The sequence below is a fragment of the Myzus persicae genome, unplaced genomic scaffold (assembly GCF_001856785.1).
Source record: "Myzus persicae strain clone G006 unplaced genomic scaffold, MPER_G0061.0, whole genome shotgun sequence".
Classification (NCBI taxonomy): Eukaryota; Metazoa; Arthropoda; class Insecta; order Hemiptera; family Aphididae; genus Myzus; species Myzus persicae.
In genome coordinates, this window is record NW_019101898.1 from 9,261 (window position 1) to 153,439 (window position 144,179).

The 144,179-nt window shown below is 30.8% G+C and overlaps 8 protein-coding genes and 2 non-coding genes across 16 annotated transcripts; 5 read left to right on the forward strand and 5 right to left on the reverse strand.

Annotated features, from left to right (window-relative positions):
- Positions 1-1,509: 1,509 nt before the first annotated feature.
- On the forward strand, positions 1,510-33,997 carry LOC111030712 (phosphoinositide 3-kinase adapter protein 1). 3 transcript variants are annotated; one of them, XM_022310360.1, is made up of 18 exons: positions 1,510-1,797; positions 6,760-6,813; positions 7,366-7,404; positions 9,007-9,266; positions 12,056-12,266; positions 26,956-27,085; positions 28,510-28,742; positions 28,919-29,097; positions 29,199-29,343; positions 29,463-29,614; positions 29,687-29,807; positions 30,669-31,283; positions 31,606-31,713; positions 31,779-31,930; positions 31,997-32,117; positions 32,266-32,361; positions 32,443-32,534; positions 33,111-33,997. In XM_022310360.1, exons 3-18 carry the CDS (start codon positions 7,389-7,391, stop codon positions 33,570-33,572), a joined length of 3,093 nt encoding a protein of 1,030 aa, XP_022166052.1. In that variant the 5' UTR covers positions 1,510-1,797; positions 6,760-6,813; positions 7,366-7,388; the 3' UTR covers positions 33,573-33,997. The 3 variants fall into 3 exon arrangements, with proteins under 3 accessions (XP_022166052.1, XP_022166051.1, XP_022166053.1); XM_022310359.1 differs by lacking the exon at positions 6,760-6,813; XM_022310361.1 differs by lacking the exons at positions 1,510-1,797; positions 6,760-6,813; positions 7,366-7,404; positions 9,007-9,266; positions 12,056-12,266 and adding an exon at positions 24,533-24,815.
- A 2,589-nt stretch (positions 33,998-36,586) lies between these two features.
- On the reverse strand, positions 36,587-40,834 carry LOC111030718. The gene is made up of 3 exons (XM_022310371.1): positions 40,415-40,834; positions 37,648-37,807; positions 36,587-37,559 (listed from the first exon to the last, which is right to left on the reverse strand). Exons 1-3 carry the CDS (start codon positions 40,683-40,685, stop codon positions 36,938-36,940), a joined length of 1,053 nt encoding a protein of 350 aa, XP_022166063.1. The 5' UTR covers positions 40,686-40,834; the 3' UTR covers positions 36,587-36,937.
- Positions 40,835-41,178: 344 nt separating this feature from the next.
- LOC111030721 (band 7 protein AGAP004871) lies at positions 41,179-64,537 on the reverse strand. Its single transcript, XM_022310377.1, has 7 exons — positions 63,183-64,537; positions 47,729-47,838; positions 47,542-47,614; positions 47,386-47,468; positions 44,361-44,620; positions 44,109-44,289; positions 41,179-42,879 (listed from the first exon to the last, which is right to left on the reverse strand). Exons 1-7 carry the CDS (start codon positions 63,271-63,273, stop codon positions 42,691-42,693), a joined length of 987 nt encoding a protein of 328 aa, XP_022166069.1. The 5' UTR covers positions 63,274-64,537; the 3' UTR covers positions 41,179-42,690.
- On the forward strand, positions 48,993-49,066 carry Trnai-aau. The gene has a single exon. It is a non-coding gene; the product is annotated as a tRNA-Ile (tRNA).
- Positions 49,192-49,265, reverse strand: Trnai-aau. Its single transcript has one exon. It is a non-coding gene; the product is annotated as a tRNA-Ile (tRNA).
- A 5,502-nt stretch (positions 64,538-70,039) lies between the features above and the next one.
- LOC111030723 (beta-1,3-galactosyltransferase 5-like) lies at positions 70,040-85,110 on the reverse strand. 2 transcript variants are annotated; one of them, XM_022310383.1, is made up of 3 exons: positions 84,582-85,110; positions 72,668-72,733; positions 70,040-71,476 (listed from the first exon to the last, which is right to left on the reverse strand). In XM_022310383.1, exon 3 carries the CDS (start codon positions 71,448-71,450, stop codon positions 70,416-70,418), a length of 1,035 nt encoding a protein of 344 aa, XP_022166075.1. In that variant the 5' UTR covers positions 71,451-71,476; positions 72,668-72,733; positions 84,582-85,110; the 3' UTR covers positions 70,040-70,415. The 2 variants fall into 2 exon arrangements, with proteins under 2 accessions (XP_022166075.1, XP_022166074.1); XM_022310382.1 differs by lacking the exon at positions 84,582-85,110 and adding an exon at positions 77,955-78,615.
- Positions 85,111-99,245: 14,135 nt separating this feature from the next.
- Positions 99,246-101,840, forward strand: LOC111030725 (MIP18 family protein CG7949). Its single transcript, XM_022310384.1, has 5 exons — positions 99,246-99,329; positions 99,392-99,508; positions 99,587-99,666; positions 100,794-101,060; positions 101,554-101,840. Exons 2-4 carry the CDS (start codon positions 99,394-99,396, stop codon positions 101,058-101,060), a joined length of 462 nt encoding a protein of 153 aa, XP_022166076.1. The 5' UTR covers positions 99,246-99,329; positions 99,392-99,393; the 3' UTR covers positions 101,554-101,840.
- Positions 101,841-104,739: 2,899 nt separating this feature from the next.
- Positions 104,740-110,402, forward strand: LOC111030722 (N-alpha-acetyltransferase 35, NatC auxiliary subunit). 3 transcript variants are annotated; one of them, XM_022310380.1, is made up of 14 exons: positions 104,740-104,892; positions 105,028-105,185; positions 105,661-105,775; positions 107,190-107,317; positions 107,650-107,873; positions 107,977-108,127; positions 108,190-108,379; positions 108,442-108,620; positions 108,707-108,901; positions 108,974-109,114; positions 109,193-109,371; positions 109,437-109,638; positions 109,823-110,092; positions 110,162-110,302. In XM_022310380.1, exons 3-14 carry the CDS (start codon positions 105,676-105,678, stop codon positions 110,300-110,302), a joined length of 2,100 nt encoding a protein of 699 aa, XP_022166072.1. In that variant the 5' UTR covers positions 104,740-104,892; positions 105,028-105,185; positions 105,661-105,675. The 3 variants fall into 3 exon arrangements, with proteins under 3 accessions (XP_022166072.1, XP_022166071.1, XP_022166073.1); XM_022310379.1 differs by having other exon boundaries at positions 104,741-104,892; positions 105,675-105,775; XM_022310381.1 differs by lacking the exons at positions 104,740-104,892; positions 105,028-105,185 and having other exon boundaries at positions 105,676-105,775; positions 110,162-110,402.
- Positions 110,403-124,008: 13,606 nt separating this feature from the next.
- On the forward strand, positions 124,009-130,510 carry LOC111030707 (facilitated trehalose transporter Tret1-like). Of its 2 annotated transcripts, XM_022310356.1 has the most exons (5): positions 124,009-124,344; positions 125,152-125,234; positions 125,625-125,760; positions 126,277-126,462; positions 128,801-130,510. In XM_022310356.1, exons 3-5 carry the CDS (start codon positions 125,643-125,645, stop codon positions 129,883-129,885), a joined length of 1,389 nt encoding a protein of 462 aa, XP_022166048.1. In that variant the 5' UTR covers positions 124,009-124,344; positions 125,152-125,234; positions 125,625-125,642; the 3' UTR covers positions 129,886-130,510. The 2 variants fall into 2 exon arrangements, with proteins under 2 accessions (XP_022166048.1, XP_022166047.1); XM_022310355.1 differs by lacking the exon at positions 125,152-125,234 and having other exon boundaries at positions 124,015-124,344.
- Positions 130,511-131,428: 918 nt separating this feature from the next.
- LOC111030708 (protein naked cuticle homolog 2-like) lies at positions 131,429-142,138 on the reverse strand. The gene is made up of 5 exons (XM_022310357.1): positions 141,739-142,138; positions 136,169-136,371; positions 135,983-136,081; positions 134,815-135,227; positions 131,429-133,044 (listed from the first exon to the last, which is right to left on the reverse strand). The coding sequence occupies exons 1-5, from the start codon at positions 141,791-141,793 to the stop codon at positions 132,567-132,569; spliced, it is 1,248 nt and encodes a 415-aa protein (XP_022166049.1). The 5' UTR covers positions 141,794-142,138; the 3' UTR covers positions 131,429-132,566.
- Positions 142,139-144,179: the final 2,041 nt, after the last annotated feature.

Below are 144,179 nucleotides of genomic sequence, written 5' to 3' on the forward strand. Positions count from 1 at the left end.
GTGGGACATTATCGTATCTAATAATTTTATATGCTCATCAAAACTGAAAAGTCGTAGGTAGTTTACTTTTGAATATAATATTACATACCTATATACATATATACATATGTAAATATATATACCTATATATGTATAGCATAGAACAATATATATACCTATATATGTATAGCATAGAACAATATTGTTCTATGATTAGGCAGTTCAATAATGATTGATAAAATACACATTCCTTCTACATTATACGTATAATCCTAAATATATTATAGGTATTATACGTCTCAAATAGGTAATATTTACACGAATGATTTAGGACCATATACAACTGTTAATGACCTATGTAACTGGTTCATAATATTATAAAATAACAAATTTACTTTAGTATATAATAAAATACCGGATATTAAATGATGTACCTACTGTAAACGGTTATTATTTTTAATATTTAAAAATGTTTTAATTGGAATGATATCGTCGATTAGTCGCATTGAAAATAGTCCTAGTGATGTACCTCTGTAGGTACTATTCAAAATCGACATATAGGTATAATATTTCAACTATAGAATTATTATATATTTTGTTAAACTATCATACTGTATTTACGTGTTGATCGTGCGTTGTGATTAATTATATACAAATACGATCCACTACATAACTATTAGGGCAATATCTGCCCTACAAAACCTTAAAATATGCAAGCCATTTATACCCTAAAAAAATCACTAATATGCTATTGAAATATGCATTTAAAAAAAATAAAAATCATAGTATTGAATAAGACTTTTTATTTTAATATGTAGATTTGTTTTCTTCTTACATCGGGTTTAAATCTAAAATAAAAATTTTTAATTTATTAAAAAAAACTGAATTCATTTTTATATTTTTAATGTAATACTAATTACCTTGAGCATTACATTGAACTACTAGATATTTTCTTAAGTCGGAAGACACAAACACCAATTTGAAAATATTTATTTCCTATAAAATATAAAACCATTTTACTAATATCTCAGGTGCAGGAAATCTATTTGAAATTAAGTTTTTTTTTATAAAATTATGTAAATAATTTGAAAGCATTTATTTTATAAAAACGAAAACCTCGTCAAGGTCAACTATAAATTTTAAATATAAATTCGTATTGCTACGAAACAAATTTGTATTTTACTCGGGCACGTTTTCAATGATCGTCATCGAAACACATGCAAACTCCTCGGAAAAGTCCCTAGCCCCGACGATATTACCCTATACATCACACTTGTAACGATAATATAGCAGCAGGTAAACTACAGTAATTGGATGTTTTTTTGGATTTTCGATTTGATACGCGGCAGGTTCCTGTAGGCTGTAGTGATGCAATAATGTTCACAACACGACTCGGCTAAATCACGCGCGGCTCGGAAACGCGCCGCTGCGACGGACGGCGTTTTCGGCGCACAAAAAAAAAATAATAAAAATGCCTCGGCCGCGCGCATCTTGCGCAGTGCGTTGCGTACAATATTATGGGCGGCGTGTGTTTAACATCCTCAACCGAATACAACATGTGAATACAGTAGTCGACGCCAACTGTCGGGGGCGTAGGACGTGATTTGTTTTCGGCTTGTTTTTTTTGTTGTTATTATTCGTCGTCGTCGCCGTAGCACACGCATCGCACTATTATTATTATAAATTATTTTTTTCTTATCACAATCGTCGTCGCCGAAAGTCAACGGCGTTTCGGAAGCGGCGGCGGCCGCCGAGGGGAACGATGCGCTTTTGAGATTTGAAAACACAGAATCACATCATCGTTATTATATACACCAGGTACGTCAGAATACAATTTATTTTTATTATATGGGTGGTCGCGCGGTTTATCGAACTCGCCTAGTACTGCCACTGTTGCTATATGTGCACTGCAGAATGATAAAACGTAATAACACACATTGTGCGCCAGAAAACTATATGCTCGTATCGAGTAGGCGTATAATATATAGTGGTTTGGTCGGTGTATCGGATCGTTTTTCGAATTCGCCGATAGAAATTAATTTTTATTCTCGACACAAAACCTAACAGAACGGTTTACGCCGCGCGTTATCGTAGATGCGTGTTGTTTTCCCTTTTTTCACACTCCTGACGACATTATTTATAGACATCCCTTACACCTATGCATGATATAGGCGCTATCTCGACTACGATGATAATATTATTTCGCAGAGCTACGCCAGTGCGGTTTAAAACGCCGCCCAGTCTTAAGCCCAGCGATTCAAATATAATATATATTACCACGTACCCACAGTCCACATAATTACGATTTCTAATAAACGATTTTCATATTATCGTGTATACACGCGCGCCATTGTATTACATTATTAATTATTATAGGTATATTATGGTATTCATAGTGTTATCCACACACGGCCGCACCTTTGACCCGGTATACTATATGTACAGTGGTGTTTGCAGCCGCGGTAGTCGAAGCCTCCGATTAACGAACCAAATAATAAAACGCGATTGCGTTGCCAAACCCGATCATAATATTATAATATATTGTACGACTGGTGTAACACTACTACGTACAAATATGAGTATAACATGAATATAACACTACTACTACTACTACTACTACTACTACTACTACTATATATGTATATCATACGCGATACGTGTAAATGTGCAATACATATATTATGATATGTGAATTGTGTGTGTGTGTGTAGAACTGCGTGGGCCGACGTTTCCAGAAACGAATTCGATTAGAACCGTCCGCGGACGATTTGTTCGACGATTTTTTAATTGCCAGTAATTAAATCAGCGTCCGACCATAATCGCGTGTTACATTTTTTTATTTTTTTTTTATTCATCATTGGATTAACGAACCGCATCCTGGACACGTCTGTCCGCGTGTCCGAAATCCGTGCCGTCCCGGGTCCGAGATCTGTGTGTCTGTCTGTAATATTATTATTATTATCATCATCGTCATATACAGCTGCTCAGTGTCACTGACTGCACTTAGACATATATATTATGAACGATATGTTGTAAATGGTATTGTACTGACGAGCACGTTTCGTGACCCAGCCCGCCTCCATGGGGTTTGATTGTCTTTCAATTTAAGTCGTCGTCGTCGTCGTCTGAGCTGAACAGGGACCCCTCGTCTTATTTCGAAACGCGCGATTGACAATATATACTCGATATAGCCAACCCGTTTGTATAGCGAGTGAGTGTGCGTGTGTGTGTGCGTGCTGCCTGCGATAGTCGCCAGATGTTGGACGATGCTTATAATATGAGTGTGTGTGTGTGTGTGTGTGTGTGTGTGTGTGTGTGTGTGTGTGTGTGTGTGTGTGTGTATAAGCTGCAGGCACCTTAGTGTATATAGAATAAGATGATCCTATAACAATATTATATATTATTCAGGACGAAATTCTTACAGGGCGATCATGAGATTTGCGAGATCGATCGATCCAATAGCCATAATAATATTATATTTACTTGAAAACGGCTGGGTTTGATGCTTTGTGTAGAGGTGTTTACATAATTATGATATAATATCATGTCAATGTGTAGTCGGATTAAGATATCGGATATATTTTATCATATATCTTATAAAAATAGTTTCGGATTTAGCTTTCAACGGGATGGTTATTTTTACCTACTAGCAAAAATGACTAGACATTTTTCTCACAGAAAATCAAATATAAAAACTTATATTTGCTATCTAAAATAACTCTCATTGTTGATGTTTAAATATTTTTCAGTATTAAACAATCGTTCGTTTATCTCGCTATACCTACCTATCGAATTGTGGGAATTTAATCATTAGGACATTTATATACATAGATCCTTAAACGTTTTGATGAACAACTTGTTTGTTAATCAGAGTAAATATGATTAGTTTAGTGTAATCTTTTGACCTGTGTAATGTTGATAAAAAGAAGACCATCCTAATAGGACTGTAACGAGAAATAGGACTAGAATTATTATCCAGTTACAAGTTAACAACATAATACTTATATTTTATAAAGATGATTTTAATTTATAGCCAACCTTTTAATTTTTGATTTCTTTTAAAACTGTATTAACATCGATTACAAATATTCTTTTGACTGAAATAGAAAGTCGTTTATGATCGTATAATCATACTTATTCGGAGGGCTGAAACCCAGGCTCTATTTTCTCATTTAATAAACAAATTTAAATCAACCCACTTGAATGATTTCAAGCATATAACGGTAGTTTAGGTTTGATTATTAATTAATACATTTTTTTTTAATTTATAAATATATTACAAGTGCCCATTTCCATAATAAGTACCTACATTGTGAGTTTTGAGTGGCTAGCTTTGAAATGTAGAGTGCTTCGCCAGTAGGTTCATATCCGCCAATGTTCACAATGATATTATCTATAAATAAACAATATGGAGGTATGTGAACATAATACAACATGACATGGTGATTGGAAACCAATAGGTATAATAGCTTTTATGTGCACACATAATCAACAATCAAGTAAATACGGATGTTTGATTTAACATTATCATATCTGTTAATTCCAATCCGTTATTTTTTAACGAGATAATAATCGTTTGATTTGCGTGGTAGATTGAAATAAAAAAATAATCCGAATATTCAATGCGAATTAGAAGCAATATTTAAACATAATGTATGGGAATTAAAATATTATTTGTAGAGTAAAAAATTTATAGCTTTGTAATATCGACATCAATCATACTTTTATATTATTTTATTTATTTATTTATTTAAATTATTTACTTTATAATATAGTCGCATTAATCATTATTCATTACCCATTCACCACTACACACATTCATAAATTATAAGTTATAAGTAAAAACCTTAAGCTTTACTATTGCAAAAAATAATATTTATATATTTCAATCGTGGGTACCTATTGTACTGCAGGGTTAAGGTATGTAACATATATTATTTTGAAATATAGAGAGGCTTAATAGTAGTACTTGAGATAATATACTTATAGACAATCGAAAATGTCTATGGATGCATTATATCAATCTCTAATAAAGTCAATAATAATGTTCTATAATTATACTGCATCCAAAAAACATAATTATAAGTTTAACACTTAACATTTGAGTACCAACATAAAAAAAACATATTTTTTTCAATTCAAAATTAAAATGATTTTTATTGAACACATTTCTGACTGATAGATACTAGTATTATAATTATGACTACGCTGCCACAAAAGCCATGTGCAGTCATTAACAGGTCAATAATACGTTATTCAAAATAACACTTTCAAACTCGATAAAAAAAAATATCAATCATTGGAGATCTAATGATGTTCATAGATCGAATCTAGAACGAATACAATAACAGTTTATGATAAGGTGCACATGTGTTCTATAACGTAATCCATTGAGTCTAAATTCCTTAAATTTAAACGCATGACCATTAACATTATCCATTAATTTTCTGGCAACGAGAGGTGATGTAAAATAACGTACACTTAAACATTCTAAACATCGTTCTTTATGTTCTGTGCTTCTTTGTTATTATAGTTACATGAACTGGTAGATATACATCAAATGTTAATAATAATAATTGTTTAATTAAAAGATTCAAAAGAGCCAACACATTAAAAAAAATATATATAAAATATCTAGAAAATGTTAAGAATTTGATAAAAAATTCAAATCTAAATCTTTAAGTTGAATGTAATTTCTTTCCGTATTACAAATAAAAACAAAATGGATTTTGCCTAAACTCATTTTAACGAGTAGGCTCATAAATTAATTAGCAATGTTAAAATAACTATTTAATAACTACATTTAACACGATATCACATGTAAAATAAATTTTTTTCCCAAACAACCTTTAATTTATTGTAATTCAAAAAATATTAATCGTTGAAACTTGAAACATTTTACTATCACTTTAAATTACAATAATTTAAAGGATCTGAAACTTTTCAAAATATTTGGATTAATTTTAAGCTATCTATACCGTGATCCTATTCACACTTTTCTGCGGTACATTGGTAGATATTGACTTGAGTGTTAATATAACTGCAGTTATAATTATATTATGTACATGAATATTATTTCATTATAATTACGAAATTACTAGGTGTGCAATGCATACAATTTGTTTTTGTTCTAAGCTTTTAACAGACAAAGTAATATAATTCCTAGTAACAAGCCCGGATTAATGGTAGGGGGTTCCAGGGGAAGCCGTGTCCCCCGGACCTCGATAGTTGGAATTTATTTAATGGTCTCAGATTTTTCCATTACTTATTTCGATAAAATCTATATCGAAAAAATCGACGATTATTCAAAATGTAATATAGGCATAAACTTATAAATGTTAACTACATAGTACATACCTATAATTTATATTAAAAATTATAGACTAGTGCAATAGTACTTGATACTATACAGACATACAAGCAATTGAATCAGATAAAAAAAATGTATTTAACTATACGCCAAGTTCATACTGTTTAACCGAAAGAGCTTTTTCAAAATTCAATAGAGTTATGAATAAAATACAGATCAACATTAAACTAAGAAAATTTGACTGCGTCTATGGTACTGGCATCTGAAAACGATATTCTTCAAACAATTATTAAAGAATTTTGTTAAACAAAAGTGAGGGAAAAATCTTTTAAATTATAATTCATAAGTAATATATGATACGGTTATTAATTATTTGTTGAAAAGTACTATAAATATATTTATTATAATAATTAATAGCTGGTATATAAATATATATATAATACAAACATCATTAATTTTTTTTCGTACAGGGACCCATTTAAAACTTTGGCCCATAGGCCTCAAAATGTCTTAATCCGGGCTTGGTAAGTAATTAGCAATAACTGTATTACTATTAGGTATTACAATTAACAAACAATAACAATACAAATATATATTATATTTAAAAAGGTATATCCTTAAGAATACACCGCTGCATCTACTGAGCGACTTCACCTGTTTTTTATTTTGTTTTAAATGCTGCAGAAAACAAAACGTGTATAAATAATATGTGTTTACATTTTCTACATCCCCTAATCCAAGTTTGTGACACCCCAGACGAAAATCTTTGTTCTAGACAGACATTTCATTCGAATATTTGCCGTTGATTGGTTCAAACGACAAACGTCGAGTCGTACAATACGTAATCTGAATTTCTGAACCATCGTTGTTTTAGAAATTCGGATCATTGTTCACCGGTGTTCACAACAATGTTAATATTATAATGACCAAAAATATATAATATTCCTTACGTCCTTACACCTCACACAATATAATACTCGTAGTACGCCGATGATACTAAATCATTTTATATAATGTACGACGTTGTCATATTCTTTTATTTATTTATTAATATTATTGTTATTATTTTTTTATAGATTTCCAGAAAATCAGTGGCACAATGGACACGGCAATGGGTAAGTAGCGTTGGTGGCGGTTATAATATTATATGTTCAATGATATAACTTATACGCTACACATGCACTCGTGTGCATAGTAAACAAGAAGACCACCACACCATATATACATATATGATACGCACACACGCACACGTGCGCTTGCACACACACAATGCCCATTAAATCGCCCTTCCTGCATATAAAACATCCCCGTGACTAGAAATACTTAATCGATTATAATATATAATTTTTATCATCGTTATTATTATTATAATATATTTAGAAAACGTTTTCTTTTCAAGACTCACGGTTACTGTTTTTTTTTTTTTTTTTGAAACAGCCGACCATTATAGTGCGTGCCACCGCACGGAGATCTCGTTATACATATAAGTAGTGAGTACATCCGCCGATGTCCTCTGCCATTAAGATCGTCCATGCCCGTTAAACGAGGGACATGTAATATATTGCTGTACCATAATTATTGTGTGCCGCATTATCAAATTATTTTCTGATAAAATATTACATACGATTTACTGTGTTTTAGGCACACGTCTCAATCTATCGTCCTACGACCGCCGAGATGTAGATTATAATTATAATAATATAGCTGATGTACCGATACGACCCTAACCATGTGATAACAATATCTTCCTAGCTCTGGCGAACCCGGTTTTGTCACCACAGTGATATTTTATGAACCTCACAGCCTAATATCTATACTCATCACACGCGTCTAGTTGTATAGTTCCATCGAGATTATAATATCAACCCGTCACGATGGCGTACGATGAAACGTACTAATAATATTATATTCGTAGGTTCCTCTATTGGCTATATATTGTGTATGCACTCCAAACACCATTAATGCGTCCGGACGCGTTTTTGATAATATAATTATATTATATGTTCGAAAAACGCGTGTACAGCCAACGTTCGCTAAATATGGACGGCATTGTGTGCAGTTACAGTGGGATTATTATGTTTCCCGATATTCGTATTTCACCTCAAAATTCCGTCAAGATGTCTGGTGCATACGGGGTCCGGTTTCCTGTCGGTGACGGCGGGCGGCGAGTCAAAAGGCGCACGACCGCGTGTTTGTACAATGGGGCCCCTGCTGCAGAAGGTCGGTCTTTTTACGACCCGAACCGAACTGGTGGGCCGGCGGGGGTGGGCGGTCGGGTGGGGGAGGTGGAAGAGTATTGCACACACGATCGGTGCCATGTGTAAATCGTTTACGAACAGCGTGCACGCGGACGGTTACCACCAGCCTACCGAAAAGTTATAACCCCGAAGAAAAGATTCAATCTGGACAACGTCATTATGCTATTGTTTACGGAGAAAAAAATATGTATATACACGACGCAGTGCGTGTACGTAGGATGTCTACCATATAATAATATATATATTCACACAAAAATACAATATTAGTATTTTAAACATGTACGGTAAAAAAAAAAAAACATTAAAAAAAAGTAATCCCTAAAATAGGCGTGTAAAAAATAAATAATCAACGAGTATTGTGCATGTAGCGTATATAATATATTACGTATATATATAAAGGATAACTATGTATATAAAAAGGATAACTACATATATGTATATAACTGTTTATCATTGTAGACAACCCTTCTTATTTCGCGTTGAACCAAGGACTGCGGAGGGTGGTCCCGCTGGCTGATAGGCAGAGGATGGCCAGGAACAAAACAGAGACGGGATCAATGGGCAGGACCAGAAAGACAGATAGGAGCGGTAACAAGTGCCTAACGAGGTCCTTTAGCGCTAACATTGAAGAAGCCAGATTACTGGTGATGGGACAGCCCAGGCCGGCAGACGTTGCACCCTCAGTTAAGCACAGGAGACACGCCAGCACAGGTCACAAGGTAAGGTTATTTTTATTCTTACTGACAGTAATTCGAGGCCAGAGACTTAATCATATTATAACATATACCTACACTAGAATTATACGATATAATATCTATATGTGTACACAAATTACTAAAAATAATTTTAAGTATTTCTAAATCATAATTTGAAAAATTAAAGCCAACTAAAAGTCTTTATAAAAAATAAAAAATCATTTAGAGTCTAGACAATAAAATTAGGCCACTAAAAAAATTGGTAAAAACAAAAAACAATGCATTTTTGTCTGACAATCATAATAGTTTTATTATCTTTACATAAATCGACGTTATAAGTGCATAAAATATTATGATTTATACGAAGAGAAGGCGGTAGATTTAGTTAGGTAACATTTTACAGGTAAAAAAATTAACCGTACGTCCATACCTACTATTTAGTATTTACTAACTTTTTTTAAAATTTATTTCTTTTTTTCACTACTCAAAATGATATGTGAAAATGATATGTGACTCCTGCTTAATTGATTAGGATATCTTATAATATATGTTTTCGATATTGTCATTAGCACCCATCAAACGATGAACCGCATATTATACTAAGACTGAGTTGTGGTTAAATAGTAAAACTCTTTTTTTTTTAAAAAATATATTTTGAACGATATCAATTTGAATAATATAAGACATTGTAATCTTTTCATACACCATTAATACAGCAGTACAAGAAAATAGTTTTCGGACACCTAAACTTGTTGTATTTTTATTGTACTAATGTGTGTGCGTGTTGAATTGAGTATTATAATAGTGTAGTATCGTACCTATATATAGGTATACTGTAATTTTTTTCATCAAACTTTCGAATGAATTCTTCTATTATTCAATTAATCAAATAATTCCTACTTGATATATAACTTGCAGGAATAATGATAACATCTATGTATTTTTAAATCGTTGACTATTGTTTTTTAAGTATAATATTTTACTAACCACTCGATGATTATTCTATCATAAATATTGTTTAATGAGTTTAATTTATGAAATATAATCGTAGATCATCATAATTTATAAAATAATATTATAAATTCGTATATATAACGCGTATTAGATACATTTTGTAAAGACATATGTAACAACTAACAAGTAAGGATACTATGTAAAGATTCTTGAACAAATAGGGTGCGTGGTGTGTTTAGGAGTAGTCATACAAATGACAGGTCGAGATTTAAGAGTGATGATACAACACAGTCATTTTAAACACGATTTCAAATCGTCACTATAGTAAAACGATTGTCTTTGTACAAATATAAAACATTGTACTTAGAAAAGATTAGTTTTATTTAAAAAGTGGGTATAATATGTAATAATGTGTAATATTGTAATAATAAATATAATATGATATTTATAGTAAGAACTCAAGCATTAAATCACCACTACTAGATTAACTATTGATAAATATATTATATGCGATGTGTGTTCGTTCCAATAATAGAAAAATAGAAAAATAGTTCAATAAACCAGGAATGATTTGATATTTCCCAACTAAAATATATTAATAATAAATCATTAGTCAATTGTGAACACTGTCAATGAACAGCTGGTAATTCAAACTGATTCTTGTGTTGTTCCCAACTGTAATCAAATATTATTAAACTTGTCAACAATGTCAATGCCGGTTGTTGGGCTATATTTCAGTCTATAAGTCTATAACTGCATAATTTATAGGAAAGAAATAGGTTCTAAACATACACCACGATGATAAATGTAATACATATACCTATTTGTTTGGAAAGTCATAAAAGTCCGACAAATAGTTTTTCTTACACGAGTTGACAACTGTATAAACACAAACCATATAATCCAAAAATAACACAATACTATACACAATGGGGTAACGTTTTTTTTTAAAGCGATCCCTCATATATTCTTATCTTAAAGATTATAAAAAAAAAAATTCTTGGTAAAAAAAACGTCTTTGGCAAAGGGCTTTTTTCTTATCATTATTAGTTTAAACAGTAGCAGGTCTGGGAGACGGATTATTTGGCACTTGTTTATGTGTTTCAAGGCTAAGGTTAAGATTAAAACAAATTGACACAAAAAAACCTCATACAGTGTACATTTTTAAACAATGGATAATGTAATGGTATTTAAGTTCAAGCTTTGCGCAATTTATTTACCGGAATTTCGTAATAATTATCATAATATATTATGTACATTTGTAATCGGATCTCAAAAGTCAAAGTTACTATTGAATACAGGAAAGTTAATCCAGCAATTTCATTTTGGTATTAATTAAGCCATTATGTTTTTTATATAAATATAATCACTGTACACTTTCAAGCGATTTTAATATCGTATATCCATAAAAGTAGAGATATCTATACCTAATTTTTGATGTATATTATAGTAGAGATCAATATTATATGGTGTATCACATTTATTTTTAAAATATCCACTCGATGATCAAAATATAATCGTCAATAATGTTAACCATTACCTTCCTTATTATATTATAATGTTTGTGCATATCATAATATCTTAAACTTATCCATATGGCTATATGAGGTAACTATATATATATATATATTCATATATCACATCGGTGTACTAAACTAGTAATAACTGCTGCAGTATAATATTATACATACCTACCTAATTTTATTTATGTATAACATTATACTCTCTGATACTCGCTGCTGTGGATGATTTTCGTTTATTACGGTCACGCAATTACTCATCATTATATGCAGCAGCCGACGTGTAAATATTATTGCCGAAAACAGACGGAAATCTAATCACGATTTATTTCTGCACAGGATTCGCTACAACACGACTTGGTTCACTGCGATCTACAACCCGACGGTGACGTTTTCTTCAGCAGCAGCGGTGACGTGCGGTATAGCAACCTGAAAGCCACTGTCCGAGGGGGCCGAAGACACTCGATAAGCTCGTTCGGAAATTATTCCAGCAGACGTCCGCTGAGTGACTGCATGGCGAAATCCCCTCGAGTTGCCGGCGACTTCAGAGGTAATCCATTGTTTCAGTACACCTGTTACCTACCAAAAACTATACGATAGGATTGTGCTTTTTATGTTTGGTTTCGTGCCAAAAAACCATGTTCAGCTCATCATCGCGCTACGTATATTATTACACGATAAATCGTTTTATTTCCGTGCAAATTGTACATGCAACCGGACGATGTGTCTTATATTGTGAAATGTACAGAGTGTCCCGTAAACTTTGCGCTTTTCACAAAATGAACAAATCAGTAAAATCCATCCGCATATTTACATTCGTCAATATCTGGGATTTAACAATGAAAAACAATATCCGTCATAGGTATTACGACCCCATCCAAAAACCAAAAGCCAAAAGAGCTCCACCAAATTCTTAAATGCGTACTTTGTGACACACTCTGTATATAATAAATAATAATAATGATTTTATTGGAATATTGGACTGTGGGAAATTAATACGACCAAGTATTTTACCGATAAAATTGTATTTGCGCATTGTTTTTAAAACTATTATAATATACTGCAGCACGACGGTTGAGAAGTTATATTAGTAATAATTATTAATCAAGAAGAATTATGAAATCGCGAATTCCTGATACATATAAATAATGTGCAATTGGATTGGTTTATTTTTCTATCGGTTCAGTTATAATTTATGATTTATCTTGATGGACGTTCTTATTTGCCAAGCTTATATTTAATATTTATGCTTAAATAATAATACCAATGGTATTTTGAAATAATGCAGGTTATTATATGCACCTTATAAACTATTTAACATAATATCATATGTAAACTAAAATACAGAGTGTCGCTGTTTGAAAGTTGACTTTTCTCGTCAGTTTGTATTCATAAATTGTTAATAAAGTAATTAATAAAATAAAATGCAGAATCATATTATGCATTCAGCCGATAACCCTGAGAGAACGGTTACAAGGTATAAGTTCTAAGTTTATTAATAAACTAATATAGGATTTTAAATATTTAAATCGTGTAAAACATCGTGGAATAACTGAACAGAGCTCAACAATCGCTCAAATACTTAAAAATGAAATTATAATGCATTAATTCAAATCGTATTACAATGTAATATAATACTGATTCCATGCGGTAATTTATATTTTTTACCACTCTTTAAAACATTAAAACTGTATTAACTGTAAAGTGCAATATCACAAAAAAACGAGGTCAAGCTAAATGAGTAGCAAACGTGGATTACAGAATTGTATTTTTAGAGTAAAAATCTACAAGTGCATACACTTTCTATCACAAGAAAGCATTAAAATGCTTTCTTGTGAATTTTCACTAGATACATTTATAATTGTATAATAATATTTCATCTTATCAGTGTCCGTATATTATGAATTATTGAATTGAGATTCAATTTTGGAAAAAAAATATGTTTAATAACTTATACAATGTAGGTATACATACATAGTTTTACTTTTTAGGTATACATAATAGTAAATATTATTAGTGTACTAGTAAATGTAAAATACAAATTGATAAGCAATATGTATTTAATAACTGTAAACAAAAAACGTTAATTAAGTACCTAGTACAGAATAAAATAATAGTACCTAAAATGTTAAAAATATGATTTTCAACTCACTTTAATACAAATCGGAGATTGAATAATTACTAGTAAAATTAATGACAAAATATACCATAAACTTTTCAGTATTGATTAAATATTATTTCTCATATACTTATCAAAGTAAAATATCATAAAAATAATCCTTAAATTATGTAATTTGATATTTTTTTTACAATATAACTTATAAGATGTTATGATAGCTATTCATAATGTCAAATTCAATAATACGATTTTATTATAATATTGCTTAGCGCTTATTGATACAGTATAATACAATATAAGTTCACCGTTGTACTGAGCACGACTATTAAAAAACATCATAGACTTGTTTGGAGAGCTTTGAAGTTTTTCTCGGGTTATTTTTAGGAAATTGATATTTTTTGATTGTTATATTCGTTTACGTTTTATTGTATGTGTATAATATACATAGGATTTATGCCGGGGAAACTTTCGTAACGTCTCGGAGTGTAGTTCCTGTATACAAACATTTCCATAAGAAAAAATCTACTGTTGGCTAAACAAAACAGCCGTCTACCGGTCTGAGCATGCGCACGAGAGGAGGGTGACTGTTGAGTAGGGAAGTGTTGCTTAAAATAGTTTCGGTCCGCCACTTTCGTGGCACGTGTTCCCTCGGTGGTACACTATGAGGATGTTTATTTCCGTACCTGCAGATGGAACTAAAATGTTTGCTAAACGATTATATAAATAACGAGAAAAAAAGGGTTGACGATGTATGCAATTGTAGTTTATGTGCGTACTGTGTAACGTGTACCGTATACATATTATTTCGAGAGACGATTAATTTTTTTATTACAAGCCGTTTCCTTCTGGTACGCAACACATACGACACACGTGTGCATATCATGGCTCTCCGGACTACGGCTGGCGTCTAGCGAGAGTTTCGTTTTTTTTTCGACGGCACGGCGTCGACGTCTACAACCTATAGTACAACAATCAATAAATAATAATGAATAATTTTATTTCTTGATATTGTTACAATAATCATCGTCAATCGTCTGTAAAGACGATATAAGTGGAGTATCGATGTTTAAATTATGAAGTGTATACAGGGCGATTCACCGAGCGTAGTGCTCACAAGTCACCTGCAGGACTCTGCAGTTGTATTATACAAGGGGTTGTATCCTGTATTTAAAATTCTGTAGTAATATGTATTCATTAAATGACTGATTTTTACAATATTCAATGTACCGATCGATTTAACAAAATATTCGAGAACCGTATTTTTGAATGCTGAGATTGAAAACAATTTAAGGGGCGTCTTCTGGTATTCTTTTTAAAAATGGAAACCACCCTGTCTTATTGCACCTTGTTAAGTGCATGATATTTTGTTTTTATAAAAATTTATTTATATATCCGAGTGGAGATTTAAACGAGTTTCCGAGTAGTTAAAATGTATATTACATATACATATATTTATTCATAAGGAATAATGATTTAATGATTAACAGTCCTTAATAATGGTTTTACATACTTACATATAATATTAATTACCTAGTCTAGTACTTATTCGGTTATAAAATGTCAGTTGATCAATATTAATTATTATAGTTTTAAAATCATCATAGCCATAATATCTTCTTAACCTACTATCGCAGACTAGAACTACTATCCTTACTCCTTAGTACCTTAAGTTTAATACTTGTTTACCTCATTAACTACATGTTCAAATTTAGATTTTCTTTATTTTTAAAATAATATTTAAATTCTGGGCTGGAACAGCACAATCAGCAAATATGAGAAGTAATAATACATTTTAACCGTGAATAATACGAGAAGGGGGCCCAACCAGCGATGGAACCCAACGTCATACATTTTAGGTTAATACATTTCTACAATATTTTCTTTTGAGTCGATGAGTGGTCGTATGTGTCGTGTATTGGTTGAGATTTTCGATACTAACGAGTTAGTATGGAATTAATGTAGATTGGAGTGATCTGTAATTTTGGTAGCTAATTGTATTGGACAACTAGTCTGATTTTAAGGTCGGAGATTAGTGTGGTGTTATATACAATTGAGGTTATTAAACGTAGAGTAATCGACTGGAATGCTTGCATAGTGTGAATTTGGGACGACTTAAGACAGTCGCAAATTTGGATCGGACATTTGCTCATATGGGTTTAACGTACATAAACAGATTTGTCTGGATTTATTTTAATTCACCGCTTAGTTGCCCAGTTGTCAATTGAATCTAAGTGGATTTATAGTAGGTTGGATGTTTTGTCAGGGTCATTGATAACTATAGTTTTTCGGTGACGTCCGAGTAAGTGACCATGATATTGTGTTTGTTGTAACAGGTATGTCAGCAGTATAAACTATAAATATTAAATATATCAAGAGAGAGGTTACTACCTTATATTACCTTATATGACTACCTTGGGGTAAACCAGCTTGAATGCAGAAGTTGGATGAGTATGAGTTTCCACATCGGATATTTAGACTTAGAAAATTTGTTTTCTTAAAAACGTGTTGTTTTAATATTTCCGTTTTCAGAAAATTATTTTGAAAAATGTTTACTTCACCAACTAAATTCGTTTTTCTACCAGAAACCACACTTAAATTTGATGTTTTTGAACTATTTTTACTATTCAAAATCAAAACGAGATGACTTATGACACACACAAAAAAATCTCATTCATATGAACGTATTATAAGTAGGCAAGTAGAATGGCACAAGTTATTTTTTCTCTGCAAGGAAAATTGAGGGGTCATAGATATGTTTATGGGTTTATTGCAGTGTACAATTATTTAGTAACATGCTACATTTTGTTAGGAATTAAATTAAATTCTTTTTTTATTATTGACTCTTGAAAATCGGTTTTGAAAAAAAGTTGAACCTGGTCCAAAAACGTATCGATGTTAAAATAAAAAAATATACACATCATTAAAAAACCAATCAATTGCTCCGGTCAGAATCGGTCAGTACCTATATAGATACTTAAAAATTCCAAAAACCAGATTAGGTATGTATAAATTCATAATTAACGAAAGAAAAATGGTGCCGAACACTCTTTAGTGAATCACCCTGTACACTTATAGTTTATATTGTCATAATCACGTTAGGAAACAAAATATAATAAAATGTTTTATACTGGCGCCAAATGAAATAAAATCGTGATTAGAAGTATCGATGATTCTATGAAATTCGCAGGTACCTACAAGTTACAACAACAGTGAACAATTTACATTTTATTTATTTTATGTTACAATAAATTATAAAGTTATGAAACGGACCTATCCAAATAGTATTACTCAATATCAATATTGTCGCTGATGTGTTGCAGTTTTGTACCTATACATGGTAGTTTAATTACAATTTTATAGAGTTCACTTATGTTAGTTAATTTGTCTACACTAAAATGTTAATTTTTCATAATTCTCTATTCATAATTAGTTTTAAATTGTATTAAATTTTTTATTTTTTCATTTCCAACTAGCCGCGTTCATCAGTATACATTACATATATGGGTACTAGTTGTATGCATATTAAGACAATTTACTGATATTTGTCATAATAATATATTAATATCAAATAATTTCAATATATATATAATGGCAATTATATAATTTAATAATTAATAAAATAAGAAATAAAAATCTTAAAAAAGTTTTTAACATCTTCATCTCACTATACCTTGATTAAAAATACCAATGGGCACCACCTTGTACAGTACCTATGTCTTCTAAATTGAGCGAAACAAGTACCTATATTATAATATGTTAGCATACATAAGTTAGGTACCTATAAATAGTTTTTTCTATAGGCATGTTTTATTCTAAACATAGAATTTAGATATGATTCATGCCTACTCTACATAGAGTATTTCTTACAGATAAAGGCAGTATAATTTTTTCGGCTGATGTACTTAGGTATCAATGTATCATAATAGCATATTCTTCAATGAATAACTATTAAATTATACAAAATCATCATATTTTAAACAGCTCAACATATAATAAAACCACGATAAAAATAAATTATTACAGTTTATATTAATAACTTAACAAGTTGATTAAAACAATTTGACAGATTATCAAATAATAAATTGTTTTGATGATCGTGGATATCGCCGGTTTGTGGTCTTTGGCTATTATATTCCCATGAGTCATAAAAATACTGCAATTAATATTAAATTTAAATATTATATAATAATATGGTAATAATAGGTACTATAAATATTTACATTTATTCTACTCATCAAAACTCAGGATTAAATTAAAGTATTTATAATGGTTAACTATTTCAGATCTAAGATAATATTTTAATATTTTAATACGAAATGTCATCATAGTCGGATTAAAGAAAAAATAAAATATATTTGTACATTTTTGGCAGAAATTCTGATTTTTTAGGTTAAAATATTCAAAAAAACATACTTTACCTATGTACAATTGTTTATTTTACTCAGGACATCAAAATTATGTTGTTTTTCTTACGTAAAACACTTAGACACAAATCACTAATCAGTGTTCACACGGCCATTTATATAAATTAAATCATAATTTCAAATGAGCTCCAGGAAAAATGCCTGGACTCAATTTTTTAATCTTATATGTTTACAATAAAATTATAAAGATAATTAAATAAAAATTCGTGTAAATTATCTAAAACCAAATTGATATTTTTTATGCGAATAATGAGACCATCATAATGACCTAATATACCCATAGTAATAATACACATTTGAGTAGTACAGGTTTTGAACTTGTAATGATAAATGATTAGGTTTCAATAGATATAGATTAAAACAACAAAATTATGATACTGTGTAGTTATTTATTTGCAAATTTTTAAAAATTCCAAGAAAACTGTCATTATTGACATTTGGTCTTTACACATTACACTCTATTATATTATATTTTGCATTTAATTTCCGGTAGATTTTCTTCCTCATGACTAATAATTGCCAATTGGCCAATATTCACAATTCCAAACAAAATTGCTTATGTAAATAAAATATAAAAACGAAAATACATTATTGATAAATTAATTATAAATAAAAATAATTGAATTCCACTCATTGCTTAAGATGCTAATTATAGTTATTTATAAATGAATTTCCATTACAAGTAATAATATTCTATAATGTGACATAAGATAAATAATAGGTAATAAAATTCGAACCATGATCACTTTTCAGAGATTACAATATTTTAGTTTTGATAACTTCGGTCAAAAGTACAGAGTACTCTTTAATTTGAATTTTATAATACTCATTTTTATCAAATGTTTTATAAGTATAGGATAAAAAGATAATTATGTTCTGCAAATACTATAGGTATGGAAATATCGTTTTTTCTTTTTTAACAAATTCACCATAATTTAATTTATTTTTAACTTTATCTAAACCTAAAATAAAAATGTTTGTTTTTTATCACTCAAAAAGTCAAAAATATAATGTGTAAGTGTATATGAACATAAATACTACCTACGCATGAAATCCAATATAATAATATTAAGAAATTGCTTCTAAAAGTCTGCAAATACTAAAATAAAAGCAATATGAAATATTTACAATACTATACTTTGCAGGTTCATCGATATTATTGACATAATAATGCTCGACTATAAGACATTTGCTACAGAATATCTTGCTATTATACTTACGTAATGTATTTTTTATTTATTTACTAGGGGAGATTTAAACGTCTACATAACAAGTCATCAACAAAATACTAATATTATTTTAAAGGAGTCGGTACTTTAATAAAAGAACATTAAAAACTGATTATTAAAAATTCTAAAATAATCATAGTATACCATCTGTATTAAATTTTTCCAAATGTTTGTTTTAGACATATTCCTATATTTTCCTATACTTCTATAAGGCTACATAAATATTGATACTCCAATTTAAATCGAAAGAACTATTAAAAAATAATGTATTTATGGATAATAAGCATTTAATATTGAAGTGACTGTGAATGTCTTTGTGTGGACACTTTTAAGCTTAAATTCGATATGACATATTTTATTGTACTGCAGCTGTAGCAAACGTAATGGATGTTCAACAGTAATAATAATAATAATAATGAATTAAAAATAGTTACTAATATAACTTTAGTAGGCAGTGGCCTTGGTGAACATTTTATAAACCATATATTCCAGTACTTACCTACCCACTCTTTATCCCCTTAATATAATATTAGTTATTATGTGTGTGTGAATATTTTATTTTTTGTTCTATGTCATTCGTCACCATGATGTATCCAACCACCCTAGCCCCCCTCGGCCCCCTCCAAAAATAATGCCCACAATATCATACAAATAAAACCCTGCAATGTTCACTGCACCACTGAAAGTAGGTAGGTATATCGCCCGTGATTTCCTAAACACTCGTATATTTTATTTTTATGAATTTTTGAAAATTACCTTCAGTGGCACAGGTGACTTTAAATAATCTTTTATTTGCATTGCTGAAATGAAAACGAGAAGTTGAAATTTGTATGATGGTATTTATCGATTAAATGTGATATTCTTATCGTGAAATGTCTATTTTTGGACACGATGTAACGGAAATAATATAGGCACATACCAGCTACTGTAATCACTAATCAACGTCAGTTTTCTCTATTTAAGTGGTCCGAGGAGTATATTTTAGTTAAATCATTCTCCGCACTTCCGTAATATGATTACGATTACAGTGTTTAAACGGTTGAAATTGTGATATCAATAGAAATTATTAAAAAAACAATTTTAACCGTGTTGACTACTGTTGAGTGATGAGTTTTTTTTTTTAATTGAAATTATTTTTGTCTTATTCTAGACTCATTATAGTCAAGTAACTATATCTTTAGAGTTTTGATCGAATAGTTTTAAAATATGCATAATATTAATGTATTAATGTAAAAACAACACGCCAAAACTCGTATAAAATTACTCTCGCAATTATATTTTATGCCTTAATAATATTGTAACTCTGCTTATCCGCGAGCATATGTGATTTCTGAGAGTTTCAACTGTTCATTACACTCCTCAGTCTTCGTATACGAAGACAGTGCCATTGCAGCGGACAGACGAAGTATTTTGTTTATTGTCGAGGCCTCTTAATTGTGGGCATATTGTTATTGATTTTTTATCATCTCATCGATGCCCGCTAAATAGGCTGCAGAGTTCACTCATAAAATATGTGTACAACGATAACAATCAAATATGTCATTGCAGACCGCTGTGAATCTTAAAAAAAAACACGATTGAACGCGTTGCACCTATTTCCGTATTCGCTGGGTACATAATGTGATATTCATAATATTCTCGTTTCTCGCCGATTAATATCGGATATTATCTGCCGCGGTAAAAATATATTCTGAAAACCGAATAGGGTCGTCTATTATACGCAATACACCGTACATCACGTTCGGCTGGCGTAAAACGGTCAATTATCAGTGACCCAAGTTGAATATCGATTTCTATCTGTAAATCATCATCATTAGTATAGTAGTGTATGATATTGTTTCTATGTACACATATTATACTGCACATGTATATGTACGTACAGCGTACGCGTGTGCAGCAGTCCTTCAAAGGCTTAAAAACTGTTTGATAATATTATGACGATAATTATGGGCGCACAGCGGTACGTGTTAAATAAATGCATAAATTTCAAACCGACCACGACTGGAAACCATCACAATCGTCGATGTTTTGGTTGACGTGAATATCAATTTCCACACCGTCGGGTCTTACGTTTTACGTCATCCGAGACAACACAGTGTGTGCGTATTATATATATAATATATATATATATATCATGGAGGTGCCTACCTACTTATATTAATGTAATAATATTATATACGTCCTATGCCTTAAATGTAGAAACTTTTCGTATTGTAATTCTGCCGTCGTCGCGCGGACCACTATGCGCATTGACAATTCGCTACTGGGTTTTAAAAAAAAATCGTACACAATATTATTATATATGATACACAATGTCTATATTTTATGTTTCTACAACCTACATGTATACATGTATATAGGAGCTTATACTCGACGATTGGTTCTGTTGCCGGATTTCGCTGGACAAGAATAATGATTATTTTTGTTTTGTGTTTTTTTTTTACTATTATTTCTATATACAAAAGATAAATAGGTAATAGGTATTTATTACATAAACACAATGATACATATTATTATGCTATAGTACCAGCTATGTAGTATATACTCTTCGCAAAACCAATAAGATTTATTAGCGTACAAATAATTATTCGTATGCAGACGAACCTGCTACGATATATCATAATACTTTGATCAAATTTTTTTATAATACTATGCGTAGCCGGTTATAGGTGAAGATTAGCTTGTATACACACACGCAGTGCATATACATGAATCACGCATAATATATAATAATTAGTTAATTCGACTCAATGTCATTACGACATTACTAAAGTTGATTAAACCGGCTACCGCCGTTAGTTATCGACTTCGCTTCCTGTTGTAAATTTGATACTATAATTTCTTCGAAGTAACTGTTCTGTATCGATAACCATCGATAGAAGCGTGTTCAATACAATGGTGTATGTTTTTTTAAATGATTTTTTTTTTTTAATAAAACCCGTTTCTTAGAGGCTACATAATGCACTGTATAGTCAATAATCATTAGTACAGAGAATATTTGTGCCTATTTTCTTAATAAAATTTAGGTGTTTGTGCACTATGCGCACGAGGCGTAGACTACGATGGTTTCTTGCAGAAATGTTCATCGTTTATGTATTTTGGTCACGTTTTTATTGGTTCTATTAATAAATAAGTGGTTTTTGAATACCTTTTTTTTTTGTTTCCATTTAGTTTACACAAAAAATAATTAAATTAAGTAATACTAAGATTTGTTTTTTAATAAACACTTACTCATATGACGAAATTCTCCCACGAGATTGAATGAATTCTTGCAAGATCCCCGAATGATTAAATATCGCTTAAGGTGAGCTAAGGCTTTTCATATACAAAATATAACTTAAAACCGTCAACATCAAATAATCACAGTAAATAGTCATTAACTAGAATTTGTCACAACGCCACCGTAGGTAAGCTTTCAATTCTATACGGAGAAAATTATAGCGAAATAGCTACGTAATCTAGCCTATATATAATTTTAACTTTTCGGAATACAAACAAATTCAAATATACTTCTATAATAATTAACACACATCAGTGTCAGACAAGGTTAATTTTAAATTTTTTTTATAAATGTTATTTTATTTTTACAGTTTTGTCTGGCCACATTTAATTTTAAAAACCATCATGATGGAACTATAAAATATGTTGAATCCATAAAATAATATGACCAATGACCGCATACAAACGTCCTGGATTTACGTCTGTTAAATATTCGAGAACTTTTTACATTCCTTTAGGTTATTTTTAAAATGTACACTAAACACTTCTATTATAGCTTAAAATAAAATAAAAAATATTTTACAAATTAACATTTTTAAGATGCACACTATTAAAAACTGTAGTATACAAACATAATCGAATTTCGATAATATTTGATTCGCTTTCCTCTTATCATCTCATTGCTTTTATTGCAATATCTGTAAAATTCAATAAAACATAAATCATAAAGCTGTAGCAGGGACGCTGGCGGAATATTGGTTTGCTGCCTGGGCGGGTGCAAATATTATTATTAACCCTGCCCACTTATAAATATACATCAACCCTCTCCCTCATGCAGTGGTGTAGCCAGAGGAGCGTTCTAGGTTTTTAAGACCCCACATCCACAGTATTAAGCAAACAGTGTATTATGTAGCCATGTAGGTACCTACTATATGATTTAGATTTCTGCAAAATATGTAGTCATATGGTTCTATTTCATATTTTATATCATTTTTATGAAGATTTATGACTTTAATGTCGAGTGTGTAAAGCCCCCCTCTTACATGTTATATTTAAATCTAAAATAAAAACACTCCTCAAAAAAAATCCTCACTACTCGTCTGCCTATGTCGGAACGTCTAAGAAAATAGTAGTTTGCTTCTCAGCATTATAATACCTCGCTCTAGGTATCTATATACGAAAATTACGACGACATAGTACTCAATAGATGTGCTTCGATTTAATATTTTTAATATAGAACTCTATCTGCTACTCTATATATACCCTGCAATCATATTTATTATAATTGTATGTCTCATGACACTTATTATGTATAATATGGTGTCGTCAGAGTGTCGGGTCTATATAATATATATGTGTATAATATATGATCCCCAATAGCTAACCGTACGCAGCTAAGGTACATATATTATTATGCTTTACAATACAATTTCGAAATGTGACTTAACTATTAGTATACTATAGATATGATAGGTACGTTCTGTGTATAGATAATATGTTACATTATTATTATTTATACGGACGTCAGACTCGCTACCGCCACGCTTCCAGCAAATAATATGCAATTAAAAATTATGTATAATATGATTAACAATAATTATTATGTGTACATGATTAATAATATTATATATATATATACGATACGATACGATACGATACGAAACGTTGTGAGTTGTGGTGGTGGTGGTGGGTATACATGATATTAATATTAATCCGCCGTTTGGGCTGCTGTCGCTGTGTAGGTTCAAATCGAACGGCAGGCACCTACCTACGACACGCAACGCCGCCGCACGGATAATATTATATTATTATTATCATCGCGGGCCAGCCAATGTGTTTGTCGACGTCGACGGTGATATTCGTCAGTGTCTGCGTCCGTCCGCACGTCCGGCGCTGGTCCGTCTGGTCCGAATTCGTTTTCGTCAAGTTGTTTTCCATGTGCGAGTCGTTGTTGGATTTGTGATTTCTAACGCACGACAAGTCGCGTGTACGCGTCGTGTCGATCGACGTTTGCGGACGATAGCAAATCGCGTACGACAGCGATACGACTGCCGATCGTCCACGTCCGAGTGTGCTGGAGTAGGGAACATAATATAATAATATTATAAGTGAGTTTTAAAATATTATTACAAAATGTATCTATATGTCTTCCGATATCGCAAACTCGCGAGAGTTGTCAGGTTTTTTTTTTTGGTCATGGTTTATAATATTTTAGGCATCGCTCTAGTAAACGTGAATAATAGTATTTCGTATTTTGTGCCACATGTTGTCCGTACGTTTTTTTAAAATTGTTCCATCGTCGATTTATATACGACGTATCGTGTAGGCAGTTTTTATTTTCTTAATATTCATTACACCTCCCCCCCCCCTCATCAACTTTAATAGGAGACAAATTATATTTGAAAACACGTAAACGAGAACTTTTGAAGATCATAGAGCTATCCAAATAAAAGACTATTATAGGTCTTGGATGAAATAGTTTTATTTCGTCAAGCACCAATACCAAAAATATCATTTTTAAAAAAATTTTAAATTTTAAAAGACTCATTTAAATGTAAGTTAATACCTGACACATTATGCGATATAAATAAAGGACATATCTCTCTACCTCAGAATAGGATTGATAGACAATATTTATTGAAATAATCAAATCACTACTTTTTCATTTGGAAAAACTCGTAAGAATTGATTTTTAAACGTCAATCTTGGTTTTAAATTTCGCATAGGAAATATGAGAAAATATTATTTTATTATTTAATCTATTAAATATTTTTCTACCTAATGCTTTAAACTGAATATTTTATTTAAAACTTACATAATTGACTAGAACAAAACTTTATTAAAAAAGAGTTTTAGTTAGGTAACTATTATATGAGTAAGTTGTTTATAAACTTTGTAATTTTAACCTAATTCAGTTTTTAAATACACGAAATATGTAAGTAGCTACATTTGAAATTAATTCAAACAGTTTATTGTTAAAGAGAAAATGAAAACTTGAACGTTTGTCTATGTTGTCTGGGACCTGAGTTGACATATCGTTTTACTGTAGGTATAGGTATTTAGAGTCTAAATGAAATCTGCAGCAGAACAATTAAACGTGTATAGATTATCAAACCAAAAGTCGTCTGTTAATCGTAAAAACGAACGAACGTGTTATCATTAGTATTGAATTATTAATGAAAAATCAACAGTTTATACGTTATATCATATTGTACCTATTTAAATTAATTTTTATAACTCAAGTCGTAAAATTATTATAGTTGCTGCGCGACTGGTGGACGCTGCAGAATTTTAAAATCACATTTTATTTTATCGTTTTTCTCGCGCACGTTGGTGGTTAGTAATAATATTAATTAGTAACTACTCCGCGTGACACTACGCGACGTTGACACTTAAACCGTCGTCGTTCGTTTTGGCGCCACGTCCTAAATATATATACCTATATTATAATATTTTCCCAGTGTCGCGCGTGCCCCTGTCGTCCCACCCCTGTCGGCAATACATATTATTATACACAGGTATCCAGACATACGTATACCTACTCACCACTCACGTGCCGGATATGCAAATCAAGGAGCAGCACCGTACATATATCACATCGATAAATGACGATAATATATTTATATTTTATACATCATATTATTACATACGATATAATGGCAGCAGGTATTATAGTGTAAACGCACTTTTATATTATTATGATGAATTGGCCGGAGAGACTATACCGCACGTCTTGCATAATACATAAATATAATATTATATATACAGTGTTCACAGTAGGTAGGGTAGGCGCAGCAGTCCGTTTCGACGGCATAACCGGAAGGAAACCACTGTCCGGTAGAAATTAAAATAATAATAATGATAATATATTGTGTGTATAAAGCACTGCACGTTGAGGACGCCTGCTATTATGGTAGTCTCACACAATGCAGATAACGGCTAGTTCGGGGGGGAAAACGCCAAACGGTAAATAATAAATATATGTAGGCACAGGTACCCGATACGCACCACAGTGTACACACAATAATAATACTCCTTATATCGTCGTCGGGCGCCTTGCTGTATAGTATCGAACTTTGTACTATAGGTACCTATATTATTATATTTTATTTGTTCGTGTTGTATATTGGGTGAGTGTGAGAGAGAAAGAGAGAGAGAGAGAGAGAGAGAGAAAGAGAGAGATGTGTCGGAATAACTATGTAAATATTTGAATTTTAAAAAAAAACCGTCTGTATTGTTTGATCACAGGCATGAAATCCGACTGTTTGGACATCGTTATCGTCTCGAGCGGCGACAGCGAAGCCGCTATGATGTGGATTAATTTCCTCATCCAGTGTTTTCAACATTTCAATCAAAAGGAAAACAAATCACAATACAGGTAAATAATATATGCAGTGTATATGTAGTGTACCTATCTACTATACGCATAATATTATAATATAATGCCCGCCGAGAAAAAGTCGTATGAAATTAGTGATCACTGATCAGTGTATGGACCTATTAATACTGCATACACGAAAATCGTTTCAAATTATTTTTCCATGCTTCTTTAATGTGCGAGCTGATGACCCGATATTGTTTAAGTATTGTTAAATCGTTAACGATTAACAATAATTATGTTTAGGAAAAACACGGTACACTTTTTTGTACTCCTACATACATAATACAATATACTTACTTCATATTATAATTACTTCACACTATCTAAAAACAAATTTATGACATATTATGATGGCATGATGTATGATAATATTAATATTATAGAAACATTTAATATATAACTTCATTAAAATGTATTTACTGTTTTTAAGGTTAGTTATATCTCGTATATAATTCGTTTGTGTCACTTTAATGGCTTAGGACCACAGAGTTAGGTACCTACTTACCGATATCGACACAAATTCTATTTATTATTTTTTACCTTGTACTTGTGTAATTAATTTTGTTTTTCATCGTAATCTTTTATCGAATAATTATTCATTGTAAGTAGCTATAGTGATTTTTGTGTAGTTTTTATTTTTTTTTTTTATTCTGTAAATCAGTTAAAAGTTGTTATAAGTCGATGAATCAATTTTGTTATTAAATAGTTCACTTACTTTCGCTATGGGATATTTGGCTATGACTTTCTGGATAGTAATGCGTTTTGGAGAAAATATATATTATACGCTCATAAATATAGTGTTATTGTTATCCCGATTTCTGATCACTCGGGTTTTGATGATATAACTTTAACACTTTGTACACATTTTTAATCAGTCTATAGTATATACACGCCTATATAGAACTTCAACTTTTTGTATTTTATGTCTGGGTAAATCTTTGAACATATTATGTATAGAGTATTTTGCTCCGAAACATTTCTAAAAGTGAATGTTCTAACTTTGCATGGGTGGCTGAAAAAATATACTACAGACGTTTATTGTGAGTGTATTTCTAGAACCATTATAATGACTAATACATTTTCATATTTTAAGTAGATATTTTAAAAGTTTTAGTTCTCGGAATTAAGCTTATGCTTTTATAAACTCTATAATATATATCACTGTTGCATATTTTTGGAATATGTCCAATGGTCAAAGTATAATAGCGTTCGTCCAACAGGTAGTTTTTCTCAGATTAAATTTAATTATTACTCATCATATTATTTAACGAAAGTGTAGTTACGCATAGCATTTAACTGTGTACAATTTCGACTAACAAAAAATAATTATATATACCATCATATTATTATCACAATAATGATTTAAACACTCATGCATTCGATATTATTAATTGTAATTAATTATAATTTACTTATTCCAGAATTCAAAGAGTAAGATTAGAAGATGTGCTGTCTGATGTAATGTCAGCACCGCGCCAGGAACGGTGTAGTCAAGCTCGGCTACAGATTGTACTGGTTTGTCCGATATTTTTAGATCGGGTGCTCGCACATTCTGGTCGTTCCGATTGTCTAAGCGCATTGCTGCAAACCAATCGCATGTTGGCTTTATTGGTTGGTGTTGCAGAAGCCGACGTAACTGATCAACACAAGACTGGTGAGTGTTGCTCCACGTTTTTCCACATTACTCGTTAACAATAATTATTATAACATATACCTAAACTCTATAGAAGGCAGTGGTTTGTCGGCAAATATTTATTATATTTTCTATCAATTTGTCATATGTCATGAACATGAGAATGTAACGAAAACTGTTTTTAATCGTAATTATAGTACTGGTAGACTACGATAAGTGGAGGAAAATGGCCGTGAAGGATCAAGATCGAGAATCTGTTGGCGACTTTTACGGAGTGTCTATGGATATTCTCAGCAAATCGATGCATGTCCAACAGGCGATTAGTGTGCCTGAAGAGGATACTAAATTCTCTATTACTCCCAAAAAAATAAAAATCGTGAGTATAAACCTACCTGTTACCATACATTATATAGGACTATAGACATTTTTCTATTGTATAAAAAGCATATTTCGTGACTAATCAATGAATTTTAATAGGGCCAAAACAAACTCATCGTTTTATTATCAGAACCGTTGGTATCGGAGGACAATGTCGTAATCACCGTGGATAAAAACGGGCACAAAATAGAAGTAACAAACGTGACAAGAAGAAATCCGTATACACTGCAATTTAAAATGCCACGTTAGTACACTATTATTATTATATTATATAATTAGCATGTATTATAAATATGTTGTATTAATTATGTCGATAAGATTTATTAAGAATCAATAATCTCATAACATTATTGTCCATTACAGTAAGTTGTTTGCAAGTATCTGTCTTGGTAAACGTTATCGTCGAGAAAAATGGCCAGCCGCTAGGCCAACGTTCGGTGAAGTGCGAGAGCCGCATGAGAGAACTTGATCAATTGATCCGTTCATTAGACAATCCATTGAATTTTTTGTGTCAAGTAAGGATAATTATTTATTTTAAATAATGTAATACGTTACGAACGAAATAAATTATATATTTTTTTCTCTAGACGTTTGGCTTGAATCCCGTCGATAGAGAGCAATTAGATTTGTTTTTAGTCACGGCTTATGTGAAGAACGTTCCGCCCAATTTTCATCTCCTTCAACCAGCGGGATCTCGATTCCAATACTGTAAGTTGATAATCGCTTAACATACATAGTAGGCATAGTATTTATGCCAACATTTATCAAAAACATTTTCCCAGGTTTTCCATATTTATCTATACCTACAACGAAAAAACAATAAACTCTATACAAATTATTATTAATTGTTCTATATAAATATAGGTTTGTTTAAAAAAAATCTAAAGCTATAGGATAGAACAAAGTTTGTTAGATTGCTGACAAACCAAACTACTTTAGTTTTTGATCAACCGAGATTTAATAAATATATTATGCTATCAATTTATAAATTATATTAATTCTAAGCTTCAAGCTTAATAAACCGCATAAAAAACATTATGGACACAAAATATAGAATATTATTTGAAAACAATTACCTACCAATGCGGATATGCGTAAGTACTACGGTTTCATACTGTTTGTAAATTTCACCATGTCTATATAACTATTAATTATTAGAAATATTTTCATTGTACTTAGGTACATACATTTGTCTAACGGTCGAACATTTTTGGGGTACGTTGCGTAATATTTTGTTTGAATTAAAACCACAGCCGGATAAATTCATTAATCCCCTCCTCCTCACTACTAAAAAATAATACTCGGATATTTTTCTATCACAAACCATTAAACAATGTTAAAATTTAATATTATAAAAAGTATCTCTAGTTTTACACATCGCCGACCGATAAAAACTCTGAGGACCCTTAAATTGCTGTTATAAAGGCTCTCGCTGGCTGCAAACTTTCATCTCATAATATAGTATAGACAGGATCCGAACTTATAAATCAAGGACTGCACCTTGTCATAAACGATAATATCCTAGCATATGTATACCTATTTTTTTAAATTTCGATTACGTGGTCGCAGGTCACGAGGAATACCCAACCATGTTGCAATTTGCCGCCAAACATGGGCTGGAGAAACTGTCTTGGCACTTGCTGGAAAGCCCGGGCGGCGAACAGGCGTGCCAACTGCGGAACTCGTCGCAATTGACGCCTGCGGACGTGGCCGAGGCGTCCAACCACCAGAAGCTCGCCCAGGCACTGCGGGCGTACGTGCAAATGACCGAGCTGACTAGTATGTACAGCATACTCAAAGGCATATCGGACGGACACCACCAGCAGCCGGCCGGCGACGACCCTGACGCCAACTACATGCTACCGCGGCCGCTCAACGATAGCTACCTGGTACCGCCCGCGCCCAGGCCGGTGCAGGCCGAACAGCCCGCGGCCGGCGTCCACCCGCAGCAGAGCCACTGTTACACGAACGTTGGCTCACCGCTCACGTCCAACGCGACCATGTTCAATTACCAGATACCGCCGCCACCGCAGTCCATTTTCGCCACCAACTACCAGGTGCCCACCAACGGCCGACCGTACAGTCCGGCGAGCGGCGCGTGGTCTCCCACCCATCCAGTGGTACCTTCCTCGCCGGTCGACCCGACTCCGTCTCCGTTGGGCTACTTGGAAATGAGTTCCTCCAGTGAGTATTCAGTCCCCCCTCCCCCATATCGGTTATGAATTCGTATTCACCATTAGCACCCGGAAGTGACGCATGTTCCCGCGGAAACCTATCGTAATACTGATGATCTTGTAACGATATTTTTTTTTTGTATCATCGAAGTTTGATGAAAAACGTACATTTTCGATGTGACTATATAGATCATGTAGTTGTCAAATCGAATTTGAAAAATGTGTTCAAAAACCTCTGGCAGTAACATTCAAACTCGCATTGACTCTTTCAATCGACCCCCTAGTGAGCATCATATAATTGTAATTAACTTCTCTTTCGTGTCTCATTAAAGGTCTGGGATCCGCCAATTATTTGCGAGCAAATCTGTCATTCAACGATAGTATCCCCAACAAATCAGCTGGAAACAGACCTAACGATTTCTTGGTTTCTAGTTCTCGTGGTATGTATTTTTTTTTTAATTTTCCGTTTAAGTTTTAAAATGCTTGATTTTTTTTTTGTGTATAGGCAGTAATCAAATGTTGTCTACGCCTCAAGACGAGCTGTTGGAAATCATACACGATTTCAAAAATAACGTTCTAACCATTAACGAAGTAGAAAATCTAGTCGAAACGTGGAAAAACCGAAATGATGTGCAACAGTCCTTCAAAGAGAAACAGGTAAGCAGGTGGTGCAGAGCCAGTCGTATATGATGATCGTCTAAACATATTTTTAATAATACATAGGAACAACTGAATCAAATGAGAGTCGAATATGATCGAATCCAACAACGCATGAAAGATCAATTAAAACGACCTACTCCGTTCGATCGCATAAAAAAATTCTTTGGCAAAAACAAGTCAAAACGTAAGAAGATTTTGTTTTTTTAACTCATTGATAAATTAATTTAATATACTCATTGAAATGTGTATTATTGTTTAAATTCTTAGTAATTATTGATAACTATATCGTTCAAAGTCGTAAAATTAAAAACGTTGAAAATGTATACTTACAGATTCTGAAATTTCGCAAGAAAACTTGACGAAAAGAAGTGGTTCAGAACATCATTCTAAAAGACCATCCAGTAGTCTTAGTCTACAGAGCTCAAGCAGTAAGTTATTTAATAGCGTTAATTTCAATAATTTTTAGGTAAAAAAATATCTAAATCTAATTGTTATGCTTGTCATTACAGGTTCTACTTCTTGTGGTCGGTCGAGTACTGTGAGTACTAGCAGCGTGAATGACAACCATACAATCCAACAAGAAAATTTGGACGACGGAAAGGTAATTTTTCAAAAAAAATCAAATGTTATATTATCAACAGATAAATCGCGTTTAGCTATGATTGTATTATTCTGAATTTTTTTTTGTGATGTTTATTTATATTTTTTTACAAGTTAACATATCCTACTCTTAAAAATTTGCTACAAATTACTAGTTTCAACACTGCCAAAAAATTCTATACTTTAATTAAAGCAGAACATTTAAGAGTGCATACCTACAATAGTACAAAACTATATTTTTATCCATTAAGGTGTATGTATGTGTATTATTTATTAATATTTAAGGTTGATATTGACATCTTCTTCGCTGAAAACGTAATTATATTAGATGATTTAGATGTTTTAATCTTATATTATCTTTATTTAGTTTGAGTATGGAAAATGTATCTTTCTGTCTCTATATTATACTCTATACCTATCAGGCACTAGGTACTCTAATATTATCACCATCAATACGTTTTATACCACTTACACGCCCATCGCTTTCGGTGTATTTATGCGTTTTCGTAATCAACTCTGAAACGCTTAATATCGAGTAAATCTAAATCCTTTTTTTCTCTCTATTTTGATTCTATAGCCTCTGAAGTCGTCTTTCTCGTACTTCGATCAGCCACACTCGTTTTCGACGTTCCTGCAACAGAGCAGCAAATCGACTGCCGACTTCGCGGGTCACGATTACGGCAATGTCGTGTACTCGCCCGTGGGCTCCGCGACCGCCGAGACCATCATGGAAGAGGAAATCGAAATGCCGTCCTGCAACGCTTCCCGGGCCCTCGGCGCGTCGGCCATCCGGTGCATGACCGGGATAGCGTGCACGATCGCCACTTCACCCACGGCGGCCGACAAGTCCGAACACGACGAGGCAGCCGGATTCGAGCAGTCTTTCGGCGGCGCCGGTGGCGGTAACAGCTCCGTCAGCGGTGCGGATTTCGAAGACGTCGAGGACAAGGTGCAGAGGTTGTTCGACAACATGCCGGACTACACGAACGTCACGGTTTCCGACCGGAACTCCCGGAAATACACGCCGTTGCAGACGTGAACTGCCGCTCGCCACCGAATTTATTTCGAATCTTTCCACATAAAATCTAATATTTATACTATTATACCATTTACACGTATGATATAATACAATATGTATATAATATAATATTACATTTTAGTTGTGTAAGACGACACGACTTTCCAGAATCAATGTCGACGTCATGATAATATTTTCTAGCCACTCGAAGTCTGTGTAAAATGATATAAGATAATAAAATAGGCTAATCTATACAATAATATAATTAAGTCGTTTAAATAAATTTTTACGATATGTTTTACACGTAACGGACTGGATAGTGATAATTTATATTATTAAATATTTTTATACTGGTGACTAAGGTCAATAAAATATAAATTCTAAAAATTAAAAGTGTTAAGCGTGTACACCAAGCGTGAACCTCACAAAAATATGTGCGCATTCAACAAAAAAAAGTGTACTTTTGAAGTTTGAACTTTTAATTCGTTTTATTTATGAACCTATAATATTATTGTTGTTTATGTTATGATTTTTGTTTATATTTTTACTTCTTGAAATAAACTTTTTTTAAATAAATTTAAATATATATAATATAGTGTTTTAAATTTTGAGTGGAGTCATTAACTATATATTGATTTCACAATGATTTATATATATGTAGAGGTACATGATTTATAATAGAAAAATTGCGTATATTATCAACTTTAATATCCTTTATAGTAGAAAAGTAAATCTAGTTGGCACTTTTGGGTGATTAAATTAAAAACTACAAATACTTTTCACAATAATAGAAAAAATGGGGCTTTTTATACCCCATAACTAGTTTTGCCGAAATAGATTTTCTTCTTTCGAAAACAAATAACCCTAGTTACCTACAATTTTCACCAAATATTTATAAGAGCATTGACTGCTTATGAAATATTTATAGATGTTTTAAATTTAAATTTTCAGGTTTTTTTTCTACTAAATAATATCCACAAACAATTTTCGCTTTCTCACCAACCTTGAAAATTGAATATAAGGTTCCTTATGAGTTTTTCTATCTTTAACAACAACAATTTAGCGGAAAGTCACAATAAATTGAGCTTTTGAAGTTCAAATTGATTTAAAATATGACTATTTTTTACATGCTTTTCTCAGACTCACAATGTTTCATTCATTCATTCATTTCTGTTGTCATCAAATCTTGCGAGTTCAATTTAAATCACTTCTACATGACCCAGGAGGCTCAAATTTTGTATGGAAGTCTAGGGTCGGTGACAATACATGACCCTGTTGTCAATTCTTGACTTGGACAACCAGGTCGCCGATGACGGGTGTACCTGGAAGTCATCTCCAAAGCGCAAAAAAAAGAGGCTAACAAAAAAAAAAACACAAACCCCGAGTTTGTGTTTCATGTTCCCTGCCGGGGACATGAAAAAGTAAAAACTGATAATACTATACGTTCGGGTGTTTTAATTTATCATTTTTGTTCAATAGTTCTTAGCTACGTCAGCAATAATCTTGATAACCCAAGAACAATTTCCAGATTCCTAATGTTGCCCTACAGAAAATATTAGGCCACAATGTTATTGCCTACAAAAATATTAATCGTTGACTCCTGATATACTGTGAATTGTAATGTACAAAGACTCTCAAATGCACACCTCACTAGAATTCGCTAGACATCTCGAGCATGCTGTGATAAAATAATATAAAAATTGTCTGAAAGATATTATTAAAATACAACAATGTAATGCACCCGCGACTGCTGTTATCATGCTGTTGCAGTCTCCCCTCAACCGAATAAATCAGGTTCCATCCCTTGGTAGATAACATTATTTTGTTTCACGGCGTTATATATAGGCAAAATAGGTACGTTTCATATAGTGATTACTGATTACTCTATGAGTATTGTAATTACTTATTGTCTTATTTCATTCGCACTACTTCTGGGGAGTACAATTTTTTGAAAATGTTTAGGTGCCTATAAAAAATTGAACTAGTAATTTCCTAGTTCTTAAAATGTTTATACTAAAGATAATTATAGCTGTCTTTTGTTTTTTTTTTTACATACATTTTTAATATACGTAATATTGGATCTAGTATTTATTATACTTGAACCATTAATACAATTTATTAATGTCAATAGATTAAAATAAATCTTAAAAATGTTCAAATCATCATAGTCCCCATATCATCCAAATCCATTATCATGGATCGATTGTCCTTTGTAATCAAAGATATTTAACTGAAAAACCAAGTCTGAGCAAGTTAATGATAATTTTTAACTGAGTTGAGTTAAGTTGAGAGAAAACATTTTGAAAAGTTTAAAATTTATAGTTCTCCTATTTTTTAAAAACTCAATTAAGTTAAAAGTTATTTGAAAACTCATAATTAACTTATCAACTTAAGTTAAAGTATGTATTTTTTATTTTTAATATATATGTAGCTAGTTATATTGCTTAAAATAATAAAAGGTAAACGTTTATGCAACACATACCATCAATAAAAATTGTATTATATTTATTATTTAATTTTTTATAAATTAAAGAAATTGGATTTGATTAAAATTAACTCGTTATTTATTAAGCTTGTATCAAAAGAAGTCAGTTAACTGTCAAGTTAAAAATTAAGTTAATGAAAATTAAATTGTAAAACGTTAAAATTAACTTAACTTTTTAACTTGTTTATGCCCAGGCTTGTGAAAAACTACTCATTCTAAATTTGATTTTGATACTTTAGATTATCAGCTTAACGATTTACCGTAGAAAAGGAGTATTTGCCATTTGAAAAACAAACATTTGTATCCCCGCAAAACACTCCTTAGTCTTTAAGTTGTACACTATTACGAATAATCTCAAGAATTTTAAAATATGGTCTTTAACAATATCTAAAAATTCAACAATAACTCAGATTTACAAAAACTGCATTATTGAAGAAGGAAAGGGGTGAGTATTATACTTGATAAATGACTCTATAAATAATTATGTGCGTACTCATTTATTTTACATAAATAAAAGTAATAAAAAAATCATTGTACTACACACAGTTAAATCACTAGGTTAAAATTAAAATTAAAATTGCAATGTAAATTCTCCGATTGGTTTTACTGTTTTTGATACCAACAGTCTAATTTTTAAAAGTTCTACCGAGCACTGAGTAAATCGAGATTTGAATTCATAATTAACTATCAGTAAAGCCATTTTTATTTCAAAGTTAACTAATACATAAAGGTATATTATTAGAACTTGTTCACATTTCATAAATGTCTAACGAAAACAACAAACTTTTTATATCGAAAGAATTAAATGTTTTTAAAACAATTTGTAGACACAGTGTAATACCTAGTACACACAAAAAGAACGATAAAATTTCATTTTTATATTAAGTAAATAACAAACTTTTTACAATTGAGTTTCTTCGTCGTAATTTTCTGCAAACTGCATGCAATTGTTTTTCGCTATTTGATGGTTGTTGGTCATTTCTGGGGAAACATACGCAGGAGTTGGGATATTATACTTCGTAAATCCTGATAGATATGACTGCGTACTTAAGTTACTGTAAGATGAATACTCAGAATTATCGTTTGATCTTGGGGTTGAACCATTGTTATCATTATTTTCAAACTCCAAATTGTTAACTATGTTAAAAACTTCCTTTTTCACTCTAATTTTTAAACTTGGAGAAAACGTTTTTACCGTTGATGCCATACTCTTGAAAAAAGTATCAATCGGATCGTCCTTCTCAGATGTACTAGTTTCAAAAATTATTTTTCGTTCTTCAATCCCCCTTTTTAACAACATGATCCACTCTTCGTTCTGCTTTTCGTTTTTGGTTGCGAATTTTTCGGTGACAAGTTTTCTTTTCCCTGGTCTTGAAACATCTCTCTGTTCTGAGGGATCCACGTAGCTTCCTGATGTAGACGGAACTGATGGAAGAAATGGATCATTCAGTTCTCCAACCTCCACGTCTTCGACTACATTCTCGACTTCTTTTCCGGCAATGACCACATTTGTACACTGAGTACTATAGACAAGCATTGAAAGAACAATTTAATGATAAATTCATATTAAGTTTTTTAATTACTCAGAATAAAACAAATTTTTTTACTAACTCTCGATCATACGAAACGACGTCGAGAAATGAAAGTGCATGTGATAGTGCCCACTTTGATGGTTTACTTTTCACAGATGACCGAGCTCCTGATTTTCTATTTCTTTTGTGCTTATTGTAAGTATCCTTCATATTCTTCCATCTCTTACGACAATCATCAACTAAAATGGTTTAATTATTAACGATATGAATTAAATGGTAATATTCTAATTACATTATACAAAGAAAGCAACCAAATATTGCACAAATTATTCGTGTCTTATAAACAATGTCTACAAATAAAATGGCTGTTATAAAATAATAATTAATGTATAAAATGAAACTGTATAAGACGTGAGAAATAATTGTGAGTTTTGCTAGGCATTGGTATCGAATATTTGATAGAAGCAAAATATTCTTGGAATATTTGTCAATACGGCTGCACTACCTTTTGTGTTTTCCTATTCTTATTATTCGACGTTGGTAAAACAGAAAACCTATAAATTTAGACTTGCGTGTATCCCTAGAATTCTCTACAGTCTACACATCATGGCACGTTTTACCATGATTACGATTTAATTTTAGATTCTGAACGGATCAATGAATTAATTTGTCCTACACTGATGATTCCCTTTTTACAAAACCCTCTGAAGACGTACTATTACAATCAGAAAAATAATTTAATTTCCAATATTGCTGGAGGTTTTTTAGAAGACAATTGGATCTAACTTAATTCTCCTGAGTTAAAAAAAATAGTACTCCATACTTTTTTTAAAAAGGAAAAACTTTTTAAAAAATGGCAATATTAAATATTTAAAATTTTCGAAAAATCTATTTTAGTTTCTGAGCGGAGCATTAAATGTATTGATCTCACAATGATGTGTGTTTTCATATTTATTTTTTTTTTTGTGTGTGTCATCACTGTAGGAAAGTGAATCTAGTTGGTGCATTTGGGAGGTCATTATTTGAAATTCCCAATAGTTTTCAAAAACAACAAGAAAAACAAACAAACAATTAGGGAAAAACAGGAATTTTTACTCAAAACCAGTTTTCGAAAAATCGATTTTGGATTTTTAGTGTAACAAAAAAATGACGGTACATATACATGACATTTTTACTGAATATTTCAGTTACCATTTTCTATTTGCCTTAAAATTTTCAAAATATTTTGTTTTGCGTTGAACTATTTATAGGCATATGAACATTTCGATTATTATTTGTTTTTTTTAAACTCAAGTCGATAAAAAAATTTTCTTTCTTTCAAAAAACTTGAAAATGTAATACAAGGTTTATTGTAAGTTGTTGTTAATGGAAATAAAAAAAAAAGTTGAACGTAAATCCACATTAATTTTTTATGAGCGTTTAAACTTAGAATTTTGACAAAATTCGTAAAATCACAAGTCAGCAAATTATAGGTAATTAGTAAGAAATTCATACAAAAATATTTTTTTCATCTAACATTTAAAAATTTAATACAAGATTCTTTATTCGCTTTTCTACCTTTATCAAAAAAAATTTCTACTGGAAAGTCAAATTAAATTTTTATGTGCATTCGAAGTCGAAATTCTTTCAACATCGATTTTCTTATTTTGTTGTAATTCAAAAACAAATTACTCTAGGCACTTGAAATTTACATCCTATGTTTATTTTATCAATCCATATACTTAATAAATTTTTCAAAATATTTTAAATCATTTTAAGCTGTTTACTGACATTTTCAATTTTCATTTTTTTTAGTTTTTTTTTATAAATATAAATTAAATTTTATTGATTGGATCAAAAAGCATGAAAATTTAATACAAGACTCTATATATATTGTTACAATAGCAGTTGAAAAATATTAAAAATACATAGGCACAATTTTTTTTTACAAGCATTTTAAGTTCAAATGTTGGCAATGTTTATCAAATTGAAAATTGAAAATGATATTGTAGTTCAACATTTATAAAATGTTCAATTTTTATAGCTAATTATTAATTTCGTTTTTGAATTACAACAAAATAGGAAAATCGCTATATGAGAAATCGAGTAAATATTCCAATGTTGTAAAAATTTCAACTTCAGACACTCATAAAACATAATTGTGAATTTACGCTCAATTTTTCTTTCTTCTCAATTTCTACTAGCAAGAACCTTATTCTATATGTTCAAGGTTTCTAATTAAGCTCAACATTTTTTATCAACATTAATTTTAAAAAAACTAACAATAATCAAACATTTCACATGCCTAAGATAGCTCAACATGAGTCAAAATATTTTGAAAATGCTAATATCAAGTTTCAGAGAACATTTTTTAATTTTTAGAGTTACACCAAAGACCAAAATCGATTTTGAGTAAAATTTCCTGTTATTCCTTATTTTTTTTTTTTTAGTTTTTCAAGATGCATTTGAAAAGTACTGGGAATTATTGACCTCTCAAATGCACCAACAAGATTCACTTTCTGGAGAAGACACTAACCAGAAAAATGTCCGATACTGAAGTTGAATCGAATCATTATTTTCTTACACACTACACATGCCGACACAAAAATAAAACACAAATCATTGTAAAATGAATATATTTATCTCTCCATTCGGATTCTAAAGAATATATACATATAAGCTATAAGCATATATTTACATTTACATATGATACGGGACTTTATAATAATTTAGTAATAAGTGATTTATATATCATTTGTTTAACATGTATATAATATACCAACATTTAGTTAGTAAATACATAATTTAGTAATTGGTTGTTCCTTAAGTAATAATTATTACAGTGCGTTTGCAGCTTGTATACTCACGACTCTTATTCATATATTCCGATATTTTCTGCCAAACATTATCTCTCACGCCTTGATTTTTATAAAATTTGTGTTCTGCATCGAAAATACAAGGATGTTGACTGACCAATTCCGCAAGTTTTGAATCTTCTTCTTGTGAAAACGAAACAGATTTGGAGGGTGGCATTTTGATGTAAGAAATGTGACTGCCTTTTGACACCTGTCGGAGCAGTCGAGATCGTATACGGCTGGAGTCGCTCGGGCGATAGTCACGCACCGTCGCGGACATCATAGGAATCGGTTTATAATATTATGTAATATTATGTAAGCTATATTACAGGGTAATGAAGTATTTGAGTAAAAGTAGTCAAATCATTTTTTAAATTCCTTTAGCATGAAGTATTTTCGATAGTATTTTTAATACATTTCATACTTTATTACTTATTTGAATACTTTTGGTTTTTATTTTCGAACATTTTATTTTTATTTGAAAAATTTGGTTGGAAAAAATACTTCAATACTACTACAATATTTGAATAATAGTCTTATTTAATGTACTGACGTACCTAGTGAGGGCGGAGAACCTATGAACAAAAAAATAACCAATACGACTGACGAAAATTTTAAAAATATGATGTTTCTAAAGCGTAATAAGCATTTATTTTTTAAAAAATAAACTTACTAAAAATATTTTAAACTTACTATTAGTATGTTAGGTTAATTATAAACCTATAATAAAAAACAAAAAGTTTACTTGAAAAGTATTCAAAATATTTTTTCAAAGTATTAGTATAGTAAAAGTATTTGAGTAGGTAGTATATTAAGATTTTAGAAAAAAAGTATTTGACAACTCAAATACGTTTTTAAAGTATTCTTTACAAGCCCTGTGTATAGTGCAGCGCATCTTCAGAGACGTGCAAAGGAATTATGCAATAAGATAAAACCAGTTAATTGAAAATGAAAATATCAAAAGTTATTTTTAAGCACATTGTAATTGGTAAAATATTTAAATACATCAATAAATTATACAATCTTACGTTTAAGGGAGTTTTAATGAAATGTGTGCATTTTGTTAGATGTCATAAATTCATATTATAATATTTTAATAAAACCAAATACAACTATATAGTCGTCCGTAATCATATCTTATACTTATTTCATAATATTATTGTAAGCTCCGAGTAAAGTTTTCCGCCCACACTAGTTGTCTAATTGCATATTCGCATACATCATTATTCGGTACAATCATTTATGATGACAATGGTTTAAAACTATAAAATATAGTATAATATAATATTATTCCATATTACAGTAATTGGTGAATAATTGTTAGTATTTAGTTTCAAAACAATTGAATTATGAATAAAGCAAATAGCAATAACTAAATAGCCTATTGCCAACACTTACCCACCCCTTCGATTATTTTAGTAATAATAATTAAATACAACTTAAGTTCAGATATTAGGTATCAACTTAAATTTTATGGAAAATAAACAATAAATATCAAATATTTTATAACTTGATTAATATTTTAATTCTACGTATAATAACTATAATAGATACACTGTCTTTAAATATTTTCTGTATCGTTAAGAAGTAAATCAATGCCGGCTGGTATATATTATATTATGAATATATTGATAAATATAATACATTAGGGGGCTGGAGCAGATACAAATAATCACGTCAAACAGACCAAAAGCTAGAAAAAACGATGGGACTTGGGTTTGACGGATTTTTAATTTTGAAAACTAATTGAAAATCTTCAATAACTCTACTAAAGCATAGTCGAGGCAATTTATCATTATCACAAAAATTAATCATATAAAATACCAAACTTCTTATTTTTTAAATTGACGATATTCTATCAAAGAATTTGAATAAATAAAATCCCCTCGGCCATTCCCTAACTAACACGATGACTAATAATTAGTATCCATTTTCAGGATGAAAATCCCTTCGAATCCAAGTCCTTCAATTTTATCTAGCTTTTTGGCATTTTGTCATTTGACTTGCATGGCGTATTTTGATAAAATCTGTATTTTTTACATGTGCCTCCGAGTGCGAATTTATATGCTGACAGTGCCCGGTACTCGATAATGAATTTTACGAAATTAAACACGAAAACACCCATTTACTTCTCACACAGTAATACAGCTCAAATACATGAAGCTATATGAAATTCCTAAATATTACTCCTTAAAACACGTCACGCTCCAGCCACCTTAATAAGTATGAAGAACGTCATTGATTCACATAAGTTAATTTAATTCTTAACGGGTGTGATGGGTGTACATCTAACTGCTGAGATTTTGCAAATCTGATTTTGTTGGATCTCGATGGTCTCGTTGTTCTCGTTGTTCTCGTGATTCTCGTGATTCTCGTGGTTCTCGCGGTTCTCGCGGTCTCGTAAAAAATGAAATAATATCGATTGGCAGTGGGAATACGATTGTAGAATTCTTCTCAGCTGATATTGTGTTTAATGTCTGAAAATGAAATACATTTATGATTATTTATTACATTCACACAAACATTATGACTTTAAATCATTAATTAATGTTGTAAAAAATCGGGTAAGTGTAAGTCCCTCTGCTGTACATTAGGTGTCTAGGAGATCGCTGTAATTGATGGTATTAAATTTGAATTCAATGATATATCGTTGTATACTAAAAACGATTCTGGGTGGAGACTGTATGTCAGTCTAGGATATTTTATATTGTTATTACTGATTTTAATATGGTAGCCAGTAAGTTGAATTAATATTATTCTTAAATTATCAGTGAAGCTGGAAAAATATTAACAGAAATTAAACCTACGTAAAATTGGATAAATTAGTTACAATTTTTTTGTTTGTTTTTCCTGTTGCTTTTGAAAACTTTTGGGAATTTTAAATTTTGACCTCCCGAATGCACCAACTAGATTCACTTTCCTACAAGAAAAGTTGCTGTTGAAAAAATCGAAGCACTTTTATTGCAAGAAACCGTGATGACTGGCACACAAAAAAAAAATATAAAAACACACATCATCATTGTAAAATCAATACATTCATCGCTCCGCTCAGAATCTAAAATATAAAATAGGTATATAGTGAATCGTATACCTCAATACGTATTCAGTTGTACACATAATATATATTTTTTAAATTAATCTTTAGCTTCGTTGTTCATTAATGGTACCAAATATTCGATAGTGATAATATAGGGTAGATTTTAGGACTTGTACTTATAACTGTTTGTTTAAAATATCAAATATACATATCTTAGTATAGTATCTATAAATGTATATTAAAAATTGAGGAAAATAGGTACAACAGTAAAAGTAACTTAAACATAAGTGGAAGAACCCATGGTAAATACATGATTTTGAAGCACAAAAACATTGTAAATTTTAATGTTTCAAAAACAAAACATAACACTGCAATACGACTAATATTTACAAAAAAAAAAAAATCATAAGGTCCTTGAAAATTAAGAACCTGTGGTTTTTACGGATTATCACCAAATATTGTTATAGGAGCGATATGAATGATGTTTAATGGTGGCCAAACTGTATATACCGAATAGCAACTTGAAACAAACTTTAAAATTATTTAAAATTATACAAAACATCCCGAGGTAACATAAATAATTAATTAAAACTATACGATAATGATGACGGTACAAAATATAAGCATTAAACATTAAACGGTATAATACAGTAAAGTCATACGTCATACCTGTAGATATCTGAGTTGTAGAGCAGCCGGAGATTCACTTATGACTTCTGAAGCTTCGCGGAGAGCTCTCGATGCTTTTTGTTCACCTTCAGCTGCGATGACCTTAGCTCGGGCTTCTCGGGCCGCCTCAGCTTCGGCAGCCATTGCCCTCTGCAACTGAACTGGCAATCTCACGTCCTTGCTGAAATGTTTATCGTCGTCGTGCACAATTCTTGTATGGAACAATATCAATGACGAGTAAAGTGAACTCACATTTCCACCCGTTCTACTTTGATGCCCCACGACTCGGTGGCCTCGTCCAGTGACACTTGCATGGTCTTAGATATGGCATCTCGGTCGCTGAGGATTTCATGCAACGGCCTGGTGCCCAAGACGTTTCTCAACGTGGTTTGAGCCAACAACCTAGTAGATTGATGAGCGTTGGCCACATTGGCTACCGATATCGTAGCGTTGCACACCCGATAATAGACCACGGCGTCCACCGACACCGTTACGCTGTCTTTGGTCAATACCTAAATATATAGTGCGGTAGGTACGTCAGGTGATTGTTTTAATTTTTTTTAATATATTTTTGGTTTTGAGATGGTAATCGTTTGGCATGTCACCTACTTTTTTTTTTAGGGCTCTCAGTAATCACTTGGGGGGAACTTCCTATTTCTGTAATCTCACCCCCAAGTTACTGAGTGCATTTTATTTGACAAAGATACAGATTACAATGAACACCAGCATGTCACATACTAGGCACACGCCCCCCCATATTAATCCTATACCTACACGTCACTAAATGACAAAATATTTTGTCATTTCTACATTTCTACAACAATATAATGTTTATGGTCAAAATAATTAAAATGCAAGATCTTAATAGATCTATTACTACGAAGGTTGGTACGACTAAACAAAAAAAAAGTGGACAATTGTACCTCTTCATTGATTAATTCACTGTAATGGACGTATTAAATCATTTCATGCAAAAACGATTCTGATTAGAGACAGTCTGACGATTAAGTACCTATATATTTTTATTTTGTATATTGTATATTATATTAATTTATTTTACTGTTAGTATTACTGAAGGTTGAATTAATAATTGGGGAAAACATAGAATTTTTTATATCATCAATTTTATAATAGTATATATTATTTATGTCATATATTATTGTTATTAACTTTATGCCAATACAGACTTATCGTAGAACGATGTTTCAAGTACTCATACAAATAATATTTTTGAATTAAAACAATATAATTTAGGCCGTTATTCTTTGCTTAAATATCTAACTTCTTCCAAATTTAAAATTCAAATACATATTTCAAATGTCTTTCCATATAAATTTTACTTATATATTTTTCGGATTTTTAGGTTTTAGTAAGAATAACATATATGTTCATATATGAACTTATGAGAAACCTTGTATACAATTTTCAATTTTGTTGATAAAAAAAACGTTATAGATAATGAGTCCAAAAATGTAAAATATCTACAAATAGTAGAAAAAAAGTCTTTATAATATGCATAAAGAATTTTGAAAATTATGTATGTATATTATATACTAGTAGGGATATATTATATAGGTGAAAAAATGTAAGTTTCATTAATTAAATCTATGTTGTATTAATTTTTAATGCAAACATGTATTCATTAATAACATTTTTTATTCAAAATTAAATCATTTTTAAAGTTTTTGTAAATTAATTTAATAAAACTTTACTTAGTATTAGTAATAATTTTTGTTATTATGTCTTTATTGTTTATTTGGTAATAATGAAAAATGTGAAAAAGATTTTGAATCTCTCGAAAACAAACCACAAATCATTGTAAAAAATACTTAAAATATAAAAACATAAAGACCAAACAAAAAATTCCAACAGTATGTTTGATGTTTATACATTTTTTGGAAGTTATAAAAAGTTTTTTTTATTATATAATAAACACCAGTTTAATTTTTTTGTAAGATCATATTTATTAATAATTTTTTTTTTTAACAATATCATATAGTTACTTATACAATTTACATTTGAATTATAATTGTTTACCTATGTTAGTTTATTTTTTATTTCCTGCATGTAGGTCACGCACTAAAACCAAACCTGAAAATGCCGGGTAAGTTATATGCTAAACGAATGCCTTTGGTATTTATCAAATATGGTAAGCACAAACGTTGATATTTTCTTCCCATCCTCTAAAAGATAAATAAATGTACCTATAGCATAATATTTTAATTACTGATTATGACCATCAATGTAATGTAAAAATGTATGCGTTGCCTTTATGGCTAAACTAAGCCTGCCAAACCCACATGTTGTATTGTCTCCATCTTACAAATGTACAGCATATCAAATTTGCGTTCATTGGAACCAATTTTGTGTTTTTAACTTTAATATTAGAGTGATTTGACCTTTTGCCTAATTTAAAGGTATTAATTTTATCTAGTGCATCTCGTAGGTTTTTATTTATATTTAATTTTTAAAGCGCGATCTCTTGACATAAAAAATTAAATAGCAATAAAAACCTACGAGGTGCACTAGATAACATTTATATACCTTTAAATTGTATAATATATTAATTCACTTTAATGTTAAAGCTAAAAACCACAAAATTGGTTCTATTGAACATTTCAAAATGAATTAATGCATTAACGTATACTTTATCGTTATAGAAGTGGCGACAAGTTTTTAGTGTTATAAAAGTTTAAAATACCACCACGATACAAATATTCAATTATAGTAGTAGGTTACCTCGGAGTTTCAGTGATTATAATTGTGTGCTTACAGCCGCTTGCTGTTATTGCCTAACTGCAACGTCTAGGATACTCGTTGACGTTATCCACTCAAGGGGCGACGGAACCCTCTTTTTATTTTTTTAAAGTTATTATTTTTTTTTTCCCCCAGTTCTAAAACAATATCTTTTTATTATTGAAAAACCACGGGTGCAACACAGCCGAATATAATATAGTCTATATACACTCTATACAGGGTCTTCCAAATTTCGGGTGACAAAAATGGTGGGGATTACACTGGTTCTTACGGGACAGATCTGTCTTTTGTCACACAAAATTTGGAACACCCTGTATAATAGTACAGTATTAGCTGGTTGGGAATATATTATATATACCTATATTATTACACGTAATATATGTTTATGAGGAATACATCGATAATATTTACTCAACGATGGCATTGCACGACGGAACCACCACCCACTATAATAATACCTATTATATAATATATTGTAATAACGACGATGGTATTTTAATATTATAATATAATACGATACCTCTTGTGGTGGCACGTCGTAAGTGCGTGTTCTCAAGTCGACACGCGCGTAGTTGTCAATGCAGGGCAAAATGAAGAAAATACCTGGAAAGAGAAAATCGTTCATTGATTGTAAATAATTTAGTGTGTTTATTTAGATGTATAATATTATACTCACCCGGCCCTTTCGCCCCGCCCGACATCAGACGTCCCAGGCGAAATATTACGGCTCGTTCGTACTCCTGAACTACCTGCCAGAGAGATAACGAAATGAATATATTATATTAAATATTGTATAACTGTGCAACAGAGTGCGGAAGGGGGGGGGGGTCGTGTCGACGTAAGTTTCAACTTCCAGTACTTACTTTGAAACAGACGAACAGAGAAAACGGGAACGTGACAACGACAAGCGCCCAAGCACAACCCGTCATGAATTTACCGCATACACCTGGATCGGTTGGCGCGCTGTCTTCGGCTGAAAGGCGAAACGGATTAAATAATAATATTATGGAAATAGTAATGAAATAACCGATGACCGATATGATAAGCCCCCGACCCATATTATGTGGAAATAAATTTAAAAACGAACATTTCGGCAAATCGATCGAAAGAGAAAAACGTGTGTGTACAGGTATCTTGTGCGAGTGTATACATGGTTCTCTATATAGGTATACCTATACGACTATTACCTACCTGCCGATTGTATAAATTATATATTTGTAGAAATACGTGGTGAATGGCGATGTTTGTATGAAAATATACTCTGATAGAAAATGAAATGATTCAAAATTCAAATTATGGAGTATTGAAAAGTTCAAACATTTTGTCGAATCACCTGTCCGTGTAAAAAAGTTATGGATTACGTATATCTTAATATTTTATAGAAAATAATATTATACAACATGAAATGTTAAGATGAAATCAATAACACTTCTAAAGTCTAATTACTCTATAAAATGTGTTGCAAAACGATAAATCGTTAAATAATAAAAAGTACCTTCTAGTTTCTATATGATGGCTGTTAAATGAAAACCCATGACTTTTTATCGTACAGTTAAAACAACATGTTGTATGAAAAGGATTTACAAATAAAGTATCTAACTACATATTTTTATGATTTTTTTTTTTTTTTGAATTCAAAATTATTCCAATTCAATAAAATTCAAAATTTTTTAATTGCCACAGAATCTTTTTCATATGTACCCAACTACCCAAGGATTTATCATTGAAATTAAATTGAACCCATACATTGCAGTGATTCAATAACAAGATTACAAGAAGGTACACTCCGACACTCAGCACCTACTGTACAAAAGATTGATTACCTACTTTCCCCCTTTTTAATTTTTATGGTTAACTTTTATTCCACTATATGTAACAATATGCTAATAAAATATTAAAATGTGATAACTATAAAGAAAAAAACGTCATGATGAGATCCACCCATACCAACTGAAAAAACTTCGACATAAGTTAGCAAATTGTTGATTAAAAATTAGTGAATAATAACATAAATTCTTAGAATGGCTAATTATGTACATTATTAATTAATACTAAAAAAGTAAATTTTAAAGGTCTAAAAATCATCGCTTTGCTCAGAATCTAATGATATTAGAAAGTTACGCAAGTGGCCCATTAGCTCAGTTGGTTAGAGCGTCGTGCTAATAACGCGAAGGTCGTGGGTTCGATCCCCCCATGAGCCAACCAATTTTTTTGCTTCTTTTACGTAATTTTTAGACCTTTAAAATTTACTTTTTTAGTATTAATTAATAATGTACATAATTAGCCATTCTAAGAATATATGTTATTAAGAAGCAAAAAAATTGGTTGGCTCATGGGGGGATCGAACCCACGACCTTCGCGTTATTAGCACGACGCTCTAACCAACTGAGCTAATGGGCCACTTGCGTAACTTTCTAATATCATAAGATTCTGAGCAAAGCGATGATTGTAAACCTAAGACTTGACTACTTGAGACTTGACAATAACATGGTTCTTAATTTACCGATTGTGTCTGTTATAAGTAATAATTGATATTTACCATTTTTGTCACAGGCAATATAAAATAATTTTTAACTTTAAATAAAAATATAATAATTTAATTTTTTTCCAAAGAAAAATTTTAAAATTACAGTTGAATCTTAAAAGGATTATTAATATTCTATGATACATCAAACAATTGAATGATTTTTTTTTTGAGGGAGGAAGGGAGGGCGAACCCTCCTGAGCTCTCTCCCACTACTTGTTTATATTCCTGTTGTTTATATATTATAACAAAAATCGATTAAAATTAAATATTTCTTTGTACAAATTAGGTTAAAACAATGGTCTATCAGCATATTGTTATCAGTTACAACGATGACAACTTGTGTACCTATGATTTATACAGGTATCTCAATTTATTAAACCGCTATTTTATCTTATTATTTCGTATTATTTCAAGTTATCTATACAGCTACTGAATTATTGTCATTCATTCGATTATTGATTGTAGCATATAAATTTATTATTTTCTAAATTTTTACAGTATTTTTTTCCGTTTATATTTTAAATGTTTTTTTAATGTGAAGATGAACAAAGTAGTATGCACTTGAACAATATAAAAGTATTCATTTTTACATAATTACCCAAATATTATATAATTTGTATAGAGAAATCGGTTACAAGAAATAATTCGTTACAACGAACAATTTAACACTCGTATTTCCCTACGAATTTGTTATAACTTAGAATACATGCGTGAGTGGAACATTTCGTGCGGTTTTAAAGGTCTTCACGGCCGTCGGTAATTGTATTGGATTTCGTTCCGTCAATTTTCAAACCTTTGATCTATTCATTATGAGTTATCGTTACGACATAATATAAATACAATTATAATAATGTTATATCGTTTGTGCATTGTAAATATTTGACGAATTGACGCGCACGAGAGGGTACACGTGAAGTATGCAAGTATAAGTACATACACAAATAACATATAGCTATACATAGGTTTTCGCTATTGAACAGTGAACTGAGTAAACTATGCAGGTATTCGTATCGAAAATATATTGAAAACGGAAATGTATTACAAGACTGACACGTGTCATCATGGCCGCCAACGGGTAGTATCCCAAATATAATGGGTATAAATATAATATTATGCAACTTCGAATTTTGATGGTAATTCATGTCACCTAGCGCGAAATAGCATAATATACATCGTACATTATTGTTTTGACAATGACGGGAAGTGAGCTATTTCAGTCGCAGGCGACGTTTGCGACACGAGCCACGCATTTGTATAGGGTACCTTATACCTACTTAGCAGTCACGTCTCCACCGCCATCTACGAACACGACTCTTTCGATATATTTTGATATTAAAGCCGATGCACTTAGCATTGTTTTACGAAGTTAGCTACATGATGTTCGTTTTATGGGAAACACGCTTAAAGTATTTTCGAATCAGAATAAAAAGTGTTTATTAAACATTTGTTTGTATTTTTTGACGATTTAAATTTTTAAATTTTTTTAAGCGTTTTTGGAATTTGGGGCATTTTTGGACTCATTGAATCCAAAATTTGAATTTGAAATTTTATCTTCAGATTTTTTGCGTATACTCACTATCTCGTAGTTTTTCTACACATTTAACAAACTATGACTACCTATGTAGGTACAAGTAGATAAATATATTATGTTCTAAGCCTATAAAAAAAAAAAAATAATAACAAATGGAAATAATTGTTTTTCCTGGATTAAAGAAGTCCAAAACGATCAGTATTCAGTTTTGTCTGTAAAAATATTTTACAACCTTTTAAAATTTATATTATCAATTATATCAAAATTATTAAAAATTCAAATTCAAAAAAACAATAATTACCAGTTATCTATAATAAGTAATATCGAACAATTTAATAATATATTATGTAAGTGAATTGTGCAGACTTTACACAACTTGAGTTAAATTTAAGTAAAAATAAAAATACATTTGTTTTTAATTTTAGTATTTTTTTTACAATATTTTGAACACACAGCAGATAAATTGGTGGAAACAGAAGTCAAACCTTTTTTTAATATTGACGGAAACGGGTAATCTCGCCCGTTCATGTGCCTATTTTATATGATTTGGACCGTTATCTTTTTCCGATCTCTGTGAATTTTTTTTTTAAATTGTCATCATTTTTAATATACATTTTTACGTAATTACGTAAACTGAAAAAATACTAAAGGGGGGTTTGAACACCCCCCCCCCGCGTGTACGCCACTGCTGGAAAGAATGGAGTTTTCCACTTTTCCACCCACCGATTTGGCGATAAAAAAAACATTAACTGAATGCTGAGCGGAAACATCATGTAATTCTTCCAAAGCTTCAACCGGTATCGAAAATGTATCATTCGGCGAAGGCCGTGAAAAACAGACAAAAAAATATGTTTAAGTCCAATTATCGATATGATCGGTATCGGGACATTATCTAGAGCAGAATTTCACAAAACAATGCTTTAGCCTACAGAGTGACGAGAAAACACCACCCCCTCCTCCCCTCGAATTTTTGTTGTTCTTTCAGTGGTCTGGGCTGTTGTGGAGTATATTTCTACATAAACACTAAGACATCTAAAATTACTTATTAGTAATCATATAATACAAGGTGATTCTATCACAAATAATTTGTATTTTGTACTCGTAAAAGGATAATTAAAATCATATACAGTATACACCCATCGGCCATCACTATTTACTAGTCATATTGTGGAGTTCTCAGAATTGTTTAATGGAAAGGAAGGAAAAATTGATCTCAAAGATGTACTCTTGATTTTAGCGTCTCCCGCCACAATAACAATAGAATGTATTACCTAGGTACATTAAATCTAAATACCTAAACAAATATTATTTTTACTTTGACATGCATTAACAAAAATGTATTGTCATTTATAAATGTAATATTACATAGGTATATTAAATTTTTTTGATTCTTGAGAAATGTAATAAAGAACTTTTTCAGGATCAATTACCACTTTTCTATGAATGGCCAACCATGTTAATCCATTGAGGTCGTTCCATTATTAGTTATAAATTATACAGTAGTTTCTTGTTATCCGTGGAGCCATGGAGGTTAGGTTCCAGGAAATTTGGGCAGATGACATGACCATAAAGCAATTTAAAAAAGGAGGTTGTATTATTTTTTTAATTTTAAAAATACAAACGCATTGTTAATACTTTTTTAAATTTTTTATCAGATATTTAATTTTTAACTTTATTTATTAATATCTTATACATACGTTATTAGGAATGATGAAAAAACTTAGAGATAGATGTTTGCCATTTTAAAATGTTTGACTTACATTTATTTATTTATTTTTTAAATATTAAAATTATTTATTTTATATTTTCAATTATGATACAAATTATTTAATTTATATTCTTATATAATATTTTGTAAGTAGTAAGTACCTACCAATAACCCTAACTCGTAATATTAATAATAAGTTATTGCTTATTATAGATTTAAATTATAACACAAAATTATTATTTTACGACATTTGATCACAACCATTTTTAATACTGAAAGTTTGATGTTCAATTGTAGTGCATGCAAATATTCAGAGAAATATTATTGGCAAGAAAATGATATAGGTACCTATTAAATTGAATATAAGAGAGGATGACGCGGATTTCTGCCTATTTGTAATATTTACAATATACTTGTAATTACCTATAAAGAAACATTAATCCGATTTAAAAAAAAAGTCCAAACGTTGCACTATTACGATTGCGAAAATAATAATATGGATAATTTTTTTTTAATATAGTAGTAGGTACTTCGTCTATAATTATACACTATTATGCATCATATTATCATCTGCAACTATAAATAATACTATATTACTTTAACGTTCGTATATTTTCAGACTATAGAAAAAATGAATATACTGATAAATAAGTGATAACTGAAATTACACAACGCTTTGATGTTATTGAATCGTTTATATCTTGTTCGTCTAGACTTTGAGATACCTATTTGGCAAAAACTATTAATTTACATTATAAAAAATAACCTTTGTCAATAATCAATGCTCTATCCAATGCCTGTGTCGTCCATTTAATTTTTTTTCTTCGACAATTTTGTTATGGCACGTGTTGGTATTTCAAAAAGGAATGTTTTAGTTACTTTTTTTCAGTTTTGAATGTAAACATATTACATATATGTCAAGCATAAGTCAAATAATAAATATTCAACTATTGCAAATAATTTGTATTGTTTTTATTGATACTCTTATTATATAGTCGTATATGTGCGTCAACTACGTAGCATATATTTTTAACACTTGGAATAGTAGAATAATACGAATAGCTTCAATATAATTTTTTGTGTGTAATAAATAGAATTTATTAGCTTGTTTTGTATAGAAATTTCGTACTTATTTAGATATAATTTTAAGTCTATAGCACTAACTAACTTCTAGTATCTATAGTTCTAACTAGAGCTAGAATTGAAAAAATAAAAGAAAAGGAACTCCCAGACTTGAAAAGAATTGGCGTTCCTTACAAAGATTAAACTTAACCTAAGCCGTGGTTGAAATATAATATACCTATATACAAATAATATATTTTAACTAACCAACAATTACAAAAAATATAATTTTACTTGTCATATATTTACATCAAAATCAATGGTTACAATAAAAGTAAATTCTAATATTTCTAACGAATTAGGTAATTAATCATACATAGTAATAATGATAAGCAGATAGAAGACTTTGACTAACTAGTCAGTGCTTTGGACCACGTTATCAATTATCATAAAAGAAAATCATTTAAATAAATTTTAATATTTTATTATTGAACAAGTACAATTTAACGAAACAAAAACTACAAAATAGTAATAATATTTTAACAAAATAAAACATTCCGTTCAGCCGTTCAAATGAAAATAACTAGAAAGAATGCACTCAAAATAGAAAAAAATTGAAGAGGAGCTCCTATGCCCTCCCCTAAAATCGAGTACTCATATTACAAATGCGGGTAGTTCTAATTTTATAAATTAAAATTGGCAGTTACAAATATAGATTTGGTCAGCGCCTAAAAGACTCGAGTTCTCGGCGATATTTATATTTCCATAGTTTTATGTAGTACAATTTATACAATTTATTTGTTTGAATTCGAAACAATAGTATGCTTTTAATTTTTATCGTAGCATCGTATATTTTCCCATTCTGTTGCTATCAAAATATTGGGTTTTGATTATTATGATGTGGATTATAATTTAGCCCAGTTAACAGTGAACCATATCCAATCCAAGAAGATTCTTTAGGAAAAAATGCATTTTAATGGGTGATAAAACCTAATTAGTATTATAATTAAATAATCTTGGTCATATATTAAATACAAGGTGGTTCACAAAGCATGCTCCCCCCCCCCCCCATTTTTCCTTTAACAATTAATTTATTCAAATTCTAATTTTTGGAATTTTTGAATATACTCAAAGACCATATTTTCATATTCTTGAGATTTTTTGTGCCACTTAAGGAGTGTCCTGTAGCAATATGAACCTTTTTTTTTAAATCCACTTTTTTCTTTAAATTATTTAGGAGATAATTTTTTTGAGAATTTTGATGTATCGAAATCAAAATTCGAACGAGTGGTTTCCTAGTTATTGGACAATTTATAGTTTATACCAAGGATAATAGTCCATAATAGGGATATGCTCATACAGTTCTACACATGGAATAAGAAAAATAACTAAATAAATCAAGAAGGATTTTATTTGCTATTTACCTAAATGTTTGACTAAATAAATATAAAATGACGTATTATTTTATATTGTGTGTATAGACTATAGATAACAACGTATACTGTATAAGAATATCCTTCTTCTAATTATAAACAATATTATCCTTAGCACAAAATGTGTAATAACTAGAAAACTACTCGTTCGAATTTTGATTTCAATACATCAAAATTCTCCAAAAAATGATCCGCTAAATAATAATCAGTAAAAAAGTGGGGTTCCCATTTGAAAAACAAAAGTTTGTATCGCCACAGGACACTCCTTAAGTGGTATAAAAAAAATCTCAAGAATATGAGAATATGGTCTTTAAGTATATTCAAAAATTAAAAAAATCAGATTTTGAATAACTGCATTTTTGAAGGAAAAAAGGAGTGAGTATTCTTTGTAAATCACCCTGTATAGATATATAAACATAAAGTACTGTATTATGTATGTATAGCACTATATTAAAAGATGTGTTCGATTTTTAATTTCATGAATAACCATTTAAATAACTAAATAACCAATGTTGTTATTGCTTGATTAGAACATTTTTTTATAGCACATTGTGTAAAAAAATATGTTGGACTGTTCTAAAAATTCTTAAGCGTACACTTTATCGATAAATGATTATTAATTACAATTATTATTTTAATCGGACTAAAATTATAATTGTGATTTGCAAACGTAAAAGCAAATATCTAATATGGTCTTGCAAAGATTACTTTACAAATTACGATGTACGATTATGTACCTATAATTAAGCCATGCACCGTGTTTGCTAATAAACTAATTATTATCCATATAATCTAAAACACAAGCCTCGGTAGATACTTATTTGGACATTCGGCGAGCCCGAATGGTATGCAGTTACTCGAGTCCAGTATCTTTATAGATTAGTTAATAGACTAATGTAATTAATTATTCACTATACATTGTTTCTAGTGCGGTCGACAAATGATACATCTTACATTTTTTCGCTTTACACAATATAAAATTATATTAAAATCACAAAAATTTGAATAAACCGAATGAATTATAGACTGTAGAAAGATGACACGGTACATCGAATATTGCGAAGGACAATATTCTACTGTACACGGATATTTGTTATTACAAGTTTCAACCTTGACATCAATGTAATAAATTTATACATATATACGTACAGGGTGATTCATCAAGCATCCTTAACCCCATTTATTCATTTGATTATGAATTTATTCGATTTCAATTTCCAAAAATAAGATTTCGCATAACTGCCTTACTAAAAAAAGAAGAGGAGGGATGAGTATGGTTTGACATTTGTGAATCACTCTGTATATATATATTATTATATAGGTGAAATATGGTATGATGGTATATACACAAGACCACGAAGGTTGAGGGATGACAATATGTGGCGAAACTAACAGACTTTATTGCTCTCATTAAGGTTCAAATTTATCAAAATTTATTTACAAAATCGACGTATTTATAACTTCATAGACCAAACAAGATTCCGTATCATATAATAATATAGACATATATATATTAAACATTAATGTGTACTGTTTAGACACTAGACGCATTAGTAGTAGATAACAATATAATATAGTTTATTTTATACGTATAATATTATATTATAATTATATTATTATTGTATTATATATATAGTTTTAGTGCCTATTTACAAACACAGCTCATATTTAATCTCCTAAGTTAATAGAATAACAATCAATTAATCAAAAATGAAAAATAATCTTGAGCACTCACTTCTGCTGCATAGTATATTTCGATAGTGAACCTCGAAATTGAATATTTAACTGTAATATTGGTGTTTTAAATTTGAATTCAATAAAAAAAAGCATTGTATCTTCGCGAAAAAACGATTCTGAGCGTCAATCAGCCTCAAATCTCTTATACCCAGAGTATGTTTTATAAATTATAGCACATTTTTAATTCAATTTATTTCAGTAAATTGACTAAATTTTTGCTAAAATGTCACATAAAAGTCAAAAAGTTTTTCACCCTAGAGACAAAAATAGCTAGGTAAATTGGAAAAATCCTAAAAAAATCTGTATCTGTGACATAAATAGCAAAAAAATATTCAAAACATATTACCAAACTTAGAGAATACTAATATAAGTATTTAATGCAAATGTCCCTACGATAAAAACTGATGTATCTTGTCATTCAGTAGGTCACTGTAGGTCAATTACAATGTATGTGTTAAATTGAAATACAATTACAATTAATCATTGTAAAGATGCATATAACATACATAAATCGATAAAAAAATTTTAAAGTTGAAAATTTCAACTATCTATAAATAGCAAAAAAAGAGCCAAAATATTTTTAATTTATATCTTGTTTATAAAATTATAATATAAATATTTGGTTTAAATTTCAAGTCTCTATAGTTATTCATTTTTGAATTACAACAATAAAATAAAATCAATTTTGTCAAACATTGGTTTACAGTTTATCTCGATTAAATATTTTACTTTTTAACCCCCCTCTCCTTAAAGTATTAACTAGATCAAATTTTATATTATATCGAATATCTTTAAAAATTAAAAGGCATGAGTACTTGTATGTGTTTGAGTTTATTATTTCTAATTGAACGAGACCCAATCAGTTCATATTCACCCAATGTCTGACAGGTATACATATTGTTCAGTATTCTCTAGATTTTATTCCTTTTTATCGGTTTTAATATTTACTCCAAGACGAGTTATTATAAAAATGATAACACAAATATTATGACAGGCGTATAATACATTTTTCGTAATCGTTAGCAAAACTATTCATGGGTTGAACTCTACTTCATGACTCACGAAGTTTGTCATAATTATTTATCATACACATTCGTATGCACGATACGTGATGTAACCCAACAAAAACAATTTTATGCAGAGTAATCATAAAGTAGATACGTATAAGGAAATCATTTTATTACGCTAAAACAAATGATGAAAATAATATTTCCTATAAGGCACCTTAATAGGTTATTGGCTACCTATAGAAAATATGTGATTTAACGCATTTAATATTTTTGTTCAATATTAAAATAAGTATTAATAGTAAATATCACAATTCAGATTGTGAAACGGTTTTATTAATTTTAGTGAAAAAATGTCACAATTGTGAATAATTAAAAAAAATGATACAGATTGTAGAACAGGTATTTTATTATAATTGTTTTTGTTTTTTTAAAGAAACTTTATTAGTTGAATTTTAGTTAATTAAAACAACTTATATTATTAAAAATAAAGCATAATATATTTTAAAATTTTATGGTTTTCACACTTTGATAACTAATATGCTAATCCAACAGTTAATAAAAAAAACACTCAACACACTCCTCGGTAGAACTGGGTGTAATATTTTTGTTTTTATCCACCATGAAATGCAATACACAAGTCAATTATATAGACCCGTGATCTTTGTTACAAAATTAACGTGTCAATAAGAATATCTTGAACAATATTATAAAAACAAATAAAAAATGTTTCATACAATTTCATCGAGAAGTGCGATCTTTATTACCTATTGGAGTAACATTATAATATAGTTATCAACATTTTAAAATCATACCTATACAATTTTACAATAAGCATTATGCTTTTTTATTGAAAATATAAATCGTGTCATTCAACTGATTTCAAACTTTTTTTCATATATATATAGATGAATGTCTGTGTGTTGGTCTGTTTGTCCTTTATGCCTGCCTAAACGGCTGGACCGATTTTTATGAAATTGTTAGTGTTTGTTTAAGGGGCTTCCTGACCGATTTAGATTGACAATGGACCCGGTAAGATCCAACCCGGAGGTTAGGGGTTTTGAGATTTATAAAGGAAATTTGTGTTCATAAATGGTTGTTTTTGGTTATAAGAGAAATAAAATATATTTAGTAAAAATTAATAAGTATTTTTTGTTTATTGGCTGCCATTTGTCAATCTGGCAGATCATCAGGTATAGTAAGGTATAGTAAGTATGCATCAAATCAAATGTTCACACATTGCCTACCGAGGTAGCTGAGTTGCACTAATAGCCATTCATCGGTCAATAATCGAAATAAAAAAAACATATATAGTACGCACCACAGGTGGATTGGCTACCTGATAATATTAACACAAGCGAATCTCATAAAGAATGGACATTTTTATCGGGCAATACAGTGTACGGGATCGGCTAGTTATAAATAAATATAACACTCAACAAAATAACTATTTTCAAATTTTAAAAAATAAAAAATAAAATGTCTTTACACCATGGTAAAAGGAAGCCATTAGTCAAAAAAATGCACTGCAATATCTGCATTAAATTCCGAATTAGAGCTACTGACTTTCCTATTGAATAATCTAATAATATAGTGTATACCTAATACCTGTATAAAGAGATAGTTATTATGGACCTGGCTGCCTGATTAACAACTGATCACATGTAATAAATTTGAAACTCTTAATTATCCTCTCAGATGATTTTTCGAAAAGCAAGTTATAAGCTTATACAATTTAAAATAAAATAAAATAACACAAAATACATATGTTATGTTTAAAAATGTTACAACTGTAGCTTTAAAATTAAAATATGAAGAATAACTTCTGCGAGAACACAGATATTGTTTTTACTTTTAAATTTGACAATAGGCCAATATTCACATTTCACTCTAATATTAAAACTAACAAAGCTGAATGTGCATTTGCTATGTACGTACTAGTAAGATGGAGGCAACATACTTAATTTAATATATACTTAATGCAGGTGTGGGACGTACTCAATTTTTTTTTTTATCAAATCGTTATAAATTAACAGCCGACATACGATAGCTAAGCTATATTAACAGTTATGGGTAATAACGTACCTATATACTAGCTATATGTAGCCGTGGTCATAGTGTCTTACAGATACCTATTATAATAACTATAGCAGTATAAATATTTCAATCATATTTTTCAGTTACTCAGATACCATGACATTGTATTGAGCACTTTGAAAATTGATTATTTGAATTACCAACCACTAACCCTCTTAGTTGCACCACTGTGTTAATTAATATGTCGTTTACACTGCAACCAATAATATATGTGTCACGAGTCACGACTCACGATATGTCGCGTGTCGCCTATACTAACCTACCTGTTACAAGTTTCATTATTTATTTACCTAATATTTAAATAAGTTATTCCTTGTACATATTGTCCATTGACATACTTATGACCAAAAAACATTTGAAATATAAAACCTATTGTGACTGAGTAGTAGTGAGTACCCATGAAATTTAATTAATCTGACTAAAAATTTAATTTTTAAATTGTTCCTATATAGTATAAACTGTTAAAAGATAGAAAAACTCGGTCAGCTTTAACTTTTTTTATTGATTTCAAAAAATTGAAATATTGTCCCTATATAATTGATATAATTATGATAAGTATAATAATATGTATGTCGACACATTGCTTCAACCGAATACAGGTATACATGCAATAATGCAATACAAATTATATTAATACTTAGAATTTAGAATAAGTACACATATTAATATGTTATTGATTTAAAATATTTGTGAACCCAATGGCCTGTATCACGAAGGGTATTGTATGAATAGAAAAAAAAATTATATTAAAAACAAACTGTATACAATACATGGGTACACTCATTTCACGACAGCGGACTAGTTATTACGTTTATACGGACTTATTAATAAAATTAATAATATAAATAACATGCAATATTTATGTTATAAATGTAATACTATGTACAAAATGTATAAATACGAACATGTTAATAATTTCATATTTTAATAAATTTATGACGCCGTCAATATTAAGAAGGTAAAAATTTAATTATGATTCCATTTAAATGTAGGTGGGTAAAGTTTAGTCGGGACTTCAGGACTCAGGAAGGGTATAAACAATATAAACTAAAAAGGAGCAGCAATGTAAATTTAAATCAAGTTTCCAATTTCAATACTGTCTCACAAGTCACGATAAAAAAAAATACATGTCCTTCCATTTATATGTAATATATGGGTAGCAGTACATCGGATATGTACACGGTTTGAACATCTTACCGCAAACAAGATTCTTCCTTTTAGAGCATCATGTCTGCGTCACGACAAACTTAGAACGAGACATTATTCGTCCTTTTTTAAATCCCATTTCCTATTTCTTCCATACAGTGTGTTATGTGAAGAAACATCTACGCGAATAAAATAGCCAATAGGTAAGAAACCTCCTAACCGGAGACCGGAGTTATAAACAATTTTTGTAAAATGAGCGCCGAACGCCAACGAATCACATAGCCAGGGATATGCGCATAAGAGAGTATGAGACATGTCTTTAATTATGAACCCTCCTGACCGTCAACAATCCTTTCCAACAACAAACCTCGTCTAAATAGGTTATAACAAACTGTTATCTCCAAAATATCTTTTGGCGGTCTTTTTGTTAGCGCTAACCCAAAATTATTTGTCCAGTTCTAAAAATATGGTCACCATTATTTGCAGGAGTACCTACAGGTCACTATTGTTAAATTTGCGGTTCGGTGATATGTCAAAAACGAAAACAGATCATATTACTATTAGAGGTCAAACACAAAACGGGATATTATCTACTTTTTTTTTCCTTGTAGTGTCGCCAGAAATATTATCTATCCATTCTCATCGTAAATTTGTAAATATCAATCGACTATTATACCTATACGGCTATACCTACTAGAAATACGATCAATCTACAATCTACTCAAATTTCAGACATTAAACACCAACAGATGATCGTCAATAATAATTAATATTTTTTGTAGGTAGTTACCACGATTTAAGATAGTGGGGATTTATTGATTCCGTACTGTTCATCCTCCCTCCCTTGTATATTTATTTTAAAATGTATTATCATACATTGATAAGTATTTGGTATAATTTAGACAGTTTTATGGTTATAAACAATAATACCAGTAATTAATTAATAAGTATACCTATGTGAATATATTGTAAAATGTATAGTATGTTATCTATAATCTATATTTTATACTCTATAGCCACGGGAGTAAATAACGATGCCATGATGATATATGTAGGTAGATCGTAATTTTCAGATATAGTAGATAGAAGATATATACTTATATTTTTAAAATTATGTATACCTACATCATGATTTTTATATCTCATATTAGTATTTAGATAATATATTAACAATGAACTATTTGAAACCAACACAAAAATCAAATATTGTACTTAAGAACAAATTTATACCATAATCATACATAATACATTTATTTTTATTAAAATGTACATATTTAAAAGTATTTTTTTAAATATGAACCTATATTATATTCTACAACAGTAAATAAAAAATAATAATTTTTTGAATACTCTTAAAAAAAGTTAATTAGGTATCTAAAAAATATCAAAAATATGTATCTTCTTAGATGTAGGTATATGAATAACTAACTTGTTTATTACTTCATTAGTTTTATATTTTACATGTCAATACCTATTACAGATATAAACGATACACTGATTTGCTCCATTAATCTATTGCAATCGTATTGATTTTCATTACCGAGTATGTAGGTACCTACTACCTAAATATATATAATAAATCAATAAGTACAGATCATAATTTACACTATCAACTTCTGTACTTTGTAATAAGTTGCAAGCATATATAGTACCTAACAGAATGTATTTATCACTTATCGCACCTATCAATAGAGAATTGATTCATTACTTTGTTTTCAGCAAAACTTACATATTAAATATTTGTACTATTTAGGTATTTGAGCATTAAATAAATTACACAATTTTCCGATATTGGCTCTATATCAATTATAAAAAAACAAAAAGCTCCACTTATCAGCTGATTTTGCAGATACAACTACAATACCGACATAACTGAAATTATAATAATATTATCTATACCTATAGGCATTCAAGTTGTTCAATCAATGTTTCAAATGTTTTTTTATTAATTTCGACAGAAAAATAGTTTAAAATGAGTGAATAAATCAGCCACATCTGTTATCAGCGAAATGCGCGTTAGACAAATAAAACTATTAGTCTACCCACTTAAATAAAACACCCCGACTGACCTCCGATTATGCGATGTCTTTGGTCCACAGTTCTGGAAGTGTCGACGTGATTGGCCAAGTCGATGACTTCGGTCGAGTCTGCATTTTGCATTTTTGCAGCTACGAGTGATGTGTAACCGTGTTAGTGGTAGGTACCTATAAAATATAACCGTTCTCACCCGGCGGTCTTTCCGCGTCTGACTCAGAGGGACGACTCGCGGCGGCGACTCTATACGACGCGGCGGCGAAATAGCAAACGAGTGACGACCGACTGAAAATTGATCCGCTTACAGGTACTTTTATACAAAAAATAAAAACTAATCCTAAATCCTTAATTGTAATCGAACGACGACAAAACCGTTCTCTCTATCTATAGGTAATTAATAATGTATACATTAATAGTATATTTATAACTTTATATTAACATACCTACGTAATTAATTTTTTTATCTTGTTATTATTATTGTTGTACGAAAAATATGTAATATAATATAGACATGATGCGTGACCCTATACAGTATATATAGGGTATAAACGCAAAGTTATCGTTACAGACTTCGAACGTCTAAAATATTTAAAAACTTAACCAGAGTGGGTGGTTGTAGGAATTAAAGTTTACGTCTTTTCGTCCATACAATTTTAATGAGATCAAACGGTAAAATCGATTCGAATAGAGTGAGAGACTATACCTACATTATTATATATGTATATAATATACTACAGAACGGCGTGACGAGGTGGACAGCAAGTGAAAAAGGGTATATTATAGTATCGATCTGAAAAAAAAGAAAATTATTATTGACGCTACTTCATAACCCGTCAATTCGTATGCCCAAATGTAAAAATGTTAGTATATTCATTCATACTATACCTATTGGACATACCACATACGAAATTAAAAAAATATTATAGGTACCTACTATATTGTATACTAACGAAATCATATTTCGAGTTTAATTTGCTGGTCTAAAGACCTTGCAATTGGGTTCCTAATGTTTCTATGTTATATATATTTGGCATTTTAATGATTTCAAAACCGCAATGGATTTTTATTTAAACTCAAGTACTCGTATTTATTATAATGCGACGCGGAGTTGGTATAGGCGTATACCTAAAGTAACTAAAGTAATAAATAAAAAAAGAATTTATAAAAAGCGTCGTTACAAAAAAACAAAACAGAAGCGGTACAGGGTTATAGTATAAGCGGTACCTATATGCAGTATGCACGCTGAGTCGCCGAATTGCTGAAGTATCATGTTAAAGAGGTACTCTGCTCCCTACACATGCAGTTCAAGTACTGTCGGTGATATTAAATTGATAAGGTGATACCCGTAATATGTTATATGCATGCACATTTATAACATATTAAATATAAATTAATTAAAGCCCCTCCGAACCGTGGGGATTGTATTTTTTTAACTAACTGTATCAGTAGGTACCTACCTATACGCGTGATGACCATATAATATTATGAGTAAAATATATATAAAACAGGTTTTTCTGGATAAAGGTACCTAATACGTTTTTTCGACCTGAGAAAATGCGTCCATTATTTTGGTCGATATTTATTTTTTCATAATTTGTAAAAAAAAATCTTCAGTATGATATTATGTTCTTGACTTTTAACTTTGGCCTGATTTATATTTCTGCAAGCATCCTTGGAGGTGAGGTGTTCTGTAAACTCCGCATGGTCTGCTGCACATAATGGACACTTCGAAAAAAACGACTCTGACTAAACATAGCAGCACTAAGTAAAATAATATTACAATCAAATTATTTGTATATTGTGTTAAATTTCTTCACGTATTATTCAAACAATTAAAAATACATAAGAAAATAATATTATATTTTGAACTACTGCAAACCGCGTATTTATTTAAACAATATAAACACTCGTCAAACCTAGGTATGGTACATAAGTCTTGTGTTCTACTATGACTTTTCATTGTGGAGTCTGTTTTAAAACATCCCAAACGTGCCTAGAGTCCAAAACGATAAAAAAAAACTTAGGTTTTAATGTGTAATTAAAATGTGGGTAGGCTACATTTTTTCTGCTCGTCTAGTCTTCTATATAAATATAACTATCTTAAGGATTGAGGACACTATATAGCGACTAGCCTCTAGCAAAATACAAATTAATGATCTCTTTTAAATTTATATTTAATTAATAGTATTGGCTTTATTTATTTACCAAAATTACAATATTTTATTCTAAAAAGTTTAAAGTCCAACGATGTTTATACTTTCTATATTAGTTTAAAAAAAAAATCAAAAATTAACAAAAACAATTTATCAAGAAAAACAGAATAAGTTTTTTCTAAATATAAAGATACCACTATCATGTATTATAATAATTTATTTACACAAACATTGAGGTCATAGTAAAAAACGTTAGCGTCCGTACTGCCGTATATAGTACATTGTACATCCGGTCGTTCCACCATTTGATAACCCATATGACCCATACAACATTACGGCCACATATTATGTATAGACAAGGGACGTCATGATTCGTATTACTACATACCCATTCGTATTAGGAAGGCACCTATGTATTTACCAAAGTCCAAAAGACAACGAGTGCATTTAGATTTTAGGTTCTGTAACATGCTTAAAATATTAGTCAAAATATTTTAAAATGTCATTGTGTAAATAATGATAATATACTTATATACCTACGTAGCTAATAGCAAAGATTTTCAAGGCCCTACGATTTATAGGTAACAACTATGTTTAGAATTACAAAAAAATAGTTAAAACTGTCATTTTTCATTCATTTATCCAATGCCGTCGTAATAAAAAGGTACCTATACTCTGTCCAGAGAGTGAACGCGCCGATTCCGAGCATACCCCAGCGTCACCCTGCTTTAGAAATATGTTCCCCTATGACAAGGTGTCGCGTGGGGATGCGCAGAAAAACCGATTTTAGTCGATCCATGACGAGTTCTCTCTCTGGACAGAGAATATTTCAAAAGCTTATTAAAAAGTTAATTTGGCTTAAGGTAAACTTTCTTTCTCTCGCTAGAGGTAATGTAGAGTGAGTATGTAGGTAATATGTATTCACCCAGCATAGTAAAGCTAATCCCCATTTATACATTCAATAACTAATTAATTTAAATTCTGATTTATTGAATTTTTAAACAAGTACTTATATTTTCAAATTCTACAAACTTAAATTCCGTTTTTCAAACAGAACCTCCTTTATTACTGTAAATTATCGGGTGGATAATTTTGATGTATATACTTCATATACTATGTTATATTGAATCTGATATTTACTATATTTACAATATATGTGTGGCTTTAAATTAAGCCTACATGTCTCGTGAAAACTAAAAAAAAATCAACAGACTTTTAATAAATTGCAATAAAACCATTTTATTTTTAACTAATAATTACTTATCTGTAATACAAATATAATCTATGAATTCCCAATATTTAAAAATATCCCAGGGCCTCCAGGCAGTTTGCTCAGTAGATTAGGTTAGGCCAGACCAACACAACTCATTTGGATAATTTTTACAAATTATAAATGTTGATAAATTAATATTAATTACTAAAATTATCAAGTCACCGTGGCCCCTCATATATTTTTAATTCATTATCATTGATCTGCTATTCTAAGTACAAAAAGCTACACATATAACTCAAAATATACTCATATTAAGGGAAAAAGTAGGGGTATGCTTGGTGAATCATCCTCTATAATATTGAGATTAAAATTCAGAATTTAAGACTAGATACCCAATTTTACCCCTAGACTATCAAGAATAGTATAGGATTTATAGAAATAAGATGATTATAGAGATAATTACAGGTTTACAAACAAATTCAATAATTATTTCAAACAAACAAAATCAAAATCGTTTTATTTCAAATAAAACAAGGATTCTTAAAAATTATAATAACAACTTTATATTCAATAAAATAATCATTAAATAAAAATGCCAGAATCAAAAACTCAAATCAATTAATAATTTGTATTATCAGTGATTATAAACAGTATTTTATTACTAACATAGTATGTATTAGGCATTTAAAATATATTTTAAGGAATGTGTTGCAAACAAATATAGGTACATTGTACACAAGTAAAATACATAAACACGATACAACTAATGTAATTCAATTTTAACTTGTTTTCAAACATACTTCATCATTTTTTTTTTGAATTTATATTTTTAAAAATTGATTTTTTTGAAGAGCACCTAATATTATATCTGTGTATCTTTAACAACACATTTGAAATATAATTTTATTAAACTCTTTCGAGTCACTTGTTCATTTATGTATACCAGATTCTTCATCTGTCGGTAGTAGACAAATTGGTCCCTAATACATATTTTATGAAATATAAATAAAACAAAAAAATGTATGAAACAAATAATAAGTAACTTATAACTGTTATAAATAAAAGTTAAGGTAAATACTTAAATAATAATTACTGTGATAATTGAGCAACAAATTATAACTGACATTTTTTTGACACTAAGTTCTAAAATTTGGCACCAATTTAATAAAAATATTCTAAATTATATATATATTTTTTTTAAATTATAATTAACAATTTTTGGTATTTGATATATACTAATTACAATATTATGTTCTTAACATTAACAATTTTTAATGGTTGATTACATATACAAAACAAAAGTTTAAGTACATACTTTTATTAAAAACATGTTTTATCAATGACAGATTTTAGTAAATTAGGCATCTTGCTAAATAAAAAATAACCATTTTCAACAAAATTCTGGTTTTTAACACGAATATTTAAACACATTCTTCAGAATTTACTTTAACTGAAGATAATAGTAATTAGTGTTCGAATTTAAAATTAAGAAAACAAAGTATCCTAGTTTCGACTATTAAATTAGATATGCCTTGTTGTTATAACTTAAAACTTGAATCGCACCAATTTAATGTTTTTTAACTGAATTAATTATTTTAATAGATTATTTAACATGTGAAATTGTTAATTTTAAATAACCATCAAAATAGAAAAAAAAGTGAAATGGTAAAATTTATGAGAACTAATTATCTTAAAATAATATTACGAGTATACGTTTTAATAGAACAAAAAAACAATTCATAGCTTACATTGAAACATTCAACTCAATTTAAGTACATCTCATGAGATCTTTTTTTGACATCAACTTCAAACATTAAAATATTTTTATTTTTTATTTATTAAGATACTTTGTTATAATAATTATAAGTCTCAACAATACATTTAAATTGTAAAATTAATACTTATATTAGGAACAAGTATGCAACAAAAAGCAAGGATTAAAAATAATTTAATACAAATTATTAATATAAAGTTAAGCACAGTAGAAATTACTGGTTTATTTAGTTTTGTTTAATTTATACATAAATGTTTGTAAATCATAATATAAGGACATATCATATTATGATCAATAAGTTCTGGGTATACATTTTATAAAACATTTATTTCAATATCAAAAACTTAACTAATCATACCTTATATTATTCCAAGTTAAGGAAACCCAATAATGACATTTTAGCAATTTAAAGTTAACTAACTAATTTGTGGCAGATTGGAGATTGGAGAAGCATAATCAGTAGGTTCAATTTGTTTAACCATCTTATATCAATTTTAAGTTTCACAATCATATAATCCTATATATAGCACATTTATCTCCAAAGTTATGTTAAAATAGTTAAAGCTTTAGACAGAGTTAACAATAATTGTAATAATTAGTCTTTAATCCTTGCTTTTCGGACTGTATTACAAATTATATTGGCATACTTAAAAATAAAAACAAGAAAAAATTAATTTAAAAACAGATTTAATATTTGAAAGAAATTATATTAAACATAGAATACTTTTTTTTTAAAGTCAATGTTATGGTTAAGATCATTCCTAAAATTAAAGAAGTCTACCACTGCCGATTATTTAGTTCTCTTGGTTTTATCACTTTATTTATTGGATTATAAAAAATCATATCAAGAATTATTAAAATAATTTGTGATATAATTTTATCAATAACATTTGAACTATGATTTACGATTAAACGTGGAAAAAAAACATAAGCCAGAAAAATGTTCATACATAAGATGTTATAAAACAAAAATATTTACTTTGAGGTACACATTTTCTTGGAATGCAAACAATTTAATAACCAAAATGAAATACATTTTATTTGCTTGTAACTGAAAAACAAAACTATCAATAATACGATTACCTACATTATTTAGCTTAATAGAGATGTTAAATATTAAAATATTTCAAGTGATTTAAACTTATTACTTTTGGATAGGAATAAAATATTAATTAAATAAAATAATATTGGGTACCAACTATTGGCACATTTGAGAAATGGTGAAATACTGTCCTATCTTTGGACATAATTTATCCGAAATCACCAACTTTCATAAGATTAAAATTAAACTAATAAAATTCAATTGGCTATTTTATTTATATTACACATAAATATTTGATTGGTAAAATTTGAAAATTGGGGGTTGAAGAATCTAAATTATTGTTTTAAGTTAGTTGAACTACATTCTCATAATAATTTGAAATCATGAAAACCTTACTATTTTCTGTTTTACCCCGTTGCAGTGTTTTTTCGAAACAATGATTTCATGATGTATATTTTATTTGCACTTTTTCCACAAATATTAATATCAATATATTTAATCAAATTAAATTTCTTATTTTTAAGCTATAAGTAAACAGAATCTGTATATTGTCAATACTATTTTTTTTTTATTATTTAATAGGTACAAATGGTTTTAACAAGGGATATTAATAATTAAAATTAAATAAGATATAACAATACATTAGTAATTATATATGTACATTTTACAAATTATATGGTTAGTTAATATGTATGTAATTAATTAGTATATCATTATAAATGAAAATTATACTAAGTATATTGTAATTAGTATACGTCATGTCTATAAATATATCACTTGAAACTTTTTATATTAAACACCCCTTAAAGATAGTTTGTAGCGCTTTACAGTTCACACTATATAATTAGGTACCTAAGTATCTAAAATAAAATAATATTATAATTTATACATACACATTGTTTTATAACTCTCAATTTTAATATCAGCCTTATTTAAAAATACCTACATATATAACTTCCTAAAATAAAAATAAAATAATAACAAATAACTTGTTTACAGGCTACTTTATCACAATTCATTGTTCAATCTTCTAAAAAATTATTATGTATTACTCATATTTGTTTAGTCATTACTTATTACCAACATTTACGTCAAGCCAAGATTGGTTGAAGATGAAACAACTGCATCATCTGGTTGTAATAGAGTATTCCAAAATTTTCTCATTGACTGATCTGCTTCAGTTAGTAAACAAAATAAAAACTTGCGACTAATATTTTTATCGTTCAGCACATCGGATTCATCCACTGCTAAATCTCCTAAATCTGTTTGAGTTATATTTTGTTTATCAGCTATTGTACCAGTTATGTGAACATCGTCAATCCAAAAATATGGAGACACTTGTGCTTCCGTATAGAGTTTATAAATAACATCTGGTGAATACACAATCGCCCAGCCTCTACAATAAATTGGATACCAACGATTTGGATATTCTGAATATGAAACTCTCCATTTAGATCGATAAGAACGTTTCACCATACTTGACCACATAAGTTGGCACATAAGCAAGTTTCGAGCTCCTAAAGGTGATAATCTATGATTGAGTATTTCCAATAAATATGGTGCATTAACTAAAGTATCATCATCAGTTTTGAGCAAATACCTGGCACAAGGACAATAGTACAAAGTCCATTTCAGTACCATCACATGTTTATAAGTTAAATTACGGTAACAATCTATAAAGTCGCCTTGGACAATATCACTGTACAATTGATTTTCTAAGACAACATTGTTTTGAGTTATGTTTGAATCTGGGAGACCCATAAAAAATAATGTTGGTATCATCTTTGCCCATGTGTCTCTTATAGCCTGACGTTTGGCATAATGTCCAGGCGCAGTATGAACTAAAGCCATTATCAATTTAGTGCTGTTGTTGCATACCTTTTGGTTTATATTGAAATTGAAAGATGGCAAATCGATCAAAGAGTGAAGATCTGTTTCGGCCAAAGAATGTAACTCGAATGGTTTTGAAGTAACATTTTCTATTGTAAGTATACGATATTCGACATGGCCTACATGTGACTCGTCGACATTGGCTATCTTGCTCCATACTGACCACAAACAAAATGTGATTAATGTAAGGCTGCCAAGCGATAAAATTAAAGAATACAATCGTCCTATCATGGCATTTCTTCAAACTGTTGACTGTTCTGAAACATAAAATTTTAAAATCAACATGATTAATATTTAAGGTAAAAATTAAGTCACAATTAAAATATTTTAGCATTTACAACAAATGAAAAGAAAATCAAAGTAATGTGCATAAAAATAATTAATAGTTAAACATTATCATTTATAGTAAGTTAAAAGCAACATTAATTTAAATGGGCTGATACTACCACTTTATGCTCCAAAAATTTGATTTAGGAAAAATACATAAAATATGCCTTAAATAAAAATCAATGATTAATTTTAAAAAACTGGGGAACTTGTTCTGGTGTATAGTTAGTGGCTGCAAAGAGGTCACTGTAGTGTATGTATTAAATTTGAACTCATCACAACAAATAAAAATTTAATCTGAGTGGAAAACGGACTGTTAGCCAATAGGCTATATTACTAAATACATTTTATTATATATTTATTTTGTTATGAGTAATATGGTAGGTTTATTTAACTATTATAATGGTTAATATTTGAGATATAAATAGGCAATGGCTTAAAATGAATATAATGTTTTAAAAATATCATAATATACCTATAGTAAAATATAATAAAACAAGTAAACATTTCAAGTCCTGACGAATAATATTTGTTGAAATAAGTACATCAAAATAACATTAATAGCTATAAAAATTAGATATAAATCTAGTATTAAATTTTTAAATTTTTTTTTATAAACTTTATCTACAAAATAATTTGTTAATTTTCATTATTTTGATAAATTTTGTAAAATATTTCAACTTTAAACATTCCAAAAAAAATTCTAGCAAATGTTTCGATATTTTTACATAATGTAATCAACTTATAAGGAACATGTAATAAATGTTCATGCATATTTACTAAAATAGCACAAAAAGAATCAAAATATTTTGAAAATTATTGTTGAAAATGTCATTAAAAAAACTAAATCAGTTTTGTTAAAATTCAAATTTTTTTTCTACTATAGACTCACCTAAAGTAACAACTAGATCTAGTAATTAGTATTTGCTACCAGAAACCACACTCATAGTTAAAATTCAAAACATTTTCAGTGATCGAAAAAAAAAAACTATTGCATTTCCTTTGTTTTCTAGAATCTAAAATGGTATTTATTCATTTTTTTTAATCACGAAGAAATTCAATACTAGGTAGGACATAACAACTAACTTTACATTAGTACCGCAACAAATTATTATACTTACATCACTCAGTTTTAATTCTTCAATAGTCTTCAGGAATTTATATTAGAAGTATTATTGATCTAGGACCTAAAAAAAAGCAGAAATTAAAATTTAGAAAAAAAGGCATGGAGAAAGATTGTTGGTAAATAATATATCACTATATTTTATACATATTATTCTTCAAAAAACAATAAAAGGTTAAATTATTAGGTAATAGATCAAAATAAAATCATTTCAGGAATGTATTTTCTTTGAGGAATATGAAACCAGTATTAAAATAATATAAACAATGCCATTTAATACTGATTATATCATTATTTTTTGTACTGTTTTGTGATGGTACATGAGCATGATTTATGTCATGGTTAGTGTCATTGAATAATTTTCAGAATGACTACTGTTCCATATCTAGTTTTAAATTACTTTCACCAACTAACTTCTTTAAGCCTACTTAATTTAATTCATAACAACTGATACTTTTAACATGGCCAGACTACTTTTTAATACTTTTTTTTTAATAATATAATGTTCTGGTTCAATGAGCTAATGCATATTCCATGCAAATAATAAATACCTATATAGCATAAATGCATTTTTTTAAAATTAATTTAGATAGGTATTAACTCTATAGATGCTCTTACCATAGATTTTATAAAGTTTTTTTTTAATTGCTTAAAATATTTTCCCATTGGTATTTCAAATTGAATTTAGTATCTATAAATGGTTAATTTTTATATTTGCATACCGGTGGATATATAAATATGCTATTCATTGATCTCTGTAATAAGTAGTTTAATAATTTAATCATACTACTGTTAGTAGTAATTTATCACAAGGTTAAAAGATAAAATTTTTTAAATTAAATATTGAGTTTATTCATTGTACACATTCTCTGTATTTTGGTAAACTGCAGTACTACCTAGTTAGTGTATTTAATATTTTTGTAAATATTACAATCTTAACACTGTAATGTGTTAAATAAATAAACGAAGAAAGAAATCTAGTTTATAATACCTCATTCTCATATCAATTAATTTCAAACAAAATTAATATTAGGTAGGTAATTTAATTTATTCACAAATCTTAGGTATTACTGTATAACACATTAAAATCATCTAAATTACCTACTTGGTACTTAAATTAAACATAATTTATAAAATAACTTATTCAAAGGCATTCGTCAGTTAAAAATATCATTGTGACACACGTTAACCAATTAAAAAATATCATTGCATGACCCTGATGACAATAAACAGTTTTATGATAAATCAACTATGTTATAGAATTCTAATTAAATAGACATGGATATAAATTATTGATGGCCATAATATAAGTAGAGGGAGTATCACCTCCTCCAACAGAATTTAATTAGCAATAGACAAAAGGTATGTCCTAGAAATCAACGTGAATAAAATTATTTATAACCAAGATATAACACGAATAATATTATCTTAATATCACGAGAGCACGTGTTCTATGTATCTTAGTATACAATATGTAAATTGATGTAAGCAAATTTAGACAATTTAAATGAACATTTAAAAGGCATAAATGGATAATTCAACCAATAAACATTACCAATGTAAATACGGTAATGTAATCTAATTGAATCTACTCTAATGTGTTTGATCTCATAATTGTCTAAAATGAAAGTCACTAATAAATATTACGGTAGAGATATGTTGAAACTTACTTAGAACCAAAATATTTTACCGAAGTACAGCAACATAAAATTTGTAGAGAGAATTCAAAAACAAACTTTGTTTTGTATTATGAAAGACTTAAAGAAAGACATTTCTATGCACTACACACTTAATAGAATTATTAAATTCTTTAAAGCTATTAATGTTCTACAGTTATTATTAATATAGCCATTACACTTAATATATTGCCATACCTGTCAACATAGTTTTTAAAATAAGGCAATAGTCAATTTACAATTCAAAAACTGACATTTTAAAATCGATTGAAGAAGGTAGGTATTATCATTATTTATACTTAACCACAATAATTTATGCACTAAAGAATAGGGTTGAAATAATGTCTATATGATGTCGCCATAAAGTCCCTTGCAATATTGATGACTTAGTTTTCTAAGCAGCTATACCCATGATTATTTTGTTTCAAGGACAAAATACAAGGATATGAGAATTTATAATTTATATTTTATACCAACAAACACACTATAAAATATAATATAAGTAGGTAGATATTTATAAAATATAATATTTTAATTAATTTGTGAGAACTTAAAATACGAGCACACAGTACGGTATCTGACTAAAACAATTAATTTAGGTACCTTAAATATTATATTAAAATGTTCTAGGTATAAAATACTGACAAATTAAAATTAAACATTTAAACATCAAATATAACATAAAAATATATGATTCATTATTCTAAAATTGTCCATTGCATAAAACAACATTGTAATATATATTAATAAAATAAATAACACTATTAGTTTTAAGAAGGTAGGTAACCATTTTATTAACTGTATATACTACTGTGCCTAGGTACTACACAGCATTTTATTTTTATTTATTAAGTTTGGCTGCAATTGTAGGCAGGTATCATTAATAAATGATAACAACATTACACATTCTGGCCTCAAAGATCTAAATATCTAATAAATAAATAAAACTGTAAATTTAATGTTTATCAATAATTAAATTTCAATAATTAAGTAGTTACCTCCTGGCTCCCAATTATTACCAGAAAAGTCCATATTTTTATTCTAAAAGAAGTGAAATATAATATGCTCAAAAAAATATTAGAAAAATATGCAAAACTAATCAATGAACGTAAAAATATGCTTTACTCACATTATTTTTAACAAACATAATATGCAAGAACAATTAAATTATTATATGAATAAAAATTGTAAAAATAGAATAAAACATTAATTCTAGCCTAAAAGAAAAAATTATTAGTTTGACTGTATTTGCACAAAGCATTTGTAAAACGTATGTACAAATAAACATAGGCAACACTAAGAATGCTTTAACAAATAAATATAGAGCTTAGATACACTTTAATTTATCTACAATGATTGTACTATTAGTTGAGACAAAAAAACACAAAATAATCAAGTACAAATTGTATTAGGTACTCTACTTAATTTCCTTGAAATATTTTGTACATTATGCAAAAAAAAAATATTAATTTATTTTAATTTTCAACTGCCTACTTACCTACTGGATATTATTGATAATTTTTTTTTAAGCAGATTATTAGACAATTTATGGAATCTTGTTGTTTGTTATTGGGCTTGGGCTATTTATACTGTAATAAATGTATTATCTAATCTTATCTTGATCAAACCCCGGATAGGATTACCTACACATTACTTTTGTTTTTCACTAGTACTACAAATTTTAATCAATAGAAATCCATTCATTGTTCCAATCACGGGCCATTCGAGTTTCAAGATTTGAAAGAAGATATCATTATAGCAATATTCATTGTAATAATAACTAGGTACTATTAATAAATAATAATTCTATATAAAATATAAGTAGTTTCTGATTTTGATGTTAAAAATATTAAATACCTAATAGATAGGTAGAAATAAAAAGAAATCTCAAAAAAAATGTTTTATACAAAGCATAATGCATATTTTACAATTGTTTTATCGTTTATAAATCCTAGTCTTAGATGTGAATAGCTTTACAGGTGATATCAAATTTATACAAATTTTGTACATAGAATTTTAAACATTTTCACTATACCAAAAAAAGGAACTATCTGCCGCTGGTAATAGGAGGGGATGCCTTTTGAACACTTCTCATGGTAACCAAATTAAATACCTAACAATAAAAAAAAATGATATAGATACAGAAGTAATTTTTTTTAATACAAGTTTCAAGTAGGTAGGTACCTATTGTAGAATACCATACATTTTCTTTTTTAATTTAAATTTTATTAGGTACAATTTATTTACAATTTACACAACATTTTAATAAGAAAATGAGAAGGAGGTTACACAACAAATTTTTGTTTACCCTTTGCTTAACACTATAGGTCTCTGGGATATATTATGAGGAAAAGATACAGAGGATAGTCATTTGATTAAAGAATTGGTATGGTCTTTAGAATAAAATTGTATTTGAATAAAATTTGGGTAGCTTAGTAGGTAGTCTTAGATTTTTAAAATGATAAAAAATAAAAAATTAGGCACTTAAAAATACACCTAGATATCAAATGAATAATATGCACATATATTGTATATAATGATTTTAAGGTATAATATAAATATGTTCTAATTTTTCCTCGAATTTTTCTTACTAAAATAATAAAATTGTATTTAAGAAAAAACATATCATATTATAATGAATATTGTGCCTGAACCTACACTTAGATATTAATTGTCAATCATGTTCCAAAGTCAAAAGATTAGTTGTTTATGATAAGCCACAAAGAAAACAATAACAAAACATGATAACATTTAGTTGACAAATCTATATTCTATAGAATAAATAATAATAATCAATATTGTTTTTAATAAAAATATAAGTTTCATCAACAATAATAATATGATTGGCATTATAAAATTAGGGAATACATATGTACTTATGTAGTGTATGATGGGTCTATTATCATCTACACTAATCTCGCGAAAAAAAATTAACTTTCTAAGTGAAAAGGAACACTTTTATCAGTTAAATTGGGTTACTCTATGGTGTGCTGAACAACTACAAGCCAGATGCCAAAAAGTTAAAATTAACTACAAATTATCCAACTTTGCTGAGTGTTTCACGGTGAAGGTTAGCAACAATAAATCAGGAATTCTACATTGTTGCTTGTCAGCAAACCGAACATCGTATTTCCAGAACTAAAGAATTGGGACTAGATTTTAGGTTTAAACGAATAAATTACCATAGGACAGATGCGTTTAAATGAAAATAAACGAAAATGCTCAAGATCGTTTAAATAAAATTTATCGAGTGAAGTAGCGACATTGCCAACAAGTAACAACTAACAGCCGATGTCTTCTGACTTCCGGTTTGGGCAGCAATGACAAGTTTTTGCAGTTCTGCGAGATTTCTACTCGGGAGGATTCGCGAGACGCGCGACCGAGGACTTCCGGAATCGTCATGTCCTTCGGTGGTATATACCTACTCGTCTGCGGCCTTAAAGACTTGACAATAATTATCGAAAACAACTTTTTTGTCAAAAAATACCCAAAATAATCAGCGCAACAACGACTACACTACGGAGGGGGTAGGGGGTGGCGACCGAAATAGTCAAGTCCGACGTGGCGTCGACCTGCGTATGTCACCACGTCGCCCGCAGCACTACTTACCGTCCGAAAACTAGTGGTGGTGGTCATGGTGATATTGGACACGGCGACGATGGTGATGATCTGTGCGCGGCGAGTCGGTTAATTTATTTTTCAGCACGTCTTGTCGTCAACCGGCCCTGATGTCGCGCGATGTGCACGTACCCACAAGCCCTTCTCCCGCCACGCAACGGAACACACTACTGCGGGTGAGCGAACGGACAGCTCTGCACCGACGTCGCGACACGGTCTACGACTAGTGAGCAGTGACTACGGTCTACGGCCGCGTCAGTGGCGACGACGACGATGGTGTCGGCGGTGGCGTCGGTGGTGGTGGTAACGGACGTCGTCGGCGCGCGGTAATATAATATTTAGCGGCGGTCGGCGGCAATGCTAAACGGCCGCAGATCAAACGATCGGCGATGCGATGAATACGACGATTGCCGAGATGATAACGATGACGTTCGACGGGATAATATCGAGACATTTCCCGCTGGATTAACCGATGACGAGAACGGCCGTTTTTTCGAACCAGACTATTTTTACCCGACAGCATTGATTCCGGTTCATATTTCGATAACGGCAACGGATGAGCGAAGGCGATAATAACAATAATTGTTAGGAAACGAATATGGAAAAAATAAACTCCCAACGCCGCCCGTGCATAACGATAACCCGTCACGGAATATCACGATGCGGGGCGGGGAGGGGTAGTACCGACGGCTCGGTGCGCAGTCTGTGGAGGGGATGGTTTGCAGTTTGTCGTCGGCGGGGTGGTGGGTTTGCAGTTTGTCGTCGGCGGGGTGGTGGGTGCCGCGAGACTGTGTTCGGTAACCGGTGTCGTCGTGTGTACCGGTACGGAAGTGGTCGTGGTACTGGTACGGTGTGGTGTCGGTGGGACGCATTCGTGTGTACGCGTTTTTACGGCGGTCGTTCAGCAGCGCGGTCAAGGCACGAGTTCAAATTGCGCGCGTCACTATCGCCAACCGGCGGTCGAAACTACTTCCCGTCCGACAGGAATCAGTGTTGCCACCACTCGGGGCCTTTGTGGTGGAAAATTTTCCCGCCCTTACCAAAATGATCTATGATAGATTCCTAATACCACAGAACAAAACTAAATTTAATACTTTCCATCAATTTTTCCCACAATTACTACCAATTTATTCATGCTTTTCTCGCCCATAGTTGCCGGACTTTAGATCAATAGGTAAGAAAAAAAATTAGAGACTTAAATATTCATTTGATCAAATACATCATATATGAAAATGTATTCTTTTATTATTACATATGAACTCAAAATTAGGCACGAGATAAAACAATTCAATTTTCAAATACATTTTTTTAAAAATGCTTGAGAAATGTTCACGTTATAAATGTAGAGTAAACAACTATTTAATCTACTCATTAACTCTCAGTTACTCTCTTAACTCATTAAATCATAAGTTTTTATTGCTGGAACTAAAAAATTAAATATTATTATACATTTTTTTTAGAGTTTCTTAGTATAAGCTATTATAACTTGACAATTACATGAAACATTAATATTATAATGCATTAAAACATGCAATAATTTTGGTAAAATTTAGATCAACTTACCTATGCCATAATACTTATAGTAAAATAAAATATAAATTACTAATGGCAATATAAATATAACATAAAATATATTCTATGACTAACATGATAAAATATACTTATGGTAGTTAGTTGTGAGTAATATAGGCTGACTGGTTGTCTCCGCTCAAAATTGTTTTTCGAATACATAATGATATATCACGTAACTCATCCATTATTGCAGTGACCCACTCGACACCTACTATATACAGCAGAAGGCAGAACAGTAATTACCCACCTTTAGTTTGCATTTTCGAACAAATTTTACTTTTTGGAGGATTTTTTTAAAATTTTTAGAGCGTTTTCAACTTGTTATGAGTAAACATTTTTACTAATTTATAGCTGTGATTATAAAACGATTGTATTTGTATAATAGTGGCTATAGGAATAGTATTACAATACTAATTTATGTAATTGTGTAATGATCAAAATAAAATATAAATAATAAATATCGTTGATAATTATGTATAGGTATCCTTCAAGAACCCTCCACTCTTTTCTAAAACGCAATTTGAGGTCCACTAAAAAGTGTAGATATAAGTAGGTACTACAGATTTCAATCCATTACATCTTAGTCCAATAACCCATCATGATTCTTGTACAAGCATATTATGAAAATATAAACAGACAAAGGTTATTTTTTTAAAACACAATATTGTGTGCTTTTTAAGAACAAACACTTCGTAATATTATTTTATTTGTTTAGGTCTCTGGGAATTTATATTCCAAACTAAATATTGATAATAGTAAACAACGGAGAAAACATTAGTACTCAAACATCAAACCGAAACACCGACAATTTTTTACCGATAATTATAATTTTGGAATTTCAGTATACCTACACACTACAGTCACACAAGTGACGCATTATTCTGAGTAATAATTATTATTTAGTATATAGTATGAGCTTAACATATAGGCGTGAGGACGGGTGCAGCAGAAGATTCACGATAAAATGGATCTGAATCAATTTTTAAAATGTTTTTCTTTACTTTTTAGTTTTTAGAAATTATAGCTAGTTGACAACAAATAGGCACCTATTAGTTAAAATTACGAATTATATTATTATAGCCACTGTATCAGTACTACAATCTACCCGTAAATAACACAATTAATAATTTTAAAATTTAATTTGACTGCTTTATTCTGTACCTATGCTGCATCTCTTGTGCAAGTCTGCGCACGCCTATGAATTACCTATGTTAATTTATTTCTATATAAGAAGTGTTAGTGTATTACTGTATTAAGGTTAGGTTAGGTTAATAGTATTTGGTATATTAGTACACAATTATCAGTTGTTCCTTTGGTTTTCCCATATTTAAAGTCTAGTATACTACGTCATTGGATAGGTATATTTTGACATATTTTACAAAATGTGACAAATTCCGAGTTCAAACGCTTATAAAAATGTAATAAGGATTTAGTCGGTTTTCTTTTAATCCCAGTAAGAACAACTTATGCGGAACCTCGTGTTAAATTTTTTGACCGATAAGATTAATTTACCTATAGATAAAAATTAAAACAAATAGTATAATATTATTCAATATTCATGTAAAAAATATTCTAGGAACTAGGAATTATTTTGTACATGCCGTGTTGGCCATGGTCACGAATTCAGATAGTTGTATACTTGTATCTACCTGTAATCTTTGAGATATAGGTAACTTTTTTGTGAACATGGTTGCCAAACACGAATTCTAAAGTTTCTATTTTTGAAACCATATTTTACTTTCTTTAACATAAACAGCACCTAACATTTAGCTGCACGGCATCAAAGACCGTTATCGTTATTTTTAGAATTGTTTAAACAAAATTTATTAATAACCAATAAGCAATGCCATAATGACTAATATGATTATCGTAATATTACAGTAAACAGGAGGTGAAAAAATGTACAGCTGTGTACAGTGGTCATATCTAAATAAATATTTCCCATAGGTATTACTATAGTAAGTAATCAAAACCGAATAAAATATTCGAAATCACCGTTGTTTTATTGCTTATTTACATGCAGTGTAGTTTAAATTGGTGAATGACGTCGCGTGGCCGTTTAGCGAATATAAATAATGCGCGACTCAAACGCAGTGATACTCAAAATGCAAATTTAAAAAAAAAACTCCCCAATAGGTTGTACAATGAAGAAATAAAAATGTATCATTTAAAACGTTGACATTTTTCGATAATAATTACTCGTACCTATTGTTATTGTTTTGAGTGTTTAACCATATTATAACCGTTACTATGGCATATCTAGTAGTGTAACATAATATATTATTTTTTGCTTAGGTAGGTATCTGCCTAGACGCCTAGTGGCTAGTTATGATTCATACTGTTTTTGCATACTAAGTAGGTACTAATAGAATACTAATAGTACTACACTCGTTTATTGTTCCTTTAAATTTTAATATGAATGATCTGCCTGATTTTTAAACGGGCAAGCAAGATTGTATTGCAGTACCAAAATTCGAACGGATAAACAAAAACTGACCGAATAAAAACCACATCCGAAATTCCGAATTTTGTATTTAATTATAAAATTCTGACTGGAACCGATCTTTTATATCACATACTAAATTTTACGTAGACATATAGTATACATATATATATTATATACATGTATACTTTTTTCGACGCGAGCCATAACATTCCCTCCACACACCTGAAAATCAGCACCAATGTACCATATTATTTATTAATAAAAACGAGGAAGTAACCACTTTCCTGTAGAATAGTGTGTACTCTCGCCATTGAGTGAGTCAATGTAATACTATAATACTGCAATATATATATATTCAATTTGAATTCAATGCGACAAATCATTGCATACGAAAAACGATTCTGAACGAAGGTCTATCGATCTACATTACTAAGTATATTTTAAGATATATTTATATTGCTAACATAGTAATAAAGTAATTTATTTTACAAACATAGTAATGCGGTAGAATTAATTTTTGCGAAAACATCGCAATTAGTTAATTGTTAAAATAGAATATATTTAGGTAGGTACATCATAATATACCGATATAATATATATAGAATTATTACTAATTTTTGAGTCAATATACCGACTTACTGTAGAGCAGTGTCGAGATACAAATAATAAATAGGTTTAAAAATAATTTAAATGTTTTGAAAATTAAAAAATGTTATATTACGTGTATAGTTAGTAGAATATATAATAACATAGATTAAAATTTCAAGGTCCAACGAATATTATTGAATGACAAAAATCTAACTAAAATTGGTATTCTTTGTTTAAATATCTAATTTTGTCAAAATTTCAAACTAAATATCCATAAAAAAAATAATAAAAATCCACTTATCAGACTGTTGCATTTTAGTATCCAAGCGATGATCTAGGATATTATATTATATCTTAATTCGTGTTCAAGTCTTAGCTGTAAAAATTGAACATACATAGGATACATCATTTTCAACAACAAAATAATTTTCAAATTCTCCTGATTTTGTCAAATTATCAACTTCAAATGCTTATAAATATGTTAAGTTTTTAAACAGCTATAATTAAGTATGAGAAACATTGTATTGAATGTCCAAGCTTTTTGATGAAACAAATACTTGATGTATATAAAAAAAACTAAAAATCTAAATTGTGTAAAAACAATGTGTATTCAATAAGAATGATCTAAATCGTACTAATTTTTTATCAGATTTAAAATATCTTATTCCAATAAAAATATGTATTTACAATAAAATCCGTTCCCTATTTATGAGGAATATTGTAGGTATTACATTTTAAATTCTTAGGTATGGTTGGTATGAATATTAAAAATTGTATACATTTTTAACTGCAAAATAATTGAGCCACTGGTTATGATGCCAAATAGCCAACTCAGTCTGCGCATTATAGACATAACACCATAGTTACCTAGAAATACTTCAAAATTGAGTCATACTATTATAAAAGTTGCCTACATTCGCATAGACACGAATTCGCCACTCGTCAGAATAAAACTATAAAAAGTCGTTAAACGCGTTTTCGTCGCACACATGCGTATAATGTGTATACTGCACACATCACCACACTATAATGTGGTTGTAGAGACTACAGGGGACACTCCCTATAGAATATATACCTATCTACAACTTTGTTCAATTATATCGAGCATTTCTTAGGAACGAACAGCCCATGTGTGCGTTACAATAATAAATGAAAAAATAAATAAAGGAATAATAGGATACGAAATGAGGGTCATAAAAAAAAACTTGGCTCCAAGACCATGTATACACCAATATAAAGACGAAACAGTGTGCCACCATAATAAACATATGGATATAATATGATATGTATTAATACCGATGGTCCCACGGCAGGCAAGTTTTTTACTCAAACCAGAGAATGAAACAAAAAAAAAACAATATACTCATGGTTATAGTCTGTACTCTGCACTCTGTAGTATATCTACAATCTATAAATTCTAGATGTATACGTTGTAAGTGATGTAAATTGTTATAACTCTATGATTTCAAAATTCAATCAAATTAAGTACATGCGAAACGACAACCATCGGTCCACACTTTTCCGGCGTCGATGGCCAATAGGCAATAATTGAAAATAATAATAGTATTATGTACACTTATTCCACAAGTGGTAAAAGTGTGATTACGTTTGAATATTTGAGACTGAAATATTCAAAACCGGCCATGTAATAGTTTGTTATAATAAGTCATAAGGTTACACATCTTGTTCTTTATCGACAATTCCGAATATCATAATTAATAGTACCTGGGTACGAAACAAATAAAATTAACTAAAAAAAGTCAATTAACTGAAAAAAATAACCTAAGATAAAATTATTTTTTCGATTTCCTATATAATTAATAATTACCCCCGTACAACGTTCATATTATATTACATCAGATATCATTATTTATGCATAATATCTAACAAGTAGGTAATAACTAATAAGCAATGGTGTTGTAGTCTGTTAAGTGCATAGTGAAATGTACATTAAAGAATAAATGTCTGATTTTATTACTAAACAAAAAATATGTTTTTGAAAAATTACTTACTAAATACAACATTAAACTTCAATAAAATATTAAACACATTTTAACTTCGATCGGTAGAGTCGATAGCAGGAACTAAACGATAGTAGTATGCGGGTAGAGCTACATTAAAATCACAGATTCACTGCGTAAACGGAAACGGTGTAAACATTAACTTAAAAACTGGAATCTTATTTATAGGTAAAACGTTGTTTACTGGTCGTACGCGTTCACTGAAATAAATTCAAACGAAACAAAATGCGTCCGACCTACGCCTGCGTATAAAATATTATGTATAATACGCAAAACGGGTTCGCTCTCAAACGATGATGATTATTAACGTACTCAGTGTTCCGTAAAGTGATATCAGATATACACACACACGGCCCGCGGCACACGGTCGACCAACTGTCCAATGTCGACTGGTGACTAGTGGTGAGTGGCGACTGGCGACTGCAATTATTGCAGACGTAGTATGCACTAAAACCAAATACCTCGCAAGTAATAATAAGTTTCAGGCGTCAGGCATACAATATCAACGAACCGTCAAATGTAGCGCCTGGCTGGTCACTGTCCGGCCACCTCCGCCGTCTGGTAATATTGTTCCACTGATCCAATCACATATTATTTAATTATTATAAAATTATACACATTGTGCTGTCTTTATTCCTGTCTCTCTTCTCCGTTGCTTTCACTCTCACTCACTCACACTGTCCCCACTCACTCTCGCTCACTCGGTTGATATTCCCTCTCCTGTGCACATTGATATTTTTTTTTCTAAATTCACTGACTGATTGGGTGTTGCAGTTCACAGTATTAAACCCCTCAAATTCTACACGAATTTAAATATAATTCACGATAAACACTCGATAACGACACGCACGTTCGACTGCTCCGAAACCAAACACAAAACATGCGTGGGTACTTTTCATAACAAAATTATTTAAAAATTGAATCACATTATATTATATTAACACAAACAGAATTCTATAAATGTATACAATACTCGTATACCTTATACAAAAATCCTTAAATTTTGTATAATTTAATCTGTTCAGTGCACATTTTAATTTTATTTGGTCATATCCGATCATGGACATTATTATCAGTAGATATTTACTATTTTTAAAGATAAAATATACTAAATTATTGGTATTTGAAGGTTAAAAACAACGAATAAATGAGTAGCTAATTAAATTTTTCAAAATTAGTTGTCTTTTATCTACACACTTTTGAAATGTTGGTAAAATAAGAAAAAACCATTTTAAATGTACAAACAATAAAAGACATAATATACTTTTTTGCTACCTAATTTATTTACAATATATTAAAATATTTTTTTAGATATTTTTACATGATGTTTTACATCAATAAGTTCAAAAACATCATAAACCAAACGAAAATATTTTAGCAAAATGATTGTGTATAAACTTATAGGTAGGTGCATACTAAAAGACTAACATGTTAAGACTTAAAAAAAATCTTTATACAATCTTGCTTAAAAGATATGGAATCAACATTTATAAAACAACTAATATATGTTAATTGCCTATTGATATATTTAATTATTTTTTTTAAACCTAAATTTGCACAATACCTAAAGTATTATTTTTTACAATAAGCACAAGTGATGTTGCCGATTTATATAAAATATTTGAAAAATAATAGAATTAAGTTAATTAAATACAATTTACATAATTTCAGACGGCTAAAAGCCTCATGTGATGTAGCCATCCATTAATGAAACTTTATAATTTTAAAATTATTTAAATGCGGTCCAACTCACATAGGTGTAGGAAGGGCCTCCCCCCAGGCTAAGGAGACTATAGTCCCCCCCCAAGATTCTGTTAAGTTCCCTCGGAATTTCACAAGAAGTTCCTTCAGCGTTGTCGATACCACAAAGAAAAATAGGTTTTAGCATCCCCCATATAAATTCATTACCCTGCGCCTCGTGGTTCACCCTCCCGCACAATTCACGGTTGCAAACTTGCAACACAATCAACGATTGAACCATAAATATTATTTTTAAGTTTAAAAACTGAATTAGTGTATTTAAGTCCTATAAATGTGTACATAATAAACATAGGTATTACTATGCTAAATTATCTAATCAGCTGTAGTCGTTTACTATGTTTCTACTTTGTACTCCGTGCAAACGCGTTTATAGGTAATAATAATAATAATAATAATAATAATAATAATAAATAATGATCAAATAGTTAATAATTATAGATACTTCTTAAATAAAAGCTTATACTAAAATATTTTGTGTACTGTCACAATATGTTATAATATAATAGCATAAGGTATGTGTAGCCGGGGGTGGACCGTGGACGAATGGAGATTTCACGTGCATGGTCTGACTGGCTCTAAAAACCCCATTTTTTTGGTTAAATCTTCCTGGGCAGCCTATGTACAATTTATCGGCTTGAAATATTGTCCCAGTCTATTGTCCCTAGGTACAATAGGTGCCTAGTACTACCTACCTATAATAATATAAAAAATCATGTTAAATGATAGGACTTTTTGTCACATGCATTGATTCATATAAAATTAAAAATCATTATCTAAATTATATATACCAAATATCGAAACTCCGTATGATATCATTGTCTCCTCTAATTCAGAATTTACTATTTTACTCCATATATATATTTAAATATTTATTGTTAAATGTAATAATATACCTAGTATAGGTAGTAAAAATATAGTAAGTTAATCTATGTACAATCTATATTATGATTTCTGACTATTTAGTTGGAGTATAATGCAATAATAGGTTTAGGTACCTACTGATTGAAGGCCATAATAATTGTATTGAAAAATATGTGAGGTATATACCTATTTAACCTATAGCAAGGTAACAATCCTTTTCAAAAAGTATTTTGCAAAAACTTCATTGCAAAACTAACAATATATTTTTATTAATTTATATATAGTTTTAAATTCTGATGTCTGATTGGAGTGGAATGTATTTTGTTGTTAATCCTAAACTTGACATAATTATTATATCTTTACATGAGACTGATAACTAATTTATGCAAATGTAATTAAAAATGATTTATTTTTTCAATGGTTATATTATATTCTTAATATTTGAATACCTAACCAACGTTTATATCTGGAATTTTTGAAATTTTAGAGAAAATTTAAAAAAAAAAACAATAATGAGTGATGTATGAAAATTACAATATTACAATCATCGTTTATTTAACAAAACATAATTATTTTAATATTTTATTAGAAAATGATAACCAAGGATTCAAATAATACAACTTATATTCAGATAAATTTTAATTATCTTCCAAGAATGTTTAATGTTTTTTTTAAATTTAAAAAAATAGATTACCCAGACAATTAATATAACCACTAGATGTGTAGATTACATCATTTGTGCTTATTATAATATTCATAGGCCTAAAATGGTAACTTAATAAACAGGTCATATCTTGGATCTATTTTAGAATCTAATGATTAGACTACGCGGAAACCTAGGTTCTATACTTCTATCTATATTGTGTACCTAACAGTAAATCGTTTTTTTAGAAATAATATTTTATTTATCAATCATTTATCAATGTATGAAAAAATAATTTGAAGAAGTCTGCCCTCGACGTGAACATAATTTATTCATAACTATACCCGATTGATAATTCAAATTCATTGTTAATTGAAATGAAATTTGTCAAACTTGTAATCTATTATTATAATATCAAGTTGTATACAAAAATATGTTATTTGATTTTTTAAATGACATTGATGGAACTGGAACTATCAGTTATTTTCCGAGGGTGACCTTAAAATGATTTTAAATAAAACCATTTTCATAATAAATAGGTTCAAAGAATAAAATGACAAAAATATGGAGTGGGTTTTTTTTCATCTATAATAGTATAATATTATAGGGGCACTTAATTGTCATACTCCTATTTTGTATACTTTTATACATATTGTTTTATTTATTATTCAAGAAAATATATGTTTGGAATCCTGGTCAGTATATTATGTCAATATGTGGTCGTATGGTACAATTGTACAAACATAATCAATTTGAATAATTGAATGCTACCATACATAATATACATAAAACTTTCTGTGTAATCCATTCCATATGCCCACAATCGACATAATTCTTGTGAAAACTAATATGCCAATGCCTAATGATAAATTGATAAGTAATGACTAATGACTAATGTCAAATGATTTATGTTTGCTTATGTATTTAAAACATTTATTTAATTGATTCGATAGTCTGTAAACTAAGTCCAAATTTAAACCAAAAATATGATATAATATATTCGGGATAAATACATTTTTGTTGGAAATAAGTCAAATTATTAATTGTTAAAATCATAGAACATAGATTCATAGACAAAAAGGAACCAGGATGTTAGTCACGGTTATCATCATAAACACAATATTTAATGAAAAAACAGAAAAATAGACTATATAATAATTTAATTCATGTATGGTATATGTCGGTATGTCATGTTCAATGCTCTAGTCTTGACAATAATTAATATAAAATATATTATATATTATGATAGTAAGTATATTATTAAATTATTTCTATTATTCTTGTGAGTATATTGTGAGACTACATGTATACTACGATTCTGAATTGGGCTGAGGCCTGAGTGAGGGAATATTACCTATAAATTATAATATGCTATACAGTGTGATCACAATTTCAGTAAACACTAAATATTTCGGCTGGGTGATCTTGTATTGAAATTAATTTTGGGGGGAACCTATATGGTATACGGAAATATACATTATGTGAACATTTCAAATTGTTAACATTTCTGGAGCGCGTATAGATAGATGCAACATGTATTTTTTTAAATAGTAACACCTTTAATAAATATGTAATTTGGATTCACTGATTTTTAAAAACCAGTTTTAACCTATAATATTATAATCAAGAAAGAGAATTAAGTAGAAAAATCAAAGTTAACCAACAATGGCGTAAAGCAAATGCCAAATATGTATATTGAAAATACAGAATTAGTGAACTTATTATAGCTTACATATAGGACTATACGAGCTAACGCACGATCTTCGATAAGACACGTGGCTCTCTAAATATTATTTCATATGGTTATGTCCAAAAAATTCTTAAAAAACCGGAAAATCACTCATATAAAACGGAGTTGATTCAACATTTCCGAGCAGGATGTTCTACACTTATGGATTGGAATATATAGTTTAGTTCAATACTCAATAGTCAATTTTATGATGACCCTTCAATTATTATCAGTCACATTCTTTCGAATCAACATTTACCAATTGACAATTGCTATGATTTATAGGTACTTATTAATGCAGTAAAATAAACACAAAAAAGCGTGGATGTCGCTTTGCTGTACACGGTAGGTTACAATAATGAGTCACTGTAATGTGTTAAATTTGAATTCAATTATGATATACAATCATTTTGTATGAAAAACGACTCTGCAGCGAAGACGGTCTATCAGCCTATAATATTACTTGATATTTAGTATATTTGATGATATTATATTGTGATTAAAGTAATTTATTTTACTATTAAGCAATATAGTACTGCAGTAGATTTAATTAATTTTTATCAAAAAATAAATAAATTTGAAAAGTCATTATGTGTATAAAATATAATAATATACTCTAAAAGTTTCAAGTACCCACGAATAATATTTTTAAATTACAACAAAATAACTTAAATCATTATTCTTGGTTATTTAATACGTGATTTCGACCACATTTGAACATAAAACTACAAATATAACTGTGCTTACCTACACATATTTTTAGATTTTTTGGTTCCAGAATAACCTACTTACGTGGAACCTTGTTTTAATTTTTCAACCTTTAGCTATGAAAGTTGAAAATTTAAAAAAATTTTAACCATAAAATTATATGTAAATTTTGAATGATATACATTTTTTTAAATGTAAACTTTAAATGCTTATAAAAAAAATCGCACCTATGTACTTTTAATATTTTCAACTGATATTGTAATAATATATCAAGAGTCTTGTTTTAAATTTTCATGCTTTTTGGTCCAACCAATAAAATTGTATTGACATTTATAGGAAAAAAAATCAAAATGTCTATATAAATTAGTTATAAAAATTAAAACATAGTTGTCCTTAAGAAAGGGCCTTCCCTTCCCAAAACCAAGGGTTTTTACATCAAAGTGTTTTAAAATTTAAAGAGATAAAATAAAATTGCTTACAAAAACCGAAAAAATTAGATGATACCATCTTATTTTTTCGTTTTTTGTACCTATACGTATAAATAAAATATTTGAACGATGGCTGTAATTCAGTCGATTTTGAATTTAGGATTAAGTATTATAGGTTAAATTGACTTAAAAAATCTGTGAATCCGTATAATGTAACCTACTAAAAAAAGGTATATCATTTAGAAATTACATGTTTTATAATGCATGCACTCGTCAAAAGTGTTAAAAATTTGAAAATTTCACAAAATGTGTACTTTAGTATATATACCCCTTCGGTTTCCTCTAAAATTAATTTCAAGACACATTCATCCACCCAAAATATTTATTGTTACCTAAAATTGTGATCACACTGTATGTAATTTAAAGCAGATAATACTATCACCTATATATATATATATATATTAAAATAGAAATTTTTTTGACATGCATGCATATAAACATGGATAAATTATTATAATCAGGATTTAAATTTCATAACCGTATTAATCTAAAATATAATAGGTTATAGGTATATGTATGTATAATACATAAATTAAATAAACCATTTCACATAAATAAGTCCATTGCAAATTGTAGTTTATCTGTTAAATATAAATGTGTATTTTTTTGTTATTTTGTTATGACTTTCTGCAGGGAATATACAGGGTGATTCACCAAGCATGCTTACCCTCATTTTATTCAAATTCTGATTCTTCTAACTTTTAAATATACTCAAAAACCATATTTGCAAATGTATTACTTAAGTGTCCTGCGGTGATATAAACTTGTGTTTTTCAAATGAGAACCCCCCTTTTTTACTGTAAATTAATTAGTAGATTAAGAGTTATTAAAATGCTTGTATTGAAGATAAAATAAAACTGGTTTTACATTAATTTAAAATAGACGTAAAATTGGATCTAGTATTTATACTTGTTTATTTGTGCCATTTTTATAAATTATTAATATCGATGGATTAATATAAACTGCTTCAATTGTCAAATCATCATAGCCGCCATATGTTATAAACTCATTACTATGAATCTTTTATCCTTAGAACACAAAGTTAAATAACTCTAAAACTATTTGTACCTACGAATTTTGATTCTGATACTTTAAATTGTCTAGAAAATTATCTACTGAATAATTTATCGTTGCAAAGGGGGGTTCTCATTTGTAAAAAACGGAAGTTTGTATCTCCACTGGACGCTCCATAAGTAATACAAATATCTCAAAAAATTAAAAATTTGGTCTTAAAGTATAAATTTATTGAAAATTTCAAAAAAATCAGATTTTGAATAACTGAATTATTGAAGAAAAAGGGAGTAAGCAGGCTTAGTACATCGCCCACCTGTTTATATATATATGTCATATATGTGTTGTCTAGTCATTGTTTTGTTTAAACCGAACTATAATTGTTATTGAGAGTTTTATATATTTTGTTTGCAGTGGACTTGTGGAGCCTACGCTATGCAACTGTATCTATTATATTATTGGTTTTGAGAAATTCATAATGTGTTGAATGGCTCTGGTCCATATACTGAATAGCTTGCATTCAATTTTTATGTTATTTGCATTTATTATTGCAGACTGCTGCAGTATTGCGCATGGTGCCAGATTTTTTTTGTGAACATTTTTATACTCAATTAGTTGATTGATTCAACATACCAAATGTTTTTACATATTTATAAATTAACAATAATTACTAAAAAACACGAACAGACATATATTTTTTATTACTGAGTCAAAATATAGAGGATAACTCAGTTCTCAGTAATAAAAATTGCTTTGTAGTTGGTAATGGAATGTTAGTATGTTTGTTGTGAGTAAATTGTCGGGTATCCATGTGACTATATAGTGAGTGTTATATTGTTTATTATTTATTAACAAGTATTGAACATATTATTATATAGTTGAAGAAAACCAATTAACTATATTTATAATTATTATTTTAGCTATTTATAACATCATAACAAATTAATCATTTAACGTATGTGAACGAGTGTCGTTTCACATTGACAACATAAATTGGAACAACGGAGATACTCCGTTGTTTATAAAACAATAAACATATTGAATCGAAAGCATAAAACTGTATTATCAAATACTGCTAGCGCCATGATTAAATGGTACGGACGTAAATAACAAAATGTATATTTATTTATTTTTATTTATTTATTAATTAATTTACGGAATAAAAATTCCTTATTGAGTACAGCACTCAACAATAATTCAGTAATATAAGATAATTAACATATACAAATGTCGATGGCCTAAAAATACAGCAGAATTACAGGTACAATAAATATTAATTAAAATAATTAGGACACAAGTAAAATTACATACAAGAAATGTCAAAATAATAACACAATATTAAGGTAAACTGAGATATTATTTAATTCTTACATATGAAGACTATTTAATTTGCATATATAAGCCAATTCTGTTTAAAAAAATCAAATTGGCTTCATAATTATTATTCTAATTTGTAGTGGTATTAATGTGATATTTTTAATTTTATTTGTCCTTTTATCTTACGTTGAAAATATCCCAGATATACCACTACTCCTCTCCCCGTAATGTTTTCTCTCGGTTTATAGTTTTTAAGTGTGAACAAATTCTCGACCTTGGTGAGCTATAAATTGTAATTTTCATGATTAATGTTGTATCTGCTGATCCATACTATGTTTTTGATAATACTGAGTGGTGTAGTGTATGCCTATTCTAGCTGTGTACGTGTGGTTTGGTTTTGTAAGAAATATGTTCACAACATGTGATCGATATGAACGTGGCAGGCTGTGTTTTGTGATTTTTAGTAGATCACTTTGGATTTATACTTATGTGGTTTATGTTTTTATGAGTATCATCGTTTTGTGTTTATTTCTCTTATTATGGAATCGATTGAGGGTGAATTTCTTTTATATGAATATTATTTTTTTTGATTAGGTCGCAGCGCTTATTATATATTGCGCTGCATTGCCTGGGATCCATTGTGTATATTTTAGTGTTGGATATTATTACAATGATCGGTCGTTTTCCTTTCCCATGCAGGGATAATACCCGTGACGTCTGTTTCATTATTATATACATAGGTATATAGGCTTATAAATGTATAATATTATATTATATAGGTACCCATAAATATGGGTAGATCATCCCCTTGATTTTTTTTGCAGGGCACCGCGATGTTTTGATAAATGGTTTATTATAAATAGGTCATGGCCCATGGGAGCCCCTATATGTATTGATAATTTGTGAAATACAATTATTTTTAAATCGATTTAAATAGGAAAAATAACACCATAATATTGTTTGCTTATTGATTTGCGATGTTTAGGAGGACTAGCAAAATCTATAAAACTGTTGACTTCGTTTTAGTGCCCTATGGCAAAATGTGCCGGTGCTACCTTGAGGGATGTCTAAAAAAAAATGTTTAATGATTTTTTTAAATCGTTAAGTTTAATATTTGTCAATTTTATATGAATAAAATAAGCTATATATGTTTATGGCTTTATGCTTAATGTATGGTGTTTGGTTGGCCACGCAGCTGTTAATATTCATCCAGCGTCGTTCAAAATATAAAATAATTTTCTTATAGCCTATAAGACTATTACGGCTGCTACATATTTGAACGATTATAATTTATAGCTTGCACTAGTATGCTTATTGGCATAGATTACGATCATAACTATTCGTTTAACGTTACTGCAATATTTAGTATCTATATAGTATACATAAATAATATATATTGTGTATTTTGAGGCTTAAAATTAATTATTAAACAAACCCGGCAGAGAGAAATAAAACATAATATAATGTCAGCATGATCGTGGCTATACATTTGATCTTGAAAACCGACGGACGAATTAGTTTGCTTTCCGTCGTCGAAATTTGGAAAGTGTATAATGTGTATACTTTATACTGTAGGGATCTATATAATATATTACAGTAGACAGATAATAATACGCATTCCGTGTCGGAGGACTATCAATGGGTGTTACGGTTTAATGGTTATGCACTTATGCGGGAATTTCGTAATTCAACGATATACCATTATTTGGGTTTAATTTACAAATTAAATTCTCGATTACCTACAGGCTGTGGTGAAGTGTATTGTGTATAGAAATATAATAAACATATGTAGTGTAAACAGGAATTTATAGGTTAGGGCAAGGACTTCTCGTTGATAAATGTCAAAATGTCAGGTAATCGTTATAGGTATTATAATAGTATTATACCTAATATGTGCAATTATCTACCTAGTAAAAAATAAAGGGTTGTTCATGTGAAAATTACAAATAATAAGTCTTTTCTTTTTCGAAGTAATCATAGTGTTCACTTTAAAACGAATAATGACGGTAAAACAAAACTCAAAAGTATATACCTACTGTACATGAAAAACTACTATAAGTAAACATAAGTTATAATGTTATACTAATTTATACATTTGGAATAGGTACTTAAAATAGCTAAAACATAGTATATATTATGCGATATGAATATATGATAGGTAAACTGTAAAGTAATATAAGAGTGTTCTGACTTTTAACTACACTATAACAGTATAATCTTAATCAATATCTCTATATATTCATTACCTATTGAGAATTAAATTGTTCAACAAGTTCCTTTAAATAACGGACTAATTATACATCTAAGATCTTACGTAATGGGTAGTAGGTATGTGCTTTATATTTTGACTTCTTGACTCCTGATTAGTAATTACAGTGTGTCACTGTGGCGTATACCTGAAACAAAATATAATATATTATAATGAAAATAATCAAATATTTCATAAATTATTATCAAGACGTGTAATTTTGGTATACCTAAGTGTAGTACCTATGTATATTATACGTAAAACTGATGTTATTTACTATAATTGTTGACTAAATATATTATACTACCACCTGTTTTGTATTAACTAATTTTATTTTTTTATTTTTGTGCTTTTTTTCCGTGGGATTTTTTTCAGTGGACTTTTTTTCGCCTACCTGTATTGATATTTTATCTGTGGGTAATCTTGATTTGGGAAGTTAATAGTTTATATATAATTATAAGTAGGTAATACACACACGTGTTCCATAACCCTACAGTCCCAAAACCCTACAGTACCACACCTACAGCTAATGGCCTCAGCCCTCAGTTGCCGAAGCTTAAAAATAATTTTAAAAAAAGTAGGTAATAATAACGGAATCCTACGTGGTGTAAGAGATCATGGTTGTTCGTTGCTATGATGACAATCTAACACGTTTTATAGTACCTATACATAGTTTGCTAGACATACATACTCTGCTACATACATTGCTATATTTTCATAAAATGTTTTCGCTTTTCGAGTGAAATGTAGAAAAAATGTTGCAGTAATAAATAGGCGTGCATATATTTTATCATACAAATAAGATTTCAAATATTCGAGTATTGATTTTGATTTTGAAAAAAACTGTCATACAATACAATATCAAGGCAATAATAGTACAATAATATTGATAAATACTAATATGGCAATATGTTCAAATAATTAGATGACTCTTGACTAGAATATTTGATCCATACTATTAGATGACAGATATTATTCTAGAAACGTACACGCCAGCGAACAAGCTACATCCGTCAGTCCCCACACCAAGTGTATACTGAATACCATATTTTGTATACCTATTGCCTGCAGCACCTGTGAATGAATAAACTGCACCTTTGCTCAATGCACACAATTATTATTCACAAATCGGAGGTAAGCTGCCGAGAGAAACGCTCCATCGTCGAAGTTTCGCGTACTAAACGCACGCGTCCACGTGAAACGGGCTTGACGTTGTCTCCGTCTTACTAACGCATAACGTCATAACAATATTGAATAGGTAGAACATTCTACAACTACTACATATAGCCAATAATTGTACGTTCTGAATTATTCATTTGACTTTGTTATGTTAATACTAAATTAGTTGACCTATTATCAGTGCCTAGGAATTCTCATTTTAATATAAAAAATATATAGGTATGTAATATTATAATAATACATCCAAATAAGGTTTATTACACTTTACATATTATGTGCTATGCGTAATAACTGATAAATGTAAAACATTTTTATAGTATAAATTCTACCAGTCTTATATATTTTTTTTTGTGAAACGATCGATCACATCACCTGGATTGATTTAAATTTGAATTGGTACACTCGAAAGAGCTAGGTAATCTAACCCGTTGTAGGCCGTACGTCGTAGATACTTAATCTGACAAATTTCGTAAATAGTTTTTAATCCTTTCATAGTAAAAAATATGCATTCAATGTGCGTTCTGGTGTTGAATTCGAAACTGCAGGTAATGTAGTTAATAATTTCAAATGAAAAGATTTATTTGAAAAAAAAATAGAATTAAATTTAGTAGGTATATGCTTCAATAGCTGAATTCAGGTAAAAACGGCAACACGGATAAAGCCTTCAACAAGTTATTGTCATCCGACGGTAAAATATCGTTTGTGATATATTTATTATACATAGCAAAATAAATGCAAACAAAATTTGAATTCACGTGACTTTTTTATATAATTGTAAATAATATAATGTGTTTAAGGTTTTAGATATACAAACGTAATAATATACAGTCAGTTATCATATTAATAGGGAACCATCATAGTAAATTATTATAATTAATTTAGTTTCATTAATTAAATTCATTACTACAAAAAAGATCCGGGATTGGAGGGGGTGAACCGGGAGGTGAAAAACGGCCTTGGGAAGGGACATTATAATTTTTAAGTCTCCTTTTTAATACGTCCGCACATAAGCTGAAATACCTATCGAATATTAATAAAATTATAACATTATAATTTATAATGTTTATTTTATAATACATTTTGGTGCAAATCATTTACAAATGTTGAAATCTAGCATTCTAATAATCTAATACCATGCACAATTTATTTATTTAACGAGGAACGGCGATGGGCAACTTTTAGAAAGTTTGATGAAATAGGATTAATGAAAAGGGTTTTACCGATGCACTTCATTATAACAATACAAGGTTGAAGGCACAAACTAGACGATAAATAGTATAGGTAAATAGAATGCTATATTTAACCAACTGGTTTGACAGCGATGTAGCCATGTAGGTATAATATTCCTTTTCTACAATTTTAACGTTTTGATGAGGCAGCAAAAAGGAGTTGAATCGGGTTTTACTGTCATCTACAAATAATAAATTAGAAATCTAACTCGACAAAAGACAACAATTTTATTTGATCTATACTTATAATTTTTTTTAATATAGATATTATATTTTTGAGCTTGGTTCAACTATTGAAAAAAAATATCTAGCAGCATGCTACTTACTTATAATAAACGATTTTTTTCACGTTTTTATCTAAATTTCTTCAGAACCTTTTATTGGATGCAAATATATGCAATTAGTAACATTTATTAAATGTATGTTATTACCACCATTACTGTTGTAAAATGAAAAAATATAAAGCCGGGTTTTCTCTCTTATATAGTGTGACCCTGTGTTCACTGTTCCTTACATCTTTATAATATTTATTATTTAATACGTACAAACTGTAGACATAAAATCTTTATACTCTTAAGATACAAACACGGATTATATGAAAAAATAAAATAGAATCTTTCACATAACCTGTGCTTTATATGTCTACAATAGTACAATACCTACTTTGTGTTTACATAATTACATCTTAGATGAGTTTAAATCATAATATTATAGGTATGGACGTATGGTGCAGTAATTATCACAGTGTCAGTTTTCCATATGATACCAATGGACACAACGGTTTAATAGATTGACATTTCTATCTTTAACCGTAGGTTTACCTCAAGGTATAGTTAATATTGCTAATATTATATAGATTATAATTTTATCCATGACTTAAGATGATTCTGTTAAATTCTTAAAAATCATAGATAATATTATATACGTATAATATATCAGGGCTCAGAGGTCTTCGATCTTTTAGGCAGCGGGCCACATATTATTTCTTTTAAAAACTCGCATTTGTAAAAACATGTATTAAATTATTAAAATTTAAAAGGTGGGAAAGTATCCAAGTAGGTAACCACTCAGCTGTAGGTACAGCAGGTAGTTGTAGAGTGTACCTAACTGACCTAGTCATTGAGTAAACCATTATGATGCAACATGTAGGCACGTGTTGTATTTAAAATTTAAATTCAATGAATTTATCACTACGAAAAACGATTTGTGCGAAGACAGTTTTTCAGCCCATATGAGGCATTGAGGCATTATTTTATCTTTTGGCAGTGACATAATTGGATACAAATATAGGGGGGGGAAATAATTTATTCACCAAGATCAATTATTACACAAAATATAGACATGAATGTATTAATAAATTATAATCTATACGTAAACGTGAATCCCATCACTATCATTATTATCAAGGTGTATTTATCAACAAAAAAAAGTACACCTTGAGCCTTATCACTTATTTAATCTATTCTGTGGTATTATCACAGAATAACACAATCTAAGGACAGTGATCAAGATTCAAGACACTTCTTGATGTAATAAAATTCACAAGCATAACAAACTACAAGGAGGCAAGCAATATTATAAGTTACAACATCGATCATTACACCTAATTTATATTTTGAAAAAATAGAAATGGGACTAGACAACGAAAACCCAACTTTGTTTGAAAAAAGCGAAGAGAGGACAGTAAGTGAAAAAGATTTGGATGACAATGAAGCCGAAGAGTTTGATTCAAGGGAAATATTTGGTAAATTAGTTTGGCAATTATAAATAATCAACTTTTACTATATCACTGATCCATCGCTTTTTTCTCTCAAAAAATTAGATTTGATTAGAGGAATAACAGATCCAGAACATCCACTGTCCCTTGAAGAACTAAGAGTTGTCGATCAAAATTTAATTGAGGTAACTATTTACTAAAGTATATAAGATAATGACTCAAGGGGAAGTAATACTTATACAGCTATGCTGTTAAATCCCATGTCGGCTGTACCATAAAAAAATGACTATCTATATAACTATACAATTTAAATCTAAAAGAATTCCATGTATATTTATAAGTCTGATAAAAGTAATGAACTTTTTTCTTTCAATAATTTTAAAACAAATTTAACTTTTCAGGTTGTAAAGTTCTACACTTATACATTATTGAGTATACAATCTATCACTGAATAATAATTCTAAATACCAACATTATTCTTCATACTAATATCTTTCATTTTTAAGTATTTGGTATAAAAATAAAATATTATTTAAATTGATAGTCATTTTATATTTTTATATGAAAGGTCTAAACGATCTGTCTTATTTTTGTATAGTTATCTAGTTTCACTTATTAATATTCAAAGACTTTATTGCTGAATTTATATTGGTGTTATTAAACTCACTTGATCATCAACCTTGAGAATTAATAATTAGTGTGGTAAATAAAAAATGATGTAAATCTTGATTTGTAATATACAAATTCCTGATATTAGTTTTTGTTAGTTTAAACTTGCTATCTGGATGTAAAATTGTGACAATTTGAAAGAAGGTGCTCTGTGTAATCAAGGTACAAATGGCAGTTCTTTATTTTAGAATTTTAACATTGATTGTTTATTGATAAATAATACCAATTGTTCATATTGCGTACCATGTTTATGATCTTTGCCTAAGATTCTTTGGTGGTAGTGTATAGTTGTATACTCAATATTATGGAAACTATTAAATTTTTTAACATCTTAAACCAAATTATGAACTACAAAATATGTACCCATTTTATGGCATTGCGGTTCTTAGGTTTGAGACAATATTTTTCTAAATAAATTGCTTTTATACATTTTTTCTTAATACTTATTATCGTCATTTATATTTAAATGTCCACAAAAAAATCAACATACAATAGTTCCATACATTTAACACTAAGCACCTGTGTGTAATGTATTACAGCCATCTGTAACATACAAAATATGGAGAGCACTCGTCAAATTTTATGTTGAATATGATATTCTAATATTTCTTTAATACTATTAAAACATATTTTTATGTTATAGGTTGAAGATAGCATGAATACAGTTAAGGTATTATTTACTCCAACTATCCCTCATTGCAGTATGGCTACATTAATTGGATTATCTATTAAAGTTCGACTTTTATGGTGTTTACCACCGCGTTTTAAAATATCTGTTACCATAACACCAGGTACTCATGCATCCGAACACGCTATAAATAAACAATTAGATGACAAAGAAAGAGTAGCTGCAGCTTTGGAGAATACACATCTATCTACAGTCTTAAATAAATGCATAGCTACTGCATAGGTAATTACTATTTTAGTCTTAAAATTTATATTTGTTCTTAAAGGTTTATAGTTTATAAATATAGTCATCGATACATTTTAAATATTGATAGTACAATATTATTATCCATAAAAACAAATATTAACTTCTATACTACTATGATTTGTATTATAATAATCATCCTTTTTGGTACCTCCAACCATTTTTTGACTATGTTTATGTCTTTTTAACCAATGCTCCTCAGCTGGCTTAAACTACATATGATCTGAAGTCTAAACGTTCCTTTTCCACAATTAATTTTACATCTTGCTAATTTTTTCACGAAAAAAATTGCAACAAGTCATTTTAAAAATAATATTTGGCCCAGTGAAATAAAGTTAGTAGTTGTTTAAAAGCTGTAAAAGTAATAGTGATCCACCAATAATTAATAAACTAAAATTGTTTTTAATCCAGTGTTAACAATAATGAATATAAAATAAATAACAATTGTATTAATTATTATTCATTCTTGCAGTATCGCGTAAAGATGTTACTACTAAAGGAAAAACTAATAAACTCAATTTGATAGTACCTGAAAGAAGAAATACATTTTATGTTATAATATTATTCTTATATAAAAATTTTGTGTATTTGTTCAACTACCTATTATAATATGACAAACTGTTAACTATATTAAAAATAAATACAGTTATGAACTAAGTATAGTATAATGAGACCTTTAAACAATGAACACTTGGCTTAAATTTTCAAATTAAGCTTTTTTAAGAAAAATGCCCATGTATAAATCATTGATTTTATTATTAGATGTTTATTTGATTTAATAAGTACTTGCTGTTTAGAAATAAATTGAAAAATTAACATAATATATATACAGTGAAATCTTTAAATATTGGACACTCTCGGTCACCATAATTTTTTTTATTTAGAGGTGTCCGCTATTTGGAGGGTAAAAAACTTCTCGAAAATAACTCTATTCTAGAAATTAATAACTATATTTATATAATATGTATAATAATGATATAAGTATGTATATTTGTATTATTTTAATTATAAATAAATAAATAAATATCAATTGTATATATTATTATTCAAAATTATGATATAATTACTGAAAATGTAAATAAAAATAAAATTATGATATAATTACTGAAAATGTAGATAAAAATTAACATTTATTAAAAAAATCAGTTACTTTAGTTTGTTTAACTGAGATGTCATGTTTGGTGGGTAAAACACAAGTTCAACAGTTCTAATGTTTATGAGATTAGAAGCCGCGTTGTCTACAAAGAGTACAATTTTTCTTTTAATTTTTATTCATTTGTTAATCAAATTTTCTAAGCCAGTCGCTCATTATTATAGTTGTCATCAAAGGTAAGATAACTTTACACAACATACATTAGAAAAATGTTTTCATCGACACGATAACGGATAGATAGGATTAATTATAATTGTGTATAGTACAATAATATTTTACAGTAGTCAGTAGGAGAGTTAAATTAGACAGATAGTTAGTTATTTATTAAGGCGTTCGACAATTATTCTATATTGACGATAAAAAATGTCAAAAAAAAAATTAAATTACTATAAAAGTGTCCGGTATTAGGGGTTTTCCCATATAAAAATGGAGAAAATGTTTCCGTTCCCATAAAAACGTCCTCTATTCGGAGGTGTCTGTGAAGGGATGAGGGTTCACTGTGTATGTATAATATTTACTCATTTACAAGTGTAATCCATAATTTTTTATAATTTAATATTTATGCAAGTCTATTAAAAATAAATTTGTTGGTTATGATATTAACTATAATAGTATATTTTTATACTTTTATCTCTACTTACGATATACCTTGTTTCAATTCTTAGCTGTACAAAAAACAAATCGAACATTTTATCAATTTGATAGATTTTGATGAATTTTAATTTTGAATGCTTATAAAAAATAATCGCGTCTACTTGTTAAATATTTTTGTATTACTACTATAAAAATATACGAAGGAACCTTGCATCATATTTTCAAGCTGTTCGACACAGATCTATAAGTATTTAAAAAAATCGACATTTTCCTTTTATGCCTCTAAATATCTCAAAAGAGTACAATTATTTTGAACATTTAGTAAACAATTCAAGCATCTAGGGTTATTTGTTTTTGAATTACAAAAAACCAAGAAAATCGCTCAATGAGAAATAGTTAATAATTTACGGGTGAATATCTAATGTCGAAACCATTTAAACTTCAAATGCTCATGAAAAATTAATTTGACTTTCATAGAAATTTATTTTTAATGTTAAAGGTAGACTTATGAGTTAAGAGGAATCTTGTATAAAATTTTCAAACTTATCTATAAATATAATTTTTTTATGAATTTCTAACTCCAAAGAATTTGAAATTGCTAATTTGAACATTCAGTAAAAATTATGAAAATTATCTACTGTTATTTGTTTTGGAGTTACGTCGTTTTGAGTAAAAATTACCGATTTTCCTTTATTTGAAAACTACTAAGAATTTTCAATTTGGACGTTGGACTTCTCAAAAGCACCAACAAGACATGAAGTTGAAAATCGATACATTACCTACTCAAAAAATCTACAAACTAAGAAAAATCGAAAATGTCTATAAATTAATAACTTAAAAGTTAAAATAATTCGGAATATTTTTAAAACTATTTCATGTAAAGAAATATTAGATGAAATAGGTATATTATTAATTATTATGAACATTTGGTAAAAAATTCAAGTTTCTGCAGTTATTCGTTTTAGAATAACAACAAAATATATGAATATTGTTTGAGGAGAAACTAGTTTGTGTAAGATTTCAATTTTTCCCTAATCGTTTTGTTTTTCCCAACTTATGAAGAAATATTGGTAATTTTTATTTTGACCATTTGACCTCTTAAGCACCAATAGATCCTTCTTATTACTACGATAAACTACTACCAAAATTGAAAATCGAACCATTTTTCTTGTAAACCTACATTGGGCTACACACAAAAAACAACTGATGTACGCACAGCTCAGAATCGACATTTTTCGAGATAATGACAAACGGTCACAAGTTAGAACGTATTGTATTGTGATTAGATATAGATCATACGTATCTTAGGGTCAGAATGCTAGATTCTTCGTTAGACCTTCTATTACTACGGTTACATGCATAGCCGTTCTATTTAACTAGATTCGAATGAGTTCGTTATTCGGTTTAGTTAATTCACATTAGAAATACGCAATGGAAATAACTATGCACAAAATGCATATTAAGGAAGAAGCATGACACTAAGAAGTGGTATCGGCGAGCTCGACAACTGACAAAGGACAAACCTTTGAGCGCCGAGCGGCATGAGCATAGAAAAAAGATTAATGAATGAGCGCCGAGTGGCGGCAACTGGCAAGTGTTTACCAGCTGACAATGACCTCTAGGCTCTGGCGCGGTCCGGTTGATACTTGATAGTTGATACTACCATATATAGATAAGAGTCGTCCCGTCCCGCAATGACAACTTACTGTTGGCATGCCTGCTGACGGTCATCGGCGGCGCTGCAGCTGCTGCAGGCCACGGTCTGGAGACCGTGCCGCAGGCGCTGCTAACACCCTATTTGCGGTCTGCGACTTCTGATAACACCGATTGATATTTTGATAACATTCTCGACTTCTCGTATCGCATTTCTTCGTACTTATTACCTATACAAATTACAAAAGCGAAATACGAATAATATATTTTTTTTTACTTTATACATTATTATTATTACTACTATAATTTATTGTATATGTGTCTTTGCACGCGCACACTGCACACGTCAATAACGGCATACCTATTTAATGGTATCCAAAACGCTAAAGTCTTCGCGTCGCATAAAATGAGGTACAGACGTCCGACGTGCCCGATGCGTTTTACACAAACAAACCGCCGCCGCCGTGCACAGCGATTTGGCGCACGTCCGAAAATAACGCGATGTGTTCTCTAATTTATATTACTCTAATTTTTTTATCAATACAGCAGTCGAAACAAGCGCCTATCCTCGTCGTAAAGTTCTCAGTGGCAAGGAAGACGGCGTAACCTGACCCGCCACCGGCAGATATTCAACACATCGAATCGCCAAAATTATCCGATACCCCCGTTTCGTTGGTTGCAATCTCAAAAAGAAATATCATCAGGTTAGCATATTCTGACTCCCATTTTCGTTCGACATTGTGTTACAGCAACTTTTTTTAGTAAAGTAGCAATAAACTTAAAATTGTATACACACATACAGTAATTGGGTTGAAGTAATGAAATACTATTTATTTGGAAGTGATAAAATATTGCATATTTCACGGATCTCTCTCTAAATGCTATATGCTTGATAAATGAAAAAAATACATTTTATTGAATTAATAAGTCAAATAAATAATTTTATTACAAATCAATCACAAATGTTAACAATTAAGTATAATAACTTATACAAGATTAGGTTTTTTATTTGATAAGACAATATTTATATTTTTGAAGCAAGTTGACATAAATATAAAAAACAATATTGTAGCGGTTAATTTTAACCTTGTGAGCTATGCATATAATGTTGCTATATGTGTGCCTATAATCTTAACTAACTAATAATTAATGTGTTCAGAAATTTATGTTAGTTAAAAGTTGTTAATTTTTAGAATGGAGACTGACTGTAAATCAATTTCAAATCAAAAAAATGAGTCTAATCCAAGTTATAATTGGAAAGATGTTACAACAGAATTTTTTGATTCAATCAAAGGTAATATAATAATTATTGTCTTGCAGACCAAATATATCGATATTTTTGTAAGATCTTTTCCGTTCCACACCACGTTTTTATAAGGCAACTTTTCCTGGTTTACCCATCTAGTAAGTGATCTCTATGCGTGCTGTAAAAAATGGGTGTAATATTACCTAAAAGATCCTTTTTGTAAAATGTAATACTTTTTTATTAGGATCATTGATTATCCCTATTATATAGGGACAAGGGTGAAAACAAATTCAAGTTAATTCATAATCTATAACCTATGAGTGGGAATAACTTAAATATGGCTTAATCCCTACTAAAAATGTAAAATAAATGATAGCACCTATGTTTATATGTTTATCTTTACCTGTGTTAATATTAAACTTATGATATAATAACTAATACAACTTCCATTAATCAATATTCTATAATCAATATACTTCTTAAATTAGTACATAAATCATTATCATGTATACATACAATTGAAGAATGAGAGATAAAATAGAAAAATTATGTTGTCAGTCATTAAGTCATTAACTTTCCTTTTTGACATACTTCACTAACTTTTGATCAAGGTAAAAATATTTTTATATCAAACTTGTCATATTTATTAGGTGTTTAATTTTTTTTTACTTATTGTATATAAATTGCCATATTATATGACATTATTATGTCATAGAACGTGTAAATAAAGTCATATATTAATTTTTTTAAATTGTATTCTGGAATGTATTGTTTTTGATATTAATCTTGTAGATTATTTTTTAGAATTATAAGCAGAACTAATTAATGTTAAATGTTTGGTACCTGTAATAATTGTTTTAGTGATTGAATTTAAAATGTTTTTCACCTAAATAGTGAGGTAGTTGTAACAAATATTATCATTGTGATACGATATATAAATGTCAATAATTGAAACTACATACCTAAGTTTAGATGATATAAGTTAGGAAAACTTTAAAAAAAAACAAATGTTATCAAACCAATACATTTCTCTAATGTTTAAATTATAGTCTATCTACTGGGAATATTTATACTTACATATTGTCATAAAAATAGTCAATGTCGTTATTGTGAAATTAAATTAGAAACAAAAAAGGATTCAATATAAAAATTAATCATTGAATAAAATATTCACTAATTATAGGCACAAAGCTGTGTTTTATGTAGATTTAACATTAGTCTATGTATTTTGATCACTATTTTCTAAAATACCATACATATATTTTTATTGGAGGTTTTGTGTAAGGGCTAGATATTGTATACCTTAAGTATTGAATATTGAATAAATATTAACTTAATTAAATTTATTGTACATATAGTTCAGATTGAAATTCATGAGGATATGATAAAATAAATCAATTATGGTTTTATTTTTACTTATAGATATTTTTAAAATATAAGTATAAACTTTGTATTTTTTCAGAGTTAGAATTAGGTGAACTTTTACATGGCTACTTCTTTGGTTTATTTGAAGCAATGTCAGCCATTGAAATAATGGATCCCAAAATGGATGCAGGCATGATGTGTAATCGTGAATCAAAAGCAATCAAAGTAAAACTAATGCTTATTTATTATATATTATTCCTTCATTAATTTATAAATATATCAAGAAATGACAAAATAGTTTATGCCTGGATAATTAATTTTAATCTTAGTTAAAATACAGTAAACCCCATTTAAGACATTCACCATTAACATACTCATTGTCTTAAGACCCTTGATGAAAATTGTCTTGCTTATTACATTTATTTTCAACTGGTCTCATAGAGTATTCTAAAATTGGTTTTATTATACATTCAATATGTAATAAGTGTATAAATGATATTTAAAAAAAATATATAATTTAGTGTATTAAAGTGTGTTATTAAATATAATTATTACAGTTAGAGGATTTGAAATTAAGTGGCCTTTCTGTGTCTGAACAAATATCAATAATTGATGTTACATTAGCTTGTCTTGTATCATGGCTTGAAGGGCATTCTTTAGCACAAACGGTATTCACAAATCTATATTTCCAAAAGCCATATGAAATTGGAGATGTTCCATTGAGAGCATTTTGTATATGTATTTATAAAATCATTGAAGAAATTAGGGACTTTGCTAACAGGTAATAACTTTTATATTTTAAGCTAGTAAATAGTTTATGTGTACCACAAATTGCATATAATTATAAAATAAATTACATAATAGCATATAACCATATTCTACAGGGCACAAGTTTTTGAAGAAGAAGATTTTCAACCTGCGCTTTATAGTTATCATTATTTTAATGAAATTTCTGTCACTCGTGTGATTGGTATGATGCGAGAAGTTGATGAGTCAATAAATCATAAATTAAAATCAAATGCAAATAGTGATGAAGTACAGTACATGAATTATTTTTAGTAAGCATCAATTTAATTTTAAACATTTTTTTTTTACAGAATGAATCTTTTGTTGCATTAAATACACGCATTAAGTTTGTTAGACTTTTTTTCCAAATTTTACTTTCTTTTAATCGTCGTGAAAATCACTCGAGTTCAATGGGAGAAACCCAGAGGTTGTTAACTACTTGTGGATTATTGATTCCTTCTTTAATAAATACAGTGGATAAAGGAGTTCCAAAAGTTGGCCGTGAGAAAACCTCGAAAACATTCTTATTTCATGCTCTTATTTTATTTTTGTATATTTTTCAGACTGGTGTTATGATTTGGGCTTTGACCCTCTAATAAATCAAAAATTGTTACCACCTACATTTCCTCGTTATACTAAAATTAAACCAGCTGATGAAGCTTATGTTTATTTTGATTCGTTGTTAACAAGACTGAAACAAATTTGTAAATTGACAAATTGTGCAACTTTTATTAGTGCTTTGGTATGTTTTGCTTTTATAATACATTAGTACACATTACTATTGAATGTAATTTGGTTCTGAACAATGAACATAATATGATTTTTTAGGAATGTTTTATTGAACTTGGTCACAACAGTCACTTATGTATTGTATCAAGATCAATAATGCAAACTCTTTATTTTCCTCAACCTGGCAAAGTGTTTGGTACTCAAGATTTAGAGGACTGTCTTCGAGATTGGGCTAAGTCATTTATAGCACCTCCATCACTCATACCACGTTTAAACATTTTGTCTAACTCTCAAGTAATATTTAAATTATCTTCTATTATGATACAAATAAAATAAAAATAATAAGAACTTATTTTTTATTTTTAGGCTAAGGATTGTGTACATAATTTTTTTGACCATTGCACTCGTCCATTTGCCGGGTTGATTCAGATTTGTGGTCACAATAAAGCTAGACAAAGAGATAAATTAGCACATCTTATGGAAGATTTTTCAGCACTACAAGATGAGGTACATGTTTAAAAATATAAACTAATTTACTTAGTAAGCAACTGTTCAAATACATTTATTATGTTATTTAATTATCAGTCTCAGAGGGTTGATGCTTTTTTGCACTCATTCTCGTCAAAATTGGATCCACCTAGAGAGCATTTAGCTAGCTATAGCACATGGATAATTTATCATACAATTAGAATTATGATAATGTACTTACTGTCTGGTTTTGAATTGGAATTGTATAGTCCACACGAATATCAGTATATTTATTGGTAAGCACTCCTGTTCCATAAATGTCAAGAATTTTTTTTTTATTGATAAAATGTTATTATTTTAGGTATTTATATCAATTTTTGTACGGTTGGTTAGTGTCTACATTAAATAGAGCTGATAATGTTTTGCTTGGCACTGATTCATTAGGTGATTCTCAAAAGAATCGAACAAAGCGGACTAAGCCTAAAAAGAAAAAACCACATCCATATAGTCAAGAAATTGTTATGTGCCATGCAATGCAAAGTTTAACTGGTGCTTATTTCAAGGTACCTGAATAAAAAAATTATACATGATTTAAATATAGGATGCATAATATTTTTTGAATATTTTAAAAAACAAAACTACTAACAAATGTTAGCAGGAACTACAAAGATAGTTATTTAACTATATTTTTACAAGCATATTTAAATACCTACTCAATAATAATTATTGTGCGTTCATTTTTTATAGACATTGGTAGGATTTCAATTAGAAGGTAAAATCCGTACACCAAAACATGCAAAGTTTGACAATGAAAAAGTTCGTTATGAACACAGATTTGCTGCATTCTCAGCAGTAGCTGTGCCACCACCGTTTTCTTATAATGAATTTCAAATGACTAGATGCCAAATACGTGATTCCGCATCTGGAGATTCTGGAATATTATACTTGAATAGCTGTGAGCTATTTCATCAAGCAAGGTGTTTACTAGATACAATTGCCCAACCACATTCTCAACAAGTAACTACTAACGTTTTTCAATTTATTGCTTTGCTTTAACAAACACTGAATTATTTGTATTCTTTTTAGGTACTTGATTTAATAAAAGTGTGTAAAACAAATTTTGTAACCATGAAGTTACTAGCTAGTGGATATATGAGAGGACCAGATGTATCGTTGGACTTTGACTTCACAACTAATTCTTACTTTCCTATATTAAAGCTCAGCTAATCTTGAACAATATTTTTAGACTACAAAGATATTTAATTATTTAAAGACTGTTTGAACCCAAAATAATTAAATACAAAATAATTTAATCATTTAAACTGTATGTGGCATTTGTTTGTTTTCTTTTTTGTATTAATGTGTTGAAACCTGTTGTGATCTAAAAACAAAAACTTTTTGTCTAATATATCAATAATTAATATGCATATAAAATACTAATAATATATGTATAAATATAAAATGTGTGATACAAGAAAGTGAGTGCTTATTATTTTATTTATAGTGATCAATCTTGAAATATAAACATTATAACAGTGAGGTCCTTAATTATCACTTATCATACTACCATAATTTCGGATATTTGTGGTACATAACCATGGATTTTGATTTTATATCTAATCAATAACATTACTATTAAGACTTGATCGCAAGTTCAACCTAGTTTTGTCATCAGTGATTACTAGGAATAATTGTTCAACATTATTTAAGTTGAATACTATAGTTTTGTACAACAATAAAAAATTTAAATTACAAAAATATGTTAGTTTTATTTCTATTTTTGAAAATTCCATACATAATTTATACAAATTAATGCACAATAATTTAATTTAATTTAAGATAAAACGCTGTACGTAACATGAATTACTTGAATAAGAAGCTACCCATTAGTGACACTTAGTTTGGTGTATACTAACATGAGATATTTTTGATTTAAATGGTCATGACTAATATTATTGTATGAAAATTAAATTACGAAAACCAAATTTTATAAGTACAGCGTGCACTTTGATACAAAATTGCATGGCAGCATCAATCGGTACTTTTTGTTTTACAGTTCAAAATGATAGCGGTTGATGTTAATTAGCTTATCGTCCAGACTCATGTTTGATTGGGTTTGGTGGGCACTGTGATCTCCTGATGGACTGCGTTCCATTTTTTATAATGATATTTAAAAATTGTTACTAACAAATGAACATTTTCAAACAATTGAGATATAATAAATATTTTTCTATTATTTTAATTATAGAAATAATCTTTTATATTATTCTATTGAGTAATTGTGAAATTAGCTTTTACTAACAGCTAATCTCGGAAACTACTGGATCAATTTCAATGAACGTTACTGTCGTTATACCAAAGAATCTGTAAGACTGAGAGTAGGTATTAGCTTCATTTTCAACCCCTACAAAAGTTCTCACATAAATTTCGTTATGACACGAAAATCGAATTATATTTTGATTACGTACATAATATTTTGTAGGGTTGCCGTTGGTTACAGAAAAATGATTTAAAAAAAAATTATAAAGACTAGCCGATCCGCTAGTCTCCACATGCGTTGCTTTGAGATTTTTTTAAAATAAAAGAACATAGTATTTAATTTATTGTTTGTAATTTACAAGAGAGTTGATAGAAATGTCATCAGTGAGGGGGGTGATTAAGTGTATTTTTAAATGTTTAAATTAATTAAAAATGTTGTTAAATATTAATATATTTGCCAGCTATTATGCCAGGGGTTGATTGCCCCTCCCTGATCCCTCTTGGCAACGCCCTTGGTAGTTGGTAGTTTATGCCGTTTATGGAACCAAACTCCTTGACCGACCTCGAAGAAAGTTTTATTGATTGTTATTTGAGATATCAGGAAAGTTTAGAGAATGGTTTGAACCACGTTCGAAAATATACCAAGTGTTTTTTTTCAATCCGCCACAAGCAGATTTAGTAGAATTCATTCACTAAGAGAGGTACATCGATGCCAATTTAGCCGTGAAATACACAAAAACTGAGATGATATACCAATATAGGTTAGGTTATATATATATATATATATTTGGCCATTTGGGTACTATTTACGATACTATTATTATGATTTATGATCATTGTCTTGGAATATTCAATGGTGTAAACTGAAAACTGTATACATATATATAGTTGTAGTAGGGGAGAGAAACTCCCCTTATATAACCCCCTCCTACGCACCCACGGACGCCGAGGTTCCCTTATTGTTCCATTATTGGCACTTTGGTAGATTCATCACTGTGTCGTTAAGGGTGTTGAAAGCGGATGTTTATTTCGTCGTTTTTTCGTGCATTTAGACCAATAAGCAGAAAAGAAAAAATATACTTCCAGATCATAGAGTGACAAATGTAAATGTTATTGGCGTTATTGCCATGGATTTTCGATTTTTTTTTTAGTAACACTTAAGTAAAGGTGAACTTTGAAAAAAAAAAGAAAATCAATTTGGTACCGCAACATACATATTTAAGCGTTCGACAGAGTTTGGCAGTGGCTTACTGTTCAACATTAAAAACTTTTTTCCTCACCCATTCTTCCAAATCCGAATTCACTGATCGACATTTCCAAGTACAATATAGCATACTCAGAAATAACTAAAATTAATGTGGGCGTCCCACAAGGGAGAATCCTATCTCCAACTCTGTTCAACATCTATGTCGCTGATCAGTCCACTATGCCTCAAAGGCTCAAATTACGATGGCTGATTATGCTGACGATAAAGTCATTATGTCAATTAGTGAAAATTCGGTAACCACTTCATCGAACCTTCAACTTCACCTAATGTCTAACTGGTACGACAAATGGCGCATTAAAGTAAACCAAATCAATCCACACTACATTTACTCTCAAGAAGGGCATATGTCCAACTGTTACATTGAACAACATCCCAAAGGCCATTTCCCACATTCGGACACGGGACTCAATCTCGGCAAACGACTAACATGGGAAAATCATATACGGTTCAAAAAACTGACTCTCAGCGCCCGCATGCGTATGATCAGTCCTTTAATATGGAAAAATAATAACACCAGTCTAAAAGTCAAACTATTAATTTACAAAACCCTCCTTAAACCTATTTAAACTTATGGTATACACCTCTAAAAATCCAATACCTACAAAATTCAAGCGTTCCATAACTTAGCTCTTCGACGACTCTAAAATGCACCACCGTACGTCTCAAACTTAACATTACATAAAATGATTTTTACATGAAAACCATCAATGAAGAAGCTCAATTCTTTTACTTGCGCTTCCACGCTCGACTTCTATCCCACCAAAATTCTCTTATTAAAAATCTCTCTTCTCTAACACTCCCAGGAAATCCAAGGCGCAGGCTAAAAAGAAAGTGGTATCATGACATTTTTCAATTACCAATTTAAAACATATTATAACCTATATATTATATATATATATAAGTTACCGGAAAAAGTGACATTCAGTCAGTGTTCACGATGACTAGTCAATAACGATAATGCCTGATTTAGTAAGGAATTAACGTCAATAACTAGTCATTGATGAAAATTCCTAATAAAAGAAGGCATTGGTGATAACATAAAAAGTTAAGTTGAAATGCGAATAATTTATAATACTTATTAGCTATTTAGGATAAATCATAATCTTAATCTTTATAATAATAATAAACAGATAATTAAACACAATTTTATTACACGTTGCTATTCACTATTGTCAATTTCAATGTACAAACAGTACTGCGTGCAGTCACTTGCAGAATGTGTCCATAGTGATACCAGCTTATAGTACTATCATTTTTCATTTGTCAATATTATTATAAGTTATAAGTAGAGCAGAGGACTTGTAGCTCTAAAAAATCACCTAATATACTCTAAAATATATGCATTAAAAAATAAGATTATTTGTATGAATATATTTTATTTAAATTTTGATGTCTGCGACCGACGTCCCCGTGGCCCATGTTGATAATATCTTATGCAGTGGAAAATATCTGTAATACATAAATAAAATTAACAACCGGAAAATAAATCTAATCATCGGTAATCCTCGAGAAGTGCTCTAGGACAAACATGCGTGTGGGGTCAGTCAACAACCATATTAATATGATCAAAATTTAAAATAATTTTAAATTCATCATTATTTTGGTTGTATATTAAATATTTAAATTAAATAAAAACTTTAAAAATATTGATAAAATAATAAATTATTGAAAATATGCATCTTCACGTATAGAATCGAAGAAATATGCACTAAAACCAAAAAAAACTCGAAACGTGTATTTATATGCAAAATACAATTTCAAAACTACCTTTGTTTCAGCATGAGACGTATTTGTTTCTTACTCTGCTATTTTTGTGATCGTGCAAAACAATGCAAATGCTACAACTTACAAGTCCTCTGCCCTAGTAATAAACAATAAAAACGATAACATAAAACCTGGTTTACCATATTATATACTAATAGTACAGCTATGTTCCATAATCGATAAAGCGGTGTTGATATATTTTGTTTCGATGCGGATTCATAACATTGCCTAATATAATACGGAAATGTTGATAAAACTACGAAATATCCAACATTGCCTAACCTTTCCAGTCATTGTCAACAATGACTAGGATATACCGACAATTCCTGAATTTTCATTTTTTCTGGTAACATATATATATATACAATTCCAACCACTAACATACAAAAAAAAATTTAATTAATTAATATATAATATTAATTAATCATGCGAAGGGTCGTCAGTGGGTGGCTTCTCATTCAATATCTCACGTCCTGTTATTCTTTTAGCACATAAGATTATTGTACATTACTTGCATAGATTGTTTTTTTTAATGAAAATTAAAAAAAAAAAATTTTCGTTCTATAGTACAAATTAAACAATACAGGAAAATAGAGAAAAAATTCTCTACATAACCTAGAAAAGAGAATAAGAAATTAAAATATGCTTTCAAAATTAAAATCAGGCTTTTGATACTGGACGAAGAAAAACTTCTGCGTTTTGGGACTTTCTTGTTGAAACTATTTTGATCACAAAATAGCGTTCGGGGAATTCAAGCACATAAATGATCGGTCACGAGTCACGATGGATACAGGATTTTGCCTAAATCCAACCCCTTAAAAACGGTTAAGGCCTTAAGGGGCCTCGCTACTGCCGTTAATTTTAGCTCAAAAGACCATTAGTTTTGACAATATCAAAATTAGTTCACTTTGTTTGATTTGTATTCTGAAAAAAAATTTGAACTCGTCAGACAATTTTTGATAGATTGATCGTAACATTCTGTAAAAATTAAATCTCATATTATTGTAAACTGAAGTTGAACAATTTTGAAAATTGATCTTTTCATTTATTTATTTAATTTATTTAAAATTAAAATTTGGAAAGTTATTTTTATAATTTTAATTTTTAATTATTTTTTATTTTTTGTACGATCTACACTCTATAAACATTTTTTTGCTGAATTCAAATATTTTTTCAAAATCAAAATCAGACTTCAATTTTGATAATACGTGAAGAAAGTTGTTGTAAAATTCGAACAGGTGGTGAATTTTCTTATATTATCGATTGTTAACATGTGCGTGAGCGTAGAGTGGTGCGCTCATTGCAATTCACTCACACTAATAATCAACACATAGATCCCGGGCGGCTAAGGCGAGATTAGAAATTGCCTAAATATAGCCCCTTAAATAGTAGCCGTAGAGAGGCCCCTTAATTCATAATTATTGTATAAATTATACATCCGGTCAGATAAGACAATGATTAAAATATGTTTACCGTATATATATAATATAATAACATAATATAATCATGTAAATTATCTAAACTCATTGTACTAGTGGCGCCGAACCTTATATTATTATGTTTATAGGTCAGGGTCACGGCCTGATAATTTTTTCTAAGAAAAAATGTGGACGAGAATCGAACGGCTATATTATGATTTTCAATTCACCCAGTGTATAATATATAAATGATGATTATAGGTACTCAATGAAAATAAGGGATACATTATTAATACTTATTTATATAGTTTGGACTTTAAACAATATGTATTTATAATTACTAATATATATATATATATTACTCATAATCTCACATAGCTCCATATTGGTACCTCCTACGTTATTTATATAATTAAATTAAGTGTAATAAATACTAATGTATTGCGCGTCGATTTCATTGGATTGCGTTATAAATATTTTTTGTTGAAAAATTGAACTTACACAAATTTTTTTTGTTTTTCTATACGAATTAAAAATGTAGACTTGTGGTCGTATTATAGAAGCTTGGAGCCGTTGTATTTTAAATTTTTATTTGGCCCGAGTTCGTAAAATAAAACTTCATAGAAGTTCGGCGCCAGCCACTGAATTATCACGTTGATAAATTAATCATAATAATTATAATTAATTAACTACCGTATTTATTATAGTATGTAATTATGATACATTGTTGAACTATAATTGTGAATTATGTTGAGACCAGACGATTAGATAAATATTGTACACATACCTATATATAATGCTGGTTCGGGGAAAAAACATGATGTAGGTATACGAAATTAAAGTGATATACAGAGTGATATGCACTTGTCCGGATATATAAAGTATAGGTAAACTACATTTTGACGCTATAATAACGAGTTATTAATTTAAGAGAATATGTCATATGACTCGGAGTTCATTCCATTCTAATGTTTTTTATATTATAAATAAATATAAATAATATAATTTAAGTGTCTTAGTATTTAAACAACCATTGAATTGTCAATATTTAAATGAACATCAGTTACAGCACCTATCGTCGCTGAGCCACCGTTTAAAGGATTATCCGATTATCCAGCTTTTGGGCTTAAAAATTCCGAGTATTACTCGGTACCTACACTTACTTATTAAGCATTTATACGTGACGAGGAGCTTTAGTGGTATGCAGATCGATAATACCCGCACAGTGTAAGGATCTATTTACATTATCTATATTACTTGTTTGAATATTTTTTCTCTTGCTGCAGTTTTCCCCGTCTAAATTAAAAAATATTTTGTATAATTTTAGACTCATACATAAAAACTGTAGGAAACAATATTTTTGGTAGCCTTTATACTAAATGAACAATATTTATTCTATTAGTTTATTTATGTATATAGTTATATTGTTTATACTTTTTTAAGCACTAGGTAATAGTCATAACCAACGATATAACCAACCACGTTTAGCCATTTTGTTTTTCAAAAAACGTTTCAGTATTAAAAATTCATACCGATCAATTTATACTAATGTACTATATTAATATAGTTTTGTCCACATAATAATATATATTATATGTATTGACCGACATGAATTTTTCAATACTGATAAGTTAAAAAAAAAAATAGTCAAGCGTGATAGCAGCTATTTTTAAATAAATCATATATTCTCGTAGAGACTACAATTGGCTGCGAGTTTTTTTTTAACACTAAAAACACTTTCCGATCGTTGTCTGATCCCTGGTGACTGCAAATCTACTGTTCTACTGTACATCTCGTCGATTTTATCGTGTGAAAGACATAAATTAGAAATTTGTATAATAATTTGTACTGGTCTGAAGACATTTTTCCGGTTTGGTGAAGTACACCTGTAAACACCTATATTATATAATATAGGATGGCCATCTAGTCGGAACTTTGGAACACTTATCAGGATACATCATTCACACTTACCGATATATATTTATATATTATACAATGTAAATATAAAATAATGAAGAATATAGTGCACTAATTGCGTATACAACTACAAGAAATATAGGTACAGGGTGATTCACCAAGCATGCTCACCTCTATTTTTTTCCTTTGATAATGAATTTATTCAAACTTTGATTTTTAAAATTTTTAAATACCTATACTCAAAGACAATATTTTCAAATTCTTGAATTTATTTGTACTATAAGTGACCTGGGGTGATACAAATTTGTACTTTTTAAATGAGAAAACTCCCTTTTTACAATAAATTAATTAGTGGATCAAATGTTATTAAAATGTTTGTAATGAAGATAAAAGTCCTTAAAACTGGATTATATAAACTATATAAATATAAAATAGACTTAAAATTAGATCTAGGTCCTATGATTTACTATATTACTTGTGCCATTTTTAAAAATTATTACTATCGGTAGATTAATATTAACGACTACAATTTTCAAAACACCATAGCCCCCTTTAAACTTATTACTATGGATCTTTGTTCTTTGAACACAAGGCAACTCATGCCACCTACCGTAACAACCGTAAAAATCTTAAAAAACAACCTACCACAGTTCATAAATTCTACAACAGCTAATGGCCTTAGTAGCCGGGCTTAAGTTGAATAAAAAAAAAAAATAAACAACTCGAAAACAACATGTATCAGTTTTGATTTTGATATGTTGAAAATTTCAGAAAAATTATGTACTGTATAATTTGTAAATTAATAGTGGTGTACTCGTTTGAAAAAACAGAAGTTTGTATCTTCATCACAGGTCACTCCTTAGGTAGTACAAAAAATCTCAAGAATTTAAAAATGTGGTCTTAAAGTATATTTAAAAATTTAAAAAAAAAAAAAATTTAAAAAAAAAAAATAATAAAAAAAAAGGGGTGAGCGTGCTTGGTGAATAACCTTGTATATAATGTATTGATATTATAATTATTACAAATTAATAATTATAACAACAAGTAGGTTTAATTGATTCGAGGAAATCGTGTCGAATTGACATTACATAGCCATATACAAGACTACCTAGTCTTATATTTGTATAAAGTCATGTTAATATGTAATACGCGGGTATTATATTTCTCTTAAGAAAACATACTCATATTTTCTTGTCGTACTTCAAAATGGTTAGTCAGATAGGATTATAGGTAGGTACCAGTATATTATACATTATTTGTATTATTATTATTACTATGAAGTGTCTGATAACATAAGTTGACAAAATCTCTCTTTTGACGTAGGTAAACGAGTGTTAGAGCACTCCATCAAACGATTTATTTACACATATGATTAATTAATCAATACAACTTGTAGTCGATTTTTCCGTCTTGCATAACTATAATATTATTGTAACAGCATTGTTTTCCGAATATTTTTAAATATTTGTCTATATTTCTTACAAAAGCATTTAAACATGAAATAACACGATTATATTTTGTAAATAATAAGCGTAAAATATCGAGTAGGTAAATGCTTCAAATATAGTTATACGGTAGTGTCGAGGATTTTAAAATTTAAATCAATATTTTCGATATAACATGCAATAATAATAAAACAACAGAATATGATTAATAAAAAAGATTAATACTCGATGTCGAGAATTGCGGATAAAAATAATGAAATAATGATTTAAGTTCAGAAAAATAAGCAACTACATAATTTATCCGAGGATATTGATCTCCTGTATAGTGGGTATTAGGTAAGGAATGTACTTCCCTATTGACTAGGTCACTGCTGTTACGGATGAGTTGATTTTAAAATAAATAATAAATATATTCTTACGAACAATAAATTGTTCTGAGCAGTTTGCTGTGCTTTATATTTCTGAGAAAATGTTATCATGATATATTTGTAGTACTATTAGAAATTCGTTATGTTAGGTTTAACTAATTTTCATAAAAAAAAAAAAAAACAATAAGTAAATATTATAGCAATAATTATAATGTAACTTGCTGACTGTTAAGTAAATATACCACCGACTTACCTAACGTATAAACGATGTAAATTGCTTAATATTAATCTGAACATTTTTTAAATTTCATAGTGAGTAGTAAATAGTTAATTATAAAGAAAAGTTTCAAGTCCCGACGAATAATATTTTTTGAATTACAATACTCTTTTTTATATTATAAAGGGATCCAGTAACTTGAATTTGATATGTCTATACGAAAAATTGTGTTCTTCTATTTTGAGATTTTTAAGTTTCTGGAAGAAACTAAACCTAACCTACAGTATGAACCTATAAAGGTAGTATTATCGTATCAAAACTTGGCAATTAAAATCGAAAACCTTATAAATGTTGCACATTTCAGGTATTTTATGAATTTCATCGGTCCTCTCGGAATCTAAAAGGAATTAATTACTTGAACTTAAAATCAAAATCGATCAAGTGTTTGAGGGAAATTTAATAATATTGAATGTAAACACACAATATCATTAACTATGAAATTAAGTATAATTTAATATAGTGTTTACCTATATATTTTATTACGGGGAACTCGTTTAAAATACGTATATAACATACACATAAGCGTAAAGGTAATTAACAGATTTATCGTTTTATCTGTAAATATATTATAATATGCCTACTTGTTTATAACTTATAAGCATGTGTAATTGTCAAGTACTATTTAATACGAATATACGTATTTCAATTACGTCGTTGATTTTTCGGCTATGCTATGCGTAAATCGTCTTATAAGACAAGCAAACATACTTAGAATAATAATATAAGTAGGTATAGCCGAGCGTATATGATAGAATTTTTTTTTTTTTTTTTTTAAGCTTCGGCAACTGAGGCCATTAGCTGTTCGATAGAATTATATTATATGGTCCTATTAATGTAGGTACAGCTCGGTGTGTTATAAATTAAAATTTACTATTTCAAATTATTAAGTGTTCAAAAAAACATATAAGCTTCCAGATTTTACCGAAACAATTAATGTACAATAAACAATGGACAAACTAATGTGTGCCTTTCAAATTTCAACGTGTTAATTTGTTTTCAATAATTTTGTTCGATTTGTGTTTGCTTGTATAACATTAATGTTAACAATACAATTTACAATTATAGTAACCGAATACCGAACAACTATTTCGGTAGTTAAACTTAAAACTGAAATTCCCTACGGAACAAAATATGCATAATATTATATCAATTCAATTGGTATAACACCTGTGTACTTATCTGCAGATCTAAGCTAAATATAGATATTGTGTGAATTTATTTTTTAAGGAAAACAAAAGTATTATTTTTAGTAATACTAAATTGATGAACTATACAGTTGTGCATAACAATGAACGATACAAAAAATAATAAGGTGCTAACGATACTTAAGTATAATACACATATGTGTAGGTATACCTGCAGTACGATATAATATATAAACCTGTTTATTGATTTAATATTGGTGTTATATGAATTCATAATTTAAATAGTTATTACATATTATTATGAAGCCGCGGCCGTTTATCGATCGGTTAACTTTTGTATTTTGTACAACATTTATACACATAATTATATGTTGCTAGCAGTATAGCTATAAATATTAGATGTTCAATGTTGGGCGAAAAAAAAAATGATCATAGATTCGCCAATGTTATTATTTGTCACTAAAATCAATCTATTTTGATTCTAGAGTATAGACTATAGAGATTGTATTCATATGTACCACTGTACCAGTACCACCACTGCACATTTAGTGTGAAAAGTGAATTACTTCACCAAATACTGTTTATAGCTTAGAGATAAATGAAACGGTTAAAAAAAAAATCACACACTGAACCATAATAAGATCTCGTATGCTCTTCTTCCCACCCGGGGGACTGATTCAGAAAAGTAATCGAAAACAAATGCGTACAAAGACGGTCCAAAACTGCATGGTATAATTTTCGACCTTTATGGTAGTAATAAATGTACACATAAAACGTTCACAAACAAGAACCATTTTTGAATAAATCTATAGCTATCTTGTATTATAAATAAGGATCCAACATGAATAATTATTATTTACATTTATTTTATTTTATTATTAACATATTTTTTAACCTACAGATTGTAACTATAAGCCACAGTACCCATCCAACACTATAATAGACAATAAAATATTTTCCATCTTTTTTTCTGCATTTGCTGGTCACGGTTTTCATATTTATTAATTTTTTATTATTAAAACGGGAACAGTATGCCCCAATATTATTAGTTGCAGTAGTACCACTAGTATATCTATAGCCTATATTGCTATAATGATATATTATAGTATAAATAATTATATATTATGTACACACAATAATAAGAATTCTATTTTCAAAGACTTACAAATTTTTAATCAAGCTAATCACCAAAAAAGAAGTTGTCCCGCATGCGCCGAGCTGTTGATTAATTGTTCAGATACCTAGTTAGTGACATAAAGAGGAGTATTGGGTAAAAGAGGAACGCCATGAGTTGGGAGTGTTCAGAACTCAGGAACTCTGAAATTCATAAATTGAAGAAGAAAAGAACGAGAATCAATATTCAATTACCTATTGTACCACAGATGAGTTTATTGAAGAATGATATTATATTTCACGGACATAATATGTGGTCGACGAGCAAGATATTTCTCAGTCTATGGATCACACCGGGTCGTATTAATTTATTTGCAAAATCGCCGATAACACTATTTATTATACCTAAACATTAAATCATAGTATATTATCTGCATTACAGTATTTGGTTCATGCGTAAACTAGATCATTGTTTATTTGTTTATAAATTTGGCATTAACAATAGGTAATAAATACTAATTGTATACTAATATTATAATATTAGCTGTATTAGTCATTGCTCAAACTGAAGTCTATACAATAATATTATACGTCATGTGAATCGGTCAAAGAGGGTGTTATTCCTGGTTACATAATATATACCTACTGTTCTTTAAACCGCCTGCGTATTATGACGAATATAAGCAATATAATAAATAAACAAGTGATATTATGTCTATAATAGCCCATAGTAATACAATATTATGGATGATACATCATTATAATTTATAACCAAACGTTTAAAGGGCGTTTGCAGAAATGTGTCAAGAGAGGGGCAAAATATTTTCATATTTTCAAAGTATTGTTTGTGACATGTCTTCTTTCATAAATATGGGGAACGTGAAAATTATTTATGAATTATAATAATATTATGCAGATAGTTAAAACTTAATTTTACTCAATACATTTTAATTAGGTAACTAAAATGCAACTTTAAATTAAAAATGTATTTTATATAAATACAATGTCACCATTGATTTTATAATTTTAGTTTATTTATAAAATTAAATGTTTCAAGTTTCTATAAAATAAATATGATACCTAGATGTCAAAGTGAAAACCACCAAACTATTTTAATATTTTGAGAACTTATGTGTAAAAATATTAAGTAAAATAATCAATCGCTAGTGTTGCCAATCAATTTTCAAAATAAACTACCAAACTTATCACCAGTTAAAAAAATAACTAGAAAACAACCAAAAATAATAATAAAAAAAGTTAGTTTATTTTTATTAATCGGTTAATAACAGTTGGTTTCAGTAATTTAATATTAATTATTATATCTGTTGACAGCTGCAGCCTAGCGCTAGCAGCTAGCAACACCTTTATCATAAAATGATAATTTTTAAAATATAAAATTTGAAGAAAACAAATTTGTAATATTTTATATTATATATAATGATTATGACAAAAAAAGCCAAGGGAGGTGCAACTGCCCCTACTTGGTCCTTCCGCGGACGCCCCTTGATAAGTCTATATCTGTTTTTTGAACATTGATATTTTTATTTTTACTTGTGTTCGTTGTGAAAATACTATAACTATAAGCACTGCAATAACATTAAAATATTATATTGAAATTTGAAATGACATATTGTTATAATATAAAATTGAATACACATTATATAATATTAGTGTCTTAAAAAAATGGTACCTATAGATAAGTTTTTTGACGAAAACTATACAGGTACGCAACAACACTTGTATAGCCATATTGTGGGTAATACACAACAATCACTAGTAAAATATATGTCACTCGGCGATAACGACGTCTGAGGTTCTACTCTTGATATTATTTTAATAATAATATAACATATTATAGTACGTTCGCAGGATAATCTATCAACAACTGTCGTGTATATTATGTACAATCTATTATGACGTTTAAATTATAATTATTATCTTCATTATTAGTAAAACAGTAGGTAGGTACCTACCGACTGTGAAAATTTTAATGACGAGCTAGAGATTAAAGTGTTATCGCAGTCATAATTTGACACCACCTGTTCGATGTCGTTATAAAAATTGGATGCGCCGCGTGTTCCTTTCGCATTCAAAGCTTTAAAGTAAACTCTGTGCACTGTCGTATATTTTTGCTTACAGATGTATCTGCATCTGTACACACCATAAAGTATCTACCTAAGGTCTTCGTCCACCACTGAAGAAGCATTATAATATTATTGTATAATATTCACCATCCGTTCCACCGCCGTTGTCCTGCAAAATGTTGAACAAAATATCAGTTGTGCATTTGAAATTGGTAAGCACATCGAATTATGGGTTATAGTACTACATGTTAAGTGCAGTTTTCCAGAAAAATAACAAACTCATTTCTAGAAATCCCCCCCCCCCCCAACGACCGTATTTTTGTGGTCCATTAATTTTTTGAAATTGTTATAACTTAAAGAACATAATATTATTATTGGAGATGTGTTCTTGAATCTTCGTACTTTAAAGATATCGAATATAATCAAGTTCGAAATGTTCGACGTTCGTGTATTATGGCAGATTAACTTTTTTTCAAGTGCAATGTCACTGTTTAGTTTTGAAAATCTCAATATCACATATTCACATTAAACATATATCTGGTTATTTGTTAATATTTATTTTACTTTTTAGACTTAAGTTTTTACATTTTTTCACTCAAAACAAGTAGTCAACTAACTAATAACCATTTCAAAAATATAATTAATAATTTAACACTCTTAAACCCTAATAGGTCACAGTTTATTTCGCTACTAATATATTTTTAACCCAGTGCGATTAAATTGTTAAAAGTTTGACTAAATTCAAAATTTCGGATACGATTTAAATTCTAGTTCACCTAAATTTAACTCATCTCTAGGATTTAAATTTATTAGATTCCAATAGAATTTTTCAATATTTTTCAATAATTGATCAAAACATAACAAGTAGAAAAAAATTAAATAATGAAAAAAATAGTGATGCAGAAATATATTTCATTATACCAGAAATCAAAGTATTAATGTAATGATGTGTATAGTACCTAAGATATGGGAACGTATTATTCGTTTTTATTTGTAAGTGCATGAAATTCAATATTTAGAATGGCAAAAACAGAAAAACAATCGTAGAATGTGCTAGTGGAGGTTTTGAAAGATGAATAATATGGGAACTATATGCTATTAAGTAAGTAATAGTTTACTATATTATATAGAGGTACAGATCATCATTATATCCAACGATAGTACATTTTTTTACAACATTTAGGTAAATGTAATTTTGTCAATCTTTGATACGACCGTTATAGTACTGTTTCGATTGCACATTTTTTTTAAAGATATTAATCCCCACCTCTTTAGCAATAGTTCTATTTCTATTGATTGCTGCTAGAAAGGCCAATGTTACATTTTGACAAAATTGAGATTATTTGATTGATGTCATTGTTTTAAAAATGGACATATTTTAAATTCCATTTCCAAGCAATCCACTAAACTGTACCTCCTTTTTGATATTGGCCTTCCTTGTACTAAGCCATTGAGTTATATTATTTATTCGTATTTATACTTTGTTTTACAGTTCTTCACCACCAGCGTAATGTCGTTTCAACAGTTCATCATCGGCGGAGTGTTCGGATTTTCAGCCGTCATACTTCCACAGCTTGAACGGTGTGACGCTCTCTTCAAAGTCGACGCCGACCAAGCGTCCTGGATAGGTATGTATGAACGAGTGGAGAACTACCTCGCCAAAAAAATTTAATTTTTCGCAAACGGCATCCCAAAATGCCCAAAATATTGCTAACCGAGCCAACAATACTACTCTTGAGAATTCAATTGTATACACTCTCTTATATTTTATAATTGTAATGGCAAAAATATTTGAATACACTTATAGTATGAGCTAAATACTAAATACTAAATGCGTACAATATAATAGTCGCAGCCATTTGTCAGTAGTGTCCTACTCAGACAAGTGTTCCAACAAAAATTCTAAAGAAAATTTCTGATTTCGACCCCCAAAATATGAACAAGATGTAATTTTCCATCAGAAACATTCCCATGAAGTCGGAAGCATTTTTTCTAGAGCAAACATTTGTCCCAGAATCTAATATTATTTTGTAGCTTTAAGCCCGCGTAATTTATATAATACCTATATATATACGTGACGGATAGTGTAAGAATATAATATCGCACGTATTACATAAACTATGAACGGTTTGGGTTTTTCGCAGCAAGTCTACCGCTCCTGCTGTGCCCCATCGGTTCGCTGGTGTTTGGCTATTTGTCCGACAGATACGGCCGGAAGTTATCACTGCAGCTTACGTACGTACCCCTGCTCATCAGCTGGTCGCTGCTCTTCAACGCTGTCTGCTTGAAAGACATTTACATCGGCAGACTGTTGACCGGACTGGCTACCGGTGAGTGTATTATTTTATTACATTTAAGTAATTTAACACTGACGATAATGTGAGTAATAATCTTAATGAAACGACTCTTGGCGGCGATCCTGTAGAGAGACCGTTATTGTGAGTCATTAATTTATAAACGCATTCACAATGTTTTGTTTGTAAATCTATCGGCTCACTGATTTATTGGAATTATACTCATTTAGTGCGAACTGAAAAATAATTATATCATAACGCAGACATAATAGGTACCGATCAAAACGACAATAGCCCAAACGATTTTTAGCGAGAATTCTGTGTAAACACAACCTATATATAATATAATCATGACATCATGTGGAGCACTGGAGAGTACTTGAAAGTTTGTTCGATTTCTCATTCGAGTTTTTTATTTTGAATAACTACCAGTCTCACTTTACATAGGTGTCTGCCCTAACCATACAGAGCTAGTCTGCGCACGCCTAATAATCGCTTCCATATAGTAACCTCTCTTCCGGTCACCGTTGCGGTGCACGTGATGTCCTGCCCGTTCTATAGCCGTTCACTACTAAATGCTTGTGAAATTATACACACGCACGTATGGTTGTGCATATATTATAATATATAGGTAGTAAGTGAGTTCGAACCTTCTCGACAACTGCAGGTCCTCCTCCACGAGCTAGGGTACACGGAGCTGGAAAACATTTAGGATCCCTATTTCTCCGTCACCTATTGTAGCACTATAATATAAATTATATAGAGACCGTGTTTCCTACGCACATTTCGATGTCACAGTTCACCAGTACATAATGATATATTTTATTGTGTTCGACGGAGATTATGTGGCGGCGGCGTCTCTGTGCGTGTACAATAATAGGTACGATATTGAATAGTACCGGACTCCGGATGTTCGGGATTTATATTATGTTTGTGGGTAAACCGCATACATATATTATATAGGGTGAGCGTTTATATACAGACGTGTGCTAGCCGCAGTTGTTCTTTCGAGTCGAACGAGCACGTTTTTCCTTTTTGCTACAGACACGAAATTATTATACACATAAAGTATGTACACCACTGTGGCACGGTAGATTATGGTATCTACCGTACGATTCCTACCGTGATACATATACCGAATATATATCGTTGATTCGTATTGGTAGTGCGCTGCTCTCGAGTCTGTAGGCGCGTTTTATTATTATGATATATTTTTAGGCGATAAATAAAATAATATATTATATTATATCCGATTGGCTTCTCGCCCGACCATCGGGACAGCACGATATTTATATTGTCCGGTGACATATATACATGGGCACATCATATCTATAAAATATATAGTCAAAACACTGCATGTCGGGGGGATACAAATTCCGAGTGGGACACGTATATATTGGGACGACGTGTATGACAACCTATACATTATTTGTGTGATATATAATTTATAGGCATTAGGCGTGGATACATCCGTAATCCGACGGGTCGGATTATTTTATTATTATCACTGTCGGACGACTTGTAATACACGACTTCACAAAGTATTGTTGTGCGCAGACGATACGTGAGAGATTTTCAGCACTGTATAATATATTGTATAGAGTAGGTAATAATAATATATAATAAGATATAACGGTATAAAGTATAATTTGTCATTATATTTTATTGTAAGGGGATCGGACGACACTTGTTGTTATACATATTGCGTAAACCGTTTGCTCAGTCTAGCTGAGTACTGATAACATTTTGAGAGAAATCTATACACCTATAAGTACCCTGTACGTACGTCAGTTGTGTATATATCTATTGATCGGGTGATGGCCGATGGGTGGATTTCGCAATTAGTTGTATTTTTTTCCAACGTAGCTATGGTGTTTTTATAAATTATTTTTTGATTTTTGTTTTCATTTAATATTTAAATACGATTTGGGAGTGCCTGTTCGCACATCCACCGTGGAGTCGCACGGCCACACTAACAAACTATAAAATACGTTTAAACTTTTAAATATTAATTTAAAATAATATACTACTGTATAATTGTAAATAATAAGAGCTGTGACTTGGTGTGGCGTGGTGACCACACTCAGTTGCGTATAATGGGCTTTGAGTGTACATAATCGACCGGCGTTACCCTGGATTTTTAGCAACAAAATCCTTGCAACCACACATACAAAACGTGTTTCAAACCATCCGTTCCCCTACAAACAGCTAATGGCCATTGATAGTTGTTGGGTTCTTAGATCAATAAAAAAAAAAAAATTTAGAAATTAAAATTCAGGAGATTGGCAATATTTTTCTTTGAACCTAACGAAATTAAAATGTCGGTAGCAACAAGAACTGCGCAATAACAATAATGTAATGTGTCGTGTTTTAGGCACAGGCGGCGTGATCTACGTGTACATAGCAGAGACGAGCCCGACGGACAGCCGTCCGTTCTTCCTGTTGATCTACACACTGTTCGTGGGCCTGGGCCTGATGACGTCTGCGGTGTTGGGCGCGCTGTTCCACTGGCGGACAGTGGCAGCCGTGTTCGCCGTCATGTGCGTGGTCGGTTTCGTCGCGCCGTTCTTCGTGCCGTCCACGCCGATGTGGCTGCGGTCCCGGAAGCGAGAAGAGGAGGCCCGACAGGCCGAGAAGTGGTTCGGGTTCGAGCTGGACCGCATCGACGACCTGCCCACGCTGCCTCCACCGCCTTGCGCAGCTGCGGCCATGGCCACGTTGAGCCGGGCCGACTCGACGGTTGGCGCGAACATGGAAAAGAACGTGAGCTGCTGGGGCACGTACTCCTCGCCCACCGTCTGGAAGCCCGCGCTCGCCTCCTTCGCATTCTTATGCTGCCAACAAGCGTCCGGGTTCTACGTGTTGCTGTTCTACTCTGTGGACGTGATGCGCGACTGCCGTGTGTCCATTGACGGAATGACCGCCGCCGTGTACCTGTGCGCCGCCCGTCTGGCCGGCACCATCGTCAGCCTCATGTTCCAGTCGGCGACCAAGCGCATGCTGACTACCGTCTCGGGGCTGGGCATGTGCGTGTCCATGTCCACCGTGGTCGGTTACCTGTACGCGTTCAACGGCGAGCCCGACCCGCCGGCCTCTGACTTGCTGATCGTGCCGTTCCTGTTTTACGTGTTCTTCGCAATGTTCGCCGTGCTGCCGTTACCGTGGAGCGCGTGCGGCGAGATGTTCCCGATGGCTGTAAAGGGCACCATGAACGGCGTCATGTACTCGTGCGGTTACGAGCTCATGTTCGCCGCCATCAAGGTGTACCCGATGCTGGTGGACACGTTCGGCATCCGTGTCGTGTGGACAGCGTCAGCGTGCACGTGCTTGATCACTTCCCTGTTCGGCGCGTTCGTCCTGCCCGAGACCACTGGCAAGACGTTAAATGAGATAACTGACGGGTTCAGGTCATCCAAGGACAAGGCCCGCAAGAAGATAGCCAAACCTCAAATACCCTAGACCCGACCCCCACTGCTCATTCGGTTTTAAAGTATTATTCAGTCGTATAGTTAGGTCAGTTACGTGACAGCGGCATTTCGAACGATAATAATTGTGTTCAAAATGTCTATGCTACACAATCATGATACTGTATAAATTGTGAATATTTAAAAATGTATTTTTTATACGAGTTTGAGTACGACGAGTCACCGCAATTCTGTGATACCCATAATACGATTGTGTTATAACAGCTAGCAATAAAATACATCACGGCCAATATTTAAATAGCTATCGCCGTACCGTATCCCCCCCTTCCCCTCTAGACCGGTTAGGTCGAGTGTACATAAAAACGCCTTATACTTGGGGTATAATAGACCCATTTTATTAAAACAATTAAATGTAATAAAAAAGTACTGTAAGTTTATTTAACATCCGTGTAAATATAATATACTAAGTATGTCGTATATACCTAGTTTAAACTATACTATAGTTTTAATATAGTATAATGTATGTAATATATAAGTGTAAGTATGTTTTGTAGTAGATATGTTTGTGTAATTAATGGGACACGTGCAATGTTTACGAATCGACTATCATTTTGTAACGCAATTAATATTTTGTATGTAAATTATAGCTTTTAACGAAACATAATATAATATACTTCTTCTGTAATATAATATATTTATATATGTACACATATTTTATGAATTTATGTTTATGTATCTATAATATAAAGTATATACCTATTATATAATACAATATTTAAGAGTTTGCGTGGTATATACGTTCCTCCATACACATTGATTTTGTATTTGTATTTACCTATTATGATGTATACAGATTTTCATTACTGACAAACGTTTAAGCTTATTTTTTATCAAGCTTTATAAGTAAAAAATAAGGTCGATGTTACAGAAACATTATACTGCAATAAACTAAAGTTACAATTTAAAATTATAATATAGATAACATTGATTTCTATAGGCGAAATTAAGTAATGGTCCGTGAAAAATTGGACTTATAACTATGATACAATTATTGTATTATAATACGAGTATCGAGATGCACAAAAGCTACAATATAGTGTACTTAGTTAATTTCGATATTATAGGTTTTTTTCAGACTGGCCCAATGCTCTGACGTTTATAAAATATCCATGTATTTGATGAGTTTAAAATTTAAGTCAGGTATCTAAGTTATTCACGCACACAATTAAATCAAACCAAATATTATAATGTTTCGTAATATATAATATGCTGTCTACACTTTGACAGTTGCAACTGAAGAATGAACAATTTTAATTTACAATATCACTATTCTCTTATTACTTTTGTGCAAATAGTATTACATTTCCACTCAACATTTTATAAAAACAGACTATTTCTTATAATATAGTCTCATATTAATCAATAGATATTCAATAATAATAAATCAGTATTTTATTGAAAATTGAGTTAATATATACTTAATATTATAAATGATAGAAAGATTCATTTACAGGATTTTGCATTGATAATCGTCAAAGGATCAACAGGTGAGTAAATTAATAATATAATCAATAACATTTACTGTTTGGCGGATTTTAATATAATATAATAATATCATGGTTGAACAATGGATAGTGAAAACACTATAATACACATGACAGTGGTAATTTACACAAGTCAAATTGAAATTCAGTAGGTTTTTTTGTTATTTTTTTGCATACAATTCGTATATTAGCCATATCGATTTACAGCGAGTGCATGGAGAATATTATCATATTATTGCATACCTGCACAATTAATGATATTATAATCGTTAATAGTTAAAAAAATAATAAAAAACTGCAGCCCTGCGGCAGGTGTTGCAGCGACGGCAGGTATTATTGTACGATGTAATATGAAAAGAAATGTCGAGTCTTTATTCGCATTACATTAATTTGACGTTTTTACAATTGATGTCATTTAAAACTTAAATCTTATGAAAAAAAAAATACAATAAAAATAGTACACATACAAAAAAAGGAACTATTGGGCTGTTAAACACATTCACAAATACTTCAGATGATTATGTGTATGTGGCTCAAAGTTTGATTGCGTGTTTTTGTTTATTTTGTGTTGGGGAAAAGAGGTAAAAAGTCCGTGCTTACAGAAATCACTAAAATAAAATTATTGAAATAGTTAAAATATTTGAATGATACACATATCAAACTTTGCTGCTCACACATATCATAATCGAAATCCTAATATAGGCGCACATAAAACAAATGCATTTTAAAAAAAAAATCATAATAATAATATAATAATAATAATAATAATAATAATAATGATAATAATAATAAATTATAGTTGGCACTGTGCGTGTATATATAATATATATATAAACGCCGGCGTACAACCGAAAATAAATGTTTTAATGGATTTGTTTTGTATTGTTTTTTTATAGCTATTTGTCGATTGGATAGGGAAAAAAGGAATTGATATTTTTTGGGAAAAAAGCTTTATGTCGATGTCGCCGACCCGGCTGGTCCAGTGCAGCAAATATGCTCGTAAAAAATACAAACACGTAATGTATGTACACACGTATAAGTGTATACCAAATAATGTTATGATGATAATGCTGTGACAATTAATATTTACACGATGAAAAGGAATTAAACGGTTTTTTCGTTGTTCTCTTTCTCTCTCTCACACACACAGACACACTCTTCGGCTGCGTCATCAGACGATGTAATAGTCGTAGTGATGATAATGATGGTGTTCGTGTATGTGATGATGAATCTTCTTGGACGCCAATTTGGCGCGTTTGTACCGCTGATGATCGATGTTTTTGGTCTGCTCTTGAGCGGCGGCGGCGGCTGCTGCGGTAGTGGTAGTGGCCGCGGCCGCGTCCTTCGACTGTTGTAGTTTGTTACCGCTGACTACCGCGGTGGCCCGGTGGTGTGGTCGAGAGTGACCCGACGAATACTTGATCCCGTGATCCTCGGCCGTTACATCGTTACTGTACAACTGCTGCTGCTTGTTTCTGACGTTCTTGAGGTGTTCGTGCTGTCGGTGGTGGTGGTGTTGGTACGAAGGCACATGTGCCACCGGTTCGAAGTCGTACGGGCTCCACGCCACCTTGGCCGGCAGTGCTCCGGTCTGGCGACGCTTCGTCCGCGGTCTGTGATAAACGACCTCCTCCGGCTTTTCGGATTTCCTGTAAACATAGAAAAAATAAATGGTTTTAAAAATGTTTTAATATTTGTGTGTTGAACACACGTCTCGGGTGTATAAATAACGTGTTGATATAATAGTTTTAAATCATCGATTTGCATATTTTTCTCCTACAGTTGATTGTTTAATAATCAATAGTATAGAGCGTTTAACGATGTCGTGATTACAATAAATTGTGTACTTAGTGGTGTTTTTTTTAAATGCATGTCATGTGTATAATACAGTGTCTGATGTAACAAAATGGACATTTCGGTCGAGGTAAAAAATGTTTAAAAAATTAACATTGCTATTATATTAATAAAAATAGTATTTCGGCAAACGTTGTCTACCCATTTGAGATACATTTGCGGATCTTAATACATATATGTCGCTATAAATTCCTACAACTTTACTATAGCGTAGTTGGCGATATTATCTAATATTATAAATTATGATGATATATAGTTTTCAGCTGCACGTAATTGTGTTGTATGCACTTTATGCATAATAATGATATCATATGAAATAATACTTGGCTATATACAGGGTTTCATCGCACACAAATCCGCGGGCTCTGCGATGCGAGAACGTTCACGACAATAGATATTTTTCGACTTCCGGTTCCGGAAGAAGCGGTGAAATTTATAATTTTAAATTTTAAAACCATCTATAAATAATAATTTTATTTACGCCCTCGAAACTCCGCGGGTATATACTAGCACGAGCGTCATCTTTCGTCGTCACGTGTGCCGGCTCGCTTTGGAGAGTGTCGGATTTGGACCGAGTCCAACACACACACACACACACACACACATATTATGTGTACCGGCGAAACGTTTACAATACGTTATTAAAGATAGGTATATAATATTATTAAAATCACCTGACGATCTATATAGAGGTATATACACGCGGAATTCCTTTTTCGCGACCCGACCAACGGTTATTATGTATACAGTGTGCGTGTCTGCATATATATACCGGTCGGCCTCGCTCTCGTATTATAACTGTATACAATATATTATTATCGTACGTGCGGCGTACATATATTATAAATTATAATAAACGGACGACGACAACGACGACGTTATGATTTTATTTTATTTACTAGCGCCGCCGCCGCGGGGTTTGCGCGCGTAACTCTCCTGGCTCGTTTGCATAGTTTTGATTTATTTACAATAATACGTACATCACGCGATTACGTATAGTAAAAAATGAGTGCCACTGCTAGTCGTGATATATATTAGTCAGACCGATCGACAATAAAATAATAAAATAATTACTCGTATAATTATTAAATATGCGCGCACTAGGTCTAAATTTCTGATCATAACTCGACACCGCGATTCGAAGTACGATAACAATAAAGGTGTAATATTTATTTGTTATTACATTAAAATCGTTCTAACTGTTGAATGTGTATTATGAATTATAATATTGGTACTAGTCCACCAGTTGCAAAATATATATCTATTTTCACGAAATATATATTTTTCTATAGTTTAAACAATAATTAAAAATACGTTTTAAAACGTTGACACTTAACCATGCAATTCGATTTAATTTCTAACGTATGAATGAGGTAAGTATGTGAATAATAGTTGCAAGATGGTCGTCTTATTTAAACTACGTTTTTATTTATACTGTTATGTGTTTGGACTATATTATAGTATGTACTATCTAATCTAGTACTCTATATCTATAATAATATTTGTGTATATACATCTTGCAACTGGTCGATTCATATAATAAACGATTGTATGACGTCACATACCTTTGATTTTGGAAACTCAAGTTTTCTGCCAGACTCCTCTGCACCATTTCGATCAGTTGTTCGCGTCTGTACCGCTGTGCTCCCAGCTTGGCACTTCTGTGGTGTGGCAGCCAGGACCCCTTGCCACCATCGTAAACAGACGGATAGTCTGGTTGCTCTAATAGTGTCCCATCGTCGATAACCCCGTATGCGGTAGCATCAGCCCTGCTACGATGTCTGTCCGACTTGGTCTTGCGCTCACGACTGCTCTGGTGGCCACGGTACGGCGTCCCCGACGTCGTGCCGTCCACGACCACCGCCACCGATTGTCTGATGTTGAGCGTCACTTTGACTGTTCGCTGGCCCCGCGACGAGAATTTCAACGTTGTACCGTACATGGACTCAAGTATTTTCGTAGCCAGTCCTTCGACATCCTGCGGCAGCACATATAAAAATCGTTATTAAATATATTATACATGATGGTAACATAGAGACAAGCACGAAATTAAAAAAAAATTAAAGAAAACCAAAAATAATAATAATAATGGATTTGGCGGTTTGCCAAGAACGGAAGTTCAGACGTCCCCAATGGGATTTCGAGGAATTACATATTATATTTAATATATATTACTATTATCTGACAATGTGTCTGTGAAACAGTGAAATGTGTCTTAATTGGAACATCAAAGGCGAACGAGCAAAAACAAAGAGATCCCGTTGTTGTCGCGCCTATATGAGAAGTTTCACAGACGGTTTGAGTGGACTACTTTGATTGCGTTGCCAAACATCAGAAGGAACGATTTGTTATTTTTAAATGCGTTCCATTTAAAATCTTTTAAGTCAGGGCGGTGGACTATATACTATAATGTGTTTATTATTTTGTGGGTACATGTAAAAACGTAAAGTACCTACCGCGTGCTACATAATTTATATCGTACGTTTCGTTCGTTCGAGTATATATTTTATATGTTGTAAGTATATAAACAATATTTACGAACATATCCGGCGTGATTTTAAGAGAGGGTTTCATGACCAAAATACAAAAAAAACGTGTGTAAATGTAACCTGTAGCGGATTAACCAGAAAAATAATGTTGGGGTTGGTTTAAACCCGGAAGACCCACAGGCCACCGCTCCCTGTAGATAACGTTGTGTACATAAAACATAATATATTATATAGTTAGACTTACGTGTTTGGTGATTTTTCCATGACCGTCGGTGTCGGAGAAGGTGTATTGAAACTCGTGTTTGATGGGTATTCCGTCGAGAGACACGCAGCAGTCGTATACCTGTTTAAAGAAGAAATAAGTTTAGATTTAAAAACTTTAAATATTCAAAGCATTACAATATTTAATACATATGGACGGAATACTCACGTCGTTAGGTAGCTGTGGCGGCGACGGCGAAACTTGTGAAGTAGGTGGTGGCGGCGGCAACATCGGACGCTGGTGTGGGGGTGCGGCGGCGTTAATGAATTCATCGTCAGCAATTACCGAGGAGGTATAAGCGTAATTGATGGTCTTCGAACTGGCCGAATCAATTAACGTTTCCATGCTACCAGTTTTCGTGTCCAGGATACCTGCGAAACCGGGAAGTGGGGAAAAAAATGTCAATTAAAATCCACTTTAAGAGATTAACATAATTTACAAATTTACGTGCACAATATACTACATTATGTATAATACATAAATAGAGTGGCGGTTTTTTAATTAAAAATATTTAATAACTGGAATCTGGTATTACATGTCCGCCGCTACAACCAGCATGCAGGATGCGGTGAAACACATTATCAAAAAAAGCGGCAGCGGCGTGTATACGCTTTTGTTTTGTTTTTTAATTTTTTTTCCGCCGTTTCCATTCTTTCCCGCCCGGAGGAAACGCTACGCGGTTAAGGGTAAGAACCAGTTCTGCTCTATTCGATTCGTGTTTTACGGCGAACGTACTATGTATTCCTGTAAAACACTCATGGAGTATTATTCGAGTGGAGCGCGGGTGGAGAGAGCTAGTCGGACGCTGACAATACGACTGTAATGAGTGCGGTGTACACATTACGTGCCATTATTATATTTTACTCGCGGGACGGAGAAATATATAGGTACCTGTACGATGAAAACAAAGTAGGATATCGATATACGATACACATATATAATTATCATAATATTAATATACCCCAAACCCGACTGAGATATAATATTTAATAGTTCCCTAAATTAATCTCGTTACACATGGGTGAAAATAGAGAGAAACGCTTATATTATTATGTAACAATAATATATTAATTTCGTCTTTTCGAGTCTTGACACTGTTCCGTCGCGAAATCGTGTGCTCGTATTATTATTATTATTATTATTATTAATATTATCTTAGTACAATGTACACATATGGGAGAGTGTATTACTGAGTAAGAATGCACACGTTCAAAACGAAAAGAGTGCTAGAAAGGGGTGCAGGTGGGATCGGTGCAGGGGTTTGCTGGGGCGGAAAAAATAGACAGATGGAGAGAGCGAGCGAGAGAGTGCAGTGGCGACGACGACGACGACGACGATAATATTGTAGAGGCGCGCACACACGCACGAAAGAACAACCACACGGCAACAAAAACACATACGCACACAAACGCACGCGGTCGAGGAAACGAAACCGGTTTGCTTGTCGGCAACGTAGACCGGAGGAGGCGAGAGCGGCGAACGTTTGATACGTACCGCCGAGCACATCCATCCATCCATCTTCTCTCCCGCAGCCGGAGCAGCCGCGGCCGATTCAACTCGCATCACACAAACACACAAACACACACACACACACACACACACACACACACACACACACACATACACACAAACGCCGTTTCTACCGAATAAAAAACATAGCAGAACAATAGACGCACAAACTAGAATAATATTATATACGGTGTTGCGCGCTCGCGTGTGTGTGTAGGCGTGTGTGTGTGTGTGAGCGCGCGCGTGTAATTTTTTCTCGATCATTTTTTGTGCCGGTTCTGCTAGGTCACGACGACGACGACTGGTTGAAATACGGTACATGTACAATTATATTATAATAAGCTACTGGTGCAGCAACGCTTCGCACAATTGACACGCGAACGACAAACGTACCTAATATAAGGTACAATATAATAAGGGATTGAGAAGAGGGGACGGAGTTTTGTGCGCGACCTTCGAGAGAAATCTATTCTCCTACTCATAGCGGGGGGTGGAGGGAGAATAGACGAAAAAAATATGTCTATAAAAATATTCGATCCCGATTATTACTATTACGATTTTTTTTTTTTTTTTTGGAACCGGATTTCTATAATATGCTAATAACATGTTTTCATAGTATTGTTCTGTCCCGCGCGCGCGCGAACGACGGCGTTACAATCATCTACGGGCAACGGACCGAATGTAAGTGTTAGTATGTGCGTGTGTGTGTGTGTGTGTGTGTCGGAGCGAGAGGGTGGTGCGATTGTGAGAGAAGGAGTGAGAGACGAAACAACATGCGGCAACAACGTTTCAGAAGAGATCCTTGGTTGAGATATATAATCTTGGCCTTGACTCTTGGCTACAAAGAGTACCGACAAGGCGGAGCCGCCGACATAACATTAGTCGTCGGCCGGCTGGTCGGTAATATTCTTTTTTTTCCTTTCCTTATATATACCATATATATTTTTCCCCTCTCGTATATATTCCAACGCACGCATAACACATGACACGTCATTATTTTATATTATATTGTATACTATTTTTTTTTTTTCTGGAGGATAAAAACTGCTCGGACTTATCGTCGTCGTCAATCCCCGGAGATTGTAAAACGCGGTCGCGCGTCCGCGTATACTGTGGCCGCGACCGAATAACTGAAAAAAAGACCGACGCGTCTATGATGTACACAATAATAATATTATACTATTATTTATACACTTTATAGATACACTCGTCGTTGTCTTCGGTCTGCTAGAGAATACTTATCATTTCTTATTATGCTTTCCAGACGCGTAACCTACCTATCTATACCCGTATACACCATAGGATATCCAAAAAAGGATTCAAACACATATTATATCCGTGAAGGGTGGATGGTGGACAGTGCTGATTTTTTTCGTGGTCCGAACGTCATTATTATTATTATTATTATTATTAAATGATATGCGAATATATATATATATTGGTCGACCGCGGTGTAAACACGGTAGCGATTAATTTTAGCGCTGGCCAACGACTATAAACACGTGTTAACAGCCGCCGCGGAGAATTGGCACCAAAACGAAGCACGGACCTCACGACACCGACGTCCTTGAACCCGTAACAAATAATAATATTATATCATATATACAATACATCCTAATGCACCTAATTAAGTATTAAGTAATAATATGATTTTACATCGTCGATAACGCCAAACACAAACATTAAAATATTGTTATTATCATCGTTCTAAATAATAATAACTACATTCTACGAGCGCGGTCAATGCGTGGCCGTCCGTATTGCAGAGGTAAAAAGGAAGGGGAAAAGGACGCACGGAATGCGCGCCCCGAGAAGCAAGAATGCGGCGGACAACGAAAAGGGCCCGAAACGATTTCGGGAACTCGATCCCCGCGCCACCCTCCTCCCGAACAATTTGAGCGGTGGGTGCCGTGCACGCCGTCGACGCGACTGTCGGCACGCCGTATCGGTTACAAACAAGCGCGCGCGCACACACACACACACACACACACGCACACAAACACATACACGAAATGACTGTACGGCGGCGCGGAGAGACGATGATGATGACCGTTGTAACGTTGTTTATTGGGCCGGTTCTCGGAATGTCGGCAGATAAAAACCAAACAGTGCGCGCGAGACCCGTCCGAGTTCCACGAAGTCCGGCCGACCGACGATGACCGGCCGTGCGTATATTACACAATACAAAAATACTGAACACGCACACGCATACAACGCACACGTCTAGGGTCTGTTTCACAGTTGCGTGGGTTTCGGTTTGGATTGTCCAAGTTCGAACGCGCCACTCCGATTAATGATGCACGCGCGAGAGTGAGACGGAATAAGTCTATATCTGGCCGGCATCGGAAGTCTTGTCATCGCGGTGGACAACGTCCGCGTGCAGTGCAGATATCCCCCTTCGGCACAGCCATTTCGCCACGTTTTTCGTGAGCGCATACACCGCACATGACAATGGGCCACGTACAGAATACGAGTATAACAATATAGCGCGGAGAAATTAAACACAAACACGAAAGCCGGACGGCGGCAGCAGACTTCCGGAGTGGTGGCCGAGGCGGCAGAGTTGGGGAAAGGGGGGGGGGTGTCTCGGGTGGCAGGGGGGGGGGGGGGGGAGAGAGTGAGAGAGAGAGATAGAGAGAGAATGAGTGAGAGTGAGTGACGGATGAAGAGGGCAAATACACTATACATAATCTAAAACATGTAAACAAAAAGGCGTGGGTCGCCGTCGCACAAGGGGACCCGCCGATATACATGCGGCGCTGCACCACCCACAAACATTCCGTGTTTGTTCGTTCGCCGAGTGTGCGTGTGCATGTGCGTATACGTGTGCGTCTTCGGTGTAAATCTATGCCGGGACCCGATTTACAATCACGGGAGACCCGGGGTGCGCTGCATCACAATGGTGCGAGCCAGCTGGATACTGCGGCAGCGGGAGCGATGGAAAACATTATATTATTATATTATTGTTGTTGTTGTTGTGCGAAAGACGGCCCCAGGGGGGGGGGTGAAGCGCGACGTCGGCGGCAGAAAGAAAAAAAATCCCATTTCCAAGGAAACACACGGGCCCCTCTGAATTCCTTTGCAGCGAGAGATGAAAAAAACCGCAGGTCTAACGTGCCGTCTCTGCAGCTCTTCTCTCTTGTATTGTTGTATAATAATAATAATAATAATAATAATAATAATACATAACATAATATAAAACTCCGTGTGCACGACAATATGCAAGTATGCAACGGGGATCGATCGCGCGAGTTGCACACGACGGAATTGAATTGACGAAAACAATATTACCTACATACGACGATAACGACCATAATGCGACAAAAACCGCTGATGAAGTGGAGGAGAAAGAAGGCAGAGGAGACACGGGCGACCGCCGAGTGATGGCGTTTTTTTCATTATTCATTTTTTTTTGCATTGCGTTCGAAATCTGAGCGAAATAACGCGTCGGTTGCAGTTCTCGCGGCGGCGTCGGTGGCTTTGCGTCTCGTCCGTCACGCCTTACACGCATCGCTTTCGAGTCTTCCGCGGCGGTAGTGGTTAGTGGTAGGTAGTGGTTCATCGACCCTCGACGGCAATTTGCCGCCGACCGTTGTCGGCGATTGCGTGTCACAACAAATCGTGCGCGCCAAATATAACAACAAGTTCACACGCGCTGTATATAATAATAATAACAACAATAATACAAGAGACATAGTTACTCGTGTTGGGTACGACCAGTGTTACGTATAGGTACCATGGTATACCTACTGTATACAATTTAGAGATGAAGTTATACTAAAATATTGTTATGGTTAAACGACTTAAACGATATAGCGAACGTCCGCAGCAGGTGTCGGAACTTTAAGCGCGGCGCCTGACGATCTCCAGTTCTCGGTTCTCAGCAGTATACCTCTATACGCAGTGCAATTTTCACAGCGGCGTTTCCCCTAACCCATTATATAATGCATCTTAACCGCTTGAATGACGAGATAATAAACAGAGCCCGCGGAGGAAACAACCGTTAAACAAGTGTCGTAAAACGTGTGAGTGCTTAACGAGTGCGGGGTAAGTATATTACTCTATAATAGTAGTGAGAACATAATATTCTAAAACGTGCGTCGTATGGATCGCCGCTCGCGAGATGAGAGACTATGTTATTATAAACCGCCATAAACGGAAATATCCCACGCGATTTACAAAACATGTCGACGACGACGGTAATAAAAAAAAACAGTAATAATGTTTACCTGTAGAATATTTTCGTATCCATTTCAGCCATTCCATTTTTTTGGACAGTCCCATGAAGAAGGTTAACTGTTGCTCGAACTGGTCGCGGAGGAACCAGGTAGAAAAATGTCTCAATAAAAAAGATCAATCAACGGTGACAGTAAAAAACCTCTCGTCATTGGTTCGAAACAAAAATCACAAATAAGTAAAAAACACTTTTAAAATGTAAAAACGTTTGAAAATAATAATAATAACGAACGATTTAAAACCCGGCTAAAGAGAACGCATACACGACTCGCAACGACGCGAACACACGCGCGCACGTTGTATCGGTTCGAATGCTGACGGGCGACTGCCGTTGTAGTGCCGTTGCGGCGCGGCAGTGGCGTCGGCACATCGGCAAGGCGACCGCCTATATAGTACGGCATGACACACACTCGCTCATCCTTGGGGCCTCGTCGGACCGTCGTCGCCGTCGCCGTCGCCGCCGCCGCCGCCGCCGTACGGAATGCCTGCCTGCCAACCCTCCCGCCCGCCCGCTCGCCCACCAGTAATACTGTGACGGCCGTTCCGGGGGCCCCGCGCGAGCGTTCTTTGAAACGATACCGCGCGCGCGCACACATGTGTGCGTAGGTACATGTACCAGCTAGTCTGTGTGCGTGTTATTTTCTCGGTCCATTATTACCCGGCACGTTTTATATATATATGTACATACATATATAAAGGTACCCATTCTTTTCTTCACTTTTACCATTATTATTTTTACGATTATTATACGTTACGCTCCTCGACACACACACACGTGTACCTATACACACGCACACACACACACACACACACACACTGTCCGGTATACCGCTGGGCATGACGTACGGCGGGCCGTGTGTGCGAGTCCGCGAGGTATGGCTGGTACCTTATACCGACGAAAAGACGGGACGACGACCATGCGCTCGAGAGCGAGCGCGCGTGGTAATTAGGAGTCGGGAAGTGCGATTATAATAATAATAATATTATATCACAACAATATTATTATTATTTAGAACGCGAGTTTTCATTTGGTGGGTCTCTATATATTATATACATCGGAGAGCGAGATAATCGACTCAAAAGTTGATTTCACACCATATTATGATAGGTAAAAAAAACCGGCCCAAGAGAAGAGGTATTATAATATTATATAGGAACATTGCAGTCGCTATAATCTGTTTATTACTATTTTTATTCATATATACCGCGAGTACAACTGACTAGTTATTATTATTATGACCGGCAAAATAATCGCGTGTAAGAAATCGTAGTCGATCCGGTTTCTGTGGGATGCTGTACCTATGTTAATAATATTATGAACATAATATTAAATAGCTTAAATCTAGTAGGTATGTATTAAATATAATAGTATAATATAGTACAGAATATATTAGGATTTAGAATTTAGAAGGGACTGTAGATTACTATATGTCTATATATTTCAGTGTATTATAATACGTTTTATCCGAACTAGGATTATAATAATATGAAGAATTCTCTAATAATTATAAAATACCCATTCAAATAGTATTACATTTATTTTATAATGGATTTAAAGGATTTCAAATATAAAATGTATATTGCATATTATATTTTTTATTGCTATATTTTAACAGTTTTGGTACCTCCTTTTTTCAAATATGCATATAAGTATGATTTATCTTATGTTTTTTATAAATCTCGTAATTTGAATGAAAATAGTAAAAGAATAAGATGCCTATGTGAATACATAAGAAAAATTTCTAATTTCTTTGCTTTCAATTCATTTAAATTAAATTAAGTATTATTTTTAGTACAAAATAATAAATTAAAAAAATATAAATATACTTTTATAAGCTTCTGAGAGAAGAAATGAATATATTGGATAACAATGCAAGTTTTTTTTGTATGTATAAAAGATTTATAGACGAAATAGATCTCCAATTTTTATATATTTTCTGGTAGAAAAGTTGGTACTAGGATCGAGTTGATACTAGGTGCCTAGGTTACAATTAAATATTCACAGAATGTGGATGCAGAGATTTCTTACTCGAATCTAGGTTTTTGCGAAAACGGTTCTTTTCAATAACAAGAACATTTTTAAACTATTTTGTTGTTTAAAACTTATAGTGTTTCTTATATTCATGCATAAGATTCAAAAATCTAATACAAGGTTTCTCATAACTAATAAGTTATTATTATTGAAATTAAAAAAAAAATATTTTTCATGAGCTTTTGAAGTCAATAAAACTGAATATTCACGTGTAATATTCTCATTTTTTTAAATTAGTTGTTATTTTAAAAACGAAAAGCTGTTGATATACTTGAAATTATTTTTAAATGTTTACAATAATAGCATACCTGATGTAGTTTTCATATTTTGACTCGTTTTGAGCTATCTATAGAAAATTGACCTTTTTGATTTTTTAGTTTTATTTCATTGATAACATTTTGC

Excerpts from the sequence above, each read along its gene's own strand:
- LOC111030712 (XM_022310360.1), top strand. Across the intron at positions 32,362-32,442 it reads TAGTCTACAGAGCTCAAGCA|GTTCTACTTCTTGTGGTCGG; the intron begins GTAAGTTATTTA and ends TTGTCATTACAG. Across the intron at positions 32,535-33,110 it reads AAAATTTGGACGACGGAAAG|CCTCTGAAGTCGTCTTTCTC; the intron begins GTAATTTTTCAA and ends TTGATTCTATAG.
- LOC111030718 (XM_022310371.1), bottom strand. The coding sequence starts at position 40,685 with ATGATGTCCGCGACGGTGCGTGACTATCGCCCGAGCGACTCCAGCCGT. Across the intron at positions 37,808-40,414 it reads GGAATATATGAATAAGAGTC|TTGATGATTGTCGTAAGAGA; the intron begins GTGAGTATACAA and ends AAACCATTTTAG. Across the intron at positions 37,560-37,647 it reads GTCGTTTCGTATGATCGAGA|TACTCAGTGTACAAATGTGG; the intron begins GTTAGTAAAAAA and ends GCTTGTCTATAG.
- LOC111030721 (XM_022310377.1), bottom strand. The coding sequence starts at position 63,273 with ATGCAAAATGCAGACTCGACCGAAGTCATCGACTTGGCCAATCACGTC. Across the intron at positions 47,469-47,541 it reads GGGCGGGGCGAAAGGGCCGG|GTATTTTCTTCATTTTGCCC; the intron begins GTGAGTATAATA and ends TTCTCTTTCCAG. Across the intron at positions 42,880-44,108 it reads TACAACTCAGATATCTACAG|ACATTAAACACAATATCAGC; the intron begins GTATGACGTATG and ends TTTCATTTTCAG.
- LOC111030723 (XM_022310383.1), bottom strand. The coding sequence starts at position 71,450 with ATGATAGGACGATTGTATTCTTTAATTTTATCGCTTGGCAGCCTTACA.
- LOC111030725 (XM_022310384.1), top strand. The coding sequence starts at position 99,394 with ATGGGACTAGACAACGAAAACCCAACTTTGTTTGAAAAAAGCGAAGAG. Across the intron at positions 99,509-99,586 it reads TGATTCAAGGGAAATATTTG|ATTTGATTAGAGGAATAACA; the intron begins GTAAATTAGTTT and ends TCAAAAAATTAG. Across the intron at positions 99,667-100,793 it reads TCGATCAAAATTTAATTGAG|GTTGAAGATAGCATGAATAC; the intron begins GTAACTATTTAC and ends TTTATGTTATAG.
- LOC111030722 (XM_022310380.1), top strand. The coding sequence starts at position 105,676 with ATGGAGACTGACTGTAAATCAATTTCAAATCAAAAAAATGAGTCTAAT. Across the intron at positions 107,874-107,976 it reads ATTAGGGACTTTGCTAACAG|GGCACAAGTTTTTGAAGAAG; the intron begins GTAATAACTTTT and ends CATATTCTACAG. Across the intron at positions 109,372-109,436 it reads GAATATCAGTATATTTATTG|GTATTTATATCAATTTTTGT; the intron begins GTAAGCACTCCT and ends TTATTATTTTAG.
- LOC111030707 (XM_022310355.1), top strand. The coding sequence starts at position 124,309 with ATGTTGAACAAAATATCAGTTGTGCATTTGAAATTG. Across the intron at positions 125,761-126,276 it reads CGACCAAGCGTCCTGGATAG|CAAGTCTACCGCTCCTGCTG; the intron begins GTATGTATGAAC and ends GGTTTTTCGCAG. Across the intron at positions 126,463-128,800 it reads GTTGACCGGACTGGCTACCG|GCACAGGCGGCGTGATCTAC; the intron begins GTGAGTGTATTA and ends GTCGTGTTTTAG.
- LOC111030708 (XM_022310357.1), bottom strand. The coding sequence starts at position 141,793 with ATGGGACTGTCCAAAAAAATGGAATGGCTGAAATGGATACGAAAATAT. Across the intron at positions 136,082-136,168 it reads CGCCACAGCTACCTAACGAC|GTATACGACTGCTGCGTGTC; the intron begins GTGAGTATTCCG and ends TTCTTTAAACAG. Across the intron at positions 133,045-134,814 it reads TTGAGTTTCCAAAATCAAAG|GAAATCCGAAAAGCCGGAGG; the intron begins GTATGTGACGTC and ends CTATGTTTACAG.